The sequence below is a fragment of the Pavona decussata genome, unplaced genomic scaffold, assembly GCF_977016875.1.
Source record: "Pavona decussata unplaced genomic scaffold, jaPavDecu1.1 SCAFFOLD_91, whole genome shotgun sequence".
Taxonomy (NCBI): domain Eukaryota; kingdom Metazoa; phylum Cnidaria; class Anthozoa; order Scleractinia; family Agariciidae; genus Pavona; species Pavona decussata.
In genome coordinates this window covers 278503-420364 of record NW_028145508.1, presented here as the reverse complement: position 1 = coordinate 420364, position 141862 = coordinate 278503, and the positions used below count along the sequence as shown (strand labels likewise).

Genomic DNA, 141862 nt, shown 5'->3' with positions numbered 1-141862 from the left:
CCTAGTCCCCTTAAAGGCCAGGCTGGAGAATATTGGTTTTTATACCACAGACTTCGTTAATTTGAGGTTCCACTGTAATTTGATTGCCGTTGTGAACTCAAATTTTTTCTTTGTCATGCTACAGTATGCGTAATTTATAAGATGCTAAATGTCATATGATTACATCTTATTTACTGTATTTCCAAAAAAATTGTCAAGCTTCATATTTTTGTCCTTGTTCTTCCACTTTCCTTCCTCTTTTCCTTTTTAAACCAAAACTTTCTAATTTAAAATCGGTCTGAAATCTATTAGATTCAGGTGAGGGCTATTGATTTGTCAGTCAAAATAATATTATATGCTATCAGTATCCCTGTTAAAAACATACTCATTATAAAAAAAATTTGTTTCATAAACAGACGTACAGTATTGCCAAAGGGTCACTCAACAGACAGAATGTTACACCAATGCATCAAACGAGTGTGGATGGAGTGGACGACATGGCCAACTTAGGTGATCTTCATGATGCCGCAATTCTTCACAATCTTCATCTCAGATACAAAAGTGACAAGATATATGTAAGTCATTCTTACTGAGCACTGCTCTTTGTTTTACAGCATATCAAGTTGTAAATTAATTTAATTAGGTTGTATTCAATTATTGACCTTATTCCAGAATAAAAATAAGCAGAATAGCTTTCAGTAAGATTTCTCTTTTTATGTAAATTTGAGAGGACATCAATTTTCTGCAAACGTTTGCTAACACAATTGATAATTTTAGAGCGATTGTGTACTCTGACCAGTAACTCCAAAAGCCTCTTGTGAGTGATTTCTTGTCATCATTGTACGTATTCCTATTCTGGAATAGGGTCAATTGAACACACCCTTAAATTCTTATTTTATTGTCAAACTACAGTAGCAGGTATAAGTTTGATTGATTTTTTACTAATAAAAACAACATCTATGTTCCAGGTAATGGTAATAATGAATCTGAGGGAAAAAATAAAAATTAAAATAAACTGGTTTGAAAATTTTGTATCCCCTCCCCCCCCGAAAAAAACACACACACACATACTACATCCGTCTATAGTAAACTTGTAGTTGCTCGCCCCCAGTGACAGAAGGCATGGTGCTACCATCATGATAAGACAGTACTTAGTGGTCAGTTGTTCAGTTCAAGTTGCTGCCATGGTGATTCCTATGATTGGGTAGCAGCAACATAAGTTTACTCTGGATAACCCTGTGATGGATAAGCTTCCCATCTAGGGGGTGGTAGGGTAGTAGTACGCCTTGTTGTTTCATGATCCAGGCATTAGATTAAGCTGTTAAGGCTTGGGCTGCTTGTGGCTTACAAGTGTGTGACTAATCCTTTTAAAAGCACTCCTCTGTCCAGATAAAGGACTACATGTACATCGCTGTATTCATGACTGCCACATAACAAGATCTTATACATCTGTAGCAAACAGCTAAAATCAAATGACGTTGAAATAACCTTTATAATTGATTATTTTTAGCTGGAGATTTTAATGAACTCAATAACAAATTCAAAATTGCAGGAGGCTTATTAATAAATGATCTTACACCAGCTACTATTGTTTCCCTGTTTTGTGGGGACACCTTGCATCTCCATTTTGAATACCAATAACACTTAAAACAAATAACAAGTTTAATGTGAGTAAATAATTGAACCTAATAGTCTAGGTCTCATGCGGTTAGCAGTGCATGGCACATGACTGTACACTTTGTGTATTAATTTTTATCTACTTTTCTTGTTCACTTAGACCTACATTGGCTCCATCCTATGTGCTATAAATCCATATTATGTCATTGAAGGATTATATGACAAATCAGTGATGGAAATGTACAGAGAGAAGCACATTGGTGAGCTGCCTCCCCATATCTACGCTATTGCAAACGAGTGCTACTATTCCATGTGGAAGAAAGGGGAACGCCAGTGTGTTCTCATAAGGTAATCATGCAACCATACACTTTGTTTCAAAAGGTACCATAATTATTCGATTAACCACCCACCTTTGAATAAGCAGCCATCTCGAATAAGCGCTCACCTATAGCTAACCCACTCCTAACAAAAAACATCTCTGCGTTAGCTATAGCCCACAGCTGGAAGTAAGAGGAAAGTCAGTTGTGTTCCAAAATTGGTTTTCGATATGGTTATCAAATGAACTTTTATATTGTTTATGTTAAATTTTGCATTTTGTTTTGTCTTTTTGAAGGAAAATAAACTTGTTATGCCTCGGAAATGATGTGATGGAATATTCTTGTTATGCCTTGTTTTGGTATTCTCTAAAAATGGCCTCGCTTGCTGCAAATGTTGGAAAAATAATAAGCGCCCATCCTCATGGGCCCAAAAATAAACAAGCCCCCAGGGCAGTTATTCAAATAAATATGGTTTTCTAGCAATGCCCTATATATTATTTATTGAGGGGTGGTTTTATAGGGAAATAAAAAAATAGATTGTCACCCTCCAAACTTTAAATTTTGCTCATGTCTTTTGAATATTTTTTCAACTCTACAGAAACATCTAATCTACAATGTATTTTGTAAATGTAACAATTCAAAACAAAGTCAGACTTTAAGTTATGTGTAAACTGTTGCATCCATACAATTGTTTGGCTGTGGATGTGAAAACCTTTGTGCAGGTGGTCCTTAGAGAGGAAACCTTTCCAATTTGAGACTGGGTTAACGTGCACAAGATTATCGAAGATGGGAACTAACCTTGGAATAAGTGGATCTTTCTAGAAAATATCCATCCCCCCTCTCCCTCCATAGAAGGTCATTGGAAATTCCAAAAGGGAGGCCTCTTGATCATAGTTATATACTGATTAAAGCAAAGTTCCCAAAGGGAAGTGTATTTGCAGAGGGTGGAGTTTTTTTGGGGGCGGGGGGTAGGTGAAAACCAGAAAAACCTTTTATGTGAAGGGTATGGATATTTTCAGGAATAGCGAAATATATAAAAAATTATAGCATCCAGTTAATTTTTACTTTCTGTACCAATAATTGAGGCAAACATGACATTACATGATTTTAAATTATTGTAAATTACTGTATTAATTTTAAGGAGTTGAAAATCCTTAAATAATGCACACAAAATTTCTGGCAACAGTTTGAGTAAAAATTTTGTTCACACTTAAGTAATGATTTTACTTTTTTATGAAGTGGAGAATCAGGTGCAGGGAAAACAGAGTCCACAAAGTTTATTTTAAAGTATATATCTGATGTCAGCCGAGGAACAGGGGAATTGGAAAATGCACTAAATGTAGAGGATGCAATTCTTCAGAGCAGGTAATTAATCTTGATTGAAGGTGGCATTCAAATTATGGTCAATTTTAACATTCATTACTGAGGTTGATTTATTTGGAAAAACTATAAACAATTCCTCAGAGGGGGATGGTTTGGGGAGTAATTATTATAAGGACAATTGGGCTTGATAATGAAGACAGACCTGCCCAGATTGCCTGAATTCAACATAAGTGTACCCTGCTAGCAAAGTGTTTCTTTCTGGCAAGTATTTTAGCATGGACAAAGTCGTTTGTGTCTCTAGTATTTCATGTATGGCTCGTACTTGGCTTGTTTAGCATCTTGGGGACGCCAAACAAGCCAGTCGGATTCAAACGACTTCGTACATGCTATAAAACTTTTCAGAAAGCAACGCTCTGCTAGCAGGGTAACATGAATTTGTAACTGTACATGGTAGTCACTATCACTTTTAGTCAGTCATTAACAAGTAGCTGTTCCATAGGGATTAATGTACCATGGTCCCCCATAAGAAAAGCTTTCCAAACTTTGGCCATTACTAGTGTAGCCATGCACTATTCTGGAAAAAAGTTAATAAATAATTGAAGAGCGTCAATTGTTTAAACAAGAGACGATTAAATCATTGACCTTAGAATCCAAATTTCTTCGATTTGCTCCAATTTGGCTTGCATACAGACTCTCTGGTCATTGTGTCAAATTTACCTAACAAGCTTATATGACTTATATGAGTGAACCATGTGATAAGTGATACTTGTGCTGATTTCCTTTTTCCTCTGTTTCAAGCAAGCAAATTGTTTAATGTAATAACAAGTCTGTACTGGCCAACTTAAAGTAGAGCATTTTTTGGAGAAATGTGGATTGTAAAGGTCATATCCACAGGGCCCTTCAGTTATGTTATGAAACAAGAACTGTAGCTGTGAAATTAAGAATGGAAGGGGCTATTGAGGAAGTGCTTGGTCAGGTGAATATAGTACATTGTATTGCTTATAAAAAAAATAATTTGTCATAATTATATTAATTTTAATAAAGCAGACGATAAAATTTAAATAATAAAACCTTTCGTCCTCCGATTAGCCCCATCATGGAAGCATTTGGCAACGCAAAGACAGTTTACAACAACAATTCCAGTAGATTTGGAAAGTTTATCCACCTGACATTCAACCCAAAGGGACGTATGGATGGTGGCAAAATACAGGACTGTATCCTTTACTTTAAATTGTTTATCAAGAGTTTAATAATAGAATTTAGTGTGCAGAAGTGTAGTACTGGTTAATGTATCTGACTTTGGAAAATTGGAGAGTTAGTGGTTTGAAGCTTAAAATGTCTCTGCATTGTTTTTTTTCCTTTGGGAGACATAGGGTGGGGGGGGGGGTGGGGATGGGGATGTCGAAGAACGCAGCTTGGTCAAGTGCTCAGGGGGTTGAAGCTTTCACTTGAAGGTCAATAGTTTAAATAGAACGGAATGGGATGGAAGGAAATAGAATGCAATGGGATGAAATTAAATAGGATGAAGTGGAATGGGATGGAATGCAACAGGATAAAAAAAAGAATGGGCTGGAATGGAATGGGGTAGAATCAGATAAGATAAGATGGGGTTGCCATGGAATGGAATGGAGTGGCATGGGATGGGATTGGATGGAATGGAATGGAATCAGCTGAAATGGAATGGGATAAGATAAAATGGGATAGATGGAATGGGATGGGATGGAATGAATAGGATGGAATGGGAAGGGATGGAAAAGAATGAGATGAAATGGGATGGCATGGGATGGGATGGAACAGGATGAAATGGGATGGGATGGGATGAGATGGAATGAAATAGGATGAATTAGGATAGGATGGGATGGGATGACACGGGATGGGATGAAATGGGATAACATATGTACAATGGGATGGAGTGAATTGGGATGGGAAAAATGGTGCGGGATGGGATGGAATGGAATGGGAATGAATGGCATTGAATGGGATGGGGTGGTATGATTATTGGGATGGAATGGCTTGGGATGAGATGGAATGAAATGGGATGGCATAGGATGGAATGGGATGGAATAAAATGGGATGCAAAATATTGACGGCAGACTGATCCCTAAGGTGGAGGTGACGAGCTTGATATAATAAACAACAAAGGCTATTATAACTGAAATATATCATAGTTTTAAAAAAACAAATTTTTGCCTGATATTTCAGTTTGCGATACAAACCTTCCTCAGGGGCTGAATGAAAAAGAAAAGTGAGAAAAATAAAAGGATCGTTACAAAATGTAAAATGCCTGACAATAATTGGTTGTCACGCATTTTATATTTTAAATCTTCATGTTTATTCATGTTTAAAGTTTTCTTTGTTGAAACCTTGACTTGTTGACCTCAATTATATTTTGACATGAAACAGTCCTCCTTGAAAAGGTAAAGTTGGTGATCTATTTGTTCAACCTATGTATGCACTTTCTTACTTGACTTTTGGGATATAAACTTGTTGTTGGAAATGTGAAGATGACATTATTACTCAGCACCTGACATTGAAATACTTCAATAATGCAGAGATTACTTTATTGTGTTGAAAAATTAATAATGATGAACTGCCTGATTAATTTCAGTGTTACTGAACAATTTCACCAGTCCTTAATGGAAATCCGTAGAGGAGAATTTATAATATTTGTTTAATAAGTTATTATACAATTATTAATCGTCTGAACTTGTATGGGACTGAAACAGTTTTACTTTCTTTTTCTCTCTTTTTTTTTTTTTTTTTTTTTTTTTTTCAGAATCGAGTTGTCAGACAAAATCCAGCAGAAAGAAACTACCATATCTTTTATTCTCTTTTGGCTGGGGCATCTGAAGAACAAAGAAGTAAGTTAGGAGTTACAGAGCAACAAAGCTTCACCAGCCTGCTGGGGGGTGGGGTGGCATAAATCTGAAGGGACACTGGCACACTGTTACTGTCAGTCTGGGAGACTCTCTCAGACTCTGTTTATGTTAGCTCACAGTAACAATTTGCTGCACACAATGATTTGGGAGGTTGAGGATGCCCGTTTTTCACTTAGTCACCACTGGGTTGTAATAAAACCCAACATTAGTGATGCTGTGCTGGGTTAAGAGCTCTGTTATATTACAATTGTAAGCTTGATCAGGGGCTCTCCTCATAAAGCCCCAAAGGGTTTGCTGAGAGCTCCTGCCCAAGTAAATCTATGATACTTCATGAACATGTAATTACTTTGAAATGGGCAAATAAAATGATTGATTGATTGATTGATTGATTGATATAATTTTTATATATCCTTCAATTTGTTTTGTAGATGTGTTGCTCCTTAATGCACCAGAAAAGTATCACTACCTCAAACAGAGTGGCTGCTATGGAGATCCATCAATCAATGACAAGGAGGATTTCAACAATGTTTTGGTACATCACATCATTTTTGGTGGTCGTTAAATTACACGTAACTGCTTTAAGGGCTGTGAAATGTGTATCAGAAATGAACCATGGCTGTTTTAACTGAGTTACATGTATGAACTCTCATTCTCAGTATAGAGATCATTTCCAATCAGGTCATGACTCAGACTTAGTTGCCTGTGAGGTTGTCCTTATTTACACTTGGTTTCTAAACAAGAGACTTGACTACTTTAAGTACATACCTCGGTTACAGCTGAACCTTTCTAACCCCTGTTATAGGATACAGTTTCTACAACTTGTGATGCATTCCCATCAATAAACTAGCCAAAAGGGAATTTTGATGGGAATTCTGAAATCTCCCTGGGGATGTTCGAAACTCACATATAAATTTCATAAGGCCATTCAAATTCACAGTAAGTGGTTATAATAATTGTTGTAGGTTGTTTTTTGTGGACACCCTCGGGACCATGAGTCCTTAATAGCAACAGTCCATAATAGCAGGAATTTATTTCAGTCAATCATCTGTAGTTTACTTTTGCCAGTCCATAATGAAGAAGTATCCGTAAGGGGAGAATTGACCAAATGCAGGAATTATACGAAAAAGAGAAAAACTGTGATAAAAAATTGTGATATAAAGAATATAAATATCTTTTAATTTAATTATTGTGATGCTATCCATGCATTTCTAATACAGAAGCTGCATCCACATACACTGACTCAACACGTATATTTTCTCTCATTTTATTTCTTTAATCCCTTTCAGAATGCCATGAAGGTGATGTGTCTCACTGAGGAAGAGATTTCAGATGTTTTCCAGGTCATTGCTGGAGTCCTTCAGCTCGGCAATGTGCACTTCATGGCTGCTGGAGGTGCTCAAGTGGCAGAGAAAAGTGGTATGTCACTGGGTGAAAAAGGGTATGAATCAATCTCGTACCCAGAGTCTTCAGGCTTTTTGGTCAGTGGGGCAACGTCAGGGAGACTCTGGGGACATCAAAAAAATTCAATTTTTTTGATTGGCTGTTCTGTAATGGTTTCCATTGTTTTTGATGTCCCCTGAGTCTTCCCCACATTGCCCCGCTGACCAAAAAGCCTGAAGACTCTGGGTACGAGATTGATTCATACCTATTTTCACACCAGGTTTTCAAAACCCTACCCATTTCTGTAAAATCCATACCATGGATTCAGCTTTTCAGACAAAAATGGTTGAAATCTTACCCTGTTTCAGACCAAAACGGCTCAAGAACTATACTCTTTGGGGCCGCACATACTTACAGTGTATATAGGTTATATAGGGGAGTACCCCCACCCCCACCCCTGGGGTTATAAGTACCATGTCTGTAAGATGTGTCAATCTATGATAAGCTGTTTATGACCAGATGATAAAGTTGAAGCTGGATTTATTTTAACTGAAGTACAGTCAACTCTCGCCTTGCAGACACCTCACCAGTACGGACCGATAATACAGACAGCAGCTAAATCCCTTAGAAAATAAATTACAGACGTTTGACTGAAATAAATTCCCGCTATTACGGACTGTCGCTATTAAGGACACTAACTCACGGTCCCGAGGGTGTCCGCAATAAAGGGAGTTGACTGTACATGTATAGTTATACGTGATTTATATCTTGTATCTTTAGTTGTTTGAAGTTTATTTGATTAAATTACAAATTAATTAGGGAGAAGTTAGTCATAGGTACATTGTACACAGATTTAGTCATGCTAGAAATGGTTGTGTACATTTAGACATTACTTGCTGCAAACTAACATACTGTATCCATTGTCAATCAAGTCTTGGAAAATGTAGCCAATCTTCTTCGAGTGGATATTTACGAACTGACTGATGCTTTGACCCAGAAGTCGATGGTCCTCAGAGGAGAGGAAATACAGTCACCCTTATCTGTAGAACAGGTACAGGTTTTGATATTATTGTTCTAAACTACATGATAAAGAAATTTGAACTTCACAGTATGGTCATTTTTTACCCCTGAATTACTTTCATTTACGCAAGTAACAGAGAAAATGATAAAAATATCTTGATCTTGGTTTTAGAAGATGTTTTGACAAAGAATTGACTGAGATAAATATTACAGGGTCATCAACCTCTTATTAATTTCCTTCCCCCGTTTAAGACACAATCAATGTTGGCACAGAGATTCTCTTCACGGGTCTTAACATAGAAATTTCTTGGAAGCATAATTAGTCGCTTGACAGTTTCTAACGATTACATACAATTTCCAGTGGAGGTCAGTATATTTGATCTTCCTTTGATAATACAGAAAGAAACAAACTGCTTAAAAGACACCAAAACTCTGAATTATGGTTATGGTTAACAGAACTTAATATACACATGTAATTGTATTTCTACTAACTCATTTGTTGCCCATTCATCATCATCATCATCATCATCATCATCATCATCATCATCATCATCATCATCATCATCATCTTCATCTCCATCTTCATCTTCATCTTCATCTTCATCTTCATCTTCATCTTCATCTTCATCTTCATTAGCATCATCATCATCATCATCATCATCATCATCATCATCATCATCATCATCATCATCATCATCATCATTATTATCATTATCATCATCATCATGTTATCTCTATTGTGTCAGTGTGTAAAATCTCTGTGTTTGTTAGTGTTAATGGTTTTTTATAAATACCGTTTTGTAGGCGTTGGACTCCAGGGATTCAATGGCCATGAATCTTTATGCCTGTACTTTTAAATGGCTCATCAACAAAATCAACCAGAGAATCCAGGGCAGTAACAGCTATTCATCCATTGGAGTACTTGATATTTTTGGATTTGAAAATTTTGATGTGAGTCACTCAGTTTAAATTAGGTTAGCCTGTGTAGCTGGTGGTTTTGTTGGGGTTTGGTGGACCAAGGTGGAGCTGCCAGAACAAGCATTAAAGGTGCAAGAATGGGGATGAGTGATCTGACGTGGCTATGTATGCTGCAGGCCACCAAATCCCAACAAAATTGCGAGATACGCGGGTTAAAATAAGCTTGTTGAGTAATTTCTAAAGACAATGTAAAATGCAGACTCTGGGATAAAAGCTAATTAAGGCTGTATACTTAATCCTCAATAGACTATTTGCCTATTTTTACGTACTTATGACATGACTCGTTAGCCTCCCACGCAGACGTCCTTGGGGTTTGTCACGCATTTCCTGGAGGAGGAAATGCGTGACGAACCCGTAAGGACGGGTGTGTGGGAGGCTAATGATTCGTGGGCTTAAACCATTTACAGTTTTTTTACTTAGGTCACTTAAGTCAAGTTTCCAGTTGATAAGTTTGATTTTATTTAATGGTTGCTGCTGCAGATGCTGGTATATTCTTAATATATCCTATGGGTTTCTTGTACATTTGAGCAGCTATTTTGTTGTTCCCAAAATTATCTACAATACCGCTCAAATGTAAGTTTACAGTCTCGACTTGATCCTCGAAACTCAATTCTCGTGTCGCAAACATTGACTGAGAAATTTGACGCAAGAATCAAGAATCGAGAAACAAGGAGTTCTTAAATGTGCAAAATCGAAAAGAAGTTTGTACTAATTGGTTTTGTGGATTGTTTTATCTGTGGTTTCATTACCGGTCACATCTCCAAAAACTAAACTAAACTCAACTTTTTGTGTATTCTTAACACCAGGTTAACAGGTTTGAGCAGTTTAATATCAACTATGCGAATGAAAAACTACAGCAGTATTTCAACAAGCACATCTTTTCACTGGAGCAACATGAATACAACAGGTAATGGGATATTCTTATGTTTAATACTGCACTGCACCATTTAGTGGAAAGAGACATCATCAAAAGAGGTAACTAATTTTGGTTTGGATTCATGAGTTGTAACTAAACTTTGAAATTCATGAATGGTTTCTAGATTGCGTTACTAGTGATGTAGGTCTCAAAGGTATTTTGGTTTTAATGCATAAGTAGTATATATGGCATGGAGAGTTTAATCCACATTTACTTTGGATACATTTCAACAGCTCAGCTGAGGTGCGTGCACCTGTTATATAACAGTACTGAAGCTACCTGGCATAATACATGTAATATCACTAAAACGGCATGCATACAGCAGATAGCACAGTTTCAATAATCAATAAGACCAATGTACGCCGTAGAATTATCAATATTGATATCAAATGTCAATTAGAACAGTATTTTGTTTTGAATATCACAAATTACTCTCTTGCAGAGATTAGTGAGGTATCCTAATAAAGTTGTTGTTTTTGTTTTTATAACAGCACAGGAAAACGTTGTAAACTCGGAAGAAAAGCCCTTTAATACTTGAGATGTTGACTACGATCCTATATCTTACAACTGACGCTATAACACCTTTCCAGAATAATAAATTACATTAAAGCATGCAAGCAAAAGAATTAAACACATGATGACAGTTGTGTTGTTCACTGATTGTGAATTTACCATTATTTACGTGAATAAGAGATTGTAGTTGGTAGTTGATATCTCAACCTTTGTTGTCGTACAATCCTGAGTTCTTTAGTCAGGAATTGTGATTCATCAGGACGTCTTTTTGACCAGAGTTTTTCTGTCTTCAGAGAGGGTTTGGAGTGGAAAGACATCGACTGGCAAGACAATGGAGAATGCTTGGATCTGATTGAAAAAGTAAGCTGGCCAAACGCCTATTAAGGCCCTTGATACTGTGTTGTACTGCAGCAGCTGCAAATAATTAACCCTTCAATTGCAAGCCCTAACAGTGATCTGCATCAAATTTCTCTTTGTATTATCAATGCTTATTCAACCCCTCGTGAGAATTAAGGGTATAGTCATCCAAGGTTAAATAAATAACTTCTCCCCAGTACTTTTATAAGAAAAGTATGGGGACAAGATAGGAGAATTTGTTCTTTGACATTAGGGGGAAAGGGTTAATACTGTCTTTCTTTCGTGGCCTCCCATAGAAACTTGGTGTGCTGGCATTGATTGATGAGGAAAGCAACTTTCCAAAGGGGACTGATGAATCCATGCTGGACAAGCTGCATTCAAGCCATGAGGTTTGCTTTCATTTTCCAATGATTTCAGGCTCAAAAATGTTTGCGAATTAGTGTACTAGTGTATTAGCTAGGGCGTACTATTAACTGAGGGTGTGTTCGATTGACCCTATTCCAGAATACATACAACATTGATAAGAAATCCTTCATGAGAGGCTTATGGAGTTACCGGAGTACAAAATCGCTCCTATTAAAGTTATCATGCGTCATTGAAAGTTCCGATTTCAGGCTCAACTATGCTTACCAATTAGTCTACTACTGCGTCAGGGAGGGCGTACTGTTAAATAAAGGGTGCGTTCGATTGACCCTATTCCGAAATAGGAATGATGACAAGAAATCCCTCATAAGAGGTTTTGGAGTTGCTGGAGTACAAAATCGCTCTTCAATTATTATGCGTCAGTGAAAGTTTGTAGATTTGTCTTCCCAAATTTACTTTAAAAGAGAAATCTTATAGCTATTCCGCTAATTCGTAATCACTTACGGAATTGATAAATAAAGTTAAAAAGAGGTAAATTGGCCACCGCAAAGAGATTCGAGTGTTAACTTGTCGAGCGTTAGCCCTTCACTCTGACGAAGGGCTAACGCTCCAAACGTCAGCACTCGAATCTCTTTACGGTGGCCAATTTACTTTTAGTTATCTGCAACCCTGTTGATAAACCAAACATTCGTTTAAAAGAAGGACCTCTTTATCACCTAAGTAACGTTGAACGCTGTTTAGTACTTTCAAGACTTCTTTAATTAAACTTAAACTTGTTAGAGTATTTGAAGTCTTCATGGGATTTGAAAAGTTGTAGTTATCTTCAGTCAAGTTTCTTTTCGTTTTGCAGGGTAACACCTTTTACGTGAAACCACGTGTTGCAAACACGAAGTTTGGAATCAAGCATTATGCTGGCGAGGTAAACAATGTTTTGTGTTTCTTTGTTGACATATAGTGGTTGTTGGACACAAATTCTTGCCCGCATTCAATGATAATTTATTTCTTTGTATCCTTGTCTTCTCATTTTGTAGGTCTTTTACAATACAAAAGGTTTCCTAGAGAAAAACAGGTGAAAAAAGTTTTTTTTAAAAATTCGAATTCAGCATAAGTAAATGATAATGTTTTTTAGTATGATGATGATGATGATGAAATTTGGTTGTCTTTGAAGAGCAATGGTGATCAAATCCGATCCGAGGTCGTGGGTTCGATTCCTGCCAAGGTCAAACATTTTTTATTTTGTGTTGTGCGGTCTCATTTCCTTAAAAGGGCTAACACTCAGTGGGAAATTTACGGGTTCCCTTAAGCACTTTAACATAGACTGCAGAGTTAATTCTCTGATCGATCATTTCTGCCATTAGTGCTAGCGGCAAAACATTCATTATAAAGACTATAGAAATAGCTGTAGTGGTGTTGGTCATTTTACGTATGACATGAGTGTTCTTGAAATGATTTCCTTTCTAACAGAGACGCCTTTCGAGATGAGATTCTTAACGTGCTTATGGATAGCAGGTATGTAATTTAAGTAATGTTTAAAACACGAGCAGCAGTGTTTTATCGGGATTTAAAACCCCGAGGCGCAGCCGAGTGAGTGGTTTTAGAGTCGATAAAACACGTGCTGCGAGGTTTTTTGAACGGCTTCCAAAACATTCCTGAAAAAGCGTGTGTCAAGAGAGTTCATAACAATGATGCTTTTGTGAACGTTGGAAATTGGCACACAGGAAAACATTAAACACCGCATACTTATAAGGAGGAGGTTTTATCGGATATAATACCACTGCACGTGATGTTTTATCGACCATTTGATAGGTCTATGAACTTATGAATTATAAATGAGTTTTTGAAATACATTTGTTACAATTTATTCATAATGTCATAACAAGTACAATGAAAAAGATAAGATGCAAGTTCAGGCCCCAAACGCAGTATATTAAGTTTTTTGTCAATGTCCCTTGACAACAGCAGACGTTTTCTTGCTGGTAGGCTGACAAACTTGTTATTTCTCATGTTTTAGGTCAGATTTTATTTATGACATTGTTGAACATATGAAACCCTCAGTGCCAGCAGCAGGAACCAAGAAGTCCAGAAAACGACCAACTGTGAGCTCACAATTTAAGGTGTGTGTAGTTTGTTGGTAGTTTTTGTTTTAATCTAGCCGCAGTTCATAACAGGTATGCATACGCATATTGTGTGGTGTGCCTTCTTTACTGTTGCTTAAGACTTGGGTTAAATTACTTTGTTCAGGAGTTCATTTTCCTCGTGTTGTCCAATGACCTTTATCACGGCATTTTCAAATTTTGATGTAGGCCAGATAATGCAAAACCATTTCCATTTCTGCAAAGAGCAGTATGAAATAAGTAAAAAAAAAAAAAAAAAAGCCAAGTCTGAGTCTACTCTTTTCAAAATAGCGAAGAATTGTCGCTGGCATAGATTAGCAAAGAGTTCAAGAAGGTACCTGTAGGATGGTTTGTTCTTGCTCTGTTTAATTGCTTGCTCTTATTTTTAGACATCTCTGGCATCTCTCATGACAACACTGAGCCAGTCTCATCCCTACTTTGTGCGATGTGTTAAGCCCAATGAGAAAAAGGTAAGGTGGCTCGCTCTTTTAGCTGGTGGTCTCATTCTATAATATTCATGTACCCTTTACTGATCCTAATTAATGATGAACGGTGAAGGTGATAAATGTAGCATCCATTTCACAGGCCTCGTTTGGTGCTTTACCGATAATTCTGAAGATGTGATATGTCAAAAATGGAGTCGAATTAATGTTGCTTGTATTTCTAAACTTTACATCGCTTTACTGTTGCACACGTAGTATTCCAACTTTCCATAGTAGCCATTGCCGTGCGCTCAAATAGGTCGTTATTCTCAAAAATCATTTTTAAATTTTGAAAGCTAAGCAAATTATTCAATTATTTTTGTCATCACAGCTACCCCAATCCTTCAACCCCAAACTAGTCCTTAGTCAACTGAGGTATTCCGGAATGTTGGAGACTGTCAGGATCAGGCGTGCAGGTTTTCCAGTCAGGCGAACATACGAGGACTTTTTGTTCAGGTATATTGGCACGTTTTTGTTAGATTGTTAGCCTATTGTTAATAAAAGGAATTAGCTGTAAAGTGCACAATTGTTTGGTTAGATGATTTTGCAATAGGTCTTGAATTATGCTGGAACAACTTTCCATTAAAAAGGTTGCTTAAAACTATAAGATCTAAATGTAAAAAATTAAGAATGTGCTCTGTTGTGATGCTTCCCAATATACCCTTTAAAGTTTGCAAGGATTTATAATCAGTCCCTCGCCTGATTTCCTTCGAAATGCCAGTAACGCGTGTCCTCTCATAGACAAAGCGAGGAGGATAACGAAATTTTTCAATTTGTTCAAGTTCGTGATTGAATATTTTGAACTCATATTGACTTGGTGATGACAAATTAAAAAACGTATTAACCAGCAAGAAGAACTGCAAAACTCTTTTAAAATGTAAAGTCCATTGAGTAGATACAAGCCTCGATTTGTCTTTCGATTTCCGTCGGAGACTGACCTCCCATTGACGATTTCTTACAACCATCGTCCATTTCCAGAAAGTTTTGAAACTTTCACAGAAACGTTTGTGAGGAAAGAAAATAAACGTTCACAAAGGGCTTAGATGTTTCGGAAAACTGTTAGCATTAAACGGTGTAATGAAATTTGTGCGATTCATATCAATATGTCATTCTCATTTCTACACTTACTTAAGAGACGTTGTAATGACTTTACTGACAGAGATGTTTCACATCTGCGATACTCAGATGTTGTGTAGATTATTAGTTTGCAAGGCTTGAGACATATGCCTGGCTGTTGTCTGGTTCTTTATTTTTAGATACAAGGTACTCTTTCGTGGCAAGACGAGATCAGGAGACAACAGTGATTGCACAATGTTGCTTCAAGATTTTGACCCTGAGAAACAGTCATTTAAACTTGGGAAAACCAAGGTAATCAAAAGATAATTCGTGAGCGCGTTCGTATTTATGAACGTGATACTCTGGAAGAATTACTGAGACAAAAATAGCCCAAGAAGCTTATCTTTAGGCTGCAATAACGATATTTTGATGTGATTAAATGTTTTTGCCCATTTGAACACTGACATTCTCGTTGTTCTGTTGCCTTCCCTTGGAATAACCAGGGGCTGGCTGTGATGTAAAGGGCACAACAGAGTGACAACAAGATGGGCATGTCCTGATGTAGAAACAACACAGTAGACTTGACAACAGTATAACAAAGCAGAGTTGATGTATCGAACCCCACGCTGCTTGGAAAGTCATGTAAACCAAATCAATGCTTTCACTGCTTTATCCGCAAGAGAGCTAACCAATATTTTACACTTCATACTCTCCGTTTAGAGATTAGTCATTTTATCATGCTCTAACGTTCTTTTGCATCGCGTTTCTTCTTTACATCTTTTCACCAATAGGTTTTCATGAAAGACAACTTGGAGTATAAGGTTGAGCGCGAGAGAAACGCTCAGCTTGAAGCTGTTGCCATGTTGATCAAAAGAAGGATCATGGGATACCTTCAGAGAAAGAAATTTGTGAAGATTCGTGATCACATCATTAAAATACAAAAGAACTACAAGGTACTCGAATGCTCTGTTCTCTTACTCTCGTTGATCGTTCAGTTGCTATGTTCTACAAACACTGATGTTGTTGACGATTGTGACATGTGTGAATTTTTTTTGTTAGGCTCACTTCTATCAGAAGCAATACATCAAAATGAGGTTGGCAGCCATTGTCATTCAGAAGGTAAGATAATTTATACAAACAATTATGTAAACTATATAAAAAAAGAGGAAGCATGTTTGATCAGAATACACTTCAGCAAAAAGAGAATTTAAAAACCACTCTTTATAACAGAGTTTTTGTGGACAAAATCTGAGGTGTTGGATATCTGTTACCTGTTCTTAGGCAAGCCAGATAAAGAAGAAATAAGAAATGTTTAGGTGTCCAGAATTAGTAGAGGGGACTTCTCCCCTCAGCTACACAACATTGACACATTAATAAAGTTATTATAAAATTAAATAAAATCACCAAAATCAATGTTATTTAAAACCTGTTATCAAGACTCCAATCATGCTTATGTGTGTTGAAACCAAGTGTCTTGACTCCCCTTCAGTATGAACGAGGAAGGACTGCTCGAGCACTTCTCAAAAGACTACTGGAGGAGAAGAGGATTGAAGAAGAACGAATAAGGAAAGAACGTGAAGAAGAAGAAAGACGAAAGGAAGAAGAGAGAAGAAGGTAGAGATAATACTATTTTATCCATTTTGTGTAGTTGGATGCTTTAAACAATTCTTTTATTCATAGTGCTGTGTGATATTCTAGTGCCTCTGACAAAGTTTTTAAATTTGTTTTGACAACTTTTGACATCTTTTCCAAAAAATGTCTGTTCGCTTTCCGTTTAGGATGGTCAATGAAAGTACGAGACGTTTGCTTGCAATTATTGTAATAATGGGGAGGCGTTTTGTTAAAGTGGCCATGGTATATGACACACAACATTTTAGTGATCTTGGGGTACTTAACACTCACACCAAACTAAAGTGCTGAGACAGTGATTTACAGGAAGATAGAGAGAGTACTAAATATACGGTTGGGAATCAGAAATTTGGAAAGAGCACGAAAGCCGATAACCCATTAATTATTTCTGAAACGTTTTGCAATGTAATGTCCTTTAACATATGATTTTCTGAATAGAAATATTTTTACCAACCCTGTTCTTTCTTTAAGCTATTTATTTCATGTTCACTGTATAATGTTCAAGACTTTTTTTACTTAAAAAAATGCTTCCACCAACACTAGTGCTGAATTCAGCAGTATTGCAGCATGTTACCTCATTATCGATGTGTCCAAGTTTTCCATGGTTTCTAGAAACCCTAGAAAGTCTGAGCAATTTGATTGTGGCATTTTCCAGCACTGTAATGTCAAGTGACTAAAATTCTGTACGTGATAAACAATTCAGGGTTTTTGGTGAGTACTGGAGCCTTTGCAGAGAAATGTTACTCTATTTTGGACTCCATTGTGGCCCTTGAAAGGTCATATGAAGAAAGTACCTGTTTCTGAGAAACAGTGGTAGTTAGGGACGTATCTAAGATCTAATAAATGTTAGTCAGCAACCTGTTTTCTAAAATTACAGAGAAATGGAGAGACTGGAACAAGAACGAAAGATCCAAGAGCTTGAGGAACTGCGTCGTAAGGTAAACGTGAACGTACAATTTTGTTATGCATGCAGTCTGGCCGTTGAGATTGAGATCCTCTGTTGCACTTGCCAGAACCAGCACTAATAGTCAAGCTTATATTTGGCACATTGTAAAAAAAATAGTTATGTCATCTTTCTACCAAGTCATCTTAAATTATAAGTAGGCAGAAAAAGATGTCTACATTGTCAAGGGTCTTGTAGACTTTGAAGGAGCATAACACAATTTCACAGTTTTTGTTGAATACGTATCCCATTTCTGTTGTTGAGCTTGGTACCAGTTTTTTTGTGTTTTGCCAAAGGCCGAAGAAGAGGCGCAGCGAAAGAAAGAAGAGGAAGAGGAAAAGCTAAGGAAAGAAGAAGAACAGAGGCAAGCAGTGTTGGCGAAGGCTCGAGCCCTGGAAGAGGCAAGGAGACAAGAAGAAGCCAGAAGGAAAGCGGAAGAGGAGGCTCGTAGAAAGGTACTCAGATTGTCATGATAGTCATCATCGTTCACTTCATGTACAGATACTTCGCTTGAAGAACCTTCGTTGCTTGGTGTGTTTCCTTAGTATTGTTGAAGATTCTATCGCATAACAAAGCTGCGTTCACTTCATTTACAGATACTTCAGTTCAATATTTTATTTAGAAAATCGAAGGATCTTCAATCTTCGGGGTGTGTTCGTTTGTGTCATTGAAGATTCTTTCGCAAAACGAATCCGCGTCACCTCATGTCCGAATACTTCACTTCAATACTCTATTTAAAAAAATGAAAGACCTTCATCTTTTGGTGTGTTTCCCAAGTGTCGTTGAAGATTCCATCGCATGGCAAAGCTGATGTTAAGGCTTGAAGTATTACGTTCTTGATCAGCGTCTTCAATCTATCCGTGCCATTTTTTTGTTTTGCATTTATAAATCACAAAGGCGTAGAGTAGACCTGTTACAAATCATGCAACAGGCAAACCTCTAATTCCGGACTTGATTACTTCAGTTTACCTACGAGAATGTAGAAGGTGGGTCTTAACGAACGTGATATCGAGTATATACGTAAATTATGTTACTTGCTAATGAGTTGATGTTTCTTCAAAGGAAGAGGAAGAGAAAAGACGTAAAGAAGAAGAGGAAGCAAGGTAATATTCTTTATATTTTAGAGGTAATGAATAGAATATTTGTGTTGGACAAGCAAATTGTACCCGGCCGCAAGGCTAAATGTGGACATACTTTGAGTGTTGATCACGAAGCTGTTGCTTTGTCATGGAAGAAGACAGTTCAGTGAAGGGAATGACCTAATTCGTCTAATTCATAACATTTTGGAAGACAAACAGCAGTCAATATTATAATTTGTGGAATCAATGTAATGGTATATTTTTAGCCTGGTTAATACATGTGAATGATGTGTTATTCAGTGACTTAGTGTCACGTGAAGCTAGTTTAATAATAATAAATAATAGTAAAACTTATATAGCGCCGACATCGATCAATAATAGCTATTTTCATCAGCGCTAAAAACACTAAAAATTAAAATATATCGAAGATTAGAACTATAAAACTACTTAGAGTACTAAGACTATACAAATTACATAGACATTATATAAAAGCGTTCTGGAATAAAAAATGGCACACGTCTCCTATAGCTCCGTGGTAGAGCATCCGAACTAGTAGTCGGAAGTTCATAGTTCGATTTCTGGTGGGAGAATTCGGATTTTCTTTTTTCCGAGTATGCCTGTGTCACTCACTGAATAACATATCATTCTCATTGTCGTTGGTGCTGGTGTTGTTAAAATAAACAGAATTAAGGCAGAGGAAGAAGAAAGACTGCGAAAAGAAGCTGAGGCTGAAGCGGCTGCACAGATTGCTGAATTGGACAGGCAGCTTAAGGTAACCAGTATCACCACTGTGTGACTTGTTCATCATAACTGGAACGAATTTTGAATTATAAAAGGTGTATTGCGAATTTAAGCCTCCCTTTGCTACTGCGCACACGTTCTACGCAACCTTGGATTTCCCACAAGTTCACAATCTCGTACCCAGAGTCCTACCTCCGCAGTCCTCAAGTCCTCAGTCCCTTTTTGGGTAGGCGCCAGGAGAGACTCCTGGGAACTGGAATTTTATTATCGCAGGATTTCTGCGGTGAAACAATGCAAGCCGTTATGGGGCAGCCAATCAAAAAAATTTTTTTTTTTCGAATTCTCCAAAAAAAAAAAAAAATAAATAAATAAAAATAAACAAATAAACAAATAAATAACTTTTATTTACCCTCGGCAGTGTTTATAGCACAAGTGCTGGTGGGGCCGAGCATTAAACTTCACAAAGAAACAATTTTTTAAATTGAAAATAACATGGTTAAAAATCCCAACTGGCAGGAGGCAGACCAGCGCGGCCGAGGAGTTGAACTCGGGGCCACTGAGAAACAACTCCAGCAAGCGGTCAGAGCGGGACTTGAACCCGGGACCTCCGGATTTCAAGTTCGGCGCCCTAACCACTCGACCACGCTGCCTCCCCTCCAGAGACTCTCTTGGGGACCAACCACTGGCCAAAGAGCCTCTGGACTCTGGATACGAGAATGACTAGTTCACAGATCTTAGGTTATAGATCAAAGAAGACTTCTGCAAGGGCTATTGAAATCCGAAGAGTAAGCTGGGGGTAACCAAGCATTTTCCAGATAAAATTAAGCTTAAATGTAGGAAAAAATGTCGTACATTGCTGTGTATTTTAAACTTTTTGGAATTATTGTTGCTTGATTATCTCAGAAAAATGCGTTGTTACCCCTCAGTTGTCTTGAAGGGGCAGTATCATGGGAGATATCATGATTTTTGGCCAAAATTCACAAAATTTAAACTTTGAACACTGTGTTAATTAATTTCTAAATCGATAATTTAAAGGTTGAACAAAAATATAGTACAACCAGCAATTTTTAGTGCGTTACGACGACGAAATTTGAAAACGTCTGGCAGACGTTTTCAAATTTGAACCACTCTTTATCTTGGCCAACTGCCGGCGAAAATATCCGTGGATAGTTTCTTTACATTCTGATAGACTTTTAATGGAATTTTGTCATTATATCTTGGCTGCTTTCAACCAAATAGCGTCTTTTTGATTTTCAATGTGTTACTAAAAACAGCGTGATACTGTCCCTTTAAGAGGTTTCAATAGTCCTTGCTAAGATTAATATTAAAAAATTTGTTGGAGTTGTAGAATTTGGTATACCTTATTCAATTTTTTGTATAATCTCAGAAGTATTGTTCCTTCAACTATCTTAAGTACTTGTGCGTACTGAATTTCACTAAATTTAAAAGGCAAAATTCTCTTTATCTAAAGTGATCTTTAACGAACGAACAACGAAGTGAAATTGGTCTAATCTAGCAAGCTATTTAGGAATTTAACAAAACCCACATGAGTAGTCAGTTTTTGAAAGAATGGTTATTAGAAAGTATCGTTATGGTTTTGTTGATAAATTTCCCATTGAAGAAAAAGGACTTTGTAAACAGCACTTGATGGTACTGACTTAACGCATAGCTTTTCTTTTTAGCTTTGTTTGTCTGTATTGTTGAACATGTGTCTTTCCTCTGTACATGTTGTGAGATCTGTCGCCTTTTCTAGATGGAAGATAGCGACGAAGAAGAAGAAGATGCAGAGGAGTCTTGGGAAAGACCACCGAGTTTGTATGATACCCAGGACATGTCACTCAAGGAGGGCTATCTTATGATGAGAGGTCAGTGTACTGTTATTAGGGAGGGAATCTGCACTTAACCGTTGTTAAATGTTTTCTCCATATCCTTGGGCTGCAAGAATGAACAGTGCAGCAAGTGAAATTTTGTTTCAACCCACAAAGTTGTCAAGTTTGATTTCATAATCTTGTTTGAAATGATTAAAAGATAGAACCCCAGTCCTCCCTTCGTCTCTAGGAGCCTGGAACAGGCTAAAGCTTAGTGCAATGGTTTAATAAACAATGAGGCTCTGTAAAATGGAAAAACATCAATCAGACGGCCTTAAAACAAACATCAATACGGGTCATGTGATTAACCTCAAATGTGTAAGATTAATGGGCTGAGTCATTAAGATTAACCAAGATCTGAGGAGACACACCTCTGGTAAGAGAACCAGCAATGCAGTCATTCGTTTTTTCCGTTATTTTTTCAAAGGTGTTTCATGCCAACATTTCTTTAAGTTTTCAGTCGTTGCTCATTGCTTGTTGCACGTTCATCGTCGTCATCATCATCATCATCATCATCATCATCATCATCATCAACATCATCGTCATTGTGGCATAATTAAAAAAAAAATATTTTAGAAGTTTGAATCTTGAAAGAGATTACTGCTAATATTGTTGCTCTGTTGGTAAACAGGACCTAGACGTTTGAGTTACTCGATATCAGCTGACAGTTTGTTTTTTTAGGTGGTTTGTTGACTTTGTGGAAGAAACACTGGTGTGTCTTGCGTGATGATACCTTCATGTGGTTCAGGGGAAAGCAGGTGTGATTTTCAAAGTTTAGAACGAAGCAATCCTTTTAGAAAATATGTACTAAATACATCACGATGCCACGCAGAAGCACTATTTTTTTTTTCTGAGGCTGCAAATTTACAGGTTAATTCTGTTTTACAAATCACGATGACACACAAAACATATTCAGCGAAAATGAGTGACAATAAAGACAATAAAGAGCTTTAGCAACGACAATGGCCGCGGCAGCGAAAACGTCACTATTAAAATGAATTCGCGTTTTTTCAAACGTCGCGACTATTTCAGCTCGCCTTAAAAGTCAAATGTTAGTGAAATTCCTGGAGTTGAATTCTTGGAGACCGCACCCAAGTTTAGAAATTAAAGAAAAAGAAAAATTAATCGTCGTGTGTTCACGTCCTCTATAAAACGTCCCATCAGGAAATTTCACGTCCTAGTCGTGCATTGACGCCAAAGAAATGAACCCAAAAGTGTAATGCACGTGAAGAGTTGTTGTTTTGGTTATTAAGCCTATTGCTTTTTTTTTTTTTACGTTCTCGTTGCTGTCACCGTCGCTAAGGCTCCCTAATATTCCAGAGACAGAAATGATCTTTCTGTTGATATGTTTTTCGTAGTCTTTAATCACATCTCTGTGTTTTTGTGATTTTAAGGATGCTCTCAAATGTGGCTGGTTGATGAAAAAGGGTGGAGGGACAACAACTCTGTCACGGTACAGTGAAATAATTTTATCGTTCATTTCAATTCACGTTCGTTTCAAGCAACATGCCATCAAGTAGATGTTCGGCAATGGAGTCGGACGTGTCACCTTAAAGCAAACAGACTATGTTGTTATAACAATTAACTTCAGTTGGGCGTGATAACCAGTACACTATTGGAGCAACCACGCTGGCCACTTTACGAAGCACTTAGTATCATACGTAGGCCTAGTAAAAATTAAAGATTCATTCACTTGTTACTGGAACTTTCCTGGCTTCGAAATATTTCTTCAGAAGACAAACTCCCCTTGTGGAAAAACCCTTCTCCTGGTGAGATGTGGGTTCGATTCCCTCTTGGGACAACATGGTTTTGTTTCAATGTGAGGTGTGCGTCGAAAGTCATCTTACATAGTTTACTGTCAAATGTTGATTTACTTGGAATTTGTCTTTGTCGTGGAAAATTCGCCTATCATCACAATTTTGTAGAGTTTTCCTTATTTCTAATTTTTTCATAAATGCCTGTCCAGAACTTAGCTCGCTTTCACAGCGCTTAATTCGATTTTTTTTCTTTCAGACGAAATTGGAAACGCCGTTGGTTTGTACTGAAGGATAATCTTCTGACGTACCACGAAACCGACATGGATGGAGCAAAGTCGCTCGGAACCATTGATATCAGAAATGCAATGTATGTTGTCGATAGACAACGGTCGATAACAAACATTGTTATGTCTCTCAGTTAGTACGTGTGGTGTGATTGGTCAATTTTGCAGGCCGTACTTAACTCTACGTCCCGCTCAATTTAAAAGTTGTTTCTTTCCCGCGCGCCCGATTAACCTCAGAGATATAATGAATATCTTGCTAACCTCGTTTTCTCGATCCGTACTGTGAGTTACGGATCTTCGTTTATTTTAGTTTCACGCTTTGGCCATAAATCAACGGGAAAAACTCGGTCCGTAAGTTACAGTATGAGTAAATAAGGGGTACTTATTTTATGCCGTTTGGCCTTCTGCCCAAACTTACATGATCGAAAACGGCTGGGGTTTCGTCGACTATGAAATGATCGGACCAAGTCACTGCAGCTTTAAGCGTAATAATTGAAAATGAATGAAAGCGCTTAAGGAACAGATGTAAAATGTAGACAGAAAACGGTTCAAAAGATACTGTTAAGTTTTGTCAACAGTTGCTAAAGTAATTTGGTCACGTTTAAGAGATTCGAGTGCTGACGTTTCGAGCGTTAGCCCTTCGTCAGAGCGAACAAGCATTCGTTTCCAACCCCCACCCGACACAGTACCGCAGTTTCTTTAGAAACTAACCCTCTAAAGGACGGTGCCTACTTTTGTTACTGCGCATACGTTCTGCGCATCTCGAGATAGTCGGGTGTCTGATGGGTGTTGCCTACTAACACACGGATATTTTTGCGCGGTTTAAAGCCATGCGGAGAAAACAGAACTTAGCAGGTACTCGTGGTATCCAAAAAGAAAATTGGGATTAACCATGCATCTTTCAGAGATAACAAAGCTTCAATATGGAAAAAAAAAACACCATACATTGCTTTGTATTTTACTGCTTTTTTGAATTATTGTTGCTTATCTCTGAAAAATGCGTGGTTACCCCAAATTTTCTTTTTGGATTCCGATAACCCTTGCTAGGATCTGCTTTTTCCGCGTAGTCATAAGCCGCGCAAAAATACTTCTGTATTTATAGGCACCGTCCTTAACGGTTACAAAAATTAGCTTTTAAAATCGCATGTTTGGAATAAAAACCAGGCATGATAATTTTTAAAGGTCTGGGATGGAAATCGTTGTGAAATATTTATTTTCACTTCCCTTGTAGACGTATTGTTGATGATGGTGTGAAAGAAAATGGCTTCAGTATCATCACTGAAAACAGGACGTACCACATTATTGCAGAGAACACCAACGACTGGAAGTGAGTTGTGGTTCTTTTGCTCATAATTTTTCTTCGTTTACTTTTGCGTTCATACATGTAGCTTTTAGAAGAGGTACGACATTTTTGAGGTGATCTATGTTTCAACGGCAACTTCGTTCATCATTGTAATCACAGTGTTCGTTACAGTTCAGTTCAAAAACTCATTAATAATTCATAAGCCCATTGACCTATCAAATGGTCGCTAATAAATCACGTGCAGTGACTTTATATCGATAAACCTCCTCCTTATTAGTATGCAGTGTTTTATCAGCTGATAACACACTCCTCATTAATATGCGGTGTTCTTCTCGTATGCTAATTTCCAACGTTCACAAAAGCATAATTGTTATGAACTCTATTGACACACGTTTTTCCAGGAATGCTTTTGAACCCGTTCAAAAAACTCGCAGCACGTGTTTTATCGGGTCTAAAACCACTCAGCTGCCCCTCGTGGTTTTAAATCCCGATAAGACACTGCTGCTCGTTTTTAAACATTACGTAAACTGTTAAAACTTCCCATATAAAGAATTAAGCCAACCGGTATTGCAAATGACAGTTGTATGACTTATCGGTCTGCAAAGTGAAACTATGATGCTTATAAGGTCAAAATATCAATCGCTATCAAGCGAAAACGTAATATAAATACAGTCAAAACAATTTTCAACATGAAAGAGACAATTTAAATGGAGTAACTATTGATTTAAAACTGGCCTCTCACAGTTAGTGTGCAGAGATTCTTCAAGCTTAATTTTCGTCAACATGTCTTTCAATTTTCAAAGTGTTATTCTCCTTAACATTTGTTGAGAGTTTTTTTAAATTGTGACTTAAGCAAGTGCAAAGCTATGGATAAACAGCCCATTACTTTCAAGTGGACATGGAAGACAGTCCAATATTAGCCGAGTTATGCATTTTTGTTGTTATTGTTTTTTCAGTCAGTGGTTTAACGTTCTAAACCGAGTTCACAGAGCAAGTGATGAAGAATTGAAGGGAATGAGGGAAGAGTCGGCGAACGTCAAACATGCAGCGGTACGGCCAGTATTTTTACATTTTCCATCCCCTCGTTGCGCTCGACGTAGAAACTGAAACGCACTCCTAAAACAGATTGAAGTCGAGATTGTATCGGACAACGTCGATTGAGTGAATGGATCTTGCGACGTGTATCCGGCATCCTCCGCAGATTTTGCAGGGGCGGATGACATCATCATCAACTTGGCAAAGGAGAGAGAGCCTGGGATTGAGATCATCGAACGCACTCCCTAATCTTTGATTATTACTAGTTTAGCTAAGCTTCTCAATATTCATCAGCACAATTTAATTTTAATTGGCCATTTCCGAGTTGTTTTGAGCCTCATGGTGAAAGCGAGGCTAAGTTCAAAGTTTCTTACAAAGCCTCGCTTTCATAATGAGCTTCACAGCAACTCAGAAACGGCCTATTTATTTATCACCACGTAGGACGCCCGAGACATGACGAACATTACATCTGTCTTATTTTGGCGTTACGTACCAAACTCAAAAAGGCAATTGGTTTTCTCTGTGTTTAGGGCACTATTGATGTGGCTATGATTGAGTCCTGCACTCCTGGAGGAGTAGCAAACAAGTAAGTGTAACAATTGCCTTAATAGTAAAGTAAATTTTGTTGTGTCTTACGATGTAGTTACTCGAGACCACATCCAAGAGTTAACGATGTCTTAGATGTAGTGAGTTGTATTTTAAGTGACTGAAATCAATCGCAATCAATAACAACCGTCTTTTACAACGATTGGGCTGGTGTTTAGGTGCTATTTTGCGTCCATTTTTTTTTCTTTTTTCTTGTCATCTCAATGTTTCTACATCAAGCTAAGGGAATACATGAAGCGCCTTATCAAAAGTGGAAATCCGCTGAGTGGCTCTTCTATCCGCTATTTCCTGATCGAAGATTCACCGATAGAACAGCAACGTTTTCAAATTTCAATCAATTTCCTCTGTTGCTAACTATAGTAGTTTTTATTAGCATAATGTGACACTGCTAACACTGCTAACACTGATTTACACTAATAGCGATAATTACAGTTCTAACTGTACTTACGATATAAACATACTATACTATACTACGGTACTAACAAAAAAAACACTATTTACAATAATAGCACCGTATCTTCACTACCAACTTTTTTTTTTATACAATATTATAACTGACATTATTTACATTACAGTACAAAAGCCACTTACATTGCACTACTAAAAAGGTATCTAGATAACAACCCATCCACACACTCCTCTAGTTTTTGTATTGCAGTATGAACAGGTTAGCGAAAATAAACGATCGAAAGAAAAACGACAAAAATAGAACAACTACAACAAAAAAAAGTAGTGGAAAGTGATTCAAGGTTGTTGAAACAAATATTTATTTATCTATTTATCATTTTTTGTTGTACTAACAATTGCTATTTACAAGAAATTACTCAGTGTGCTTTCCACGCATTGATTTCTTACTTACAACACACTGCCTGGTACTACATAAAATTACTTTATCATGTTTATAGTTTGAAAGCAATATAATGCGCTAAGTTTGTAAGTCATAAGCATCATTCTGGTGTGTCATTTATCAGTTTTCGCTCTGCTTGTTTACTTTAAAGCCCCACCCAGACTCAATGACCGATCTTGTTCTTTTCAGACCAAACTCATTCACTCTTATAACGGCTAATCGAGTTATGAACTTCATTGCGGATAGCCCTGAAGATGTCAACGGCTGGGTAGAAGGTATGAACGCCATTATAACACCATTCTAATTATTAGAATCTCTTGTTTTCTAGTGTTTGTGTGATGATTTCATCACGCAAATTATGAAAACCACCAACAACATGACTACAAATTCATTAAACTTTGAAAGAGCTTTGGATAAGCTGAATCCTTTTTTATCGTTAAGTACGGACAGCAGCTAAAACCGCAGTTTAACGTGTTCGAGCGAAATACGAAAACGTATGTACTACGTGTTTTCCCAGCACTCGGGAAATCCGATTGACTTCTGGCTGTTATACGGCAGACAATGACAGAGTCACGGCCTTCTCCTTCAGAAGCCTTTCAGAGAATCACGCCAAGCCGACCACATGTTGGCACCAAGGGTGATCACAGCAAGGGACTCGTTACGTCGTTAGTGGTTCTTTTACGTCCTCATATTGGAGACAAGGCCGCCATTCCGAGCCTCGTAAATGTGTAACCATTTGTGGATTTAAGGACGGTGCCTACTATTGTTACTGCGCATACGTTCTGCGCATCTCGAGATACTCGGGTTTCCTATGGGTGGTGCCTACTAATACAGGGATAATTTTGCGCGGTTTAAAACTATACGGAGAAAGCAGAACTTAGCAAGTGCTTTTGGTATCTTAAAAGAAAATTAGGGGTAACCATGCATTTTTCAGAGATAATTAAGCTTCAATTTAGGAAAGAAATCCCATACTTTGCTTTATATTTTGGCGCTTTTTAGAGATATTATTGCTTAATTATCTATGAAAAATGCGTGGTTACCCCCAATTTTCCTTTTTGGATTCCAAGAGGCCTTGCTAAGATCTGTTTTTCCGGCATAGTCATAAGCCGCACAAAAATACCTCGGTATTAGTAGGCACTGTCCTTAAGTGAAAACGAGATGAAACGCTTGTGTGTGACGTTTTCTACCAAGTAAAAACAGAGACGCGACAGAGACGCTAGCCTCCCACGCAGTCGTTTTTAGGGGACTCGTATTAACGACTGCGTGGGAAGTTACAGAGACGCTAGTGTGGACTTGACTCAAGTCACTCATTCACCTCCCCTACCCCCACCCCACAACCCTCATAAGATGTTGATGAAAGCATCTTTTGGTACTCGGACGGAGAGACCGGGGCAAAGGGTTACCAACATAGCAACTGCAATAAATTTGAATACTGAGTGCCTCAAGAGCAAATTTGAACTCGAAGTCTTGTGTTGGGTTTAAGATGTCAGTGTACACTTCACGTAATCATTTGTGTTGGAGAATGATTGTGATTTATTTATACTAAGGTCAACTTCACTGTATTAGTTTGGGTCATGAATGTTCATCTGTATTGCTCTTTTTGTTTTACAGCTATACAGACAAGTAAAGAACATGAAATTGATGAAGGCTTTGCTGATGTCATTGAAAAAGGCTGGCTAATCAAAGAAGGTGCCAACGACGATTCCAGAAGGAAGAGGCTAGTGATCAATTCTTGAATTCTCCCCCAACATTTTGTATCAATTTAAAACAGTTTGCACTTGATAGAATAATGTATTAATTATTTTACAATAACTGTCAAAATTCCCGCGCGCTGATTGGCTCGTAACTGTTGCCTATTAGAGTACAGACAATAAAAATGACGTCAGATGTAACGCACGCGCTTTCAAGGAGAATAAAGCCAATTCCGCTCGTACTTTTTCCATGTTATTGTAAAAAGCAAATCGACAGCAGATTTCTATGGTCTGGTCTTTCGTATTATACTCTAATTTAGAGGATCACAACCGCGTGTGTGTACAAATGGTCTTAAAGTTTGCTTGAAAGTTTTTCGGATTCGACTAAGTCAACGTGATGCTCGCTCACGAAATGTGGTCAAAAGTCTTGGTTATAGATTCCATTTTGCCGTGGGTCTGTACTCTGATAACTTACAGAGGACTTCAAAACGTGGTAAGAACATCAGTCACGGTACTCGCCTGCGGCTCGTAGCGTACTTCTTTGCTCTCACCACGTTTTGACGTCATTTGTGCGTTATCAGAGTACAGACGCACGGCAAAATTGAATCTATTTGTTAAATAGACCACAGAAAACTGCCGTCGATTCGTTAAAGGTAGCGGAAAGAGATAGGGAGCTAAAATCTTTTATCTTCATTTGTTTTACAGGTGGTGTGTCTTAACAGGAAACTCACTGGATTACTACAAATCGTACGTGAAGAACAGCCCCAAATTTGGCTCCATTGTTCTCACCAGTCTCTGCTCTGTTGTCTCGCCCGAGGAACGAGAGCCTGGTAAGAGTCGAGTGGCTTGGCCTTTCGTAAAAGGTGGAGAACAAAGTGGCTTGATCACGAACAGTGATGAACTGCTTAACCCTACAAAATCTCCGTCTCCCTTCTCTTTCAACTATCTCAATCTTAGTCAAGGGAAGGTCAGCTAGTCCATTAGTTATTTCCTCTTGTAATATTTGCCAAACGTGTTTGGATTTAAAGGGAACCTCCACTCCGACAACAAATTGGCGATAAATTGTTGCAAGTAACGTCTAAATTCTATATTTTATTTTGAAAAGAGGAAATAATATTAATAATAATATTCAAGTGTGCAAAACTGAAATACATAGCCTATTTTTACTTTTAAATTTCCCGTGCGCCGCCATTTTGGATTTTATGACGTCATTCGGTGACACAAAGTTCTTTTGAATTGTGTGAAACAACTGGGCAACCTTATGTTGTCATGAAATCCAACAGGCGGTGCCCGAGAAGTTAAGAGCGAAAATAGGCGATCATCAAACCCCGTTTGTTCGGCATGGAAATATTATTTCCTTGTTTTCCAACCAAATTTAAAATGAGATTGTATTTTCGACAATTTAAAATGGAGGTTTCCTTTAAGGTAAATTAACTGCGTGTTACGTTTCCTTGAAGCATGGGCATTCGTTGATTAGCGGCGTATTTACTTCCTGCTTTAGGTGACTGGACATTTATTGTCAATGGAAGAAAACGATCGTATGTTCTTCATGCCAAGCTTCAAGAAGAAGCGATTCGCTGGGCTAATGCCATTCAGGAGGTAAGTAAACTCTGCTCCAAACAATGTACGAAGGTTACACTGATTAACACTACTGTCACGCCAGGGACGCTTAAGTCTCTTTTGAAGTTTTGCCTCTTTTTGAATTTTGTTTCTTTGCTTGCTTCACAACCACACTCTCTTTGTACTGCTGGTTTGGCTTCTGAGCTTTTTCTTTTAATTTGTTTTTTAACTAGTCGTCAAATATTGACATTTCCTTACTGGTTGATGGTTTTTGCTCCTGGTTTGGCCTTTAGCGTATGACTTCTCCCGTCTGGTTAACCGTGGACGCCCTTGGTTTTACCTTTAAGGGGCACTCTCACGGAGATTTTGCTGTATGTTGGTCAAACCTGCTCAAATCTTTGACTAAGAAACCTCTTCTGTAATATGAGATTGCTCTTGGATGAGCGGGAAGAAACTATGAAATGATTTCTCCGAGTAAGAGAAAACTATAATCAATTTTTAGTCAGTTCTCCAAGATACATACAGTAGGAGGAACTTGAAAAAAATTCTTTTTCGAGTTGCAATCCATTTCCATTCTACCCATCCCCAGTCAAAGATGAGTGATAGTAGTTTCTTTGGAGTAGTAGAATTATTTGAACCATTTTCTTAACATTTACATCCATACCTGTTCTGGCCATTCAAAGCGAATGTTTCAACGTTTGATTGTACCTTGTTTTTGGCTTTAACGTTTTGCTCGTGATCTGACTTTTGTAGGTAATAGATAACAAACCACCAGTGGAAACTGCTTTCGAGAAGCTGGTAGGCGAGTTAAAGGTAGGGTGGTTTCCGATTAAATGGGGCAGTTATGACTTTACTTTTGGAGCAAGGCATGATTTGTCCAGGAGATCAACGAGTCCTGTGAGCCAGGAAAAGTATCTCGGGCAACTTACATTTAATTTTTTCTTAATTCATTTTCATGTTGTCAATAATAGCTCTACAAAGTCTCTTAATAAAGAAGACAATTACTGATTGCCTAGTCTTCATTCTCTGGTCAATGACATGAATTAACAATAAAATGTTTAAGTACTTCGTGTACGAGGACACATGTTGTACCTTCGTCTACAGCTGAACGAGCAAGTGAGCGGTCATCTTCCCCACTCTGAAAACCAGTATCATTCATATCCATCATTCACAGGTTAAAATTAGTTTCTTACACTGAAGGTGTTTTTGTTTCTTCAACAGAACGTAACAACTGAGAATGAAGCAGATCAGGTGTATCGCACCAACCCAGTTTTGAAATACTCCAAGATACCACTCAAGGCACCTCTCCTACCCCTCCCATATGGACAATCACAGTCATCACGTGAGTATTCCCGTCAATCTTAGTGACGCGTAGTTTAACCACCATGTACAGTTTTTTGAAAATCCATAATTTCCGTGCTTGAAGAGAACTCGTGACCTAATATAATCCCTTCATGGCTCCGATTAAGGGCCTCTTCATATAAGCTCAGTTTCCGAGATCTCGCCTCACTACTATTTCCTTTGTAAAAATTTCGGCTTGTTCATATCAGAAGGTGGGCTAGCCCGGTTACCGAGATCTCGGTAACCAGGCTGTAAATCTTTCCCATATGAACAATCCAGGCCCGTTACCGGGACGAATCAAGAATGGCCAACAAAAGCCTTGATTTCGGCGCTGATAAACAAATACAATACCAAGATCTATGAGTAGAGATGGGAAACCTTTATTTGGATGATGTTTTTATGTTCGGGTTTGTGGTTGCTTCACAGTTTTCGGGTGAGTTCGGCAAACGTTCACAGGAAGAGAAGGCCAAAGCGAAGAATCGTGCCTTTTTCTTCTCGGTAACCGGGCTGAAAAGAGGACCACTGCTCGCCTCGACTAGCTCTTGCTAACTGCGGGCAGTGCACATTTCTTGTAAGATTTACTTCAAGTATCAACAAACTGAGCTGAACTGAACTGAATTAGTTCTCGGTTAACCGGGCCAGCCCGGATATCGGGTTCATATTCAGAGGTCCTGAGTCTTGAATCTCTTATCTGCTATTCACAGAGTTGTTTACTTTTAGGTGCAAAGGGCAAAGGTTACGGCACTTTTCACGAAGAAGCTGTTCGAGTTTTCAGCTCTCTGCTTGAGCAAGAGTCTATTGCAGATCCTATTCCAGTCATTCAAGTAAGATATTGAGCCCAGCTGTTAGAGCAAAACCACGACCAAAGTAATTACTTTGGCCAATCATCAGAGATGTAAACAGCGCGATGAACCAATCAGAACTCGAAGCAAATACATGTAACTAGCGCCAAGCGCGGGAAAACGCGTGCGAGCAAGGCACGAGTGCCATGATTGGTTTTGGCGTTGCTTCTCATTGGTTGAGATAGTGACGCAAGTTTTGCTAAGCTATCACAGGACTTAGTGAAGCAAAACCAAAGTAGTTTTCAAAGTACTTTCGGCACTGAAAACTGCTCTATGTTTCCTGTTTTTGTTTTTATTCTCTGTTTTCTTTTAGCAATGATGATTTAACACCGTTGCATTTATTTGTAGGGAATTCTACAAACCTGCCAAGACTTGAAACCTTTGCGGGATGAGGTGAGCCTCCATTGCACTCTAATCATCGCTTTTTGTTTTCATTTATGTCACCTCCTTTTCCATTACTGACAAAAAATGCTTTGCTTTACTAGGTTTTCTGTCAGCTGGTAAAACAAACAACAAACCATCCAACTCCAGATTCCATTGGAAACTTACGAAACATGCAGGTATCCACTTACGTACCTAAATTGCAATCATTTTAACCCAGTTAAGGTCCCGATTGTTCTAAAGCCGATTAACGCTGATCCACGATTAAAAATTAACCGAGGTTTTCTTGTCACTTGTTTCAAAGTGATTTTAAAAGCTAATTTCGAGCAAATGGTAGAGAAAAGTATAAGTTTAATCTAAGGAACAAAAATCTTTTTGAAGAATCTTTATTGATTAGTAATTGAACTTGAATCAAAATTCACATCAACCCAGGATTAGTTAATTCGGGCTTTGAACAACTGGCTCCAGGTGTTTGGCTTCCAAGGCTGTAAATTGTCTTTAAAAAAATTGTCTATAACAGGCCAAATTTAGTACTTAATCAGGAAGAACTCTGCAATGTGCCGTGAAAATGCATGTAACTGCATTTCTATTCTCTCCGATGAAGTGCTAACTCTCGAAACGTCAGCTCATGAACCGCGTTACGGAGGCCAAATTACCTTATCAACTCAGCAAAGTAATTTAAAAGTAAACGTAAAGTATTTTACTATAATTTATTTTTAATCAATTCAGTTGATAAAAGCAAATTTTCATTTCTCATGTCAGTCCTCTTCAATCCAAAAAATTGTTTAATTTTTTGAATCACTGTGACGCCGGTCGCTACTATTTTAAACATGTACATTTAGTAATAAAGAAGTTTCTTTGTTTCTCTCTTTTTTTTTCTCCTTATAACAGCTTATGAGTTTCGGTGCTTATCAAGAAGCTGTAAAGACTTCGTTTGTTTTTTACACTGCAATAAATACAACTTGTTAGTCAAGGGAATCTCAGTACTCTTCATAGCACTTCTTTGACTTTGAAGATAACGTGTTCTCTTCTTTTTTTAGGTGCTGGTTTGTATGTGCTGTACATTTGTTCCAACGAGAAAGTACCTTCGCTACTTACGATTTCACTTGAAAAGGTAAGTGAATCAACAGAGTACCTCAAGTATCAGGTCTATGTTAATAGAGTTGGAGAGGTTTGATGCAGGTCACTGCCAGAACAATTGCCTTAGTGTTATGAAAAAGGCAAAAATTATAACTGTCAATGAGATGGGATGATTTAAGTAAATTTTACCCTTTATCGATAAAAAGAATGGCTAGACATTTATGATTTGGCTTATCTTTGTGTCAATCGTGCAAACACGAGTACACTGACAAATGTGCAAACACTTTTGTGCTGTTCAACACTTGCACATGCGTTTCTAAAAGTTAGTGTGGACTCTGGTGCGTGCGCTTGTGCCGGTAAAAACCAGAATTTGTTATTTACAAGAGATACATATTTCTCTTCATGAGAATGATGTATTAATCAGTGTGTCATTTACTGATGAAAACATCATTCTCATTTATTCACCAGGCTTAACATATTCCATCACATTACGTCCATATTTCTCGTAGTTTATAAAATTGTTTATTAAATCAATGTACTTGCTTTTGCCTAACTAGGAACAGGGAGAAGCATTCCAACACGGAAATGGCGAAGTTTGCGGCGTTTGCATTAGAATGCATCAAACGAACGCGACCCAGGTTTGTGTTCTGATTTTGGAAAGATTATAGAAACGTGTTCAGTAGTGCCTCAGTAAACTGCTTATTGGAAAACCAACCCTTCTGGCGTATTTTGGGCCTTTAAATTTGCTTCATGTAAAAGGAGACATAAGCGAAAGTCATTTTCCCCTTTTTAGAACATAGCGCAGGATTATATGGCTGACCTGCTCCTTGATGAAAAGGAACTTTCTCATTGGTTCTCTTAGCCGTCCATATTTTGCTGTACAGACCGTTAAGACAGACTGCCAATGAATTGATTTCAATGAATTGAGTTTTTGAAAAATGTTCAAAAGTAAGCTATTTTAAGCTACTACTGCCTTCGTTGGGTAACAACCGAAAACTTTCACTCTGACGAAGGCAGCAGGAACCTTCTGGAATTTCAGTTCAGGTTTTAGGTGCTGTAACGACAGTTTTATTAGCTCAGACATGGAACAAATAGTTATCATGAACTCTGATCACACTAATCTTTTCCCAAGTGTGTGGATTACAGTTTGGTAAAACTCTTACGAAAGTGGCATAAGGAATTATTATGTAATGTTTAAAAGCCTCGTGGTTTTAAATCCCGATAAAACACGTGCTGCGAGTTTTTTGAACGGCTTCAAAAACATTCCTGGAAAAGCGTGTGTCAAGAGAGTTCATAACAATGGTGCTTTTGTGAACGTTGGAATTAAAAATTTAGCATACCAGAAAAACATTAAACACCGCATACTAATAAGGAGGATGTTTTATCGGGTTTTAAAACCACTGCACGTGATGTTTTATCGGCCATTTGATACGTCAATGGGCTTATGAATTATCAATAAGTTTTTGAAGTTGGCATTAGACTTTCGTCTTTGTCATGCGCGTCAGTTCTGATATAGAACTGTTCTATACGATACGATAGTTATCGTCAACTATATCACTGAGTTAGAGTAGCTTTGGAAACATTTATCTCAACCCTTTTGCAAAATTATGCATCTCATGTTGCCACTGATAGCCCACCAGAAAAACTCGACCAATATTATCCTTATACTAGGCTAGTTCAGTATAACATTTAAATAACTTAAAGTTGAAATTCGTTGTATGTATGTACAGACAATTTTATTTTTGTTAAATTCCAGGGAGTTTCCACCATCAAGGGAAGAAATAATTTCGCTTCTGGTAAGTAAAACAATATTTTTTTATGTATTGTACCTTGGTTTAGCAGCTGTGGTAATCTTTAAATCCCGACTGTTTTTCAGGGCCGCCGCGAGCTGTCTGCGACCGTTCATTGTTATGGAGGTGGATCTTGCAAGATAACCATCAATTCTGCCACTACAGCAGGGGAGGCAAGTCTGGTTACAGAGCCTAATTAGATATTATTTACTGTTGATGCAATAATTTGACCTGAAAAATTCATAGAATCAAGGCACTTATAACAAGACAAATACTGTTAAATTTCCCAAATTAAAGTGATAAACGTTTTTAAAGTGCTGAACTTTGGCCTTGGGAAAACCAGTTTATCGGGTACCAAATCTTCTTCCTTTGTCACCATTGTCCTTCTCCATGTGCGAAGTGGTCTGTCCCGATTCCTTTTGCCAAATGGTGTACAGTTCAATGTTAGTACTGGGTTTATAGATGAAAGTCAAGCAAATAATGTAACGTTGACGCGATATATCGTCATGCGGTGGTCGAACACGGGACATAATACAAGAGAAGGCTTATTATTTTAAGATAATATGCTCTTGTACGATACAGAAACCATTGCTTGAACCACCGACCTTGCAATGTTCTGTTCACAAATATTAAAACTTGCCCATAAGTGTTGTATTGCAACAACAACATGTTTGCAATGTTGCATTCAGTATCGCTCAGGTAGACAGCATTCTGCACAATAATTTTAGTGGTAGACCTCCTACTGCAATTTCATGTCATTTGGGGAGCAGGGATGTCGCCGGCAGTGATAATAATAATAATAATGATCGTTTATTCAACCTTTTTGCAGCATAAACTGAATTACAGGGCGGGACATTAAGTCGCCTCCAACCCATGTAACCTGGGTTCAATTCCCGGAGATGACGCTATAGACCCTTATCACTCGGCGGCCATGTTGAGTCTCAGGGGAATGAAAAGCTTTGTTTTCGCACGGCAAGCCTCGGCCAGACGCGAATTTCATTGCGAGGCTTGCCGTGCAAAAACAAAGCTTTTTATTCCCCCGAGACTCAACATGGCCGCCGTGTGTGCTTTCGAAGGTTTTTCTCCGGGTACTCCGATTTTTCTTTTTCGTCAAAAACCAACATTATCAAATTACATTTTCATCAAGAAACAGTGAATGAAGAGCGACTCTGCCACTTTAAAATTCTACTTCTTTATTTATAATTATCCATTTATTTGACTGATTATTTTATTTGATGCAAGCAGTGATGGAAGAACATGTTTTGGTAGTTAGGTTTTACCTAATTGGCTGCCTTGTATTTTAAGTATGTTTTAAATGTTGTCTCTCCAGGTTGTGGACAAACTTTGCAAGGGATTGAATATTCCACAGAAGAACAACATATTCAGTCTTTTTGAGCAATGTGGCTCAGTCGAGAAAAACATTGAAGACAGAACGGTCCTCGCAGACATCTTGTCCAAGTTTGAAAAGTAAATATTACATTTTAAAGGAAACCTCCACTCTTGAAATAAATTAACGTCAAATTGATGAAAATACAATCTCATTTCAAATTTCGTTGGAAAACATGGAAAAAATATTTCTGTGTCGGACAAAACAGAATTTGATTATCGCCTATTCTTTATTTTAAATTTCCCGGGCGCCGCCATCTTGGATTTCGTGACGTAATACGGTTGCTCAATTGTCTCACACAAAAGAACTTCTGCTTACTAACAATAGCGGCGACCGTATGACGTCATGAAATCCAAAATGGCGGCGCCCGGGAAATTTAAAATCGAAAACAGGCGATAGTTATATCTAATTTTTAGTACACTTGAATGTCACTTGTACTTTTTAAACTAAAATTTAGAATTTAGACACTATTTCCGACAATTTACCGTCAATTTGTTGTCGGAGTGGAGGTTCCCTTTAAGAAAATTGTTATCATTTGAAACTAAGGGCCTGATTCACGAAGCCTTCCCAAGCTAAGATGCATCGTAAGTGTTGCTTCTTGAAGGGGTACTGTCTCAGGGATTTTGCTGTATGGTGAGCAAAACTACTCAAATATAGACTAAGAAGCTCTTTTCTAATAAGAAATTACTCTTACAGCACCGGAAGGAAAATATATAATGATTTCTCCGAGGAAGAATAAAATACAATCGGTTTTTAGCCATTTTCTCCAAAACACCCAGAAGAAACTTGATAAAATTGGCCAATTTTTTTCAAGTTGCAATCCATTTCCATCCTAGCCATCCGCAGCCAAAGATGATCAACACTAATTTCTGTGCACTAGTAGGGTTGTTGTTAACAAAACTGAACAATTATTTTTACGTTTACATCTATACAAATACGTTTTTTGGCTATTCAGTAGGCTGTTGTTAAGAAACAGTACTTACCTTAGCAAGGCTTCGTGAATCTTTTTCCCCAGGATAGCACTTCAAACATGGAAAATCACAAGAACAAGAATTCACTCGAATACTTAAAAACTTAAAGGGGAAAAGTGTCGTGGGGGTTTTGACCTGTTTGGTTAAAATGGTGAAATAAGACCTTCACATAGCTACAAAATAATTCTAGAACAACGAGAGGAAAGAAATCACCTCAATTCTTGAAAGGAACGACTCGTGATCTGTTCTAGTGCGTTTTGGAAACAAAAATGCGAAAACTTGAAAAACGTAAGCCAGACATTGTTTGTTTGTTTGTTTGTTTGTTTGTTTAACAGGTACAAGGCGTTGGGTCTCACAGAAGCTGGTCATACGTGGAAGCTCTTCTTCAAGATTTTTTGCTTTCTTCAACCAGAACTTGTGGAAGAAGACAGCGTGGAATATGGATTTCTTTATGAACAGGCAGGATATTGTTTAAAAAAATTTATATTTAAATCATGTTCTTCAACGGCGTCTTTGTTTCTGAGGAGAAGGGGATCTTTAAATCTAACATTGTACAAGCACTCGAAAGTTTAACCCCGGTCAAACGTGAAAAACACGAGAAGTCCGTTGAAGTTTTTTGTGAGTCTGTGAGTTAAGCAATCGTTTTACGTAATCTTTAAAAAACGAGCAGTTGTGTTTTAAACCCAATAAAACACTTGCTACGAGTTTTTTGAACAGCTTCAAAAACTTTCCTGGAAAAGCGTGGGTCAATGGAGTTCATAACAATTATGGTTTTGTGATTTTTGGAAATTATCATACGAGAAAAACACCGCATACTAATAAGGAGTGTTTTATTTATGGCTTAGAGACCGTTGTGAGTGTTTTGTTTACAAATACACGCACGCGCTGACCGTACAATGAACGAGATATTTTCAATACTGCACGAGGCCTTCTTAGGCCGAGTGCAGTATTGAAAATTTCGAGTTCATTGTACAGTCAGCAAGTACGTGTATTTGTAAACAAAACACTCACAACGGTCTCTAACCCAGAAATAAAACTTTCCTTATTAGTATGCGGTGTTTTTATAAGAACCTATTTAGGTAACAACATAATTTTAAATACATTGGTGTTTACTGTTTGTGAGTATTTTGTTAACCCGGACTAAGGCTACTGCATTCAAGGCGTGTTCATAAATTACAATTAAGTAAAGGAAAATGATCATCAACTTGTGCGAGGTGTTTCAGAACCGCTACATGTCTCTCTGTCCAACCTGACGCCGCAAGCTCTTTAGTGGAAACGAATGCTTGGTTTAACCAACAGAGCTGGTAATGTAATTTGGCCACCGTAAAAAGATTCGAGTGCTGACGTTTCGAGTGTTAGCCCCTCGTCAGAGCGAATCCACTTTTGGGGAAAGTTTGACCAATGTTGATGCCCATGCTCAGTGATGGTGACCCCGAGGGGAGGGGGTTCGCTTGCAAATGCTCCTTGAGGGGGGAGGGAGGTTGACATTTTACATTTACATTCAGCAGAATGTGACCATTGTGTACATCTCAAATTGTTTTTGATTTTGCTGGTGTTCAGGCTTGTGATTCAATCATTCTTGGCAAGTATCCCGCGCCTGACACAACTCTGTATCTTTTGGCTGCGTTACGGCTTCAGTTCAATGAAGGAGATTACAAACCAGGAGCTTGGGTGTAAGTAAAACGTATTTATATTTTATCTTATTATGCCACAAACAAATTGCATTGATTTGTTTGTTTTGCCATACTTAAGAATAGAAATGGTGAGGAAACCTAAAAAAATCCACGAAGCTTATAAACAGTTTCCCTCGGAAATTGCAAGATTGAATGCACTAATTTAAATTCAAGACCAGAGGAAGAAAACGGAGAAAAAAACCACAAAAACAAAACTTTTGATAAAAAGAATAAACAACTTGTAATAAAGAATATTTTTAACTTTTTTTTTTTTTTTGGAGTAAGGCTAGAGATGAAGTGCTCTTTAACTCAGAATTAAGTGAACTGAAAAACGACCCTGATAGGAAATATAAACGGCCTTCTTTTTTGTTCGGTAGTAAGGTAAAAACCAATTTAGTTTACTTTTAAGGCGCGCGTTTTTGAATGCACTCAGTCCATTTATCACCGGGATGCACGATACCAAATGCTGTATCAAAACATTTGCACAATACCTGTAATCGGAACACCTTCCAGTAAAATCGTAAACATATTTTGCTAGAAAAGTATTTAATGGTGTTAATTCTTTGGACATAATTGTTCTCAGTTTGACACAAATGTTAATTTCTGTAAGCTGCATGCAACATTTCTTGACTGTCAGTCACTCGTTTTGTTTGTATTTGCTTAAAAGTTTTTTCGATCTATTTACTTATTTGTTTTTTTTTTTTTTTGTTTGGTTTGTTTGTTGTTTGTAGATCTGACTTAGACTCCGTTTATCCGCCTGGTAAACTACAGCAAAAAGTGAGGCCAGAAAACAATGCTATTACCAGAGAACGTCACTTTAGCATTAAGGTACAAGTATTTGCCAATTTGTGACACTGAGTCAGAAAACAAATCGACGGTATTTTTCTATGGTCTACACTCTTATAGACTATAAAATGACGTCATGAAATGTTCAAACCTCAAGTGGAACCGAGTGGTTTCACTGCCAAGTTTTGAACATTTTCTGGCGTCATTTTATGGTCTATAAGAGTATAGACCATAGAAAACTGCCGTTGATTTGTTTTTTACAATCACACGAGAAAACTACGAGCGGAATTGGCTTTATTTTCTGTTGAAAAGCGAGCGCGTTACATCTGACGTCATTTTTATTGTCTTTACTCTTATGGACAATAACTACGAGGCAATCAGCGCGCAGGAATTTTGACAGTCATTTAAAAAGTATTTTTAGTAATCCTTTGACAAGCGTAAAACACTTAACTATTTTCTCACTTTATCGGATAACTTATGTGCCAGCTTTACAGCCGTACCAGATTCGCATTTTGCTCGGACACAAAACACTGATTTCGGCACGATTGTTACTGGAGCGCTGTCGCGATGCTCGCTTTTTTTTTGTTGATCTGTTGCTTGTGTAGAAACCACATTCCACGGTTACGACAAAGACGTTAAAAGGCTGAGCTCATTTAAGACCATTGGCATTTTGCAGGGCACCACATCTGGTGGCATCAATGCACCTCACTGAGTTTCTAGGCCACCCTTTAACAACATAGTTTTAACCAAACAAGCAAAAAGCGGGTGGCGTAACCATGTGTTCTACTGTGGGGTGCTAAGAGCAATAAAAGGGCTGTACTGTTGTCATAAATGTTTTGTGACATCCTGAAGAAGTATGTACCCTTGTTGTTTGACGCTTTCGTTTTCTTTGTTTGAAGGGTACAATAAAGAAGGCTGTGTCACCGTTCAGATCAGGTAAGTTCCTAACACTTCTGACGGTATTTACATTTCGTAAATGGTTCAGGGCTTAGGCTTACCCAGGCCCTTTGCGTTTTCGATCGTTGTTGTTGTTGTTTTTCAAAAAAACAAAAACGGTATATTAATGACTTCTTCTCGGCTGAAAGATTGTCCCCAGAATTTCGCAGTTACCCTCGAAGTTTCGCATCTCGGACAATAGACTCTTACCACTCGGCGGCCATGTTGAGTCTCGGGGGAATGGAAAGCTTTGTTTTCGCACGGCAAGCCTTGGTCAGACGCGAATAGACCATTTCCGAGTTGCTGTGAACCTCATTATGAAAGCGAGACTAAGTGCAAAAGCTTTTCATACATTCATTGTTTGCATATGAATGGAAACTAATTTTCATAATAAAAACTTTGCTCTTAGCCTCGCTTTCATGATGAGGTTCGCCGCAACTCGGAAATGGCCTATTCAGTGCGAGGCTTACCGTGCAAAAACAAAGCTTTTTATTCTCCTGAGACTCAACATGGCCGCTGAGTGATAAGGGTCTATTGTTCATTTTCCGGACAATCTTTCAGCCTTGGGAATTTTCCTCCGATGAAGCAGCCGCCTAAAGGGGTTTATTTAGTAATTATATTCCCAGTTGTTTCATTCTACAAAAACCAGCTGCATGCGACTTTACCGAATCCTTTTGTCTTTATTTAGCTGGTGGAACAGAAAATGATGAGGACACCACCAAGAAAGCAACGGAAGAAGAACTGTCGTTTATCAAGAGTTCCATTTGTGAACAGTGGAAAAAACTTGGGGTTTGTTTGCACTCAATCATCATTCTTTGGAGAACTGTTCAATTGAACTCTACTAAAATTCCTTGATTCCTTTGGTTTTTTAACCCTTTCCCGCCCGAGGGAAATGTCGAATTTTTCTAAATCGTTAACTATGAACTGGGAGAACACATGTGATACAGTAAACACCCGCATATAAGAACACATGATTTCGGAGGTCAGGCTGATCGGGTTCTTATTTAACGGGTGCTTAGTGACAAATCAGCCTCAAAGTGTTCTTAAAATATTCTTAAATTTCTATATTAGTAATACGGGTACTACCCAAAAAAGCCCCTAGATGTAAAATCAATTACAGTAGAAACATCAGTACAGTACTCAATACAAAAATACGACCACTTGACAGCTGATAGAGTCATGACTGCCAACATAAAATCACTTGTTTTTTATGTAATTATGACACCTTTTCCATTTTATAAGAACATGCTGAATTTTTCAGGCTAATCTTGTTCTTATAAAAATGGGGCTTTATTGGCCAAATTTCAGCCTGGTGTTCTTAATCCATTTGTTCTTATATGCGGGAGTTTACTGTATACCATTTAAAAGGTATTTTCTGGGTTGTGCTATAAATCACATGCACCAACAGAGATGGAAGAGGTCACATATTAGAAGAAAGTCCAAAACGAAAGAAAAAACATCGAAAATTTTCCTATTCGTTGTTCATACTGGGTATCCCTCTAAACTATAGCTTAATATACAGCTCTCAGGGCATTGCTTTATGTAAGATATCAACTGAACCCTTAACGTACAAAGGAAAAAAAATCCAAAAGTTTGAGGGGTGGTAAATCAAATCTCATATAGGAAGGGGGCATGATTTTATGCCTTCAATTTATAGATCCTTCGAAGACCTTTTGGTTGTGCAAATTTCACACAAATTGACCAAATACTGAGCTCATTATTGCGTCTTGTGCCATATGGCACTCTTGGGCGGGAAAGGGTTAAGGAAGCTTATCTAAATTATGAGTTTTTCATTGTTGAAGTTTATTTATTTACTTTTATTTAATTCAATATTTATTCAGGGGCATCCAATTTAGCAGAGCTAGTTTAAATGGAGCCCCGAGACAGTACAAGACAAACATTGAAACGTAAAAAAAAACTAGACAAATAATTAAGTTATACATGCTGCATGTACGGCAGGCGTGGTTGCTTAAGATGGCACTTAAGTTTAGTTTTAAACTCACTGAACGCCTCTACCTGTCTAATGGTTCTCGGGATGGTGTTGTAAGTTCGAGCGCCGTTTATTCTGTAGCTCCCCTGATGTGTTTGTGAAATGATGAAATGATGAAAGATTAGAAAAAAATGTAGCTGATCATGTGGACAAATTGTAAGCAGCTTTGTAACTCAGTTGTTGGGCAATACTTTTAGGCTAGTTCTGACGTCATAGCGGTTATCACGACAACAGGTCAGCTCTACAGAAAGCACGCGGCTGGTCGTGTTTCACAAATTTCACAAATTTATTTTTGTGACGTCAGCCGTTACCATTCAGTTTGAGGAGAACTTGAAAAGTGATCATGTCATTGTTGATTCTCAGGGTAAGGATCAAGAACAGGCTCAGAAACAGTACATGGAAATATTACGGAGTTGGCCTGGATACGGATCAACACTGTTTGATGTCGAGGTAATCTGAAACGTAAACTGCTACTTTGTCGCATAACATGACTCATACATGAAGTGTGCTCGCCAGGCCCCATTGGCATGATGGGACGTTTTGCACTTCGCAAAGTAATCGAATGCTTCAGCTAGTGTAGTAGGGGGGCCATGTGTACATACTACACAGTAGGGAGCTTAAACAACGACAACGGCAACGGCAACGAAAACGTCACCCAAAAATATATCTTTGTTTCATTTGTGCTACTTCGCGATAATTTCAACTCGCTCAAGTTTTACTAAAATGGCGAACTATCCAGGAACCAAATTGATAGGAGTGGCATACAAGTTAAGAAAGAAAATGAAAAATTCACCGTCGTGCGTTCACGTTCTCCACAACACCTTAAATGTGGTAATTTCACGTTGTTGTTTTGGAGAGGACGGCAAAGAAATGTACCAAAATGTAAAACGCACGTGCAGAGCGATTGTTTTTGCTTGTTAAACCTATTGTTCTGCGGCGTAGTCGTTGCCGTCGCCGTCGTCGTTGTTTATTCCTAGTAGTACGCGATTTTTCTTTTTTCCAAGGGCCCGAGTTGGAATCAAATGGGGCGCATGTGTTGTTGTTGTTGTTGTTGTTGTTGGTTTTTTCGTTTCGTCTTGTTTGTTTGTTTGTTTCTTTGTTTTTTCGGAGTTGTTTTCAGTTGTTTGTAAGGTTATTAAATTGGGTAAACTCGGTCTCACCACTTTTTAGTGTGTAGAAAGACATTTCTCCTGCTAAATCGTATACATCAACTGTTGCAACTGAAAGTCTACAAATGCCTCGCCTGAGTGAACCTATTTGTTCTCTTTTTAGACCAAAGACCCTAGTTTTCCTCCCTTTCTGTGGCTGGGTGTGAGTTTCAAGGGCGTGGCCCTGTACAAGAGAGGGGATGTCAGACCTCAGTGTCAATTCAGTTATGAAAAGTAAGTTGATTTAATACTACGATCTAAGTACTTTAATAATTGGCAGAAAGGCAGACTGGGTGATCTGTTAAACCATCATGGAGTCGAAAAGACCTTAAACAAACGATCCCAGATTTCGAGGTTGCTGGCTTGTATAACATCTCTTGAAGAGGAAGAACGACCTTCTTGGTCGTATTAAATCGTAGTCTTGCTGTTTCAATCTGCGTTGAAATAGTTGAAACTAAAAGTATGTTTATCGTCCAGTGACACCGCGTTGATATGACTCTGGCAGGAGTTCTCGTTCCGCTACGAGAATCTCAGTCGGGTACAGCTACCGGGATGTAATGTAGGTAAAACTAAATTTCAAAATCACGCTAGCACTATCAACAAACTTAACATGTTGTTTTCCATGAGGGGTGTGAAGAGTTTAAACTATAAATAATTGTATGCTAACCAACGCTAGGGCTAACAAAAGAATGAAATACTGGTATTAAGAGCAATAGTTTAGTAGAAGTAAAGAATAAGACGAGATTATACGTTCAAAGTGTGCCTCAACGTGACTCCGTATCAGGAAGTTGACCTCGGAAGCTTTGCAAAGAGCAAATAAGTTTGGCTTTGCTTGGTTGCGAAATTCATAATTGTGCCCCACTACATTTAAAACCTTTTTTTTTTTAGAAACTTCCGACTTGGCTTGGGAAGGGCTAGATTTGTTTCATAATTTCTCGAATCGCAGTAAGAGCAATCAGATTATGGAACAACCTACCGCAAGAAGCGGTAAACTTTGCATCTACTGACTCTTTCAGAAACGCAGCTTAAAAGGCGATACCTAGTCTCAAAGTATCCTGTCACCTAAAGTGATTCTAAGTCTCGAATATTAACTTTAACTTTATTTTATGGATTCATTGTGATTGTTATCTTAAGAACCTCCAGGGATTAGCGCAAGCTATTATAGGAGTGTAGTAAACTTATGCAGACACTGGTGAGATTTTGACCGGTATCGGGTATATGAATGCAGAACCACAAGAAAGAAATGAAATGAACTGGCAGAGGTTTGAAAGTCCAATCGATGTCACGCCCCTGAGTTCCCGAAGGGCATCGAACCCTCGAGATTTACGCTATTACGCTATTACAGTGGAATCCCGATTTTACGAACTTCGAAAAATCGAAGACAGCATCGAATCACATCTGATTTACGTGGTATTGTTTTATAATAACCAAGAAGGCAGACTATAGTCGTATGACACTCTTGTTAATGTGAGTACGATCTTTATTTACAAACTAAACTTAAATTTAGAGATTTAAGCAAATTTAGCAGAACAAAAACCGACTCTTGACTGCATTTGCATTGTATTTCTTTCTAAAATTCGAGAAATCGAATGAAAAGTTTTCCACGGAAGCCAAGAATTAGTTCAAAATATTGGGAGTTTTGCAAAACCGAGGGTTCGAAAAATCGGAGGTAAAATTACACTGTCCAACCGAAGCAATAAACCAAGGAAACGACTTTTGGTTCGAAAAATCGGGATTCCACTGTGGTTTCAATTTGCCTGCATTACGTAGACATTGCTTTGTTGTGTGAAGATGCTCCAAGCGTTTGAGTTACATGTTGCGTCTTGTTTAATTACCCTTTGTCTGTTCCTGTTTCAGTATTTTATCGTTTGGAGCCCCAGCTGCTAATGTGTACAAGATCATCGTTGATGGCAGAGACCCAATGTTATTTGAAACTTCACAGGTGAAATGACTTCATTCAAATAATCTTCGTGTATTTTTACCTTATTGCTCAGTAGAACTCACCTTTCAAAAGCTTTATTTTCACTGGACCCAGATAACCTGCAGTTTCATTGTTTTTTGTGTTCAGGCGCATTGTTTTGTCGTTCGTTCTTTTGTCCTCTCGACCAATGATATGAGACGTGGCAAACGGTACAGGGCACCCTTTATTGCTTGAAGTGTAGTTTATTCATAGTTAGGAGCTACTAACTATGGCCTATTAAGCCAGAGGGAATCCAGGCCCTCCTCAAGTTGTATCAAACCAGAATTTCCTGTTTTGCTGTTTATTATGCAGTACAAGACGGGATTGAGGGTGGTTCTGACCTTTCGATGTTTGGATGGAATTGTAGAAAGGAGTCATTCACATAATAGATATTGCTACGCACTTTGCTGTAGTTTAAAGGGTGATAGCGAACAAACAAACAAGTAACGAAATAAAACAAGTGGTTTCCCGCCAGTGGCGTCAGATAACACGTGTCGTGTGCTGTGTGACAACCTCGTTTCTATGACTATCTCTTCAATAGGAAAGATACTCACGAGAATCTCAACATGTTATTAATATGCTGTAAAGGTGATTTTCACTCCCAAGGTTGTGGCAATTCAAATATAGCTATTTTCCCCTACTTTACTGAGTTGCTCTTTGCTATGTTGTACAAGCTGGCTCCAACCTTTTATATCGCTGTAGTCGAAATCCTTAAATGTGGCCATTTAATTGAAAGCTACTGAGCAGTCTTTCCTGTGGTGCTGTTTATTATGCTGTACGAGGTGGTTCCAACGTTTGAGTCTGTAGATGAATTCCTGAGGTGTGACCCTTCAAATGAAAGCTACTGAGCAATACTTTACTGTGGTACTGTTTATTATCCTATACAAGGTGGTTCTATCTTTTGAGTCTGTAGATGAAATTCTAAAGTGTGATCATTCAAGTGAAAGTTGAGCAGTACTTTACTGTGGTGCTGTTTATCGTGCTCAGAGACTCGTTGGGGCTAAGGCCATTGAACTACGTTCATGAGCCACAAAATAACCATTAAGACGAGATCTACTGAGAAGTACCCCTCTGGTGAGGTTCATTTTTCAACATTTTTGAAGTCTTTCTTAAGGCGTTCGTTTGAAGCAAAGGGTTTTCAAGAATTGCGGTTGTCTCGCTCGAAAGTTGACTCGCCCGAAAGCGTTTCGCCCAAACTTACGTCGATTCGCCCGACGAAATACAACATGCCAATGATCGTGGATTCCATATGATCGTTGCGAAAACCATCCGTAAGTTAGGACTGAAATATACCTCAGCGATCGTTTACCGTTGAATAGTTGTTACTTAATAATTAATCGCTCCAATCGCGGAATAATGTTTGTCTATCGGTTTTTATTTTTATTTTTTTGCCTTTTTGTCTTGAAATCATAATCACAAAAGACACCTTATTAATTTATGCGTTGTTGTCGTAAGGACCTCTTTTAGTTTGTTTCTACAATTTTTACTGATTGTATCTCCGCTCCGCTTTTTTCCAATCTAAGTTTTCCATTTTATTAACATCGGGCGAATCGACGTGACTTCTGGCGATATTCCGTCGGGCGAGTCGACTTTCGGGAGAAACAACGGGATACCGTTTTCAAAGGTGTGTTGTTCTCAGGTTTCGCTAATGTTGAGTTTGTGTTTGTGTGCCAACAGGTGATCGAGGTGGCCAAACTGATGAAAGCCTACATTAATCAAATTGTGAAACTACGACGAGCAAGTTACTATAGTCAAGCATCGTCTGAGGCCTCAGACTCTTACATGTAGTCTATAAATTATGTTTGCGTGACGCGTGACGCGTGACGCCTTGATGACCGGTACGACTTTTCAAGCCCTACAATTTCTTTCCATATCCGTTTTCAAGCTTCTTGTAATCTTCCCAATGATGCTACTGAGCAATGCTTTCCTTTGCTGCTGTGTATTATGCTGTGCAAGAAAGTTTTATATTTGGGGTCTTTGTCTGGAATCCTTAAGTGCGAACATTGAAATGAAATGAAAGAGATTTTTGAACTTTTTACCAGAGAACTTTTTATTATTACTATGAATCCTAGTTACGGATCTTTGATTTTCTTACGAAATGAAACCTGCTTTATTCTTTTCTTTTTTTTTTTTTTTTTGCGCTTGACAGAGATGCAATCCCCGACAGCGCGACGAACTCGCGAGGCTTGAATAAAGCGTGGGCATTGCGTCCCTCGAGATCTCCCTTCCCTTTTCACTTCACTCCCCCACCCCCCCCCCCCTCCCCCCAAGGCTATTTTATGAAAGACCGAGCGCGTTCTTTACAACGGACCAATGAAAATTCAGTGAAGAAACTAGTTAGTATGGAGCTAAAACATGCCAAATGCAATAATTATTTCTACACATTTTATTACACATTTATGTCACGTAAATTTCAATTTTACTACAAATTTTAATTAATGTCACAGCAATTGTAAGGGATAACTTAAAAGGGGCACTGTAACGGAGATTTTGCTGTATGTCAGTACAAAACTGCTTAAAGGGGAAGTATCACGAAACTTTTGATGTCATTTCAAAACCCAAAAATGTTTGTCTGACAACAAAAACCAAATATAATTGTCAAGTTTTGTTTTAAATTATCATCCCAGTGCAATAAAACTGCCGATTAGTGGCTCTGGCCAGAGACAGAGTAGGTTGAAATAGATTGAAACTTGAAAAATGTTAGGATAATGTTTTTCAAGTTTTCGTATTTTTGTTTCCAAAATGCGCTAGAACAGAGTACGAGTTGTTCCTGTCAAGAATTGAGTTGATTTCTCTCCTCTCGTTGTTCTAGAATTATTTTGTAGCAAAGTGAAGGTCTTATTTCACCATTTTTAACAAAAAGGGTAAAAAACCCCATGATACTTCCCCTTTAAGTATTTGGCAAAGAACCTTTCCTCTAATGCGCAGGAAGAATTTCAGTTTTCATGAATTTGCAATCCATTTCCATCCTAGCTATCCGCTGCCAAAGATAATTTAATAATACTAGTTTCTGTGCACTAGTAGGGTTGTTGTTAACAAAACTGGGTCGTTTTTTCAACTTTTCTAAACTGACATCAAGAACTAGGTGACACTTTTCCTTTAAACAGTCGACAGGATAATTAATTGTTAAGGGTTAGGGTAAAAGGGGCACAAGGGTAGTAATTATAGTGTTGCACTGTTTCAGTGTAACAATTTAAAATGGAGTTTATTTAGAATATGACATTTTATTCCAATGTAGCCTTCAAAGCACATGCAATTTAGGAGCTGGTGTAGCAACAAATTGAATTTAAATGCCAACTTTTTTTGCACAATATTATAAAGCGTAAATTTCTAGAGTATTTTTGATACCAAATCTATTTTTCTAATGTAAAACAGCAATTTCTTGATGGAACTGATCACAGTTACCACCATGTGACGAATTGGTCATTTCAGGCTGAAATGAAGAAATAATTAAAATTCTTCGACTTGTTTAGACAATTGGAATTTGTTGACTTAAAGCAATCAAATTGAGTTGCAGAAATAAAGGTTGATTGAGTTACTCGAACTTTGGTTAGTTTGACCCACGATCAAATCTTACCCAAAATCTTTTCTTCCGACTGGAAGTTGGACTCGAAAAATGGGAATTGAATATTCGTATCCGTATTCCAATAATTGTGGATAGACTTTTTACCGTTTAATTTCATTATATTACATGATCATGTTTGAAATTGCTGTGCAGTGGAAAACAAATCGAAATAGTTTTTTTTTCGGTAGTTTTCTGGTAGCCTAGCAAAATACGTAAAGAGATAGCAGTAAATTAGAGCTATATATAAAAAAAAACTTTGAAAAGCTATTATAATTTCTGCTGCATATCATTGTATTTTTCTATTTAAAGATCATTTTGGAGCAATTGTATTAATAAAATGATTTTATAAAAAGATGTTGAATCATTGGTTTCTTCTCACTCTGTCACACTCGCTCTTCAAAATAGTATTTGCCTTATTTATTCGATTAACCGCCCTGGGCGCTTATTTAAGTTTGGGCCCGTGAGGGTGGGCGCTTACTATATTCCCAACATTTTCAGCAAGCGAGGACATTTTTAGAGAATAACAAAACAAGGGATAACAAGTTTATTTCGCTTCAACAAGACAAACAAGGTGCAAAAGCTAACATAAACAAGCCACAAGTTCTAAAACCAATTTCGGAACACAACTGAAACACAACAGGTATATAGGGGTATAGGGCGAAAAGAAAAAAAGGCGAGCCGGGCGAGCGGAGCGCGATATGGGAGCTCGATTTTTGTTTTCGCCCTATACCCCACTTGGAAGCCTATTCATAGGCCAACACTGGGCTATCACAGAAATGTTTTTGTTGGGAGGGGGTGGGGTGGGCGCTTTTTCGAAGGTGGGCGGTTAATCGGATTTTGTCTGCCTGAGACCAACCGAGTGTCAAACGTGAGCTCTGTGGTAAATTACGTGGTAAGCCCCGAATAACCGAGGAGCGCTGAGTATAAAATTTCACAACTGTGTTTGATGAATCTGGCCAAATATGTGGCAGGTTTAGTGAATCAAGGCCGACAACACAGCAACAACTGTTAAGAGCTAAACTTAACTTACAAACGTGGGGTGAATAATAATTGACTTATAATGTTTATTAAATAAATTTGATATTAGGCTCTCACAGTTGGTGCACGCAAGCCGCTGGTCACTGATGCTTGGTACACCCAAGCCCCTAGTCTCTGACGCTTGGCACACCCAAGCCCCTAGTCTCTGTCGCTTGGCACACCCAAGCCCCTAGTCTCTGACACTTGGCACACCCAAGCCCCTAGTCTCTGATGCTTGGCACACCCAAGCCCCTAGTCTCTGACGCGGGGTACACCCAAGCCCCTAGTCTCTGATGCTTGGCACACTCAAGCCCCTAGTCTCTGATGCTTGGCACCCCCAAGCCCCTAGTCTCTGATGCTTGGCACACTCAAGCCCCTAGTCTCTGATGCTTGGCACACCCAAGCCCCTAGTCTCTGAGGCGGGGTACACCCAAGCCCCTAGTCTCTGATGCTTGGCACACCCAAGCCCCTAGTCTCTGATGCTTGGCACACCCAAGCCCCTAGTCTCTGATGCTTGGCACACCCAAGCCCCTAGTCTCTGAGGCGGGGTACACCCAAGCCCCTAGTCTCTGATGCTTGGCACACTCAAGCCCCTAGTCTCTGATGCTTGGCACCCCCAAGCCCCTAGTCTCTAATGCTTGGCACACTCAAGCCCCTAGTCTGTGATGCTTGGCACCCCCAAGCCCCTAGTCTCTGAGGCGGGGTACACCCAAGCCCCTAGTCTCTGATGCTTGGCACACTCAAGCCCCTAGTCTCTGACGCGGGGTACACCCAAGCCCATAGTCTCTGATCTGATGCTTGGCACACTCAAGCCCCTAGTCCCTGAAATGACATAAAATAGAAAGTACAAAGGGCACAACTGAGTGTAGTCCTATGCTTGCTATTTACAGCTGCAAAAATACTGGGTCAGTCAAGAAAATAGTAACAAACAGCAGAATTGCAGATGTTTGCCGAGTCGGTACTTAGCAGATTAATTTTCCATATAAATTTAGAGAAATACACTGTTATGCCATAAATTTGTGAATATATCCTCTTTGGCTTGATGATTTGTTGACCCAGATCTTGGTGGGTGAACATTGTCTTGCATTTGCTTATTTTCTCTTGTTCCCAGTTTAATATCAGTTTGTATTTGACACCCAGTCATGTAGTCAACATTTTATAGCCAGTCTGCATTCTATCTATTGAGATCGATTGTTGACTAGTTCTGAGGCCTCTCTCTGTTTTTCATCTTCGTCAATCTATTTTGGATCACATGGTCAGAGTGAAAAAACATTTCCCCGGCCATTCGCCTCGGTTATGTCATCCAACCAAATTGATCTTGAGGGTCTGGCATAAAGCCGAAGCAAAGTGATTCTAGAAAGCTCGAGAGGGTACAGGAGAGAGGTCTCAGGGCTTTTTATTGTGATAGGGATTCATCTTATTAAACACTCCTGGGAAGGGCTAAATTACCAACCATACAGAATAGAAGATTGCAAGATAAAGCAATACTGGCTCCAGTTGTTCAAAGGCCGGATAACTTTATCCTGTGGATAAGTCACTATCCGACAGTTTCAATCTGTGCAAATATTTCAGTATTTCTTCTTGTACACTATTTCAGTATTTCAATATTTCAATATTTCAATATTTCAGTATTTCTTCTTGCACACTCGAACCACAGTTAAGTTTGGGAGTGTACTAAAACCTTGTTCAACATTTAACGTGAAGTATAGTTTAGACACTGAATAGTGCCTTATCCAGCGGATAAAGTTATCTGGCCTTTGAACAACTGGGGCCTGATGTTTAAAGTAAAGAGGGGCCTATGCCCAGATTAGGAACTAACAAACTTGTAATTCCTAGAGTTAATACCACTGGGGAAACACTCAGTAAGATATTTGGGACCACTACTCTGGTCCAAATTAGATGCTTAAGTGAGGGAACAGCAATCTGTAGAGGCTTTTAAGAAATTGATAAGGATCAAACAAAATCTAGCTGCGCTTATTTCTACCAATGACTGCTAAAACTGCGTACTAGAGCAATTCGTAGAATTTGTTTTTTGATTGAGTATGCCATATTTTGTTAGTTTTTTTTTTATGTAGGTTTTTTGCATATTTTTATATTTTTAGATAGGTGTCCTTACTTAGTGGGAAACTGCTATATGATGTTGACACAGAAATAAAGTTTTTTTTAAATTTATTATTATAATTACAGTCAACTCTCTCATAGCAACCACTTCTCATAAGTGACCACCTCTCGTAAGGGACCGCATCCACTGTTTTGGCCAGAAATTACACATATTCTTTTGTTTTCTGTTTCCGGTAAGCAACCACCCAACATAATCAGGGATGAACATTAGTAAATCATTACTCAGAAGTGACAAAAGTTCAATTTTTATTGACACTACCACCCGACTGCTGACAGATAATAACAGTTTACAGACAGAGAAAATGGCTATAATTAGATCTGTAGGTACGCAAAAAGGAATTGCTAGTGATCCGTTCCAAAATGTCATACAAAGTTTCATCAGAAGGATGAATAGCTGTGAAAAAATCTAATAAATAAGTTTCTTTTTGCCTAATTTTAGCTGCTAAGGTAATATTTTTATGTAATTAATTAATCAATCCAGCATTAGGCTTATTTTGTTGATCTTTCCTATAAGTGACCACCTCCTGTAAGCGACCACTTTGTGGTGCCTCAAGGGTGGTTGCATTCGAGAGAGTTGACTGTATTGTCATAACGACCGCAATTCATTATTACAAGGACTAATTGATAAACTTTTGTGTCAAATAAAAAAGCCTACTTACAGCTGGTCTTAAAATAAGACTGCATCCAGCGTAAACAAAAGGCGTTGTTGGCCTGATTTTAGGACCGGATCTATTTGGAACCGGTTCCGTTTGAACGGAGTCGTAGCCTCTACAAATATGGATGCATTGCGAAATTTTCGATTTTAAGTTATCAGTTTTCTCATACGAGACTTTCATTGTACTATGTCTACTATCGGAGTCGTTCAACGAGCTAGAATTGTAATTAAATGAATCTTGCTTTATCTTAACGATGAAACTTCCTCGTGTCCTTAGCCATTTTTCAACTGTTGACTTGTAAGCACGATTTGTAATCATCAGCAGCTTTCTCCTCAACGATCAATCTCTTTTCCTTGTCCTCCAACCAAGGTCGTACCCATACTGCGAAGCATACAAACTTCTCATCGCCTACCACGCTGTCATCTCCTTCAATACAGCCTTCTTGATCAAGCTGTTTATCCACTGGCACTATTTTTAACGCAACACGATATAAGGTTCCTTGTACAACTTGCACGGACGCATGCAAAGTATTACAGATTCCCTTGTATATGGAAACATTCTGTAAAGCTCGGCTCTCGCTCGTCAAGAAAATGGCCAGCCCTTCCATGATCTCCGTTGATATCGATGGCTGATCTACGGGTGATATTCCTCCAGTCATCATTGCAATACAAGGCAGGTAGTAAGAAATTAAAATAAAGCTAACACAAACTACCGCTACAGACGCTACAATCTTCGCCATTTTGTTTTTCTTGTTTTTGCAGTGCGACTCCGTATCACGTGACTTAAAAGTTTATCTTCACATCTCGTTCCCAGGGTCCTCGCATAAAAGCAATATATCAAGTCCTAGGTGAAAATATGCCGTACTCTGCCTTGCTATTACACATGTTTAAAGAAGAAGAAGAAGAAGAAGAAGAAGAAGAAGAAGAAGAAGAAGAAGAAGAAGAAGAAGAAGAAGTGCCTTTATTTACCATTTTGTTTTAAAATAAGCTTTTACATCAAAAAGGAAAAAGGCATTTCTAATGGGAAAAAGCTATGGTGAAGCAAATGCTGAAACCGTTTAAACAGGCCTTTAGTAGGAACAACAGTTCCCTGCCGGATGTCTGTTTCACAAGCAGTATCTTCCTTCTTAACGATTCTCTTTTCCCGGCTCACTCAACCAAGGTCCATAGCATAAAGTGAAGCAGATAACTGTTCATCGTCCTTTGCCAGTAAGGGGGGGGGGGGGGGGAAGTAACAGGCTGTCTTCTTTGCTGAATACAGTAATAATAATAATAATAATAATAATAATAATAATAATAATAATAATAATAATAATAATAATAATAATAATAATAATAATAATAATAATAATAATAATTTATACCGCGCAGTTTCTATAAAAATATTCAACTGCGCCTTACAATAAATATTAAATTAAAAATAAAATAAAAGTTCAAAATTACAATTCTAAAATTCCATAAATAAATAAAATAATTCATCAATAATGCAAATTTATTATAATAACTTTAGTAACTAATTAAATGCCCTATTAAATAAAAAAAGTTTTAAGTCTAATTTTAAAAAAATCTAAACTGGAAATAGATCTTATTGTGGTAGGAAGCAGATTCCAAAGTCTAGGGGCAGCACAACTAAACGATCTATCCGCCAGGGTCTTCTTGGTTCTTATTGTCGGTAAAGCTAATAAAGTTGCAGAGTCGTCGTTGCGCCTTGGTGTTGATCAATACTTTCATCCACTTTCACGAATTTCACCCCAACACGATATAGGACCCCCTTTACAACTAGCTTGGTCCGACGCTTGCCAAGTTCCACAGATCGCCTCGTAAACGTTACCAGAAGCGAGGCGTTTGTTTTCCTTCTGCAACTTATGTTTTCGAAGCCTTCGATAATCTTTTCTTTATGAAACCCTGACAGATCTACGGCCGATTTTCCTCAGGCCAGTCCACATTGTAAAACAAAGTGAGAAGTGAGACATCACGAGATAGCCGCTTACGCAAATCAGCACAAATCATCACACTGATTTTGGCCATTTTGCAGTAGCATGTGACCTAGTAAAGGTGGCTCAGCGTGGCATAGCCGTGTTAGAGGCACCTGCCTCTCAGTGCCTCTAACACGGCTATCGGACGCTCGACGGCCAACTGCCCGGGTGATCTGGCTGTGCCCGCGCTTGAGGTCCTGACTAATAAGCATCATAAATTAACTGATTTCCAGTAAAATATTTAACTGTTCTTCAGTTGGGCCAGTACCGCAAAGAAGAACTTTGCTCGAATTCGGGCAGTGCAAAATTTTGCAGCCTGGGTTGCTAATGGGGCAAGAAAATTTGATCACATCACACCCACATTAGAGCAACTGCGCTGTTTACCAATTGCTCAGCAACTCGAGGTAAGAGATGCTGTAACGGCATTAAAATGCCTGAACGGGCTTTCCCCTACTTACTTGAGTAGCGAATTCAAGGTAAGAGCTGGGCCCAGTTGTTCAAAGCCCCATTAAGCTAATATAATCCTGGATTAACGAGAACTTTGATTCGAGTTTCATTGCTAATCGATAAAGATTCCGGCTTCCAAAAGATTTTTGGCCCTCAGTTTTTACTTAGACTTTCCTTTACCTTAAGCTAGAAATTAGCCTTTCAAACCATTTTAACGAGCGTGCTGAAAGCCTCGATTAACTTTTAATCGTGGATTAGTGTTAATCGGCTTTCGAACAACCCGGCCCTGATGTCCACTCTCCAGTCAAAGAAACATACTTGATGTGTCGCTATTCAGAACAACTACCGGCCAGCTGTCCTTTGTATATAGAGCCGTTCGGCTTTGGAATGAACTCCTTCAATTTCTAACAACTGTATATTTAACAATTATTCCACGAGCGCGCGTTGGATATGAGATGATAGATAGCCAACGAGGCGCTTAGCTATAATTATCTCATATCCAACGCGCGCTCGTGGAAATATTGTTTCATTAAAAAAAAATCAAGAAATATCGATACATCTCGCTGATTTCGCTTTGCAAGAAAACCAGAGGGCAATTATCTGAATAGTCGCTATTTATGCCATGGCCGCTAAGCCAATCAAATTCCTGGAATTACATAATACAATGATCCACGTTTTAACAACAATTATTATTATTTCATTACTGTTGTATGGATACACGTTTCGTTTCTTAGAAGTATCTAAGCATTAGTAACCTTCCCTGACCTTTAAAATAAAAATGTCCACTTTCTTGATTGTACAATAAAAACTTCGGTTACATGCATATTGACAGTGTATTATATTAAAATGTTTCATATATTCTTCCTTGTCTTCTAAACATTATAATCAGGTGGTTTCTCCTGTAGCTGCCTGTTGGTCGTTTGATATAACACGAAAACTGCAACAGTCAGGTGAAAGGCAATCTGCCAGATATTTCGAAGGTTTCGTAGGAAATAAATAAAAAGCAGAAGAAATGCGAATGACGATCTTGCCAACAGCATCCTCCACCGCACAGAGAACAAAAGCAAGTACAGCTGAGGAACAACAGAGAAGGAAAAATAACATTCTAAGATGTCTAGACACTGCGGCATTACTGGAAACAATGAAATATTGGCGTAAACCACTCTAGCTTGTGAACGGGAGAATCTAATTGTTGCGGGTCGCAGGTAAATTGTCGCGCGTCGCGGGTCACGGGTCAGGATTAGGGCTAGGAATCTAATTGTCGCGGGTCGCGGGTCAGATTCGCGACCCGCGACAATTTACCCGCGAACTGTGACAATTAGCTACTCCCCCTTGTGAACAGACTCCCAAGTGGAAATAGAGCAAAGAGAAAAACCTTCCCTTTCCTTCTCATCCCAAGACCGTACTTGGCTCGCTTCGCTCTGCTCACTTCGCTCTGCTCTCTTTCGCCCTACGCCCCACTCTGGGATCCTATGCACATTCACTCACCAGGGTATATAGTTAGCCTATCTTCCTACAACTAAGAGGTTTCAATGGTCACACTTGAAGATAGCATTGACAGATAGTCACTTTGTACAGCATAACAAACAGCACCATGGTAAAGTACTGGTCAGTAGCTTTCATTTGAATGGCCACACTTTAAGATTTCATCCGCAGACTCAAAAGTGAGAATCACCTTGTACAGCATAATTATACCATAGGAAAGGTCTGTGCAGCAGCCTCCATTATGATTTGGATGTTAATGTTAGTATAGGTATTGCTAGGTCACTTCAATACTAACAATTTTTTATTGTTATAAATAATAATAATAATAATACACTCAAAGCTCTCCTTGTGACTGCTCCCTTAGGTGACCAGCTCTAGGTATAACTGACACTATGAAACCCTGTTTTAACATTCACCCAATTTAACTTTCACTCCGCTAATTAAAAGCTCCCATAAGCGACCACTCCTGTAAGTGACCACGACCACTTTTGGGAATTACCCAAGAGGTTTTTTGCTTTTTAAGTGACCACTCAAAGAGTTTGATGTACTGTACATAGAATTCAACACGTTAATGAAAGTTGACACTTCTCGATCTCAAACAATCATCTATTAAGAATCATTTAATCAAGTATTAGAGTCAAATTGTTGTCATGTGAAACTTGATAGTTGTTGGGCAGTACCGCACATACTGTACATGAGACATTGCAATCACCCTATCTTAATAAATGTTTAGAAGGTTTTAATCTCAGTAGGTACGTGACATCACATTTGTCAGCTGTGCCTGCAAAAACTCCTATAAGTGACAAACTCTATTGTTTCTGTGATTGATCGCTCACGCAAGCTTATTCTCTTAAGCAACCAGCCCTAGTCAAGACCACTTTTCCAAATTCCCAAGGTGGTCGCTAACGAGAGCTTCAACTATATACAGCTAGTACTTAATTGTCCTTTCCCTGTGAGGGGCTTTTCAGAATAATAAAACAAACCACTCAAAACCAAAATTAATATTTCAAATACAAGATAATAAAATTATTAAGAATCCCTACTGGCTATAAACAAAGGAGGCTGAGGGGTCGAACTCGAGGCACAACATCAGAGCCAGACTAGAATCCAGATTACAAGTCTGATGCTCTAACTACTCGGCCATGTTACCTCCACAAATAAATTATATCTCACTGGACAGTCCGAGTCAAAAAAATCTAAACCTAGAATATCACAAACCTGGCAACAGCTTAAAATACCAGCTAGAAAAAAGCCAACAGCTGAGAACAATGTATCATCTGCCTAAAACATGGATTAAAGGCAGAGAAATTACAATTCATGTTTTGTAATAAATTTTATTAAGCCTTTGTCAAAGCCCGAAGTCGGTTAAATAAATTCATCAGTCCATCGGCCAGTCAGGTAGTCAGTCAGTTTCCTACCAAAGCCAGTCTTTAAAAGAACAAAATTTTAGGAGGCATAAAAAGGTTGATTACAAGGTCAACTATTTAAGTATAAAACAGTTAAATATCTTTGTAATTATTATAGACACCAAACGGATAATTACTGCAGAGCTGAGGGTTGGTGTAAAAAAGGTGAACAAATGATGTGCCCAGAGTATTGATGATTGCAGAGAATTTAGATGCCGTGTTTCTCAAAAACAAAATGAGAAAAAGTGGAAAAGACACCAGAGCAATGTTTTTAGGCACATTGAAAGCCACATGCACAAATCTAGACACTTTTGCACCAAAATGACATTGATCCAAAATCATCATTTCCAAAGGAGACTTTACCACTAACCTTATTAGAATGATGTGTATTACTTTTTTGTTGAGGGAAATACACTTGTAGACCCAGAAGATTCTGGTAACATTTCATTCCCCCCCCCCCCCCCCCCCACCTTTCATAACCCTCAATGAAGTACACTGTAAGTCCAATTATTTAACCTTCCCTGTTAATGCCATTGCCCACAAGTGTTTTATAGAGCGTATTGCCAAATGAACACCATTGGCAGAAAAATGGAATTTCCCTTCTTTAAAATGAAGCAGCAGTGAAGCACAAGATACATTGCTCTGTTATTAAATAAATCTTCTCACCTCTTCATCTATTGCTATAACATTTAAAAAAGGAAGACATCGTAGAAAGTTCAGAAGAGCGCAGACACCTGCTAGAACACAGGCAGTGAGACTCTGCCATGTCATGGGTTGAAGCTGTCTTGATGGCCCTGAAAGAGATAGAATAAATAACTAAATAAATAAATTATCCTCTCCCCAATAAGGGCTTCTCATGGATTGAAACAAATAGGAAGAAACAAATATTTCAAATACTGTACAACATAAAACGGTTAAGAATCCCAGCTGGCAGGAGATGGACCAGCTGGTTTTTTACAAATACGGCCTGAGGAGTTGAACTTGGGACAGCTGACAAACCAGTTCAGATAGTGATCAGGGTGGGACTTGAATCCAGGACCTCTTGATTGTCATTATTATTAGACACCAAATGGGTAATTACTGCAGAGCTGAGGGTCGGTGTAAAAAAGGTGAACACATGATGTGCCCAGAGTATTGATGATTGCAGAGAATTTAGATGTTGTGTTTCTCAAAAATGAAATAAGAAAAAGTGGAAAAGACACCAGAGCAATGTTTTTAGGCAAATTGAAAGCAACATGCAGAAATCTAGACACTGCCAAAGACACGTCCTAGCCACTCAACCACACTGAACTTGAGTGTGTCAGCCAACTCTCCTGGATTACTGGGGAATCCCCTGGCTACAGAATGAATCTCCCGGTCTCATGTATGGGTCACCGAAATTTAATCTACCAGAGAAAAGCAGCTTTTGATAATTCTTTACTCTAAAATGCAAAGGAGTATCTGAAAACTAGCTCTGAAGCTAGTCAGTTGAGTTGAGTTATTTATGACCTTTGATGCAACTTTTATTGAACTTTTATCACTGGTATAGGAGATTTGTAGTGCAATGTTAGTGTTTGAACCTTAACTTTGCGTGTCGGGCTAAAGCATTTAGATTCGCCATACAAGCATTTACCTCCTGTTTTAAAGGTCTTGACATCTCCATTATTTTCTGGTCCCAGCTCTGTCTGGGATATCTGAAATGGAGGGCTGTTGTGTAAGTCTTCACTCATCTCGCTGAGGTTAAGCCGTGAAGTCAGTGTTCTCGTGTTGTTATATCGTTGCTTGGTCTTCTGGATAAAGGAGTCTGGTAAAAGAAAATAGTTTATTATTCACTTGAAATGAAGTGCCAATATTGACATGCAGATTCCTCTCACTATTTTCCATATATCGTATTTATTTGATTAACCGCCCTGGGCCCTTATTTAATTTTGGGCCCATGAGGGTGGGCACTTAGGGATAACAAGTTTATTTTGCTTCAACAAGACAAAACAAAGTGTAAAACCTTACACAAACAAGCCATTACAATATAAAAGTTCATTGACTACCATATCGAAAACCAATTTTAGAACACAACTGATGCACCTCTTACTTCACATTGGGCTAGTAAAAGAATGTTTTTCATTGAGAGGGGGTAGGGGTGGGCGCTTATTAAATTTTTGGGCTTTCAGGGTGGGCACTTATTCGAGGGTGGGCGCTTATTAACTTTTTGGGCTTTCAGGGTGGGAGCATATTCTAGGTGGGTGCTTATTCGAAGGTGGGTGGTTAATCAAATAAATACATCATTGTATGTTATTTCTTTTGGTGCCAGTTTTCAAATCAGAACATTTTATCTTGGTGATAATTTTATTTATTCTCATGACCAGAAGGTTCAATCAAAGAGTGACATTGTGAGAAAAGAAAACAGATGCTGGTTACTACTGATATACATGTACCTGCCAACTTTTTCTGAGTCAAACACGTGAGATTTTTGTCTCGCCATGACCGGGATTTCCGAAAATGTCTGAGCCACTTCGGAAGATTTCCAACGATTTTCCGAAGACTTCCGAATGTTGCCAAAAATGTCTGAAGATATTCTGACGACTTTTGAACACTTACGTTTCAAACGGATTGTAGACGTTTTAAAGCTTTTGTGATTGTTATAAAGAGCAAAGAAATGATAAATAACAAATCTGATATGAAACAAAGATTTTTTAGAACAACTCGTCCGGATTTGTGAGTCGGGTGTAAGAAATTGTGCTTGATGCATGAGATTGATGTCTTTAGTCTGCAGGCGTGAGAATCACGCATAATGCGTGAGAGTTGGCAGGTATATACTGAGCATCCCAGAGACGTGTCTGGTAAAACTTGTAAAGGATTAATTGAAATCTCACTAATTTTTTTCTAAAAGTTGCTGGCTAAAAGCCTTGATTGCTGCCTCTTCTTCTTCAGCACCTGCTCCTCATGAAAGTATTTTGTATTTTGTATTTTGTATTTTGTATATTTTGCTTACCAAACTCAATGAATGAGTAAGGTCTTCTTGCTCGTTGGACGTCACTTGTCTGAAATGTGATCGTGAACTCACGCTGAAGTTCCTCAAGAAAACTAAATACTAGAACAACTGGATAAGTCCTCTCACAAACTGCCACGAAACAAACTCCAACTGCCTTTACAAAACTGAAAACAGAAAGGTTGCAAATATGTTATGTGTTCATGTAAGTACTCTGAAATTAAACAATTTGTAATTTGGGGATCTAACCATTTTATGTTTAATAATTTTAATCACCAACTAATCCTTTAGGAAACTTTGATAAGCCAGACAAAATTAAAATTGAATAAATTATAGAAAATATGTCAGCTACTTTCACAAAAAAAGATATGTATGCAGGCTTTCACATGAGCTAATCACTCATAACAGATTGTTTAGATCATTTGTTGGTTGGTGTTGGTGGGTTGTTTTGGGTCATTTTCACTTTTTTCAAGTGTCAATGTATTTAGCGCAAAGCACTAAATTATTGGGAACACCATATCCAGATCGAATTGGAAATTAGATGTTGGTTTTTGAGGGGAAAACCAGAGCACTTGAAGAAAAACTTCTCAGAGCAAGGACAAGAACCAACAACAAACTCAACCCACATATGATGCTGAGTCCAGGAATTGAACCCAGGCCACTTTGGTGGGAGGCGAGTGCTCTCACCACTGAGCCATCCCTGCTCCCTCACTCTTTTTTCTTTGAATTTTTTCGGTCCTCTTCACTTATTGGAAGTTGTGGGTCATTTGGGATAGCTAGTTATGCAGGATGCCCTGAGGGGCATACTGTGTCTTAAAACGGGTAGATTTCTTTTTTTTTTCTTCGTCATAGTCACAAATCTGGACATTAATTTATTCACTAAACTCTGCCCTCTCCTAGTAGGGATGTATTGTAACACAAGGGAAAGAAACAACATAACGCTATCTTTGCAACTCAAACTATTCCATTAGCTAAGGATAGTTTTGTAAATCTGCAAAGCACACAATGGAAATCAATGAGGCCACATTAAGCATCACGCGTAAATGCCAGTATAGGCATCTTGTTCAACATTTTTTTAAGAGTAATAAATTATTGCAAAATGCTTTATTGTTGCTTGTAATGCACTGATCAATTTGAATATTAGAACCACACCCCTCCCCCCATGTACCATACTTGAGGGGTAGGAAAATTTCCATTTGGTCTAGCAGAATTTGTGTATGGGTTTTTTCCTAGTTTTTGGGAGTTGAGGAGTTTTCCAAGGACCCGGGGGGGGGGGGGGGGCACTTGACCCATGTTTGGGTATAGGGGTGCCGCTGGGGGTTTGGACAGGATGTCGCCATTGTGAGCAAATGGCTCATTCAAAATGGCTTGAAAATAGTTTTTTTAATGTGTCATTTTTATCTGTCTGCAAAGCATGAATACTGAGGAAAGTGAGGAGAGATGTTGGATCACCTAAGAGTATCGCATTTGAACAGATTTTTGGCGCCGGAAGGCGGGATTTTGAACAAGGCTATCTTCTTCAAAAGTTCAATCCCTCGGTTTATTTTGACAGTATATTTCCAAAACCTATAATAATTATACTTACTAGATAATGTGATTTCCACATTGCATAGTGCATCTGGTAGGATATTGATTAGCTTTTCGGGCCAAAGTTTTTGCGTGTTTCTTGCTTTCTTTCAGTTCAAAGTGCATATCCAGGTCAGTTGAAGCAGATAGAGGCATCCCATCCGAAACACGCGTAATCATAGCGAAAAGAACCATCTTTGAAAAAGAGAACTAAATCTCAAATCCTCTTCTCTGTAAAACAAAGTAATTGATCTGTATCTATGCCGTTACCAGGTGGGAAACCGCACTTTCTTTACATCATCCCAGCAGCCAACCCATTCTTTGTTTATCAGCCATTTTGGATTTCACCACTGCGCACAGGACCAGCACAGGACAACCAGTGTTGGCTTACAGCATCGGCTCGTAGATAGGATTGATATTGTGACAATATTCGCTCTAATACTTATCAAAAACAAACCTTATACTCCCAAAAAGATAACAAAAATATTAGTAGCTGTTTGTTAAGTGCTCTTTCCCATGAGAGAGCGCGATTTGATAGGGAAAAAAATTTCCTGAGATATACGTGTGGTTCGTTCAGTGGTGTTCAATGTCAAGTTATGCGCAACACCACTAGAGACACTGCGCAAGTTTCCGAAAAAGAAGAGCTTGTGTTTTGTATCGTGTTGTTCAATGTCAGATCTTCAGCTTGAAACCACTTCTGCTCTCCCCACTACTGGGAATTTCACTCCAATAGAAGATCCTCAGCATGTTGCACAGGTTGTAGTTAACAATGAAAAACAGGAACAGTTGTATATCGACTTTGCAAGCGATGCCCTGCCCGTCGGTCTGGCAAGTTCTTCAACACAGATCACGACAGAAGGTACCGCGAACACTGAGGTACCGGCAAAGAGGATTGATCCTCGCCAACAATGGATAAACACCGACCGTACAAAGCCTTACTACTGTAAACTTTGTGATTTCAATATGGAAACCATAGAGGTTAGTGTAGTTTTGAAAAAAATTTCACTTCCGTACGTGAACGCCATATGGTGAAAGAACAGGAACCATAAGCTTAATATAATAATATTATGCATGGAGGGAAACACAGTGTCTTCTTGGGAATTCGGTGTCTAAAATGCCATTTTAATTTGATTTCTAAGATTTTCACAGGCTACAAATTTAACGTATCTGGAAAATATGCTACACTGTAATAATTACAGTGTAGCATATTTTCCAGATTAATTATTAATAATCCAACTTGAGGAGCATAAAGTCGCCGCACACTTGAGGAGAGAGCTGAGCAAACTGCCTCACGAGACATCAGGAGGCAATCAGCTGAGCTGTTTCCTCAAGTGTGCGGTTGAGTTTTTGTGAGAATTTCGCCTCGCAAGGCGAAATCTCAAATACCAAACACGACAGATATTTTCCTCACAACTGTGCAAGGCGAAAAAGTCATGAAAACTGAACCGCACACTTGATGAAACAGCTGAGCTGATCGCCTCGCGAGGCAGTTTGCTCAGCTCTTTCCTCAAGTGTGCGGCAGGCTTAAGTAGTTGACCAGGTTTGGAAGCTTGGTTCAATTAGCACAAATTTTTATGGTTGTTTTCACCTTTCTTCTAGTTGTTTCAGCATCACTGCATGGGTCCCCGGCACATAAAACGATCAATTGAAGAGTTCAAAATCAAAATACCAAAGCGACTGGAGGAAAGGGAAGAAAAGAAACCTCCTCCTGAATTCAACTGTCAGGTAGAGTTACATTTTGATTATTTAAAATATTTCTTCCCTTTACTGCTTGCCGAAGCTTTATACTGAAAGTTAAGGTGGCTAGCACAGGTTTCTATCATTTTCCAGTACTTATCCTTTCATGGATAAATACTGTAATGTGCTGTTATTGAACACAAAAGAAGATCACACAGTCAAGACACTAAGTCAAAACAAACAGCGACCATATCAAGCAGGATTTCAACTCTCTTTATAAAACCCATCATGCCTTGCTACTGACCTAATAGCACTTGATTTGAATGTCACACAAAACGTGATGTGAACATTACAAATACTACCACTCTTTATCAGTTGACACAAGAGTAATGGTGTCAATTGAATGCCCAAGCCTTGGTAAACTTGTTATGGTCATTTTCTCGACAAAACAGATTACCATAGTAACAGTACCTGTTAAAACACCCCTAATTTTACATTTTAAATGTTTATGATTAAAAAATGAACTTGGTGATCCACATTTTTGTTGTGGAGCTGCAATCAGCATGTTTACATGAAGATGCAACTTAATCGGTTTAGAGCCACCTTAAATTTTCGATAAAGAGTGTTAGTATTGATCTGTCAAATTGTAAGTGCTGCAAAGTGATGGAAACTGGTGTCGGCCATCTTAAGTGAAATCTCTTCGATCTTATTCTGAAATAAATATTCAGTTATGATAAAAACATCCCCCAGATAAATTGGTAATTTAAGTTATGGGATGTGAAACAAAACACCAGTGTTTTGACAATGCTGTCTCAGCCTCCGGCTCCAGCTGTGAGAATTTAATGCAGCATCTGCTGTAATGATGTGGGCTAATATATTACAGCGACACATTTTGCAATTTCCGCCTGTGAGAGATACAGCAGATTGTGTGTCAAGTGGTTGCCTACAGGAGGTTAAAAACAATTGAAAATTTTAAACAATCATCTCTAAAAGTGGTCACTTACACTTGAGGTGGTGGCCTATGGGAGGTTCCATTTTGGTATTTTGGAAAATTGGTCGCTAATGAGAGGTGGTCGCTTCTGAGAGGTACTTGTAGTCGCAAAGGGAGGTTCGACTGTAATAGTTGAGTCCATTAATTGTTGTGAAATGCAAACAAATGACTGCATTTGTGACCCTATTTGGGAAAAGCAGGCTTAACGAAAATAGCGTTGAAGCGTTTTTTCGTTGTAATGCATTTTTGACGCATTGAAAATGCGTTGAAGAACATTTCCATTGCATTTTGAAACATTGGCAATGTTCTTCAACAGAACTGAAATGCGTTGCAAGTCCATTTTCAAATTATTATTTTGAAAACATTGTCAATGCGATTTCAAACATTGACAACGCGTTCAATAAAACCACCGGCCGTTTGAAATCATTCATAGAACTGATGCTATTAGTTGTTATTAAATGTTTACATGAAACGTCTAGCACGTACGCAAACAACTCTAGCATGTACGTGTCGGTTTGAATTTGAGCAGAAACATCAAATACATGGTGTTTTCCTGTAATTTTGCAGAGAACGCAGCTACATGTAAGCGTAGCGAAACTATGGCTGCTGTTACTTACCTTTTTGGCTTCAGTTCTTACGGTGTTGAGCGAAAAAAAGACTGTCTGCTACATGCGTGTGTTTCAAATGACCTTCGATTTGAACAATCGATCGATTCTCAAATTTCACTGCATTCAAATTAACCGTTCCTTGGTGATAAATAAAAGGCAAATAAATAAAAGGTATTCGAAAATAAAAGGTATTCGAAAATTTGATCGTAGTAGCACTTTAATATTATTGTAGGTGTTATGCTTTATTGTGTATCGTTTTGACAAGAGATATTGTGTACGTGTTTATACATTTACTGTGCAGTGTAAGATTTTCACAGCTTATCACAGTTTGCAGTTCATTGACTCGTTTAAAAAAACATGATGTGAATGGCACATGGATAACAAAGGAATGTCAACATCTCGCAGGCGCGATCACGAATTTGAACTGCTGATACTGAATAAATTTTGTTCTGCGGCCCTCCTAAAATTGCTTTTACACTAGTGAAGATTAAACCCTTTTGCAGTCCTGTTATCAAAACGGTCAGTTCGCTAACCATTGCAATAAAACACCATAAAGATAAAAGGCGCAAAACGGGCCATAACATGTGGCACAAACTTGTCTGCCTCAGTGTCTGCTTCGGGTTGCTTCGTTATGTTTGTATAAAATCACCAGGGAAAATAAATAAATTTTCAGTAAACTGTTTGATTTCATTCATTCAAAAAGTCTTTGAAATGCCTCAAGCTGTTCACGATTAGATGCAACCTATGGTACAGCAATTTTGATCGTTCTTAACCGATCCTGACACCAGCCAGTTTTATGTTCCAGCGAACTAACCAGCTTCCTGAGGAACAGACCTGGAGAATTGAAGACACGAATTTGCGGAAACGAGCCAAATTCTTGCAGACTTGCAAAAATCACATGTAGAACCGATGGCAGCGTGAATACCTGAGAGCCTTGAGAGAGCGCCATAACCTTGTCCACAAGACAGCTAACTACCAAGTCAGAGTTGGCGACACAGTGTTAGTGCGATCTGACACCAAGAATCGCGGAAAATGGCCACTAGCGGTTGTCCAGCAGACTTATCCAGGACGTGACGGCCACATCCGTGCAGTGCAGCTGAGAACAAGTAAAGGAGTCTTAGAGCGTCCTGTTCAGCACCTCTATCCCCTAGAGTTGCAGTGTGAGCCCACAGTTCCAGCAGAAGCAGAACAGCAGTTGAACTCTGACGCGCCAATTTTCAGACCGAGAAGAGCCGCTGCGGCTGCGGCAGCTGAGAGAATCAAAGAAATTGCGGATGATGAAGAAACTGAACAATTATGTTAAATCATCATCCCAAGTCACGCACACCACGCATGCGACGAAGATTTATCAACGTAGCCTTGCCTCCTCGCTCTTGGTAAAAGATTGCGTTTCAAGAAATTTCACTCCTATTTAGTATTAATTTTTAAGTATTTCTGATGACGCCTTCACTTGCTACTCAAGGGAGTGCTTATCAATGGTTATGATAGAAAAATTATTGAACTACTCAGTGACAAGATTGCGGGTAAACCGTCAAACAAATCACGCCGTAACCATTATTTTCTTTTTCTGCCTGTCTATTTCTAGCGGGTATCAGCTGTTGCTTTGCAAAAGTTTTAGTGTAAGTTGCAGCAAATTGCTCTTTATTAATTAAACAAAATCAAGTTCCCTCAGATGCAGAATTTTGATGTTCAATTGAATTTGTTGATTGTGAAAAAAGTGCCATTGGTTGTGTTGACAATGTGTTTAGCTTTGTTGCAATGGGGCGCCGAACGTTCTTTGTTTTCAACGTTTGTGCGGCATTTGGGTCAAACGTTAGAAAAAGTTGCCAACGCGTTGAAAAACATTTTTCATCCATTCTTAAGCATTGTTTTGTTTAACATTGTCAACGTTTTTACAATGGACGGAATAACATTACAAATGCGTTGAGAACCATTATCAACGCATTTAAAATTCATTGAAAGTGCATTAAAACGCTATTTTTGTTAAGCTCGGTTTTCCCAAATAGGGTCACATTTAAGCTTTAAGTTATGTGCACAACATGTGTGAATTGATCAACTAGTCTTCTGCTAGAGTTTGGTGATGTTGTAGAGAAGCTTTTAGTCTAGGGTGGACAATTTTCAATTAGAGGCTAAATGGAAGCTGTTGTTTGCCATCAAAAGTGTATAGTAAAGCCTAAAATAATGCAGTCATTTTAATGCAGATTATAAGGGTGTATCAATAAATGTTTGTTAATTAAACTGAAACATGTGGTGTCATACAAATTGACAACTATATCAAGCAATTTTTTTGTTAAAATCTAGGAAATGACCTTCACTCCAACTGATAATCTTATTATGACATTCATTACAATAATGGAAACCTCTGGAAATTAGGAAGAGAAACTAAATCTTTGGACCAAACTTAATAAATTTGTCCTTCCTCAACAGGTCTGCCTCATAACATGCAACAGTGACGCCGCTTGGAACTCTCATCTTCTTGGACAAAAGCACAGAAAGGTACTGTTAAAAGTAATATTTAAACATTGCTTTTATTGAAGGGCTCAAACGTAACTGACCTAATATGTCACTTTGCACTTTTTGTGATAAAAATGGAAATCTTTAAGCAGCGGATAAAACATTTGAGCAACATTTCCTAAAGGAAGTCAAGGCCACATGCGAAAAATCTTGTGATTCTGAACTAAAACAACAAAAACTGATCTGAAGTGTGACATACATGTAGGTCAGTAATGCTCTGAGCTCTATAATAAGCTTAATAACAATATTATTGCGAGAAAGTTTAACCTACATGTAAAAAAAGTTCTTTTCGGACTCCTGAAAGGCCCTTTGAAATCTTAAAGGAGGGGGTGGAAGGTTAATCCAATTTCTGGCATAAACTGTGACAATTATAGTTATGGTAATTGTTCTTAAAATACACCTTTAGACTTTGTTAGTCTGTTCTCTTAAATTTCTCTTTATCAGAGTAAGGTACACCTGCAAAATTTTGTAATCCACTTCTCCTTTGACCAACCATCATAGAGAATTTGGTTGTCCGAAACTAAAAGAGCTTGCCCCCAATTTTTTTTTTTTTTAATTTTCACATAATGTCAACACTCTCATTTTCTTCCTCAACAATAACAACTCAGTTTGCATCTGTTTCTGTAGTTGTTCAGTAATCAGAAATGTGCTTGTCCCATGGACAAGCCAAGTGAAAGATTTACATTAAAGCAAACTTAATTTCTACTTGTCCCGGACAATCGGACATAATAATGTCTATAATAGGAAATAATAATTATAATTGTAGAACGGGTTATTTTACTAAAGTCTTTACAGTGGAACCTCTCCTTACGGACACCTCTCTATTACGGACAGTTCACTTGGTCCCTGAGAGACTGAAATCCATATAAAGCCTACTTCTCTAAAATGGACACTTCTATAATCCGGACACCTACATGCACAAATGTTTTCCTGTCCCCTTGGTGTCCATAATAAAAAGGGTTTGACTGTATTTTCTTTCCCTTCCAGGCCCTTGAGAAACAGGGAGCAGAAAAAGCCCAACAGAAAGCCCAGGAGAAATCTCTGATGATGAACACAATGAACAGAGGTTACATGTCTGGCCAAGGTGTTGGAAGAGGGATGGGTGTACGAGGAGGACGTGTAGGTCCTATACGAGGAGGGGCAGGGTACACTCCTGGACACTCGCGCAAGCCTTATGACAAACCGATGCATGCTGTCCAACAGCCCAGTCTTAGTGGTCCAATTGGAGCAAAGGACTTTGCGACATACCCTGAACCTTTGATAGGTAAGTCATTGATCAGAAATTCAACAGGCTTGATTTTCTACATAGGAGCTGAAGAACTTTGCAAGCAACAACTGACATTTATGGTGTTCTTTGCAATAAGGGACCATCCCAGACATGAAAAAAGTCATGTACAAGTTGTTTCTTAAGTGTATGGTTCCACTTCAAAGACTCCAGTCAAGGTACATGTATACAGCGCATGAAAATAAAATAGGCTCATCGGCGCCTAGATCTATGTTTTTAATATTTCCAGGGGTAACCCCGGCATGATTTGAAGGGGCGCACAGAACAAGGCCCCATATGACTTTTGATATAAGGTCAAATTCTTCTTTCCTTTCACGAGTGAACACAATGCAGTTTGGAAGGAGAATCTAGCAATTTTTCAGAAGTCACTTAGGGCTTTATTCCAGGCACCCCTCAGGACGCTGACCATTTTGCTCCCAAGATTCCTGGCAGATGTTTCTTCAGTGTTGGGATCTGTGCAATGCATATTCTTTCCAACAATGTTTACTCCAGTCAAGGATTTCTAGAACACATTATGCCTTCACATCACAAACAAAACTCATGCTCACCTTACTATAGACACATTCATGGTTTGCGAGTACACAGTTGGTGTTTCAGTGATGGGATCCACCGTACCAAAAAAAGTCAACTGGTACATTAACCCATTATTTTTAGCATATGAAAGCCCTAAAAATGCTCTTAAAAATGCACAGAAAAGTTCTTAAAACTTGAAACCCAGCATACACAATGTTGTTGGTACAGCAAAGATTTTTGCAAAAACTATGGCTTCCTAAATGTATGTGCCCATTAGCCCTCGGTGGATTATTTCATACATGTACCTTGCTTCTTTTTGGGTACCTCTGATGATGTCCTAGGCATGAATCAAAGCACAAATCAATACCTGTTTCATTGATTTAATACTTTGTTTCCCTCTCCACTTGTTCAATGACATATAATTCCAGTTAATACGGACAGGTACATGTACTTTGTGGACCTGGTATGGTCAAGGAATTGTATTCATTTAGAGGAAAAGTGTTGAGATATCATAAATGTTCCTAGACTTGTAACTTTCAACACACAATCATGTATCTCTTAGTGCTGCTGAAGGGAAAGTTAGTATAGAAGGATGAAGTACACTGTACCTGTACGGTAAATCCTACTCCAGTCCAAAGCATGGTGCTGTGTTACTTGCAACACAAGGTGCTCATTATGCATATATCTGCATATTGTGCAGAAAACATTGCCTAAAAATTTGAGAAAATAGATTGTTTCTTAATCCTGTCATTAGAGATTGGATTTAACAAAATGTGCTTTCAGGATCTAAAAAAATTAAAGCATTACAAGCTTTTGATTCCTTTGTGGAATCTTTTTCAAGTAAGTGAGATTAACCTATCACTTACCTGAAAAAGGTTCTGCAAAGGAATTGAAAGCTTGCAAATTTTATTATTTTTTTAGAGTGTGAAAGCTAATTTTGTTAAATTCTGATTGCCAAAAAATGTTTCTGCACTGTTAAAATAATCCCAATTCCACTCCTCCCTTCAACAAAATTGATATTATGCAATGACATCATTATGAGAGGTGACAGTCTCATTTGGCCCTTTTAACTGAAGGTACAGTGGTAGATGTTTGGCTCATTTAAGAATTAATGCTAAAATACTTATGCGCATGCTGTCTACTGTATTGCAGAAGTTAAGTATCAAACACAAGGAAGGGTGTTAGAGAAAAAACTGTTCCTTGATCTTGTCATATTATATCAAACAAAAAGGTTTAGTTGCTTGAACATAAATTTTTGATCCTGAAAACGAAAACCATTTTGTTTGGCAAGGAAGGGTGTTTCATTCAATTTCCAAACATTGAGAATTGAGTTGAAAAAAGAAGGCACAGCCAAGTTTTTTTTCAACCAGCTTCACGTGTTTGGAATTCAATGAAAATAATACTCTTTTTTGGGTGTTTGACAATTTTTTTTTTACAGCAGATTCTCAAGCCATTAATAATTCTTGGAGAAATTCAAAGCAAAAGTCTACCAATGTTTTGATAGTTTAGATCACATTTTCAAATCTCTTCATGGTAGTGATTTTCTTTGATTTCTCTTCATGAAAATTAATGTTAAAGAGTGTGAGATTGTCACAACAAAAATTGTCATGCATTGACTGATGCTTGCCCATATTAGTGGCAAGATGAGGTGGTGTTTAAAGTCCTAAGGTGTGATGTCACAAATATTTGAATTATTGAAATTATGGGATTTGTTAGAATATCTGGAAAGAGCATGATGAAAAATGCCTACTTGCCAAAAATCAGCATCTGATTGCAGTTTTGGGGGCGAGATGTTAGCTCTGTTATGCCCTCACTGGTGACTCCATACAAATCCTTCTAATTTTGTCTCAGTTCCGAACGTGTGGAACTGAGACAAAAAGTCTGTTTCTGGCTAAAGGCAATTCAACACTTGCCCCTTCTATGGTTATTTGTAGGTAGCAGTAGAAGAAGTTGGTCTGTTGAAAATGTACAGATTTGACGATCTCAATTAGATCAGATCAGATAATGATTGCTTGGTTTGTCCTTGGAAAGTACAATTCTTTTTGCCTTTTGTCATGTATAACTTACTGTACAGTACACTGGCATACAGTACCCTCTTCTGACTGGGGTAATTCAGTTCTGCTGAAAAAAATAGACTACAGTGTATCCATCAGCATTTTCTATGGGCAGTAGTCTAATTGGTTGTACCACATTGATTAGTTGCTCAGAGAAAACTTGACCTTGTAGTCTAACAAGACAGTGGACTCCACATATTGTACACTTTGGGGCTCTTTAAACTTACCAAATTATATAGATCCTTCTAAATAAGATCAATCTCAGATTAGTCCAAGGGCGCCTTCGACGTGGTCAGGTTTTAATTGATCTCAGCAATTTTAGCATGTCTGCACTTATACTGTAGGTCATACACTGTAGCATTCTGTGGTTGATCTTGGATCTTTCTAAGTGGCAAGTGTGAACAGCCCCATAGTGTTGTGTTGCCCTTTGTTTTCGATGTGTTGTCTGCTGATTGTCTCAACAGCACGTTCATATGTTGTGTTAATTTCAGGGTGAAAATGCATACTTTTTGGTTTTCATTTTCACCTTTTGACAATCTGGCATGTTATGCCACTTGTTCTGTTGCTGTAGGCCTGGAGTATGTCACAGAAATCCAGGTTATAGGACAGAGCCCAAGATATCATTGCGAGCTGTGTGACTCCAAATTTGATCACAACTTGAAGTTCCCACACCTTGTTGGAAGTAAGCATCGTTTCAATGTCCTGGTGAGTAGAGACAGCCTGTGAGTACAGTTTGAATTTCTTTCAGCACATCTACTGTAAGTGTACATGTACAGTAATGAGGCTGAAAGTATTTTGATCTCAGTGGCATGCAAGAATTTGCATGAACTGTCATGGAAATAAGATGCCATTGTAAGCTTAAAGGAGCCAGGTGTATTTTTCTGGTAGTTATGTTTCGTTCATTTTAAAAAAGCTCAATTAAAATATTAATTGCTAAAAGGGGAAGTATTTTCACCTGTTTGGTTAAAAATAGTAAAACAAGAACTTCACTTAGCTTCAATCCTGAACAACGAGAGGAAAGAAATCCGCATAATTCTTGAAAGGAACAATTCTTGATTTATTTTAGTGCCTTTTGGAAGCAAAAATTTCGAAAGCTTGAAAAATGGTAGCCTAACAAGTTTCAATCCATTCCCATCTACTCTGTCTCTGGCCAGAGGCACTAATCGACAGCTATTTGGGGTGATATTTTATCAAAACTAGTAATAGTTTGGTTTTGTTTTTTTTTTTTGACCGAAAACTGTTTTTGGGTTTTGAAATGACATAAATCTGTGTGATACTTATCCTTTAAAAAACATTGGCCCAGTCCGTTTTGTCATATATGGAAGAGAACATTCCATTACAACTGACAAATCAGGGTGAATAATCCAAGGTCATTTCTTGTAAAAGAAAAACAAAGATTCCCTTTATATGTAACTCTAAGTGCGCAAGATAAGGGCACATCAAGCAGCCTTGGAATCCAAAATTGCAAAAGTAAAAGTTCCCATATTACAATTTAAAAGCAACAGAATGATACTTAAATTGAAGAAACCTTTGCTCATTATTTTAAGGAGATATTTTCAACATTTATAATAACAAATTGATCTTGAAAATCTATCTTGGGCAAAGCATGAGCATAGTCATTCTGTTGCAAATGGTTAGCATGTGCAGTCAAGCAATGTGTCATATTCCCGACACATTATTATTTTTATTTTGTCATTAAAACGGATTTGCCAGGTGTTCTCTCCCAAAGAGTGAGAAGATCTGTATACATGCTGTGTTCTGCTGTTGTACATGTATGACTTTCATTTCAGTGAGTCTGTGGTGGAAATTTTTCTGATCCAGAAAAACCAGCTGCTTTGGGCTGATAACCAGAGTACACAGTCATAAGTACTTTCCAATCGACTACTTTAGATTGGAAAAGTAATACAAAATTTACATTGTAACACTAACAGATCTCACACATGTGTAAAACAGAATATTTTGTTACTGGAATGAAAGCATGTAACCACTCTCTTAATAAAAGAGAAAAGCTACATGTTCATGTACAGGCTTAAAGATTCAATTTACTGCACCGACACTTGTTTCATTTTGAGAGCCCAAGGGAAGGTACTTTTTGGAAACAAGATGCTTATAAGGGAAGGTCATCAGAAAATCCAAGGGGGATGGGGATCTTAAGAGCCAAAATTTTTGAAGCAAAGTATGAAGCTAAACTGGAATTTCCTGGGGGGAGGGGGGAGGGGGGGGGGTGCAAAACAAAAAACCTTCTGTGGGGGGAGTATGAATATTTTCTGGAGCTGCACAATCAGAGAGTGAGAATTGCTAGAAGCAATATAATTTCAGATTAACAATTTTCATTTGTACAGCAGTAGCATTTAATGTTACTGTCTATTATGGTACAGCGTAACTTGTCGGAAAGGGGTCATTTCTCTTTTTAGGGGTGCGTTTAAAATAGAGGGTGCTTATTAGAAAATAATCAATCATTGAGGTCACTTCTTTGAAATGACATGCTCATGGGAGATGCTAAATTGAAACATTACAGTAAACTCAGTCATTTAGCAGTTTGTCTCTTGGTGTTAAAAATACCCTGGACACCTCAGCAACAGTTTTGAAGACATCACTGAGCTTTTATCTGGGCAATCTGTCAAAATGCCGTTTGTAAACTTGTGTTGGCAAACACAAGGTTTTTAGTTTGGTAACAGTGAGATTATCCAGCAGAATGGTAGAGGAAAGATGACATCAAAGTGTCTTGCAAAAAAGGTAACAGCCAATTATTCCAGCATTTTTACGAGGTTTGTCTGTTTGAATTGCCACCCTGTAGTTGTTAGCAACACAAACACGACAAGAGGAAGGCAATTAAAAAAAAACAGATTGCTTCAAAATGCATCAGGAATAAGCTGTTGTGCTGGATACCCAAATACATTTTTCCGTCCTCTTTTCTCCACTATTGATCCTGTTGTGTAAACCTGCTAAAATATAAATGTTACAGCAATTCTAGTGCTTGGGAAAAGTTGAACTAGTCTTCAATCTGGCCAACTTGTTTTTCTGCATTGGTAAACCATAAATTTGGCGAATGAATGTCCCTCGAACATACAAGCACTATTTAGGTGGTTTCAACTAATCAAACCTCACTTGCGCATTTTGAAGGTGGCCCTGTGTGTATGAAGCTTTAGGTTGCCTTGAGAAATAAAACAAAATGGTGTGGCATTGTGCTACAATGTTTTGTAAACTTCTCTCAGTGCAACTTGAATTGGAAATCCAGAAGAAGGTTGAAAATCCAATACAACCTGTATGCAAGACAGTCCTACATGACCTTTTGGCGTTTACAGTTGTTTATCGGTGTTGTCTATCGAAGTTGTTTAGCTGTTGAGGTTACATGTATCTTTTAAAATTTCTGTTGGTCAAACAGAAATCAACCTGTAAAATCTCTCAACTGTCTGGAATTTCTTTCGCAAATTTATATTGTGTTCATGTCTTGTAGAGCAGATTATTGCTATTGCATTACCTCGCTTTTTAATTTGATAGGCAAAGTTTTCTTTTTCTTCTCTCTTAATTTCGTAATGAAAACTTCCCGTTATTACAGCAACCTTACAAATTAATAATCTTTTATTGTGCAAACAGAAAGAAAAAGTCCCAGACGTTGCCCAGAATATCCGTGGAGATGTCAAAAAGAGGTCGGAATTGTCCAGCAAGCTGCTTGAAGAAGCACATAAACTGGAAATGATGGAAGGTCGGCAGTCAGTGAAAACCAGAATGGAGAAAAGCCCATTCAACCGTATCAACAACCAGGCTGCCGCTAGAGGAGGCATGTCAGGAAATACTATGATGCAGCAAACATCAAGGGGAGGTGTGTTATCAGGGAATCTTGAGAACTCTTGTGAAAATACACTGTACGTCACTTACATACACTGTACCCTGGTCAGAGCCATGAAGCTGCAATGATGTTATGCTGCCTGGCCTGATCCTTTGCCACCCTCTGAGCTCTACCCCATGTGAAGCTCATGTTTTTTAGCTTACCATGTAAAAATCATTTCTCGGATTTTACTATAATTGACTCCTCGGCACATTAGGAAAATAAACAATGGAAACATGGCATTCCCTTGTTGTTTTATACAAGTACAGTACATGAAATCCGCGAAAATTTGTTCTCAGCATTAAAAATTAATATAAAAACCAAATTCACAAAAATTAATTTTGTTTCCACGTAACGCAAAAAATCGGTAATCTGCCAAATTAGACTCCTGCAAAAATTTCATGGCACACGGTATTTACCATGATTACCCACCTTTTTAGTTTTGAACTACCTGGTTTCATTTCCCCTGGTGGTCTGCAACAAACATCACAAGACTCTTTAATGCATTTAGAAAAAAAAAGTCATGCACTCACTCGAGGCGGGAAACTACATGTACAATACAGTTTGTAAGACAATTTACAGAAGACGTGCATTCATGCATTGGTAGATCACTCTTATGGATTCTCCTGTCGATACGACAGATCACTCTTAGACTGTAACTAAACCACTTGACTAAGTTGAGTTTGTGTTCCTTTATCATCTTCTTCTTCTTCTTCTTCTTCTTCTTTTTTTTTTTTTTTTCCCGTGGTCTCTGTTTTCTTGAAGTTATTTTTTGTAAGCCCTGGTATGAATGAGCATTCGCCTTCTCATCTCTTTTCTCTCGATACATGTATGGTGCTCAAGACAATATTCATCTTTGATGGTCGTTTTTGTTATTTTCATCAGTTGTATGTTTGGTCAAATTAGCTAACAACCTATCCTCGACAGAGGGGCACCCAACCATTACTTCCAGAACCGGAAAGTTGCTGCTTTCAGTAGGATGAAATTATCACAAAAACCCATCTTATGAAAGCAAAGTTTATAGCAAACCATAGTGGTTTTGGACTCCTTTTCCTCTATGAAACAATTAATGGGGTGCCTGAAAAAAGCCCTTAGTGACTTCTGATAAATTGCAAAATTCTCCTTCCAAATTGCCTTGTGTTTGCTTGTGAAACAAAAGGAGAATTTGACCTTGCATCAAATGTCTCTTAGGGCCTTGTACCGCAGACCCCTTAAATTAATTTTGTGGAAAGTTAAGTTAGGGATACCCTGTACGTGTGATCATGTTTTTCTTATGGGGAACTGTGACATTGTTTGTCTTTTAGGAGGCCAGCACTGGCAGAATCATAGAGGTGGAGGACAAGGAGGTGGGCGTGGCGGACAGGGGGGTGCACGTGGAGGGGTGCAAGGGTTTTCACGTGGAGGAGGACAGGGTGGTACACGTGGTGGTGGGCGTGGCCGGGGAAACCAGCAAGGAACAGGGTTCAACTACCAACAGCAGTCATCATCTAACAGGGGTGGAAGAGGAAGGGGTAGAGGTTCAGGGGCGAACAACCAGTCTTGGAATCAGGAGTTCTCTTACAGTTACACTCAAAACCAGGTATACCCTAGCAGTTCTTATGGTAATGATGACAGTTTTCAGTGGAACAGCAGCGGCGGCCATGGTGGAGAGTAAGTAATACTGGCTGGTGCCTGTTGGGTTAGTGACACACCAAGCGATCCTATCCTATCTTGGAGAATATAATGACCAGTATCTGACCTGCCAGATATCATGATTTCATACATTGATCATAGTGTTAAGTGAAAATCACCATCACAGTACCGAGTAAGTAGTAAGTAAAACTGTTGGTGCCCATTAAGCCAGTAACCCACCACTAGGTGGTTTTATACACCGATCCCGAAGAATATATACGCTAATATCTGACCTGCCAGATATCATGATTTTGTACTCCGATTATAGTGATAAGTGAAATTCATCATCACAGTACCGAGCAACCTCGTTACCAGGGCTTTGTCCCTTTAAAATTTTAAAGGGACAATGCCCTGGGAATGAGGTTGAGTACCAGGGTGTAAGATATACTGGCTGGTGCCCTTCAGGCCAGTTACACACTAGGTGATTTTATACACGCATCCCAGAGAATATACTGTTATCAGTAATATCTGACCTGCCAGATATCATGATTTCATACTCCGATCACCATGACAAGGAAAATTCATTTTTTTGTCCACAACAAGGTTACCGTCTTAGCCCTACATCTATTTAACCTCTGTTAACCGCAGCATCACCATCTTCAGTAGAACATCCTAAGTGGCCAGATTGTGAGAGAAACGAGAGCTCAGTTGCCTTGGTTATGTTTTACTGTACCCATTTGTGTCTTGTAGGGAGCGAATGTTACCTTCCGAGGCATTCAGGCCAAGATCTCCACCCAGGACGCAGAATCAACAACAGTTCAGCAATTATCATGAGAACTATTATGACGATTACTATGGCAGAGAAAATCAGAACGCTTCCTTCAGCAGCTCAAATTATGAGGTGATCATAACCTTTATACGATAAAGAAATTGAAAAATTGTCAAATACTTGTGAAAGGTTCGTGGCTAGTCTGACGCGGCGTTTCGTCTTGGCCAAGGGACTCTTCAGAGACCTTCAGAATTTACAGGCAAATTCGTTGAGCATCACGCCCAAAGTTAAAGTCAAAGTCAATTTCTTTATCGTATAAATTTCAACTCATATACGTGCGGTTGGGAATCCTTCTGCGATAGAGGGCCAGACTGCTAACATCTTGAATTTGCGAACGGGACTTTAGGCGTGATGCACAACGAGTTTGAGTTTGAGTTTTTATGTAAGAACTAGACCAGAGTGGAACTCACTTCCGGCTGAAGTAATAGACCAATCCAATGCAACTGAGGCATCAAGATCAATCTCACTTCTTTTTTATCCCGGCAGTGATTTGGTTAGTTTTTTCCTTTTATATTTGCGGTCATGATTTTATCCTATTGCAAATTATCCTTGTAACGCAGCTGCGGACATTACCACATCCTACCTCGAATCAGAAAAGAACGCTTCACACGCTCATATATAAATAGACGCTTTTTCCAATTCTTGTAGCTTTGAAATAGTTATAGTTGTTTTACCATTATTTTTACTACTATTGATTATTGTTAACTTGCGCGTCTGATGTAAGTATGTACCGATTTCTATTTAAGGACGGTGCCTACTAATGAAGAAGTATTTTTTGTGTTGATTATGGCTATGCTGGAAAAGCAAATCTTAGCAAGGGCAATTAGAATCCAAAAAGAAAATTGTAGGTAACCACGCATTTTTTTTAGAAATAATTAAGCAACAATAATTCCAAAGAACAGTAAAATACATAGCCATGTATGGTATTTTTTCTAAATTAAAGCTTTATTATCTCTGAAAAATGCATGGTTACCCCAAATTTTCTTTTTGGATACCAGGAACACTTGCTAAGTTCTGCTTTCTCCACATAGTTTTAAAGCGCACAAAAATATCCCCGTATTAGTAGGCACCACCCATAGGAAACCCGAGTATCTCGAGATGCGCAGAACTTTTGCGCAGTAACAAAAGTAGGCACCGTCCTTAATAAAGACTGCCTATTTGCTTACTTGTAGATGTAGATGTACCTAAACCAGCCTTACCTGTATCTTGTCTCTTTTATTTTCTCAGTCAGGTGACTCATATTCCAACCAGGACACATATCCCAGACAAAACACAAGTGAACAACAGCTTCAGTCACACAGTCAAACCCCAAGTAGCGCCAGTGCAAGTGGAACTGGGAGTAAAAGCGTAAACCTTCTTCAGGGAGCAATCGCAGATTTGGTGAGCGTTGTGACACTTGATTAGAATTATCTTGGGAAAACCACCTTTTCTTTCTGCGGATCAGCACAGTTGAACCATTCCTGCAATCGTTTTTACCCATCCACAGTGGCACTTATCAGGGCACCAGAAAACTACCCCTGACGGTTGAAGGCGGTTTCGCCCTGTTCGAGTTCGCCCCCACATTTCGAGTTCGCCCTCATCGTTCAACCGAGTTCGCCCCGTAAATGTATCGAATGACTTTCAGTTGAAATAAAAAAAATGTTGTCTTTTCTGAAAATTGTAACATATCTCAGAGGTATTTAGACCGTTCAGTTTTATCTTGTATTTCCGTCCTTTCAGGGAAAACTAGTGAGCAGTGAAGAGGATGCGTCTGTGGCGCTGCAAGTGTCCAATGCTTTAACACAGGCTTTACTTCAGTTCCGTATGAACAACTTACCACAAGAGGTGTGTACAAACAAGCCTATTGAATAACATCAAACATGACCGCTTCCATTCATTTCAACTAACGTAACGAAAGGACTCCATTCTGAACACTTCCTGTTAAAATCTAAAATCTAAAAACTTCTTTCATTCGGACTGCGCTCGCGTCAGGCTTACTTTATATGAGGGGGAGGGGGTGCGGGTGCGGGTTCGAGGACCAGAAACGTCCTCCACGGCGTGCGAAAATTTTGATTTGAATGGATAAAGACAGGTACGTAATTCGGGGTAGTGAGAGGCCATTCAAGAGACATTATACATAATAAAAGGACATTGTAAAAGGGGTATTTACTAAATTGGTGTACAGGCTCTGTGACTGTCACTAAAAGTCAACAGCAGGGGAGAACCCGAGCCCTTATCTTATTTTCAGAGAAATAAGGGCCGAACGGCGAAGTTTTTTTTGTATTATATTTGAAACGTATTCACTTGCCATCTTTCGCGATGTCCTGGATCAGCCCCTCTTCTTTATGAAGAGATTTATGATAACAAAACACCCACGACCAACAGGAAAAGTCCTCTGGGCCTGTTCATAACAAATATTAATAACTGAACTTTGCCAGATTACATTTCTGGATATAATAATCGTTTCTCTTAACTGTAAGATGAGATGCAGTAAAGGTGTGTAGAGTCGCACTTCGGACGTACTGCACCTGTTACTGCTGGGAATGGGTGTCCCTATGGCTCAGCGGTTTTTTGTTTTTTGTTGTTGTACACTGTATAGTGCTCTACCCATTATGTCGTCAGCCATGCGTAGTGAGTGAGTGAGTGAGTGAGTGAGTGAGTGAGTGAGTGAGTGAGTGAGTGAGTGAGTGAGTGAGTGAGTGAGTGAGTGAGTGAGTGAGTGAGTGAGTGAGTGAGTGAGTGAGTGAGTGAGTGAGTGAGTGAGTGAGTGAGTGAGTGAGTGAGTGAGTGAGTGAGTGAGTGAGTGAGTGAGTGAGTGAGTGAGTGAGTGAGTGAGTGAGTGAGTGAGTGAGTGAGTGAGTGAGTGAGTGAGTGAGTGAGTGAGTGAGTGAGTGAGTGAGTGAGTGAGTGAGTGAGTGAGTGAGTGAGTGAGTGAGTGAGTGAGTGAGTGAGTGAGTGAGTGAGTGAGTGAGTGAGTGAGTGAGTGAGTGAGTGAGTGAGTGAGTGAGTGAGTGAGTGAGTGAGTGAGTGAGTGAGTGAGTGAGTGAGTGAGTGAGTGAGTGAGTGAGTGAGTGAGTGAGTGAGTGAGTGAGTGAGTGAGTGAGTGAGTGAGTGAGTGAGTGAGTGAGTGAGTGAGTGAGTGAGTGAGTGAGTGAGTGAGTGAGTGAGTGAGTGAGTGAGTGAGTGAGTGAGTGAGTGAGTGAGTGAGTGAGTGAGTGAGTGAGTGAGTGAGTGAGTGAGTGAGTGAGTGAGTGAGTGAGTGAGTGAGTGAGTGAGTGAGTGAGTGAGTGAGTGAGTGAGTGAGTGAGTGAGTGAGTGAGTGAGTGAGTGAGTGAGTGAGTGAGTGAGTGAGTGAGTGAGTGAGTGAGTGAGTGAGTGAGTGAGTGAGTGAGTGAGTGAGTGAGTGAGTGAGTGAGTGAGTGAGTGAGTGAGTGAGTGAGTGAGTGAGTGAGTGAGTGAGTGAGTGAGTGAGTGAGTGAGTGAGTGAGTGAGTGAGTGAGTGAGTGAGTGAGTGAGTGAGTGAGTGAGTGAGTGAGTGAGTGAGTGAGTGAGTGAGTGAGTGAGTGAGTGAGTGAGTGAGTGAGTGAGTGAGTGAGTGAGTGAGTGAGTGAGTGAGTGAGTGAGTGAGTGAGTGAGTGAGTGAGTGAGTGAGTGAGTGAGTGAGTGAGTGAGTGAGTGAGTGAGTGAGTGAGTGAGTGAGTGAGTGAGTGAGTGAGTGAGTGAGTGAGTGAGTGAGTGAGTGAGTGAGTGAGTGAGTGAGTGAGTGAGTGAGTGAGTGAGTGAGTGAGTGAGTGAGTGAGTGAGTGAGTGAGTGAGTGAGTGAGTGAGTGAGTGAGTGAGTGAGTGAGTGAGTGAGTGAGTGAGTGAGTGAGTGAGTGAGTGAGTGAGTGAGTGAGTGAGTGAGTGAGTGAGTGAGTGAGTGAGTGAGTGAGTGAGTGAGTGAGTGAGTGAGTGAGTGAGTGAGTGAGTGAGTGAGTGAGTGAGTGAGTGAGTGAGTGAGTGAGTGAGTGAGTGAGTGAGTGAGTGAGTGAGTGAGTGAGTGAGTGAGTGAGTGAGTGAGTGAGTGAGTGAGTGAGTGAGTGAGTGAGTGAGTGAGTGAGTAAACAAACAGGACCGCAGTACGTGCACAGCACTACCCACATAAACACAATGCGTACCTATTTTTCTTGTTGTTGTTGCTAGCCATTAATGCTCGTGGGTAGTGAGAGTGGGGAGCTTAAGTAACGACGACGGCAACGGCAACGAAAACGTCTCCTGAAAATATATCTTTATTTCATTTGTGCCACTTTGCGATCGTTTCAACTCGCTCAACTTTTACAAAAATGGCGAACTATCCAGGCACCAAATTGGTGGGAGTGGCATTCAAGTTAAGAAAGAAAATGAAAAATTCACCATTGTGCGTTCACGTTCTCCACAAAACCTTAAATGTGGTCATTTCACGTTGTTGTTTTGTGGAGGACGACAAAAGAAATGTACCAAAGTTCATAACGCAAGTGCAGAGCGATTGCTTTTGCTTCTTAAACCTATTGTTTTGGAGCGTTGTCGTTGCCGTCGCCGTTGCTTAAAGCCGGCGACACACCTGGCGATTTTATACGCCGATCGAGGCGAATTTGATCGCAAGCGATTTTCGCCAACGATTGGTGTGGACACACTTGGCGATTTTTTCGCCGATTACGGCAGTTTTAAGAATTCATGTGATATAATCGCCCAACCTGATGGGTTGACTTTACTGGCGATTCGCAGTAATGACCGTAGAAAATCGCGGGAACGCGCACACTTGGCGAATGCCGGCGAATTTAATTGCCAATATCTGACATGCCAGATATCGCCGATTTTATACGCCGATCGCGGCGATCGGCCAAAAATTGCAATCGCTGCACCGGGCACTCCTGGCGATTTTCGTCGATCGCGGTGATTGGCGTACAAAATCGTCAAGTGTGTCGGCGGCTTTAGCTCCCTAAATTCTCTTCCAACGAAACGTTGAGACAATATAGGGACCAAGCTAGCCCCAACCACTTTAATATCTTTTGTTTTGCGGATCAAAAATATCATAGAAACAGAGTGAGACGCGATAAATTCCACTACGCCATCACGATAATGAGACGTTCGGTTTTTATTATTATGATCAGCAGGGTGCTACTGATAACAGTGCAGGAGCTGGAAGTGCTGCAACACCTATGAACGCTGGTACATGAATCAACGTAAGTAAAAAGGCCTTCGTAAAAGCGGGATTGACAGACCGACGATACAAACAAACACAAGGCTTACCAGTCGTTTCGCACTCACGGACGATTCATGCTCAACTCGGACGATTTTAACCGATCCAGGCAGAATTTGTGTAGCTTGTGTTGCGCGTGCTAAAAGCTGACACAAGCCCAAACCGAGAGCGATGATCATCTTGTTATGTTTAAAACACGAGCAGCAGTGTTTTATCGGGATTTAAAACCACGAGGCGCAGCCGAGTGGTTTTAGACCCGATAAAACACGTGCTGCGAGTTTTTTGAACAGCTTCAAAAACATTCATTGGAAAAGCGTGTGGTTTGTCAAGAGAGTTCATTACAATGATGCTTTTGTGAACGTTGGAAATGAGCATGTTTTTCTCGTATCGATTTTTAAAACCACTCCACGTGATGTTTTATCGACCATTTGATAGGTCAATGGGCTTATGAATTATTAATACGTTTTGAAGCGTAGATCACAGCTTGAGCTTGGGCCACCTGTGGTCCTTCACATACCAAATGCTAATCTTTTCTTTCCTTGTTCATCTTTCTGCAGGGTAGGAGGTTATCAAAACGGCTAAATGGAGTCAATCGAAGTTAACTCCTCAAGACTTGTTTTGTCTAGACAAGAGAACAACATCGGTGTCGGTTTTAAGTTCTTTTTTTCAACAAGATGTCGCGTTAAGTTATTTTGAACATGTATTTGAAATTTTACGTGAACTTTTAAACTGACTTTACGGAGAGATGGCATGTGATAGTAGAGTATTAAAATGCATGAAGTAAAAAAAGCACGTTTTATATTATGAAAGGTGTTTGTCATCGTGGTTTAAAATGATAGATGAGTTAATCGTTTGTCTCACGATTGAGTCACAAAGATGTGGATCGCGACGTTTCGATCGCTATACTGCTGGTCTTCATCAGGCGATGGTGTCGACTGATTGCGTGACAGTATAAGTAGCACCTTGGTTTGTGTTGATTGGTGCGTTTTGATCCTCTCTTAGGCTGTTGTTGATTGGGGGATTTCGATCCTCGTCGTTCAGACTAGAAATTGTTACCTCGGCCGTTCGCCTTGGTACCGATCGGCTGCTGTGTTGTTTGATCGTGGGCATCCACGCTTCCGGAATTTCAATTCCATTATCCCTATTGATGTTGTCAGGGTGAAGTCTTATGTGAATAGCCTCTTTAACCCTACGGGTGCACCAATGTGGGTCTCGGTCAATAAACTTAACCTCATCCCAGAGCGGATAGTGGCCCGTCGCATTGCTGTGTTCTGAAACGGCGGAGGATTGGATTCGAGCAAGCCGTGTCTTTCGTGTTCCTTAATCCTTTCATGCATAGATCTTCCCGTCTCTCCAATATAGACCTTGCCACACTCACAGGGAATCTTGTAGACTACTCCGTCTTGTTTTGCAAGGTCGACAGTGTCCTTAGGTCGCACTAGGTGTGATCTAAGTGTTGTGTCAGATCTGAAAACTGTCCCTATGCCTTGCTGTTGTAGGCAACGGCGAAGAGCCTCTGATAACCCTTTGACGTATGGTAGCACCGCAGTAGATTTAATTTCAGGCTCAGGTTCTTTTGTGGCTGTTTGTTTCTTTGTTTTCGTAATGTTTTTCACAAACGTAAACGGATAACCGTTAGAAACAAGAGCTGATGAGAGGTGTTTCTTTTCTTGCGAGATAATGGATGGTTTAGGTATGAGGTGTTTCGATCTATCGTTCAGGCACTTGACAATACCGCGTTTTACAGATTGCGGGTGGTGTGAATCATACGTTAGGTATTGGTCAGTGTGTGTAGGCTTTCTGTAAACACTGGTAGAGAGATAGCCATCCGAATCTCTAGTTACCAACGTGTCAAGAAAGGGTATGGTGTTGTTGGTCTCAGTTTCCATAGTGAAGCGGATCGTTGGTTGTTGACTATTGAGGTGTTGCAAGAAAATGTCAACTTTGTCTCGACTCAAGATGGTAAAGGTGTCATCCACATAGCGTTTCCAAATCTTAGGCATACAAGGCGTAGAAGTCAAAGCTTGTTCTTCAAAATCCTCCATGTAGAGGTTAGCTATGACAGCGGATACTGGGCTACCCATGGCTGCTCCCTCTTGTTGCTCATAAATTAATCCATCATACTGGAAGTATGTGGATTTAGAACGAAATCCAAGAGGTCCGCAATCTGTGCAGGTGTTAAAGTCGTGCGGTTAGCAAGACACGGGTCAGCCTCTAGTTTCCATAACGCGGTCTGTACGGCGCCTTCGATAGGTACGTTTGTGAACAGTGATTCTACGTCAAAAGACACCAAGATCTCGTTCTCTAGTACCCTCTCACCGTTGATAGTGGACACGAAATGAGCTGATTTGTTAACTGTATACTCTGATTTCCCTGTTAAGAGTGATAACACATCGGTTAGGTAGGAAGACAGATCATAAGCAAAGGTGTTCACAAAAGAAACTATAGGTCTCAGTGGTGTATTTACCTTGTGTATCTTAGGAAGGCCATAGATTCTAGGTGGTTGCTTATGTTTGGGCCTGATCTTATTATATACGGACTCTGTCAGGTGCCCACCTCGCTTCAGGTTGAGAAGCTTTTCAGTCAACTTTCGGCTCAAACGGTCCGTTGGGTCTTTATTAAGAAGTTGGTATGGACCCTTCTCAATCAGTGTTTTCAGTTTATCGTGATAGGTGTTTTTGTCTAGCACTACACTGGCACGACCTTTGTCTGCCGGAAGAATCATAATGTTCTTATCCTCTTTTAAACCGTTGAGAGCTTGTTTCATCTCCCCAGTGATATTAGGTTCAGGAGGCTTAGCCTTCTGGCCCCAGTTGTTCAAAGGCCGAATAACTTTATCCGCTGGATAAGGAACTCTTCAGCGTCTAAAATATACTTCACGTTAAATGTTTTCCAAGGTTTTCGTACACTCCTTAACTAAGCAGTGGTTAGAGTGCACATATTCGGATAGAGTTTACGTTTCTCCTGACAGTGTCTGCCTGTTCTGCGTCAAGTGGTCTTATTGCAGATTCAACCTTAGCAACTATCTCAGTGGCTGGGATGCTTGTAGGTGTTACAGCAAAATTTAACCCTTTCTGTAGTAAAGATACCTCAGCGTCGCTTAGGGACCTGGAGGATAAGTTGATAACCCATTTGGATTTGTCAACTTGAGGTGTTCTGTCAACATGAAGTGTTCTAGTCGTTGAAACAGAAGACTGTTTCTCGATCAACAGGTTATCGAACTAAAGGACAAAGACGAACCGAACCGCAGACAGGGAGCAGTTTACAAGATCAAATGCTGCGACTGCCAGGCCACTTATATTGGTGAGACCGGCAGAAATTTAAACGTACGACTGACTGAACACAAACGAGCAACTAGAAATGGTGATATCAACAATCACATTGCTGAGCACCATTTACAAACGAACCACAGAATCGACTGGGACGCTGCCAAGTGCATTACCTACAGTACAAATTACTATCAACGACACACTCTGGAAAGCTGGGTTACTAACTAAGAACAAACGCAACTCAACCGTTGCCTACAACTACCTGAACCATACAAACGACTTATTGACAACAACAACGAAACAGACAAACATTAGACATTTTACTAACAATAGACCCACGGACTTTTGACTAACAAAAGACGGATCGAAACGCACCAATTACTTTTTACAGTCTTCACAGCCAATAACATCACGGCTTACTGACAAACGACCAATAACATCTGGACTTCGTTGACCAATCAGGTTAACAACCAGAGACGTATATACCACCTACTGACGTTCCACAATTCAGGACTACACTCACCCGGATGATCATAATTTACGTACTTATCACATGACTCCTGAGTTCAAACCATTTACAATGGTACCATTATAGTCACCCACATAACCCTAACCCTAACATATAGTCACCCAACCCACCACTTAGTCACCTTACCTTACCATGAATTATATGCCTTTATTTGGTATAATCTGGATTAATTTGGTGTGGTAGGGCAGTTACAGGAGACCCTCACATCAATGCAATTATGAAGTTAGTTAAAAATCTATTCCCTCTGTTGTAATTCGCATCTCAGTTATGCGAGCAACGGCCATTTTGAACAATTTGTATGACCTCGGAAATTTCCGACCACGGGTGACTAACAGTGACTGAATTAAGAATTCCTGAAATCAGCAATCTACTTGAGCAGTAAATTTCTTCCGCATAAAGAATCTCCCCTCGGAAATTAAAAAAGGTTCGGAGGTCCGTCTCTCAAAACTCCCGAAAAGTTTTTAAGGCCCGCGAAGTATTTTTTAAATCCGTTTCCTATTGATTAGTGGCCGGTGCTGTAGTCGTCAGTACAAATTAGCCTAATGCATGTTTTTCTTCATCTTGTAAAGATCTCGACGTGTTAGCTTTCAAAATTGTCGTTTTTCTGGCAACGTTTATTGTGCTTATAAAATAGTTTTTCGGGACCGAAATGCTCTCTCTTTCTTGAAATTCCGAGAAAAAGGAGTATATATGAAAATCACATGGTTATTTCTCAAGCAATCTGACAGTGAAATCAGTACTGTAATTACAAAAAGAATTACAATTCAGCAATTTCCAAGTTTTATTCACTCCAGCAAGTTGCAAACAACACAAATTCGTGTCACACAATTTATGAATTCCACATCTAACTGATTTTGCACTCGTTTTCCTTTTTTTCAAGCATTTTTTTTATTTACAATGTTTTTGTGACAGAATGGCTACTCATTTACAATTAAAATGCCAAACCAAGGCAGTATAACTTTGCTGTTTATATAAAGAGCGTCCCGAAGGGGTAAAATGGGGTGAGAGTTTTATTAAGGGTGCGCCGATAATCGATTCCCAGTACTCGATACCAAGACTCGATATCATCGATACCGAGGTTTCCTTGAAAAACATCGATACTTCCTAGAAATATCGTCTGTTTGGATTCCTTTCGACAATGTTCACTTGAACTCTTAGTTAAATATTTGAAGGCTGTTTTAATGCCGACACAAAACTTTTTCCGCTTGTGTATGTGCTGTTGCATGCACTATGCTCGAAGTTAATATCACAAAGTTAAAGTTGAAACTCTTTTGCTATGGCTGTGTGTTTTGTTGTGTTAATGATAACAGCACAGAAAAGTCTTGGATGACGTCGTCACGATATAGGTATCGGTACAAATATCGAAAAAATGTCAAATATCGTATTTTTAGTATCGTACCGATTTCAAAAACTGGTATCGATCGGCCCACCCTTAAGTTTCGTACTGTGACCCTGGAACTGAGATTCGGGTCTTAAGGACGGTGCTTCCAAATACAGAGGTATTTTTGTTCAGTTTATTGGGGGGGGGGGGGGGGCGAAACGGTGTTCTAGGCGATTTTGAACGGCTATCGTGACGAATTCAATCGCAAGAGAACTTTTTCGACACTGATTGGAACACACTTGGCGCCTAGAAAACGCAGGAAACAGCTGCAGCTGGCTGCCGTGATAATTTTGAGACGGAAAAGAAGGCGTCGTTGACGGTGGGAGAATCGAAAAATAAGGTCGAAGTCATGGATCTCCCTGCAATTTCTGTCTGCCTCTGTATTCTTTTGACTCTATTAGGCACGGCTTTCAGCCCAGAGATAGAGACAAGATTTTCTTCTTTCTGACGCTCATCCGTCTATTTTCCATCGTCCGCCATTTTGAAAAGTCATATGATAAACTCTCGAAATCTCATTGGTTGAATAATTTGCAGGATTTGCTGCAGCGGGCCGATAAAAAATCGCGAGCTCAACAATTTTTGACATGATAGATATGAGCGATTTCGCAGGATCACTAGTCGCCGCGATAAACGAAATCGCCGTCGTAGGAGGGTGCACACTGTGCGAGATTCGCTTAGTGGCGCCGGATCAGGGTTAAAAATCGCCTAGCAATGTATGGCGCTTCTTCTTCTTCTTCTTCTTTTTGAATTACCTGTAAAAAATGCATGGGAACACCCAAGTTTCCTTTTGAATACTGTTTACCCTTACTTAGATCTGTTTTTCCCGCAAAAAAATATCCCCATATTAGTAGGCGCCGCCCATAGGAAAACCGAGTTCCTCGATTCGCTTGAACGTAAAAAGGCACCTTTGTTAGATCGGTTTTCAATTGAGTGTCGCGTTTGCTTTGGTTTTGCATTACTAAGCTCTGCGCTTGGTTAACAAAACTCGCGCCACTTTCTCAACCAATGGGAATCCAAACCAAAAGCAATCGTGTTTTGGCCGCACGCGTTTTCCCGCGCTTGGCGCCAGATGCATGTATTTGCTTTGAATTCTGATTGGCTCGTTGTGCTGGTAACATCTGTTGCGATTGGCCAGAGTTATCACTTTGGTTTTGGTTTTACGACACTCAATTGAAAACCTCTCTAAAGACTCAATTAGGATATTTCCACTCTGGGTTTCAGCGGGTAACAAAGTGTAAGAATAAAGAACGCATTCATTGCAGATGTAACCCGATGGTTGCCATACTTTTCAAACAGAGGAATTCCTCCGGGCTCAGGAGTCTTGTTCTGGTTCATGATCAGAGAAATGTGATTTACGCCCTTATAACTCCCCTTCATCGGACATTCTATAAAAATTACTTTTACAGAATTAGTAGAGGGGACTTTATGCCCTCAGCTACGCAACAAATTATTAAAGTTATTCATTCAATAGCAAAGCCTAAGCGTGCTTTTTAGTAACAGATCAAAAGCTTATTTGATTTTCGAGCAGATCTAACAAAACATACATATAACTGCTAGCCAAGTATCCATAAAGACATTCACTACTAACTTCTCCTTTGTGGATCTGGGAGTGAGCCTGACTGTCCAAGCAGCGCTCCGTAGATACCACAAGGCGGACAGTCGAGTGTGGCAGGCCACCCAGTGTTGGCACAGGGATGGCATATTTCTAACAGGATATTACATTTTGCTCTCAAGAGTAGAAATTGCTGTTTGGGAATTTTTTTTCTCAAATACGCTCAGATATATACAGATGTCTAAAAAGTGGTTAAACTACAGTCTACAATGGACTGTTTGCAAAATCGTCGAAATCCTGGGCATCGTCCATTCATGCACCATTTCAGTTTTATCTGGTTACTCAAAAAATTTAGGCTTCGTTCGTAACGCTCTAAGGGTCCCCCTCGGGGTCCCCCATCTGTGGTTTTGATAGTCTCTCCCCAGGCTCTGATCGGTTATTAGGACGTTAGACGATCACCAGGAAATCAATCAATCAATAATATCAATAAATCTTTATTTAAACACGGTAAAATCCATCAGGAGTATAAAAATTAGAAATAACCTAACTATCCTAAACAAAATTCAATACCTAACTACAACTAATCTAACTAAAACCTGTTTTTCATGAATGCCGTGTATACTAGTACTCTAACATTAAAAATGATCATTAACTAATCTTTTGAACTGACTAAGAGATTTAGCTTCTCTCACATGACAGGGCAGGCTGTTCCAGAGAACTGCTCCGCTATAAGTAAAGCTGTTTTTCATGAAATTAGTTCGCGGAAACGAGACAAATAGTTTGTTAACAGATTCCCTCAGGGAGTAACGCGTTTCATTTCGTTTAACAAATTTAGATGATAAATATTCAGGAACAAGACCATTTAAAGACTTGTATACCATTATGGCTTTCTGTATTTGAAATTGAGTGCTCAAGTCTTTCCAATCGAGTTGTCTAATTAAACGGTTAGCGTCAGCATCATAGCTAGAAAAGGTTATAACGCGAGCGGTACGGTTCTGAAGCTTCTGTAGCCTGTCAAATAATGTTTTACCACAATTACCCCAGACAAGTTTGCAATAATCGAAATGAGATTGAATTAGTGCGTTGTATATATAATGAAGGGTAGGTGGAGGGACAAAAGGTCTAATTCTTTTTATTGCTCCTATTCCGGAAGCGACCTTTTTAGATAATTTATCAATGTGTGTTTGCCACCGTAGATTTTCATCAATAAATACCCCAAGCGATTTGACAGAGGAAACGTGTTTTAGCTGACTAAAAACAATCTACAGCAGTAATATACACGCAGTAACATAGTGGCAAACGCTAAAATGATACATTTGCTCTGAGGCCTAAAAATCACACACACCCTTACAGTAACGATTTGCCAATATAGTTGGCGGGGGGTGGAGGGGGGGGGCTACGTTACCATCGATAAACAACGAACGGTTCTGGCCGGGGTGCAACGGGGCTTTTAGTAATGCACTTAATGCAGACAACTATGATGATCACCAGTACTACGAAGCCACCAATTCCACCAACAGATACTGATACTTTGAGGACTAGCGATGATGTTTTTCCTGCCAAAGTAAAAGAAACACACATATGTCAATTTCAGCGCTTTGATGGTACGACGAAAGGAGCGTGATGCTCAGAGATTGAAAGGCTACAGTCCTATGTTGGAAATGATAACAAATATGTTTAGAGGAAATACTTTATCTTTCCCCCCAAACTTCACCTCACTCTGCGACAATTCATAATGAAACGGTTAAAATATTTTAAATATATTGTGTCATGTTTAAAACACGAGCAGCAGTATTTTATCGGGATTTAAAACCACGAGGCGCGGCCGAATGGTTTTGGACCCGATAAAACACGTGCTGTGAGTTTTTTGAACGGCTTCAAAAACATTCCTGGAAAAGCGTGTGTCAAGAGAGTTCATAACAATGATGCTTTTTGTGAAAGTTGGAAATTAACATACGAGAAAATCATTAAACACCGCATGCTAATAAGAAGGAGGTTTAATTGGGTTTTTATACCACTGCACGCGATGTTTTATCGACCATTTGATAGGTCAATGGGTTTATGAATTATTAATGAGTTTTTGAAGTCCTAATCATTAGAGTTGTTCCGCACAAGAGCGTTGCGTATGCAAATATCAAACTACTTACGTTGGACATGCAAATAACAATAACAGAAATGCGCGCACGCACCGCCTCGTAATAGCTATTGACTAAACAACTGCTTCGTGGTTGTTATTTTGATTTAATTATCAGGGCTGTTTGTTTTTGCAACATACTAAAGTAATCCCTGAAACAAAGAGTCAGTCTTTCAGAGGGCCAGAGTCGGAGCGACAAAGCTATCACGGCTGTTTAGAATGAAGGTACTAATATAGTGTTAAGGCGCTAACAGATGAATTACGCGGTACTGTAATAATAAGCAATAACAATCGCAAATATATGGATGCATTTTATGTACGTAGGGTAACAAGATTATGAAGATTATGCAATTATGAGCGTAGTTCATGCAGTTGAACCTCTCCCAACGGCCACCATGGGGACAGAAGAAAGTGGCCGTTGTGGAGAGGTGGCCGTTATGGGGAGGTAGGGGTGTAATATGACACCTTTTTTTCGCGAAGTACATGTTTATTGTGCCAAGTTCATGCTTACTGTAGCCTACATGGCAATCCAATATAGATAAAATACACAATAAAACGTAAATAATGTTTTGAATCAAAATGTTAACAAGACGAAACGAGAAAGGGTTCGCAACATTTGCTATATTATTGTAGACAATTTATGCTTACTGCAGCATATAAATGGAACACAATCAAAATACGTCATCATTAAAATGGATACAGAAACGTAATGTTCCAAAAGACAAATGTCGATTACTGCATCAGTTTATAAAAAAACGTTTTGACAACAAATTACTGTACTGGCCATTGTCGAGAAATTAATTTGGCAGTTGGAGACGCACTTTAGTGGCCGTTGCCGTTGTAGGGAGGTGGCGCGCCGTTGTAGAGAGATTTAAACAAGAGCTAATGTATGGACTGACAAAAAAAAGTGGCCGTTGTGGAGAGGTTCGACTGCAATTCATCACGTTTCTTACAGCTTGTTTAGTTCTTATTGTTTTCGAGTATTTTTTTTTGCCTATTAAAGTTAATTTGAATGCTGTTTTATGTACCTTTTTGGTAAATTGAAGTGTTTGTGTGCGTGTGTGTGTGTGTGTTTGTTGTTAAGGCCATTAGCTTTAGGTGAATGAGATCTGCTTCGGGCTATATGGGCTGTATGGGAAGGCAATGTGCTTTTCGCCCTCGTGGTAAGTGAGGTACGATTCAGTGCACCGGCTGATGCAAGGGACAATTTTCATAGTCAAACATGTTCCTTTTGTTATCATACTGAACATTTTTGCACCTTGAGTGCACGAACGCGATGTAAAGTTTTTATTTAACAAGAGTCGTGTATGTGTAAAATAAAAGAAAAGTGAACAGGTCAAGTCATGAATCCTATTTTTAAATCGTCCAATCGGAACATTTTGCTCCATTCATTGACAGCAGTGCATCGGCGTCAACGACCCGTGTGTAAAAATTCATCCCTGGTGCTCTTTACTGTCACAATAGAAATATTACTTATTCCTGTAGAAACTAAAACGAAATAATCCATTTCCTGACTAAAATGTTTCTTGGAAAAGAAGTAATAGTTTTTGAGAAAAGGAAGTACTTAAATTTCTAGGAATTTCTATAGAAATTGTAGTACAAACCAACCCATTAAAAGACCGTCCGATAACAAGCCTGAGAGCTTTGGTTGTTTTGAATTGTCAAAATAGTTCATTCTAAAAGATTGAAGACTATCAACTGTTAATTTAATATCTGTAACTTAAAGGGTGAATCAATCATTGTTTATTGTTATTCATAACTACGTGAACCTTGTACTCAACAATCATTCTGTAATTGTGCGAACAGCCTTACTATCTGCATGCATGTACAGTGCCTATAAAGGTGTCGAGTACAGAACAAAGGAAAAATATCCCTCCAAAGGGATTATTTAAACCAAAATTTCCGTTTGGGAGTTAGAAATTAAACTGTTGAAAACACTGACGATGTAACAGCAGCTTGCATACCAGAAGTAAAGTGGTCAACCATGTCGACCTTTTACCAACTCAAGCCGCCGGCTCAATTACTTCGCTTCCCATTGGCTACCTTTTGATTAAAGTGGGCCGTTGGTACAGGAAATAAATCCCGACTGAAAAAAAACATTGATAAATTAATAAATGAGGCTTTGTTGTGTCTTCCCCGTAATTGCCATTCTGCAACGAGCGGGCACATTTCAATGTAATATATGGTCGAAGACGTCGTTATAGGTTTGATTTACTCTCTGTAAAATGTACACAAGCAAATTCAATTTGGAAACTCTCAAGACAAACAATGACATCAGGGAGGAAATCGCTTGAGGGAGCGAGATAATGGCATGGAAAATTTCTGGGCGTCTTTGACCAAATGACGTCTGCGACGAAAGCTCACTTCATTGGTGTGATCAAAATAAGAACAAACGAAGGCGGTCTTTTATTTACTATCGCCAAGACACTGCCTAACCCTTCGTCATAAAGATTGCGATATTCTCCAATTCGGTCTCAACTTATTTCATCCCCAACTAAATTGATATTATGCTGCGAAGAACTGGGTTGACTGTGTATTGTGAGTACATACCTTGAGATGAAGAATCCGCTTTCTCGCAACACACCCCAGAAAAACCTTTCGTACAGAAACACCTCCCTCCGTTTAAACTTCCTCCATTCTGACAGGTGAAGTTAGATGTGCATGATCTTGACTTTCGTAACATGGATGTGCATGTACCCCCACACTTTTCTTTAATTATCTTGTGGCGGGTGCTGAACTGAATGCCACTGGACACATCACACGTTGTTAGAGTACAAGTGCTCCATTCAGACCACGAGCTTAGCTGGCAGTCAACTGGTATCGATGGTGTTCCCGCAGCGAAACACTTTCTTGTTTTTTGAAGTGAAGACGAACACCTTCCCCCACACTTTTCCTCGACTATCTTGTCGCGGGTGCTGGACTGAATGCCAGACAAATCACATGTTGATGTGTTCACACAAGCGCTCCACTCTGACCACGAGCTTACCTGGCAGTCAACTGATGTGCGTGAACATCTTCGTGTTTTTCGAAATGTAGACGTGCACGTTCCTCCACACTGTTCTGTTGTTATCCTGTGGCGGCTGCTAAACTGAGTGCCAGACTCATGACATGAGGTTGCTGTGCAAGCACTCCATTCCGACCATGAGCTCAGCCGGCAATTGACTAGGGCACTTGAGTAGCACTGCCGTGTTTCATCTAAAGACGATGGGCAAGCTGCTCCACCACATGACGAATAGGATGTTATCGTTCTTGATCGACTTTGATGTCCGCGCTGTCCACACGAGTAAGCGCTGCACGAGCTCCAAGACGACCAATAACTGACTTCACAATCGCGTACCGGGCATCGGCGGCGGCGGCGTCTTCGCCAAGCGTCAGCATGTTGAAAAACGATAAAAGAAACAAGCAAAACCAATAGTGTGGTTTTTGCGGAAAACATTTTGTTGCTTCTCACTTGAACGTGCTTGTTTTCAATTCCTTTCAGCTATAAATTTAAAGTGGAAGGTGCCAACAACATCCTGTCGCACAATCGATCCCATTGGTTGTCGCAAAACTAGGATATATTATTGTGTGGGGAACAAAAGAACGACGGCTACACTTTTCAAAATTTGACGAAGATTTATTCTTCGAAATAATAGTGACATACCCGCATTCACTCACATTCCTCGCAAAACAAAAACTCTCACGCCTTGAAATTGACTTCTCATTGGCTAAAAAAGCTTTACCACTTCAGACAATCAAACCACTCCCGCATGCTCTATCTCTCATTACAACAATCAATCAATGAGCACACTAAAGTGAACAAGACCTTTTCACACTTTCCGACACACTCCCTCTATGCGGTTTCAACAAGAAGGCATATGCAAAAGAAAATTTCAAAAGCTAACTGTAGCCGTTAAGTTTAGTGTTCATTAAAAGGTCAGCACCACCACACAAGGTTATCTGACATTTCTGCTGAACAAATTTACATGTGACTAAATTCAGTTCTTACATCAGTCCTCCTGTAAAGCACCCTGAATCCGCAAACGTGCTAAAATTAAAAGCTCGAAAAGGCTTCAATAGAAAACATGCAGTTCAAACAGTTTCGTTATATAATCTGAGTCCACAGCTGGATGACAATAAGACTTACCAATATATAGAGATGCGTGTTGTACATCGTAAAATAAAAAGAGACAGATAGAATAACGGTCTTATGTCGAATATTTGCATGTGGCATTCAATCAAGTAAACAAAAAATAAATCGTTTATTTTTATTCCCGTTGGTTTGTACTTAGCTTTCGAGAAAAACGAGGCCAAAATATCGAGTCAGCGAAAGAAAAGCAAAGGGCGTAGCGGAACAAAAGATGCGGCTTTGGAGCGAAAAAATACAAAGCAGTGTTCTTTGATTAAATTAAAGGCCACATGCAAATTTCAGGCATTTTTGAGTGAAATGAAAAATCTGTCTAACATTTGACATAAGACGCTTCATTCGATGAAAGTCCTTCAGTGTTCTTGGAACTAGAACAATAACAAGGAAGAAGATGAAAGCATAATCTCTATTTTATTCACATTCCATCACATACAGAAAGGTCAAGGTCTTCATGTTTGCATGAATCGTGCAGTAAAAAAACATAAAATTCAAAACTTGTAAATTCCTTCAAACCATACAAGGAAGAGCTTTCTATTAAATGTTGTCAATTGTAGCTAGAGAGGGTTGTCCAATGCTTCCGAACTTTGTCGAATCGTCCAAGGACTCCGGGAGTCGATTCGACTCACCAGATGTCATGTCGCGTTGTTATTCGTTAGACGAATGTAACTGCAAGCACAAGCTTTCTAAAAACGAGAAAAGTTCATGTTATGGTGTTACTTACTCGGGTTTCCTTGGAATCTATCGCGCATACGGCATTTTACTATTAAACAAAGAGTGTCATTCGTTAGACAAATGTTAGCGCAAGCGCTTTTTGCGATCCGACACTTCCGGTGAGTCAAATCGGGGAGGGGGGGGGAGGGGTGGGATGGTTGAGGTAACGTGGGCTTTTCTATTTCAGCTATCAACATAACTGATGGAAATGAGGACAAAAGAAAGCACAAGAAAAATAAGGAAATTTTTTTTTGTTATGATTGTTTTCACGTACACTTTTATGCCTCCTATCTCCTCGTGATCTATACATATACTGTTCATAATTGAAAAGCCGGATCTTTTATCTCCAGTATAAATAAAGGCCAATCCAAATGACAAATGACTAGTGGTTTATTCGCCCAGTTCTGTAAAAAGATGCGGTACGTATCATCGCTCGATTTTGTCGCTGTCAGGTCTTGCTAATGATTTTAGAGTTTTGAACAAATTTATTAGCCGATCGATAACGCACGGCAATATTTGTTCGTATGTCTTCTAAAACTTCCTTTCTTTCTCGGAATCACAATCAGTAGACCGTGAATACTTTCAGTCCATTAATCATGAGGCAAATCGAATGATCCGACTTAGAAGAGTACTAAACGCTTGATTTAAACCTGAGGCCTTAAACTCCGTTTATTTGTCATGACATTCCACCATTATTCTATCAATAACCTAAAGCTAACAATGTACTTTATCCGATAATATTATGATAACAACATTATTAAAGACACTTGTCATAACATTCTACCATTATTCTATCAATAACCTATAGCTTAAGTAACGTACTACGTACTTTATCCGATAATATTATGATAACGACATTAAGACATTTCTCATTACATTATACCATTATTCTCCTGTAGCTTAAGTAACGTACTTTATCCGATAATATTATGATAACAACATTAAGACCTGATTTGTCATAAGATATAGCCAGCAACGTACTTTATCCGATAACATTATTGATAGCGATATTAAGAAATACGCGAAGGTGGCTCCTTAATAACCGTCTCAAGATTTGCTTGATTTGTCTCAGGCCCCACTTGATTCTCGCTGTTGCAGCAGTTGCAGTTCTGGGTGCAGCATTTTCTACCATTTTCGGAACAAAAGTACGCGAGGCTGAGGCAGCCAAGAATAGCAGTAATTGCTCCAATAACTATTCCGGCGATTTCTCCCCCGGTCAAGCCTGAAGAAAAAAAGGGAAAAACAACCATAATATCTCAATTAAGTAAAATCAAATTAAATTAAGTGAAAATTTTACAATAAACTCATCCTACCGATATAAAACAATTTTTGGCAGAAAGTTATTCAGTGTATAATTAAAACTATCTGTACTATATTTGTAAGTAATACTTATATACAAACCCAATTTTAGCCAATAATTAACGGCTATTTTTTTCTCTGTAATAAACTGAAATCCAAATTTCGCCTGAATTTCGACTAAATTTTTCCCATTAAATGTACATGGCCTTTAATGTAGTCGTAAATATTTGGCTATATCTTTTTTTTACCCGGGAATATAAAAGGCTCCTGATTTAGCTTTGAATTAACGGCTAAAGTTGTTAAATATAATATACGTTGCCCAGATTTAGCCGTGAAATTTGTCTCAATTAATATACATTAGCAACTAAACAGCGTTCCAAATAATAACTGAGCCCTCGATTATCAACGAACTTCTTTATAACAAAGTCCTCGGTTTAACGAACGATATTCTTTAGCCCGGCCAAAGTTACAGTAAAATGTATGGAACAGAATCTCGATATACAACGAAATCCTCGTTATTACGAACACAATCTAGAAGCCCAAACGTAAAATCTACCCCGATCATGTAACGAGTAAATGTCAACGGATGTTGAACACGATGAAAATCCTTTGATCCAGCAACAAGAGAACAACTTAGAAAAAACAAATTCAACTCGAGAAAAGTGAACAAGTATTGACATTAGGGAGGAATTCGCTTGAGGGAGCGAGATAAAACAATTGAAATTTTTCACGCGTTTTTGCCCAAAGACGTCTGCGACGAAGGCTCACTTCATTGGTGTGATCAAACTGAAAAAATAACTAAGGCAGCCAAGACGCTGCCTAACTCTTCATCATAAAGGCTGGGATTTTTTAGAATCGGTCTCAACTCATCCCATTCCCAAATAATTTGATATTTTGCCGCGAAGAACTGGTTTCAGTATTGTGAGTACGTACCTTGAGATGAAGAATCCGCTTTCTCGCAACACACCCCAGAGAAACCTTTCGTACAGAAACACCTCCCTCCTTTTAAACTTCCTCCATTCTGACAACTGAAGTTAGATGTGCATGATTTTGTCTTCCGTAACATGGATGTGCACGTTCCCCCGCACTTTTCGTTAATTATCTTGTGGCGGGTGCTGAACTGAATGCCACTGGACACATCACACGTTGTCAGGGTACACGCGCTCCATTCCGACCACGAGCTTAGCTGGCAGCCAACTGATGCGCCATAACATGTTCGTGCTTTTCGGAATGTAGATGTGCACGTTCCTCCACACTTTTCTGTGGTTATCCTGTGGCGGCTGCTAAACTGAGTGCCAGACTCATGACATAAGGTTGCGGTACAAGCACTCCATTCCGACCATGAGCTTAGCTGGCAATTGACTATGGCGCTTGAGTAGCACTGCCGTGTTTCATCTAAAGATGATGGGAAAGCTGCCTCACCTCATGACGAATAGGATGTTATCGTTCTTGATCGACTTTGATGTCCGCGTTGTCCACACGAGTAAGCGCTGCACGAGCTCCAAGACGACCAATAACTGACTTCACAATCGCGTACCGGGCATCGGCGCCGGCGGCGTCTTCGCCAAGCGTCAGCATGTTGAAAAACGATAAACGAAACGAGCAAAACCAAGAGTGTGATTCTTGCGGAAAACATTTTGTTGCTTCTCACTTGAACGTGCTTGTTTACAATTAATTCCAGGTATAAATTTAAAGTGGAAGGTTGCATAAGGTAGGGTGCCAACAACATCCTGTTGCAACAATCGACCCCATTCGCTGTCGCAAAACTATGATATATTATTTAATTGTGTGGGGAACAAAAGAATTACGTCTTCAACTTTCAAAATTTGACAAAGATGAGCTTTTGAAGTCACCATAATTCATTTAAAATTCTTACAACGGGTGAGTAAACAACCGTTGTTGCGTTACAATAAGCAGACTAATTTTACCAAAAAAGCGTAATGAAACGAATTTTCTTTTAAACCTTAAATTCTTTTTAATTACAATAAGGAAAAGGCCGGTCTTGGAACCGATTTTTCTTGTTTGCACTGTGAGATTTTACTTATAAAACCATATCTAGTAAGGACCATACATCCTCCAAATTCTCGATAACGCCTCTGTTCTATTAATACAGGGCTGTGCAATGAAATTCATTCCGCGGTAAATGGAAATGCTGAGAAAGCCAAACTGATTGGTTTGGTAAACAGAAAGGTCAAGGTCTTCTTCTTAGCGTGAATCGTGCAATAAAAAAAAGATAAAAATCAAAACTTGTAAATTCCTTCAGACTATACAAGGAAGATCTTTCTATGAACTGAAAATGATCCAAAGGTTTATTTTAGTTTTCCGTTTAACTGCATGCACCGTGTGATTAAGATATAAAGTAGAGTGAAAAACGCCGCATCCGGTAGCCTTGGGCTGTTTCCTTTTTCGAACCTTTTGTTTTTCTAAGAGATCATCACCTTGCTTGAATGTCTTTTAAGGCTTCCTTTATTTCTCAGAATCACCATCACTAGACCGTGAATACCTTCATGGGCCAAATTGAAGAATTCGAGGAAAGTTATGTTTTATTTAAACCTTTCCATTCAAGAGGTATACTTCCATATACTGATTTATAATTTTCAGTGAATATAAAAATGACCCTCTGTTATTGCCAACAAAAGCGGTCATCTATGACGATGAACTGAGAAAAAAATCAGTTATATTAAGAAGGTCAGCGAACACATTAATTGGCCTCCAAAATATCTGTTCAAGTTCAACACAAGTTTGCAGGTTGTTTATAGGCCGAGTTAATGACGTGTTTTGTTTTAACTTACCGTAAAATCCCGGTAATTAGCCCCCGTTCCTCTTATAGGCCCACCTTTATGTAAACACCCTCTTGATGTCTGGTACGAAACAATCATTTTATGCTCTCACGTCAAATAGCAAGTAGAGAAAGGGTTTAATGCTTGAAGAAGATGTGGAGTTTCACCTTGAGAAGAATGACTTTTATGCCTCCTGTCTCCTCGTGATCTATACATATACTGTTCATAATTAAAAGCCGGATCTTTTATCTCCAGTATAAATAAAGGCCAATCCAAATGACAAATGACTAGTGGTTTACTCGCCCAGTTCTGTAAAAAGATGCGGCACGTATCATCGTCGATTTCAGTTGTCGCTGTCAGGTGTTGATAATGATTTCAGAGTTTTGAACAAATTTATTAGCCGTTAATGCACGGCAATATTTGTTCATATGTCTTCTTAAACTTCCTTTCTTTCTCGGAATCACAATCAGTAGACCGTGAATACTTTCAGTCCATAAATCATGAGGCAAATTGAATGATTCGACTGAGAAGAGTTTTAAACGCTTGATTTAAACCTGAGGCCTTCTATCAATAACCTATAGCTTAAGTAACGTACTTAATCCGATAATATTATGATAATGGCATTAACACATTTGTCATTACATTCCACCATTATTTTACCAATAACCTATGGCTAACAATGTACTTTATCCGAGAATATTATGATAACAACATTAAGACACTTGTCATAACATTCTACCATTATTCCATCAATAACCTATATAGCTTAAGTAACGTATACTGATAACGACATTAAGACATTTCTCATTACATTATACCATTATTCTATTATTATCTTGTAGCTTAAGTAACGTACTTTATCCGATGATATTATGATAGCAACATTAAGACCTGATTTGTCATAAGATATAGCCAGCAACGTACTTTATCCGATAACATTATTGATAGCGATATTAAGAAATGCGCGAAGGTGGCTCCTTGTTATCCGTCTCAAGATTTGCTTGATTTATCTCATGACTAGGCCCCACTTGATTCTCGCTGTTGCAGCAGTTGCAGTTCTGGGTGCAGCATTTTCTACCGAGGCTGAGGCCGCCAAGAATAACAATAATTGTTCCAATAACTATTCCGGCGATTTCTCCCCCGGTGAAGCCTGAGGGAAAAAAGGAAAAAAATCATGATATCTCAATTAAATAAAATCAAATTAAATTAAGTGAAAATTTTACCGAATAAACTCATCCTCATCCGCGTACCGGGCATCGGCGGCGGCGGCGTCTTCGCCAAGCGTCAGCATGCTGAAAAACGATAAACGAAACGAGCAAAACCAATAGTATGATTTTTGCGGAAAACATTTTGTTGCTTCTCACTTGAACGCGCTTGTCTTCAATTCCTTTCAGCTATAAATTTAAAGTGGAAGGTGCCAACAACGTCCTTTCGCACAATCGATCCCATTCGTTGTCGCAAAACTAGAATATATTATTTAATTGTGTGCGGAACAAAAGAACGACGTCTACACTTTTCAAAATTTGACGAAGATTTATTCTTCGAAATAATAGTGACATACCCGCATCAACTCACATTCCTCGCAAAACAAAAACTCTCACGCCTTGAAATTGACTTCTCATTGGCTAAAAAGCTTTATCACTTCAGACAATCAAACCACTCCTGCATACTCTATCTCTCATTACAACAATCAATCAATGATCACACTAAAGTGAATAAGAAATTTTTACACTTTTCGACACACTCCCCCTGTGTGGTTTCTGCTAGAAGGCATGTGCAAAAGGAAATTTCAAAAGCTAACTGTAGCTGTGAAGTTTAGTGTTCATTAAAAGTTCAACACCACCGTACAAGGTTATCTGACATTTCTGATAAAAACATTTACGTGTGTAAATTCAGTTCTTACATCAGTCCTCCTGTTTAGCACCCTGAATCCGCAAAAGTGCTAAAATTAAAAGCTCGAAAAGGCTTGAATACAAAACATGCCTTTCAAACATTTTCGTTATATAATCTGAGTCCACAGCTGGATGACAATAAGACTTACCAATATATAGAGATGCGTGTTGTACATCTTAAATTAAAAAGAGACTCAGCATAACGGTCTTAGGTCGAATATTTGCATGTGGCATTCAATCAAGTAAACAAAGAATAGATCGTTTCTTTTTCCGCTGGTTTGCACTTAGCTTTCGAGAAAAACAAGGCCAAAATATCCAGTCAGCGAAAGAAAAGAAAAGGCCCGAGAAGCGGAACAAACGATGCGGCTTTGGAGCCAAAAAATACAGAACAGTGTTCGTTGATTAAATTAAAGGCCACATGCAAACTTCAGGCATTTTTGAGTGAAATGAAAAATCTGTCTTACATTTAACATAAGACGTTACATTCGATGAAAGTCCTTCAGTGTTCTTGGAACTAGAACAATAACAAGGAAGAAGATGAAAGCATGATCTCTATTTTATTCATATTCCATACATACCATAGTATACCTGGAAATATAAGGCCCCCGATTTATCTTTGAATTAAGGGCTTAAGTTGTTCCATACAATACAGGCGCGTAGCTAAGTTTTCGATAGGGGTGTTCGTTGAGCCCCAAATCTTCCTGAGCGCCGGAGGCGCTCTTACTAGCGGGCTAGGGGCATGCTCGCCCGGAAATTTTTGAAAATCTAGGTTCCCAGAAACCTCATTTCCTACATTTTGCGACCCATTTTAGGCAAATCACTACTTTGTTTTAGAGCAACTTTTTAAGCTATATACATCATTTCGACGGCATAATTGTTTCAACTTAAGCAAGAAAGTTCAATGTACATTCCGCGCCCTGTCAAGTTCTGATAGCTATTTGATCTGCTGATAGTCATACACCAAGCTGGTAAACTGCATCATTCTCGGGTGTAGGCCTTCGAACAAATTGACTATCTCGTCAAGATTGACAGGCATATCATATTTGATATGCATTAGAGCCACTGGGCGAACAGCCTACTCTCTCCCATGGTACCCCTCATATAGTTGTTCAACCTCCTCATTGTGCTTATGGAACGTTTACCTTCACAAGTGGTGACTGGAAGGGTGGCAGCAATTTTAAGGAGCATGTACAGGTTGGGGAAGTCGTCGGGATCACATGCATTTTTTATTTTCACTGAGGATAAGACATAAAGAACGGGTTTATATCTCTATTTTTCTTTGGATGATGTATTTTGACCACAGCAATTTTATTTAAAAGTTTTTCTTCCACCATTATTGATCTTCAAAGGGGGTTCGTTCGAACCCCCCCTCCTACGCGCCTGCAATATACATTTCCCAGATCTAGCCGCGAAAATTAACGGCAAAATTTGTCTCAGCTAAATATTGTTCCAAATAATAACAGAGCCCTCGATTATTAACGAATCTCTATAGTACAAAGTCCTCTGTTTAACGGACGATATTCTTCAGCCCGGCCAAAGTTACAGTAAAATTTATGGAACAGAACCTCGATATAACGAAATCCTCGTTACTACGAACACAATCCGACAGCCCAAACGTAAAATTGACCCCGATCGTATAACGAGTAAGGCCCAGTTCAGACGCCGAACTTTTCATCCTGATGAGCCGAACTTAACTCAAATTAAGGTCGGCCCAAATCACGAAAATCCCGTCTTTTGATTCAGACGCCGAACCTAATTAGCCGAACTTTATTTACTTGAAGCAAAACATGCTCTCTACGAGAGACTGTATCTAAAATACGTAATAATTTATGCATTAGGTTCGGCTCATGAAAAGTTCGACATCTGAATGAAAGCCGTTCCAAAGCCGAAATTCCCGGCTGAGCCGTTCCAAATTGAAGCAGCCGTTCTCAACTGATTCTGACGCCGAAATTTTTATGTACTTAATTCAAGGTATTAGGTTCATCTCATGAAAAGTTTGGCGTCTGAACCGGGCCTAGATGACAACGGATGTTGAACAGCGATGAAAATCCTTTGATCCAGCAACAAGACAAGAACTTAGACAAAACAAATTCAACTCGAGAAAAGTGAACAAGTAGCGACATGAGCGAGGAATTCGCTTGAGGTTGCGAGATAATACAATGGAAAATTCATGCGTTTTTGCCCAAAGACGTCTGCGACGAAGGCTCACTTCATCGGTGTTATCAAACTGAAGAAATAACCAAGGCAGCCTTTTATTTACTATCGCCGAGACGCTGCCTAACCCTTCGTCATAAAGACTGGGAGTTTTAGAATCGGTCTCAACTCATCCCATCCCCAAATAATTTGATATTTTCTCGCGAAGAACTAATTTCAGTATTGTTAGTACATACCTTGAGATGAAGAATCCGCTTTCTCGCAACACACCCCAGAAAAACCTTTCGTACAGAAACACCTCCCTCCTTTTAAACTTCCTCCATTCTGACAGCTGAAGTTAGATGAGCATGATTTTGTCTTCCGTAACATGGATGTGCACGTTCCCCCACACTTTTCGTTAATTATCTTGTGACGGGTGCTGAACTGAATGCCACTGGACACGTTACACGTTGTCAGGGTACAAGCGCTCCATTCAGACCACGAGCTTAGCTGGCAGTCGACTGGTAGCGATGGTGTTCCCGCAGCGAAACACTTTCTTGTTTTTTGAAGTGAAGACGAACACCTTCCCCCACACTTTTCCTCGACTATCTTGTCGCGGGTGCTGGACTGAATGCCAGACAAATCGCATGTGGATGTGTTCACACAAGCGCTCCACTCAGACCACGAGCTTAGCTGGCAGTCAACTGATGTGCGTGAACATGTTCGTATTTTGCGAAATGTAGATGTGCACGTTCGTCCACACTGTTCTGTGGTTAGCCTGAAGCGGCTGCTAAGCTGAGTGCCAGACTCATGACATGAGGTTGTGGTACAAGCATTCCATTCCGACCATGAGCTGAGCTGGCAATTGACTGGGGTGCTTGAGTAGCACTGCCGTGTTTCATCTAACGACGATGGGCAAGCTGTTCCACCACAAGACGAATGGGATGTTGTCATTCTTGATCGACTTTGATGTCCACGTTGTGCACAAGAGTTAGCGCTGCACGAGCTCCAAGACGACCAATAACTGACTTCACAATCACGTCTCGGGCATCGGCGTCTTCGCCGAGCGTCAGCATGTTGAAAAACGATAAACGTAATGAGCAAAACCAATAGTGTGATTCTTGCGGAAAACATTTTGTTGCTTCTCACTTGAACGTGCTGGTTAAAATTACTTCCAGGTATAAACTTATGCCCTCACGGAATGGAATGCAGTACTTTAGGAAGGACAAGTTTTAGTCATGCGCAGTTGGAACGGTCTTTTGCCGAATATTTGCATGTGGCATTCAATCAAGTGAACAAAAATTTTAGATCGTTTCTTTTTCCCGCTGATTTGTACTTAGCTTTCGAGAAAAACCAGGCCAAAATATCCAGTCAGCGAAAGAAAAGCAAAGGGTCGAAGCGGAATGCGGCTTTAGACCGAAAAAATACAGAGCAATATGTTCTTTGATTAAATTAAAGGCCACATGCAAATTTCAGGCATTTTTGAGTTAAATGAAAAATCTGTCTAACATTTGACATAAGACGCTTCATTCGATGAAAGTCCTTCAGTGTTCTTGAAACTAGAACAATAACAAAGAAGAAGATGAAAGCATGATCTCTATTTTATTCACATTCCATCACACACAGAAAGGTCAAGGTCTTCATGTTTGCATGAATCGTGTAGTAAAAAAGACATAAAAATCAAAACTTGTAAATTCCTTCAAACTATACAAGGAAGATCTTCCTTTGAACTGAAAATGATCCAAAAGTTAATTTTCGTTTTTCTTTAAACTGCATGCAGCGTGTAAAGTAGAGTGAAAAACGCCGCATCCAGTAGCCTTGTACTGTTTCCTTTTTTCTTTTGTTTTTCCAAAAGATCATCACTTTGTTTGAATGACTTCTAAGGCTTCCTTTATTTTTCAGAGTCACCATCACTAGACCGTGAATACATTCATGGGGCAAATTGAAGGATTCGAGAAATGTCTGGTACGAAAGAAGGATGACTCAGACGATGACTTTGACGATAATGAACAAGACGATTTTGAAGTGGAAAGCCTTAATCAGAACCTTATGAAGAAGAGCTGAGATCAAAGTCTGATCATGTTAATTTTTTTTCTAATGTTACGGTTACGGTTTAAGTTTAAACTTAGAATTTGGTCTTGTAGTAATATAAAGCACGTTTTTTTTATCAGCTTGTTTCAATCGGTTTATTTGTTATTCTGCTTATAAGTCCCTCCGGATATAAGCTCCCCCAAAAAACCTTAAGAAATTGTATTAAGGCCTGGCTAAACTAGGAAACATTGTTGCATAAAACATTGTTTCCTGTTTTGTTTCCGAGGTGGCTAAGTTAGCGGGAAACAAACAAAATGTTTTGTTGCCCCGGTGGCTCAAAGACGAAACACTGTTTCGGAAAACAAAGGGTCACTCATGCGCATAATAATAAAATGACTGTTGCTAGGAAACATTTTTAATGATCAGCATTGGAAACTAGTCAACATTGCTTTCATGGTGGCTAAACTGGGAAACAAAGTTTTCGAAAGCAAAATTTGTGTCCGGGAATCAAAAATGTTTTTGACCTAAGGCATAAACATTTTCTTGTTTCCGAGCAGCAAAATTTGTAACGCAACATAGGTTTCCCGCGCGGCTTAACTGGGAAGCATTTGCGTCCGCAACAATGCATGTGTTTCCTAGTTTAGCCAGGCCTTAAGCTCATCAGAGCATGTAACCAGGATTTTACGGTATTACTGATTACCGTTGACAAATGAATGCAACTGCTTCAGCAATAGAATACTAGTAGTGTAACCATGCTACACTGCTTAACAGTCTCTATAATTCTAAATGAGCAGAGGACTGCTCACCAATACAGCTATTTCAATAGACCCCTCTCCAAAATGGCGGCCGAAAATTCAAATCCTGTAATCTTACGACTCAGCAATTTCTTTGATGTACGTTCTTTTCCGCAATCAAAGTTCAATCAACTTTGTTAAGGATGTAGTTCGGAAAAGTACTCTCCTAATAACGAACCAAAATTAAAAAGGTATATCAGCACTAGTAAGAGCACTTTTACTTTAGTAACCCTGCAAAGTTTCAGCATATCATGTGTCATATCAGCTGAGAAAATGCTACTTGAAAAATGGAAAACTTACAGACGTTTGTATGACTGGGGATATGACGTATACCCCCAGTCATACAAACGTCTGTAAATTTGTCAAATTTCATCTTACATTTCCTAAGCTGATATTACTCCTAATATGCGGAAACTTTGCAAGGTTGCTAAAGGTGTTTTTTTCAGTTCTGGTATCAGTTTTTCATTCAGTTCAATTTTAACTCATTCAAATCTGTTGCCGCCATTTTGGAGAAGGTGGATTAACGCCAACACGACAAGACGGCCAGCGATAAAGGTTATTTTATTAACAAACATTGTTAAACACAGCTATGACTCAACCCTGTAGATAAAAGAACCACAGTGGAAATTGTCTATGGTATTTTGGTCCATCCTTTGGTACTGCCAACCGTAAAATTGCAGCAAACGGTTACAAGATTTTTATAAAGCTACCCATTCGGTCTTGCCCGGAGCCAAAGCTTGACGTCATGAAATCCACTAACGTTAGTTATTGTTATTGCCCGTGCAATAACAATAACCCAGTTAAGTTGAGAATAATCATGTGTCTCATTACGAAGAGTTTCAGTGTAGTCAAAGTTCAAAGCTGGGAGGTCTAGATCAATTTAACATAAACTATCTTTTGTCATTACATTCTACTATCCGATTATTCTTTCAATATAATAGAAACTAACATTATCCTGGGGGAAGAGGCGAGGCGTAACTCTCATATCAAAGTGACGGGGGTGATCGTCAGAAATTTTCAAAAGAACCCCTAAAAGGTACCAAAATTCTCTTTTGTGGGCGTGGTCTGAACAATTTTGTACCCCTAAGAGGTACCAAATCAGTTGGATGACATCAGTAACTTCTTTTTTTTTTTTGGTCAATTTCCTAAACGAAACCACTATATCCCTTACAGAAGTCATTTAGATTTTAGATTTGAGCACCCTAAGGGGTACCAAACCACGAATTTTTAACCCCTAAAAGGTACGACGATCACCCAACGTAACTTTTGTATGGGCGTCCCCCTACCCCCCCCCCCCCCCCCCTCGCCAATTATGATTACGAAAAACACAAGTCAAAGTCAAATAACTTTACTTATCCACGGTATTGTCATCAGTTACACTAGGTACAACTTATAAAAATACTAGTTACAAAATTCGTAATATAAACTATCCAAACCTACAATAAATTAAGTAAACTGCTTTCATTAGAGCCGTGTGTGATTAAGCAATTACATTAAAAGAAGCTGCTGCAGCCAGCATGGACTGAAGATACTAGAGATCCTGCCTGCCGCAAGTGAGTTGGTAAACTGTTCTATGCTATCCCTCTCATCATTTGCGTGACTTGGAATTTTTATTCGTCAGTGCTGTCTCCCACTTGATTGTTCTTAAAGCTTTTGCGGTAAATAAAAACGCCGGCAATGATTCCAATGATCAACAACACCACAGCACAAATTACTGCGACTGTAAAGGCTGGTTTCAATATGATCGCGGATCGCAGATCGCATATCGCAGATCGCAATAAGGTCTGCGATCGTCTGCGATCATATGGAAACATACTTCTGCGATCGTCTGCGATCCAGCGATCACGATCGCAGACCATCGCAGAAGATAGAACCATGTTCTATCTCCTGCGATCGTCTGCGATCGTCTGCGATCAATCGCGATTGTGCGATCATATGGAAACCAAAGTTTTGCGATCCTCGAAAGAAACGCATCCCATAATATTTCGAGTTCTCTCCCACGATTAGCTACGATTCAACGCTCGTGTGTTCGATTGCAGGAACGGTCTACGTTATGAATGTGTTTATTATCGCAGTCGCAGAGATTTTAACGACAAGAACAAAAAAGGCTAGCTATTGGGGCAAAACCGGGGAGAAGATTCATTTATCGGCCGAGGAAGCGGAGGCCAAATTTCTCCTACATAAGAACTGCATACGGTCGTTATCGAATCCAAAACCAATGTTTTCGAAGGTTTTGAGCTGGCGACGACTGGTTTAATCATGACAAACAGAAGAATTAAATTTGCTTGCAGCAAAATTTCCGCTCTTCCACGTTCGCGTTGCTGTTTGCTCTTCAGCCTACACGCACGTGTATATTTGACGTTTTCGCTGACCAAAACATATGCCTGCGGTCGGCTCTGCGATCGTTGCGATTATATGGAAACAGCCATTTTTGCGATCGTCTGCGATTGTTTGCGATCTGCGATCTGCGATCTACGATCGTCTGCGATTTATTGGGCCACGTTTGACCTGGTATCTAAGGGAAAAGTATTAAAATTTAATAACCTTGACTAGAGAGCAAGAAAAGGAGGCATCTCGATGCCCACCGGCTGCCTTTTCGGGAACTAGAAAAAGACACGGTTACTCAACTTTTCATTTGTGCAGAGCAAAGGAGTTCAAACCAGCTGTTCAGCTCTCGCAATTTCCCGAAGGAATCAGTGCTAAGCTTAACTCATTGCTTAAGGTTTTCGGTCTGGATAGTGGCAGATATGTCGATATTCTAAGAAGCCACACAACACATTTTAAATTTAAAAACATGTTTGGACAGAAACTTCTGTCATCTTCAGTTTAAATTACAAAGCACAGAGTTGAATATATAGTGTAAACTAAAATGCTAATTAACTATAAGCACAAAGGAAACATGACAATGTAAAATATTACAGAGAAAGTTTTAAATTAACATGATAAAGTTGATGATTAAGTGTAGGTTTTTCTCATTGAATATGAATGGCTTCTTTTATCTTAAGTTGAAAGGTGGTAGGAGCGTGATGTAGGATGCTTAAAAGGTCAGTAAAGCACGAAGTGCGGCAATGCTCAGAATTTTGGAAGTGTTTAAAAATGTGAGAGGTCCTGTCACTGAAAATGTTCTCACGTACGCGCGTGGAAAAATGCCGGGTGGTTTCGCCGACATAGCAGGCATTACAGCCCGCACACAAAAATTGATAAACCACACCCGTACAGAACCCAGGAGGGACAGGATCCTTCACACTGAACAGATTACCGATTACTTTACCCTCAGTTTACTTTAAATTACCTTACATTGGTCTTTTTTCTATTATCACGCAGAAAAAGGTTGGCCATTTTGTCAAACGTTATTGTAACAACATTGATATTAAGTTAGTTTTCTCATCTCTCAAAATAAATTGAAAACCACTCTAAAGACTCGATTAGGATGTTTCCACTCTGGGTTTCAGCGGGTTACAAAGGTGTAAGAATAAAGAACGCATTCATTGCAGATGTAATCCGGTGGTAGCCATACTTTACAAATGGAGGAATTCCTCCAGGCTCAGGAGTCTTGCTCTGGTTCATGATCAGAGAAATGCGATTTACGCCCTTCCCGTAACGGGAATTTTTTTCTAAATACACTCAGAAATATCCAGATGTCTAAAAAGTGGTTAAACTATAGTCCACAATAGACTGTTTGCATAATAGTCGAAATCCTTAGCATCGTCCATTCATGCACCATTTCAGTTTTATCTGGTCACTCAAAAAATTTAGGCTTCGTTCGTAACGCCCTATGGGTCCCCTCGGGGTACCCCATGTATAGTTTTCATAGTCTCTCCCCAGGCTCTGATCGGTTATTAGGACGTTGGACATCACCAGAAAATAACTGGCAAAAACAATCTACAGCAGTAATACACACGCAGTAACAGAGTAGCAGAGAGGTCTAAAAATCACACGTACCTTTACAGTAATGATTTGCCAATGTAGTTGGCAGAGGGTGGAGGGGGGAGGCGGGAAGGGGGACTAAAGCTGTTACTTTACGCTCGATAAATAACAATCATTTCTCGGGCGGGTGCCACGCGGCTTTTATTATTGCAACAACAGCAGCAAAATATGATGATCACCAGTACTACGAAGCCACCACCTCCGTAAACAGATACTTTGAAGACTAGCGTTGTGGTTATTCCTGCGAAAGTGAAAGAAACAAACATATGTCAATTTCGGTGCTTTGATGGCACGACGAAATGAGCGTGATGCTCAGAAATCAAAAGGCTGCAGTCCTATGTTGGAAATGATATCAAATGTATTTAGAAGAAAATACTTAATCTTTCCCCCCAAACTTCACCTCACTCTGCGACAATTTATATTTTCTCCTAATCATTGGATACACAAATTCAAATACACTTCATTCATATTTATTTTTTCCTTTCAACCATTCCATAGTGAAGGTATGATTAACTCTGCAAGGCTGTTACTATAGACATGTAGCAGGGCAGATCTAATGTCGCACGATATTTTAACCAGTTTTGATTGGTAGACTTGATGAAGTAGAGAGAGAGGGGTGGGGGGTCTTAGTCTTTCAAAGGGCCAGAGTTTGAGCGACAAAACTATCACGGTTGTAAAAAATTAGAATGAAGGCAGTATTATAGTGCTAAGGCGCAAATAGATAAATTACCTGGTACATCTACTATAAAAATAAGCAATAACAATGATCAATATGTGGATGCGTTTTATGTACGTTGGGTAACAAGATCAGGCAATTATAAGCGTAGTTCATAATTCATCACGTTTTTTACAGCTTGTTTAGTTCTTATTATTTTCGAGTAGTTTTTTTGCCAAGTTCCGCGCGAAGCGAGATCAATAAATTTGTTTGTGCGTGGTTTGTCGGAAGCGTTTGTAATCGCAAATCTCGTTCCTGTTCAGTCTCATTAATCATTCGCGATGCTGTCTTTGCTCTGTGGTTTCCTGATGTCTCCTTCTTCTTCGCTGCCCGCGCTAAATCTTAAGTCGCCTTTCACGTGGTTCGGGAGTTTCGTTGTTGAATCTCCCTCCGCGAATCTGTCTAATCCCTTGTGCGTCCTCCTGTGGTTCATTTGTATCACAATCCGGTCTTGTTTCATCGATAGTATAAAACATTTTTCATGGCTCGATGAACAAACACGCGCAGCCGACCATTCAGCCCTCAATGAATAAACATGAGAGGCGCCACTGTGAGGAAGCGGTTTTATTTTACAGTTACCAGTCCTGGCCGCTTTTGACCGGTTGAAAGCGGTTCTGTTGCATAGCAACTACAAATGGCGTGTGACGCCAGCCTGTCTTCCAACCTGTTGCTGCCTAGCAACCTTCCCTTTGTATGACGTCATTCGTACTGTGTGTCGTCTATGATGTATTTATGTTGTATTTTTTGGTTAATGGCAAATAAACGAATTGAATACTTTGTTTTCACTGTTGCCAGGCAACAACACGAACACCTTCAACGATATATATATATACATACATTTTTGGCTCGAATTCGCGCGGCTTACCTCCGCCCAATCTCGGAATTTCGGTGTGACAAATTTAATAACTTCGCTGCGCGAGGAACTGTATAATTGAAAACGAATCGTAAGTAAGGTTCACTGGAAACTTTATAGGCAGCAAAAAGGCCTCTGCGATACAATGATCTTCCAAATCAAATTCTTCACGTAACGTGGCCCATTTCTTAGGCTTTTCATACTTGAGCTTTATTAAGAATCGATAGTGGTAACAACATTTAAAATTTTCCCAATCAAGACTGACATTAACAGAAGGTGGATGTGTTCCTCGATTCAGAGGAGGAGACGATCTTAATCCTGTCCATGCCAAAAAATTACAATTTCAAAACCTTTCTCCTCTAACAGTGTTAAAAGAGTCAATATTTGTCTTTTCATACAATAGGTCTTCGCTATACTTAATACCTTTTGAAAAATACTGTTTATAAATCACTCTTTTACCGTCTATCTTAATTTTTCTATTGTTCCAAACGATATATTTATATTCACCATCACAATCAACAACGTCTCGTAATTCTGACCACCATAATAAGAGTTCATAATAAGAATCGGGTAAAGTATTTAATTAATGAACATCGTAGTTACAATTAAGTAAAAACAATCCTCGGTGACTACTTAAGAGATCACTTAGATAAAGTTTCCAAGAACTATTATAACTATCATCTACTATCTTTTTTAACCAATTTAACCTTGGGGCTTTTACAATTTTTTCATAATCAAACATTCTGATACCACCAGAATCGTAGGGCGCATAAGTCTATTAACTTTGTCTTTTCCATTCTGGTCCAAAATTGAATAGTTCTAGACATTTATTGAAAAAGTCCCACTCTAAGCTGTCAAAAGCTTTCTCAAATTCAACAAAAAATAAAATACCAGGTTCGTTTTTGTCTTTTATATATAGAGGATATTACACGGCGGCGCAAAGATATGAATTTTATTTTCGAGTGGTAAAAACAATAATTTACGAACGAACGCAGCGAGTGAGTAAAATATTGTTTTTAACACGAGAAAATAAAATTCATATCTTTAACCCACCGTGTAATTTTCTTTTTATTATATGGACAATAAACATACCTCATGGAGATTGAAAAGTTGGACTTAATACAAATACTGGGCATTTTACAAACTCTGAGCTTGATACAAAATACAAAATACTCAGTGCCCAAGGTATAAAAATTTTTAAACAGTCAAAATACAAGTCAATGAGACTAAATACATGTGAACTGGTTTAATTAAGTAATGAAAACTCCATTACTGACTCTGGCTTGAATCATCAGATACGGTTATTTTCAGTCTCTTTTCACTACGAATCCGTGGATTCCGTGAAGGCTGTTCAGCACGACCGGAATAAACTTGAACGTTTACAGTCCCGATTTTGCAGTTTTGAAATAAACCTCCTGTAGATGAATCGGGTAAAAAGCGAACCGACTCAGTCTTCTCTTCTATCGAGACAGTTGACAAGGTTTTTGCGGTGCTAGCAGTGTTAGACAACACAGCAGAAATTTGTTGTTATTTCTTATCGGATAAAGTTGAGTAGTTGTTCAACGAGTTGACGTTTTTATGACCAGTTATTTGAATGATTTCGTTTGGAGGTAAATCACTAACCACCAGCTTCTGAATCAAATGCTTTCTGGTGCTGTGATTCACGAGTTTTTTGGTCCGTTTTCAGTCCTGAGTCTTTTATCATGTTCTTGAGCATGCTTCTTAGAAAATTGACTCCAGGCGGGGAGCATTTAAACCACTTTCGACCTGGTTTCGGGCTTTCAATATTAAAAGCAAGATAGAAAGGAGATTCATCAGTCATCATGTCTGCAGGGCGGTGATTTTTGTGGGCCAAGTAAGTATTAATAAGACAGCGATCTGGGTTGTTCTTGTTTTCGTACATTTGAGGTTTTTTCTCCCTCAAATTTCGAGGGTTTTCACCAGTGCTCGTTTTCGTTTGTCTTTCCTGACTGAACTCGACGAAGCGGTTTCCCTCTGAATCAGCCTTCAACTGCAAAGCACCCCAACAAAGATCTCTCTGTTCTCTACCAGGCCTCATCCTGAAGTAAATACAGTTGTTCAACCATGGAACGTTAAGCAGAGCTCTATTCCTACGACTCCGCAGCTGTAAAACGTTGCGATATCTTCATCTGAGAGCGGATCCGCTGCATTGGGTCTGTTTCCTTTGCCGATAGATTTTAACTGCTTTTGTTTCTTCTTTAAAATATCTTGTACTTCGTGGAATTCCTTGTCGTTAAGAACTGAGAATCCATAGTTACTTTTTCGAAGATAGCGGTCGATACTTTGCAGAAAAGTTCTGATAGACGAGGGCTCATACTCGTCGCCGTTTTTTTTTTCGAACAGCAAGCACAAACTTTTTGATGATTTCTTTCCGCAGGCGTAATATTCTCATTTTATTTTTTCTCGTCGCAAGTTTCTAGAAATTCTCTGAAAATCTTTAGATCATACAGCGTTTTCTTCAGTATTCTCGTTCTCTTGTTGTTTGGAAAATGCATTTATATCCTCGTCGCTTACCACAACAAATTATTTTATTCTGAACAGCAAATTAAGTTCATTCAACAAAAAAGGCGGGAGTTGTGACGTCGTTGACGATATGTCACTCGCGAGAGTGACATACAGAAAATACGTCACTCGGATCCCGGATGTAGTGGTTTATGGAGTCTAGGAGTGTTTTAGTTTTCAGTAAAACACTCCTGTCCATATAAATATGTCAAGGATTGAACGAATAATGGTGTGCAACATTATTTATCTTCTCTTCGCCCAGTATTAAGAATACTGAAGAAAACTGCGCGAAAAGGAGATAAATAAAATTCGAAGATAAAATAAAACTTGGGGTGTGAAATGGAATTCAGAAATATTTAGGGTAATCATTCTAATACAAAAATCATATAGATCTTTACTTGAGGTATTCCAATCACCGTGTACATTTTTATCGCTTAGGTTCACGTATCTGCATTCCAGATCACTGCAGCGTTTTCGCACTCAGTGACCCTCAAGATCTTGATTACCAGGCTACATGCACTCATGATCATAACGACGTGTGTGGGTAGTGTAATGGTCTTACAGAAACATTAAAGGAGAGGCAGAAAGCGATAGAGAAGACAAAGTTAGACATGAAGATCATTCCAAAGCAAAACGTGATGTAAGTGCGTGGGAATCTCATTTGCTGCGCGCGGTGAGCCACCATAAGGCAAGATTAGACATCCTCCAAATTCTCGATAACGCCCCTGTTCTATTAATACAGGACTGGGCAACGAATTTAATTCCTCGAAAATGTCGAGAAAGCCAAACTGATTGGTTTGGTAAACGGGGCATTCCCTGGCATGTGACAGTGGCCGTGCGAAAGGGAAGTACCAGTGAGGAAGCGTACGGAACACTGACGCTATATCATGTTTTTAAAAGCTGCAACCAAGATAGCTGTGCTGTGCTGGCTGTGATGTCTGATGTCCTCAAAGATTTGAAGGTCGTTATTCCACAACTACAATCCGTGTACTACTGGCAAGACAATGCTGGTTGTTACCATTGCGGTAACACATTCACCATTGCGCAGAAGGTTGGAGAGCTTCGCTGCGTGACTGTGAGGCGTATATTTTCTGTGACCCGCAAGGTGGGAAAGGAGCTTGCGACCGACAATCTGCATCTATAAAATCCCACCTGAAGGTTTACCTTAATTCGGGAAACAACATCGAGACGTCGGAAGAAATGAAAGCGGCCATGTGGTACCCCCACAGCTGCAACTTTTCGAATGTCAAGCTTGAGGGAGTGAGTTTAATCTCGAATGGCCAATGGCAAGGGAATACGCGTTAGGAAAGCATACAAAATCGGCCAAGGAAAACTCGTTTCTTGGAAAAAGCCGAACATTCCTGACTTTTCAGGAGTTCCGTGCTTAACAGAAGTAAACAAGGAAGGTTTTACAGGGGCGTAAAGTGTAAAGAAACTCTCCAAAGGCAAAATACTGAGGTTGAGGGTTCTAGTGAAAGCTCCAGTAGCCAAAACTGAAAAAGAAGAAACGAGTGTTCGTATAATTTCATGCCCAGAAGAGGGATGTCTCAAGCGTTACCAACGTAATTCATATCTGCAACAGGATCTGGACTCCGGGAAACACGTACGTGCCCTTGAAAGAGAACCACCCCTAGATAAAGCAGTTTATGGCTATACAGAAAGATTGGAAGTTCAAACGGCTGCCATGCCCAGTGTACGAAATGACAAGAAGTGCCAAGAGAAGTGTTAGTACAATCCCCTCTCTCTATGGGCTGGTCATTGAGATCATCTGAGATAAGAATAAAGCGTTTCACTGAAGCCAGAAGGAGTACCTTACAAAGTTCACTATTGGCGAGACCTCGGGCTGCAAAGCTGATCCAGTTGTTGTTGCAAGAGATATGATGAACGCCAGAGAAGTGACGGCGAGCGATTATTTAGCAGCGATGAGTTCCTTACAAGCCAACAAATAATTAGCTTCTTCAGTCGTCTTGCCGCTAAAAAGGGTTTATCGGTCATGGATGGCACTGACGAAAATGACGACGAGGCTGCGGAGTTCGAGAGTTGCCTTGAAGAGATTACAAATGAAGTACGGAGAGAATTTTCATTACAACATCCAGTTGTGTTTGACCGTCATAATATATGTGATCTTGTAAAGCAAGGCAAACTGAACAAATTTAACATACCAATGCTCAAGAGAATGTTCAAGTACTTTGATATAGATGTTAGTGAGATAACAGCTAGACGGAAGAGGCCCTACATTGAAACATTGTCTTCGTTTTGTAGCAGCTGCTTATGTCAGTGGTAACTGAGATGCTTTCTTCTCGTGTTACTTCCCGTTGTCTCTGTGAGGGATGTTTTAGTACTGGAAAATAATGCTTTAGTTGGTACTTTACCTTTTTTATCGCATTAAGCTAACAAGGCGTAGGAGTAGTTGATAGCATGCCGTGTCTTTTTGAGGGTCTTCATTCTAGCACTCGCCCATCTAAAAATAGCTACAAGTACACATTTCGTTAACGCCTCGCCGGGTTTGGTTTGATAACATTTAAACCACGCCCACAAAGCGAGATATTGTCCCTCGGTTAAAAAAATATCGATGCTCTCTTCGTCTAATATATGAAGATTTACTCTGAAGCAATTAGTGCGGAGGAACTAATGGTCAAACAGTTTGCGAAGATAAACTGGTAATGTGTATAAATTAACTTGCATCTTAACGTCTAGAAAGAAAGACAAGTCACAAATACAACATCGACCTGCTGAAGGTGAAGGAGACAAAGAAGAGGTTCCAGCTCACCATCTGCAACAAGTACCAGGTGTTAGCAAGTCTGCAGGAAAACGAGGAACACCTGAGCGAGGGGAAGGATCAAACAATAGTTAACCAATTGTGGCAGAGTATAATAGACGCTTGGAGGGAGACGTGTGAGGAGACTCTGGGAATGAAGTCCAAACAACACAGGGCCTATGCAAGTGTGGATACACTGAATAAGATTGGAGTCAGGAAAAAGGCGAATGAGGTGTTGAACCACAGCAAAACGAGAGTCAGTAAAGCAGACGCTCAGGCCAAATACTCCGAAGCCAACAAGGAGGTCAAACAAAGCATTAGAAAAGGCAGACGGAACTTCGTGGACAGTCTCGCTAAACAGGCGGAGGAAGCAGCAAGCAAGGGTGACATGAAAGAGCTCTATTCCATCATGAGAACACTGGCAGGTGCTAAAAAGATCCCGAACAGACCTGTCAGAGCCAAGAGTGGAGAATTGCTTACCGACCAAGAGGAGCAGCGTAAAAGGTGGGCAGACCACTTCAGGGAACTCCTGACTACCGCCGAGCGAGTTTCCAGACATCGCACCTGTCGACAAACTTTTGGAGGTTGATGAGAGCAGACCAAGTAAAGAGGAGGTCAAGAGAGCCATCACACATCTGAAGAATGAAAAGGCAGGCAGACGTGGAAACCTCGGCTGAGATGTTATACAACCTCTTTGGCTAGATCTGGGAAGTAAACTGAGATACCAGATTACTGGAAAGAAGGCTATTTGATCAAGCTCCCGAAGAAGGGAGATATGAAGGAGTGCAAGAACTGGAGAGGCATCATTCTGTTATCAACTGCTGGAAAAGTGTTGAACAGGATAATCCTGCCTGGAGAGACTGAAAGCAGAGGTGGATGACTGACTGCGAGATGAACAGGCTGGTTCCGGAAGGAAAGGTCATGTACGGATCACATAGCCACCTTGAGGATCATTGTCGAACAGTCTCGTGAGTGTAACTCTCCTGTGTTTGTGACCTTTATGGATTATGAGAAGACCTTTGACAGCATTGATAGGATAGTGTTGTGGAAACTGTTTCGTCACTATGGCATCCTTGAGAAATATATCGTTCTCATACAGAAGAGCTATGAGAAATGCACCTGTAGAGTTTTCCACAATCGAATACTTTCTGAGCTGTTTGAAATGCTAACAGGAGTGCGCCAGGGATACCTGTTGTCGCCCTTTTTGTTTCTGTTATCCATCGACTGAATAATGCGGCGCACGACAGAGGCAAATCTTGATGGTATACAGTGGACCCTCACAACCCGTCTGGAAGATCTGGACATCGCCCTCCTCTCCCATAACCATCAGGGAAGGCAAGCCAAGGTAACGCGGCTTGCAAAGATCTTAGCGAAGACGGGCCTTAGGATCAGCAAATCCAAGACAAAGGTGATATGGGTTAAGACCAGGAACTTAGATATCATCAAGCTGGATGGGGAAGCAATCGATGAAGTGGAGGACTTCACATACCTTGGTAGCAACATCAGCAAGGATGGTGGGTCTGATCGGGACATATTGGCAAGGATTGGGAAGGCAAGAACTGCTTTTGCAATACTGAGGCCTGTATGGAGATCAAAGGTGATATCCAGAAAGACCAAGTGAAGGCTATTAAACACCAACGTGAAGTCTGTCCTTCTTTATGGTTCAGAGACATGGAGGGGAACCAAAGAAACCTTTAGAAAACTACAGTCATTTGTCAACAGAAGCCTGACGTCCATCATGGGCATCCATTGCCCAGAGGTCGTAAGGAACGAAGAACTGTGGGAAAGAGCTGAACAGGAAAGAATCGACCACCCAGATAAGAAGGCGCAAGTGGGGCTAGATCACGCACACGCTCAGAAACCAACAAGCAATATCACCAGGCATGCACTGAGATGGAACCCACAGGGTAAGAGAAGTCGAGGTCGCCCCAGGAACAGCTGGAGGGGAACAATAGACGATGAGGTGGGCAAGGCAGGCTATACCTGGAGGGAGCTTGAAACGCTAGCCCAAGAAAGATCGAGATGGCGGGCTGCGGTTTCCATGGACCTATGCTCCACTGGGAGTAGCAGGGAATAAGTTAAGTAAGTTATCGTCTAGAATAGAGGAAGTCCCTTGTGTTGAGAGCGAATTCAAGCAAGTACGCGAAAAAAAGCTCTGGCGCGTGATCGCTTACTTAAAGGAAACCTCCACTCTCGAAACATGTTAACGTTACATTATTGAAAATACAATTTTCTTTGAAATTTCATTGGAAATCATGGAAATAATATTTCAGTGTTGGAAAAAACATAATTTGATTATCGGCTATTTTCGTTTTAAAATTCCCGCGCGCCGCCATCTTGGATTTCATGACGTAATAAGGTTGCTCAATCGTTTTACACAAAAGAACTTCTGCTGAATGACAATAGCGGCAACCATTACACGTCATAAAATTCAAAATGGCTGCCCCCAGGTAATTTAAAAGCGAAAATTTGTCGATAATAATATCTAATTTTTAACACACTTTTCTACGTTTTAGACAAATATTTAGAATTTAGACACTATTTCCAACGCTTAACCGTCAATTTGTTGTGAGAGTGGGGGTTCCCTTTAAGGACGTTCGCGCGAAAATGTTTTAACATTGATTTTTTTCAAACTTCTGCTGTAGTTAGTCTATAATTACTTACATCTGAAATGTCAAAAAAAAAATGGGGGTCACCGACTTCATTTCGGAGATATGACATCTGCAAGTTTGCGCTTATTTTGAGCAATCGGTCCTCGTCACTCGATATGACCTCACCGGTTGTTGATGCAACATTTTTATAAACGAATCGCTGGAGACAAACTTCCATTGCCGACGTTTATTTCAGAGGATCTATTAAACAAATAAATTCCACTTTTATTATCCCTAAAGCTACAACTAATCTTTAATAATTGCATTTCCACCCCAGAAGTGGCACATAATGTGCGGAGTTCGATCGCGCGTGGGTAGATAAATTTAAAAAAAATAATAACTTCCCACATTGATTTTTCTTTCGTTTGATGACAGTAAGCAGATATCTGTCAAAGAAGGTTAACCGTCTAAAAAAAATTGGAGGTCACCGACCTTTTAAAACCGCAAAATTCAGTTGAAGTTGTTAAAGACGTGAGAAACTTACGGAAGTCACGTTTTTGCGTGACAGGTCGGAGAAGCACTGGAACCTAAACAGGATTATCCTATCCCATAATTCACAGCTTACGATGGTTGCTCGTTTTTTGTTTTCGTTCGAGTGTGCTGTCAAACCTCTGATCGTCTAAGTTGTTTATTGTTATTCTACCTTCAAAACTTATACAGCTGTTTAGCCAATGCCAGGAAAATGCATCTATAGCCATGAGCGAGGCGAAAATGTGAGAAGTAAGCTTATTTATTTAACTAGAATAGGTATGTGGAGATTGATTGTACACGGGATTTGGTGATCAATAAAATTGCTTTCTTGTATAAGGGTAAGACTTTCTCGTTTACTGTCAAAGCTTAAAAAAGCTTAAGGTGACTTCGATTGACGAATAGACTAAATAAAGCATTGCATTTCAATTATTTTATTATATCGAGAGTCAAGTAAATATATTAATCTCTTGGCGCGAAATACCCGCAGGTATCGATGCCTTTTCTTGGACTTTTTGTTGTAAACTTAACCCGTCTAATCGTTTCACGTCGATTTTTCGTTTCAAAACTGTGCAACGGAGATGAATTTCCCCCTTTTCCCTCTTTTTAATGCTGTCACGTCGACCGACATGTGTGTTTCCTCCGTGTATCGTCAACCACGAATTGCGCGTGACATTGCTTGGCGTGTGCGTTACCTGCGCACTAAAGATGCGCATAAACAATTAGTGCGAACGTCCTTAAGGAACTACTCCTAGTCTGTCCGTCCTTTAATCTTTAGAACAAGGGAAGCAGCTTATGGTGGTCTAAGTGAAACAATGAAGAGGCTGAAATTAAAAAAAGGGTTATGTATCTAATTTATTAAGCCACCCCCACCCTCTATCTTAGTAAGAAGTGAATTTTCTCTCTGCACTTTAATCACTGAGTGTAGGTTTTTATGTCTGTTCCTCCGGTGTATCTTTCGCATTGACGGTTATCGTTGCTGTAATCGTTAGGAAAAAGAAAACTCAATAAGGAACTTCGTCGGGTGTTAGTCATTTGCATAAAAGTTGTCACAAAGAGTTCGTCAGTCCTAAATAAGCAGCTGGTTTAAATTTAAACAGGTCCGTAGCAGGGGGAGGGGCAGGGGGAGCTTGAGACTCCCCCACGAATGTTTGGAAGTGTATAAAACAATGTGTCAAGAAAGAAATAATTTAAAAAAATTATAATAATGTGCAACAATCAATCTTGAATTCTGACGCTGCAAATGCCTTTTCACAACCTTAAATAATTTATTTATTACCTGACATTTTTCCTCCGCTAACATTTGTCTTTCATACAACAGTAGCAAAGGCATTCCTTCCTTATTTACCGGTATCCATCGTTATTGTTTTGCTTCCAAAATCTACTTTTTTTATGTTCTCGTTGCTTTTTTTTGACTGACCGGGGTAGGGGGAGTGTAGCTTTGTTTAACCAATTTACTTGCCCCCCCCCCCCCACCCCACAGTTGTTTTAGCCTTACTACGGGCCTGTTAAAGCAATTATTTGATCCCTAAAACAACGGAAGACGATGTTTTCACCTTTCCCCTCCCCCACCCTTTCCGTACTGCCATATCTCAGTTACGATCTAACTAATTTGCATATTTGCTGTCACGCAACATTGTCAGACATGTCTGAATCTTTTTCCGTCGATAATGGATAAAAGGAAGTGAGGGAAAAACAGAAATCCTTTTGATAAAGCAAGATATGAGCAGTATTGAAGGCCTTGAAGCTGTAATTGGCAGTTTGCCTGTCGCATCGGTTTGTTTGCACTGGTAGTTATTTCATTCCGCCAAACAATGTCGTGGTCGAAATTAGCAAACTTTAACAATTTTTTGTGAAAATCTCAATGGAGAACCCAGCCTGATATTAAGGTATGAAGTACATCAAGACAATTGTTACTGAAAGCCCAATTGTTAGAATATTTCGAGTTATACCGCATACTGAAAGCTACTTAAATGCGCTTGACCTTTGGCACTACAGTGCAGAGCTCGCCAGCTGTGAAAATATGCCGCTGGTTTTAAATTGTTTAAATTTGCCAGATATCATTACAACCACAAATTTATCGGGTATCATATCGGAAAGAGATTGTCTTTCGATCTAAGGAATCCCGATATTGCATCACAAGGCTTCGATCGATTTTCCTGATTTTCTCAAGACGAAAGTGTTTCAGGCCAATTTAAGCCATACAATGATTCTCACATTAATGAATCTCTGTCATGATTTTGCTTGATTCTTAGGTTCGACTCCTGATAGGAGCACTTTGATTTTTTTGTCCGAGTATGCCTGTGTCATTTCATTCTCATCAGGGATTCTCATCTATTCACCGGGCTTAACATATTCCATCACATTTTTTCCTATCTGTAACTATATTTGTTACCCTTATGTACAAACCAATTTTAGCCTATAACTAACGGCTATTTATTTTCCCTGTAATAAACTGAAACCCAAATTTCGCCTCAATTTTTCGCATTTAATGTACATGGCCCTCGAATTATAATGGTAATTGAACTGAATGGAGTGCAATTTGGTCGGAAATCATACGCGTGATTTTCACAATCGAATGAGCACGCAGCGCGAATCACAAGCCAAAATTGCACAACACAAAATTGCACGACACAAAGTTCAAATACCACTTTATTACACCTATTTTGAAAAAGTTTACTTCATTTCCATTTTGATGGCTAAAGAAAGGATGCGATTTAGATAAAAAATAGTGCAATTTAGGAATAAATCGCACTGTTGAGAGCCAATCAGATTGCAAGGATCACAAGTGATTTCAAAATCGGTGTAATAAAGCCGTAAATTAACGGCCTAATATTATTACTGGGACCTTGATTTAGCGGTAAATTAACGGCTAAATTAGTGTTATTTTGTATACCCGGGAATATACAAGGGCCCCCGATTTAGCTTTAAATTAAGGGCTAAAGTTGTTCCATATAAAATAGATTGCCCAGATTTAGCCGTGAGTTTACGGCAAAATTCACCCTTGATTAAGTCGTAAATTTTAACGTAAGAATTCCTTACCCTCAAACGTAAGAAGACTAACCCCCAAACGTAAGAATTCCTAACCCCCAAGCGTACACAGCTAAATATCGTTCCAAACAATAACTTTAACCTCGATTATTTACTATATTACAAAGTCCTCTGTTAAACGAACGATATTCTTCAGCCCGGCCAAAGTTACAGTAAAATTTATGGATCAGAACCTCGATATAACGAGATCCTCGTTATTACGAACACAATCCGGAAGCACAAACATAAAATCTACCCCAATCGTATAACGAGTAAATGTCAACGGGTGTTGAACAGCGATGAAAATCCTTTGATCCAGCAACAAGAGAACAAAGCAAATTCAACTCGAGAAAAGTAAACGAGTAATGAAATAAGGGAAGAATTCGCTTGAGGGAGCGAGGTAATACAATGGAAAATTTTCATGCATTTTTGCCCAAAGACGTCTGCGACGAAGGCTCACTTCATTGGTGTGATCAAACTGAAGAAATATCCAAGGCAGCCGTTTATTTACTATCGCCAAGAGGCTGCCTAACCCGTCGTCATAAAGACTGGGATTTTTAGAATCAGTCTCAACTCATCCCATCCCCAAATAATTTGATATTTTGCCGCGAAGAACTGGTTTGAGTATTGTGAGTACATACCTTGAGATGAAGAATCCGCTTTCTCGCAACAGACCCCAGAGAAACCTTTCGTACAGAAACACCTCCCTCCGTTTAAACTTCCTCCATTCCGACAAGTGAAGTTAGATGTGCATGATCTTGACTTTCGTAACATGGATGTGCACGTTCCCCCACACTTTTCTTTAATTATCTTGTGGCGGGTGCTAAACTGAATGTCACTGGACGCATTACACGTTGTCAGGGTACAAGCGCTCCATTCAGACCACGAGCTTAGCTGACAGTCGACTGGTATCGATGGTGTTCCAGCAGCGAAACACTTTCTTGTTTTTTGAAGTGAAGACGAACACCTTCCCCCACACTTTTCCTCGACTATCTTGTCGCGGGTACTGGCCTGAATGCCAGACAAATCACATATGGATGTGTTCACACAAGCGCTCCACTCAGACCACGAGCTTACCTGGCAGTCAACTGATGTGCGTGAACATGTTCGTGTTTTGCGAAATGTAGATGTGCACGTTCCTCCACACTGTTCTGTGGTTATCCTGTGGCGGCTGCTAAGCTGAGTGCCGGAATCATGACATGAGATTGTGGTACAAGCACTCCATTCCGACCATGAACTGAGCTGGCAATTGACTGGGGTGCTTGAGTAGCACTGCCGTGTTTCATGTAACGACGACGGGCAAGATGCTCCACCACAAGACGAATGGGACGTTATCGTTCTTGATCGACTTTGATGTCCGCGCTGTCCACACGAGTAAGCACTGCACGAGCTCCAAGACGACCAATAACTGACTTCACAATCACGTCTCGGGCATCGACGACGGCGGCGTCTTCGCCAAGCGTCAGCGTGTTGAAAAACGATAAACGTAACGAGGAAAACCAATAGTGTCATTCTTGCGGAAAACATTCTGTTGCTTCTTTCTTGAACGTACTTGTTTACAATTACTTCCAGGTATGAAATTTAACCCCTCACGGAATGGAATGCAGTACTTAAGGAAGGACAAGTTTTAGTCATGCGCAGTTGGAGCGGTCTTATGTCGAATATTTGCACGTGGCATTCAGTCAAGTGAACAAAAATAGATCGTTTCTTTTTCCCGCAGGTTTGTACCTAGCTTTCGAGAAAAACCGGGCCAAAATATCCAGTCAGCGAAAGAAAAGCAAAGGGTCGAAGCGGAATGCGGCTTCAGAGCGAAAAAATACAGAGCAATGTTCTTTGATTAAATTAAAGGTCACATGCAAATTTCAGGCATTTTTGAGTTAAATGAAAAATCTGTCTAACATTCGACATAAGACGCTGCATTCGATGAAAGTCCTTCAGTGTTCTTGAAACTAGAACAATAATAACAAGTTAAGGAAGAAGATGAATGCATGATCTCTATTTTATTCACATTCCATGACACACAGAAAGGTCAAGGCTTCACGTTTGCATGAATCGTGCAATAAAAAAAACACTAAAATCAAAACTTGTAAATTCCTTCAGACTATACAAGGAAGATCTTTCTATGCACTGAAAATGATCCAAAAGTTTATTCTCGTTTTCCTTTAAACTGCATGCAGCGTGTGATTAAGATGTAAAGTAGGGTGAAAAACGCCGCATCCGATAGCCTTGGACTGTTTCCTTTTTCCTTTTGTTTTTCTAAAAGATCATCACTTTGTTTGAATGACTTCTAAGGCTAAGGCTTCCTTTATTTTTCAGAATCACCATCACTAGACCGTGAATACCTTCACGCGGCAAATTGGAGGATTCGAGGAATGTCTGGTACGAATTAAGAAGGATGACTCAGCCGATGACTTTAACGATAATGAACAAGACGATTTTGACGTGGAATGCTTTAATCAGAACCTTATGAAGAAGAGCTGAGATCAAAGTCTGATCTTGTTATTTTTTTTGTCTAATGTTACGGTTACGGTTTAAGTTTGAACTTAGAATTTGGTCTTGTAGTAATATAAAGCACGTTTTTTTTATCAGCTTGTTTCAATCGGTTAATTTTTTTTTTCCGCCTATAAGTCCCTCCGGATATAAGCCCCCCCCCCCCCCCCCCTCAAAAAAAAAACATCTTAAGGCCTGGCTAAACTAGGAAACATTGTTGCGGAAAACATTGTTTCCTGTTATGTTTCCGAGGTGGCTATGTTAGCGGGAAGCAAACAAAACGTTTTGTTGACCCGGTGGCTCAAAGACGAAACATTGTTTCCGAAAATAAAGGGTCACGCATCCGCATAATAATGAACTGACTTCGTTGCTAGAAAACATTTTAATGAGCAGCACTGGAAACTATAGTCGACATTGCTTTCATTGTGGCTAAACTGGGAAACAAATTTTTCGAAAGCAAAATTTGTGTCCGGGAAGCAAAAATCTTTTTGACCCGAGGTGAAAACATTTTCTTGTTCCCTAGCAGCAAAATTTCAAGTTCCGCAACAACGGTTTCCAGCGCGGCTTAACTGGGGAACATTTGCCTTCGCAACAATGCATGTGTTTCCTAGTTTAGCCAGGCCTTAAGCATGTAACCGGGATTTTGGGGTATTACTGATTACCGTAGACAAATGAATGCAAATGCCTCAGCAATAGAATAATAGCAGTCTAACCATGCTACACTGCTTAACAGTCTCTATAATTCTAAATGAGCAGAGGACTGCTCACCAATACAGCTATTTCAATTAACGCCAAGGCCGATACAAGGCCGATACAATGCTTAATTCTTATCTGCTCTGTGATTGGCTCTTTCCTTCTGTGTTTGGTTTTCGCTCAGTTCGGTGAAGAAACAAAAACACGTAAAAGTTTTCGCTCCGATGAAGATTGTCATGAGACGTTTAATACATACATGCCGTTTGTGTGGGGAGAGAACAGTGAGAAATTGTATTTTCGGAAGACAACAGCGACTTTAGCCGAAAAGATTTTGCAGTAACGTTCAAACAGCCTTGCCAAATTACACAAGTTTCGAACACGATGGATGTAAGCTTGTTTACTTCTCCCTTCCGCCTGACCGTGGGAGATCTGGGTACGAGATTAAGTACTTTATTAACAAACATTGTTAAACACGGCTTTCAGAAAACGAATCACAGTGGCAAATGTCTATGGTATATTCTACCCCATCTTTTGGTACTGCCAACCGTAAAATTGCAGCAAAGTTACAACATTTTTTTTAAAGCTACCGATTCTAGTTTTCGGTCTTGCACGGAGCCAAACTGCCAAAGCTTGAGGTCATAAAATCCTCCAACGTTAGTTAAAATAGCTGTTTGCGCACGTAGAATAATAATAATCCAGTAAAGTTGAGAAATGTGTCTCATTACGAAGCGTTTGAGTGTAGTCAAAGCTGAGAGGTCTAAATTGCGATCAATTTAACACTACTGACTACATCGTGGCATAAACTATCATTTGTCATTACATTCTACTATCAGATTATTCTTTCAATATCATAGAAACTAACTTTATTCCGGGGGGAAGGGGGGAGGCGGAACTCTCATATCAAAGTGACGGGGGTGATCGTCAGAAATTTTGAAAGGAACCCTTAAAAGGTAACAAAATTCTGTTTTGTGGGCGTGGTCCGAACAATTTTTTTTACCCTTACAAGGTACCAAATCACTTTGATGACATTAATTTCTTCTCATATTTCTTTCTATACTTCTCACTATATCTCTTAAAGAAGTCATTTAGATTCTAGATTTTAGCACCCTAAGGGGTACCAAACCACGAATTTTAACCACTAAAAGGTACGACGATCACCCCCGTCACTTTAATATGGGAGTTTCCACCCCTCATTTATGATAACGAAAAACACGGAGGTGGTTCCTTGTTATCCCTCTCATCATTTGCGTGACTTATAATTTTTATTGTCAGTGCTGTCTCCCACTTGATTGTTCTTAAATTATTTCCGATAAATAAAAACGCCGGCAATAATTCCGATCAACACCGACACCACAGCAAAATTTACTCCGATGATAAGACCCACGTCTGAGCTGGCATCTAAGGGAAAATAGTAAAAATTTAATAACCTTGACTAAAGAGCAATTAAGAAAAGGAGGCATCTCGATGCCCACCGGCTGCCCTTTTGGGAACTAGAAAAAGACACGGTGACTCAACTTTTCATTTGTTCCGACCAAAGGAGTTCGAACCCGCTGTCAAGCTCTGGCAATTTCCCGAAGGAGTCAGTGCTAAGCTTGACTCATCGCTAAAGGTTTTTGTATTACTAGTACGTTATAACTTGAATAGGATACGGAATATGAGCGATTATGACATAAATAGATTTAAATGTGTCAGAAAAAGCTTCGTTCCTGCCGCTTGTTTTGGACTGACTTGCCCCGTTCGTATATTAAACTTCTACTTGTAGTAAAGTAGCAATGTTGAAACATCAAGTCATATTAAATGTTTCCAGATAAAATGTCTAATGTTTAGAGTTGGCTGTATTTGGTAAGATTAGATTATCCCTGATCGTAAATTTTCTGTTCAATTTGTAAAGACTTTTTCTTTTCCCTTATATTTGAATAGGTGCAGATGATCGGGTAATCATGTGAGAGTAGATAGGTATAATTTAAATTGTTTGAACATCAGCAACGAATCCGAAATTTATGGTTTCAGAAGATTGTCATGTTCTAGAGGTGTATGGCATATTAACGGTTCACTTACCTTTCTCGCAGCAACTACCGCCAAAGCTCTCTTTACAGAAGCATGTTCCTTTTTTTAAACTTCCTCCGTTCAAACATTTAAGCTCTGGGCACGCTCGGGTTTTTCGAAATGTCGACACGCACGTCCCCCCACACTGTTCAGTGATGATCCTGTGACGGGAGCTAGACTGTATCCCAGAGACGCCACAAGGAGTTGTACAAGCGCTCCACTCGGACCACGGGCTTACTTGGCAGTCGACTTTTTCAGTCGAGGAGCACGGTATTGTTTCGGTTAACTCTGGGCATACTGCTCCTCCACAAGCTGAAGGCGATACCTCTGTTCTTGTTCGGTGCCGTGATCCTTGCTGTCCGCACTTGTCAGCATTACAGGAACTCCATGGAGACCAATAACTTACTTTACAAGCGACTGGCGAGCATTGGCGGCGGCGTCGTGGTCTCCAAGCGTCAGTGTGTTGAAAAACAATCAACGAAACTGACAAAACGGCTATCGTGATCTTAGCAGAAAACATTCTTGTTTGACACTTGCACACCCTAATTTCGGACCGGTCCTAGGAACTGAAAGAGAGGTACATTTGCATAACAAGGGTGGGTCCCCTACTGCGGTGGCCAATAGATTCAAAGGCAGTTATCCATGAATGGAGTTATGTATGAATGGTATAAATTGTTCTTCTACAACCGATTAACGCCAATCCGGGTATGATTAAAACTCAACCGAAATTAATTTTCATCTTGATGGCTGAAAATGGCAAAAGGCTAAGTCAAAAGCGAAAGAAATAAAAAATGGTTTAGTAAAATCTTAATTGATCAGTGACGTAAACTAGAATCAAAAACTCGCTCTAACTCAATAGTGCTTTCAACAACTGGAGCGGCTGGTGGTTGGCCGATGGATGCATGCATTATTTGTGTCTCGGAAATAAATCCTTTTCCCAGTTTGCATGTTTAGAGAAAAAAAATCTTAAATTGTTCAATCTCTTTTCTCGGTGAGGTTTTACATGACTCCAATGTTGAGAAGAAATTCCCTCTTCCTTCATAACGTTGATAATTTTGTTTTGGTAAAAAATAATAACACGAGGAAGTCATCATTAAAAGTTATTACTGACACCAACAATTAATAAGAAAGTTTTTTGGAGCTTTGATTCTACTATCAATTATCAGATCATTAATCAAGGAACTTAGATGAGTTTCGAAAGCTATGAAAAACTTTCCTTTTAATTGTTTTAGATTTAATTAACGCATTATAAAAGTTCACCAACCGTTACGATCGATATATAACCAACGAGGACAATTAGATAGTAGCTCTTTCTATCCTATCCGTCCGTTTCTTGGAAAACGAAAAATTAGTTCATAGTTTAAAAGGATACAAAATAAGCATTCCTTAAAGAGGAATGAAATCTCATTCTTCTTGCTAATTCTGCCTTAAGGACCCGTCAGAATAACTGGAATAGTATTCTTATGATTCAAGAATGATAGAGAAACACGCTATCCACCATTTTTAAGTATTCTCATCGTAGAACGGTTCCCAAAACACGTGCCCATAATCTTCAATTGACATACACAAATTAAATTCCAAACCATCTTCTTGTCTGCGTCACTGATTCAAAAAGCATAAGCATCAGACTCTTGAGTTCTTTGATAATGAAACGGTGTAAGCTTTTATTTCTTACTCAAAATATTATTATTATTATTATTATTATTATTATTATTATGATGATGATCAGTTGATAAACGTATGGATGCTAAAATAGAACCACATAGGGCGCGCAGCTTAAACTATGCGATCTGAAGGAACTATAAAAAGAAAACTGCTGAGTTAAAAAAAATTGGCGATTAAATATAAAAATCTTATAGACAATCTAAAGCTCTCTGATACTAAAACTATATTGAGCTCCTATGCTATTCCCTCAGGGAAAGTTACGTGACAGTAGCCTTGACGGTGACGGTAACATTATTATTATTATTATTATTATTATTATTATTATTATTATTATTATTATTGTTATTGTTATTGTTATTGTTATTGTTATTGTTATTGTTATTATTATTATTATTATTATTATTATTATTATTATTATTATTATTATTATTATTAAATAAAAATAAAATAACAATAAATGGGAATTTCAGTGGCACATCCACAGAGTGGCTATTCGTCCACTGTTTCCAGGTCGAATTAGAATTTGGAAATGTTGGTTTTTGTGGAGGGAGGAAAACCGGACAACCCGGAGAAAAATCTTCGGAGCAAGGACGAGAACCAACAACAGACTCAACCCACATATGACACCAGCTCCCGGAATCGAACACGGGCCACATTGATGGGAGGCGAGTGCTCTCGCCACTGCGCCATCCCTGCTCCCACAATTATTAATATTATTATTTCTTCCGCTTTTCTTTATGGCAACTATGTTTATCTGTGTGAGTAAGATGAAGGTAAGCCTAGATATCGATAATCTACATCCACTACATTGACGCTGCCCGACAGAAGGCTGACCATTGATCCCACCACCCCTCCCCCGTCCTTCCCCGTATCAGTGTAAGTGGTACTCCATAAACTCAAAAGCTCTATATTAGCCCCAAAATTGAGGCAATTGCGTCAAGTAATATACAGCGATATTTTGAGGGTTAATTTGGCTCTCATAAAATAAGGGCCACTATATATAGCCTATCTCAAGGGCCAAAATGCAAGTAGGGGCTAAAACGAGTCCCCAGAGGCGATAGAATGGTTCTGAGGGCTAATTGACTCTAAGGCCCAAAATAGTTCTAATTTGAGGGCTGTTACTGAGTTAAAAAACTGCAATAGGTTACTACGCCTCTCTCTTTAAGTAAAGTTATTGTGTTGTATTGTATAAATTAGTTATGCAAAGCTTCCTCGTGGTATATCGTGAATATCCCACTCGTGACTTGAGTTTTCTCTGTATACACACACACACTCGCCTAAAGGCTCGTGTGTATACTAAGAAAAAGTCACTCGTGGGATATTTCCCGGTATACCACTCGAAAGCATTGCATAACTAGTATGTATTTTGTATTGTATTTAACAAAATAAAGAAGCCTCGACTGTGCTCTGTTCTGTTGTAAAGCACGCAGTTCGATGCCATTATATTATCATTACTGGATCACGAAAGAAGTGTAGGGGAAAACACGAAACGTAGTCGAGTGTTTCTCCCTACATTTTGAGTGCTCCAGCCGCTTCCTAAGTGCTTTACAGCAGAACAGAGCACAGGCGAGGCTTGTTTATTTGTGTTATGATGAAGAACCTTTAATTTCCTCACGCATTCGCCCTTATTTAAAAAACACACTTTATTTTCCCAACGAACAGAAAAGGCGTCCGCGTGCATCTGCACTCTCATAAAGCACGCTAAAATAAGCCAATCACGATCCTTAATTGTTAAAATGGTCCACTAGACATGATTTGATTGGTTGAACAAACAGCGCCACAGGAAAGTACTACCCAGTAGTTTTCACTTGAAATTTAAGTGTGAAAGCGATAAAAGATCAACTAATACAAGACCATACAACTGGCTCAACGACAATCGAAAAAACCAGTAATTGGGCTTCACAAGAAAATGCACGCTAGAATCCGAATGTGTAATCAATTTCGCCTAATTGGTATCAATGATCGCTCCATCTCCACGCTGAATAAATCATCCAGGAGATTTCTTGACTAAAACTGTTAAAAATCTGCGAGATCATTATATTCAACTTGATAAATTTGATTAATGGCTAAAAGAAAGATAGGAAATTGAGCCTGATCTGGAGGCGATAACAGACGCTTTACTAACAAAAGAAATTTAAATTGACGCTCATAAATGTGAAAAGCTAAAGGACAAAGAAAACTTGGAAATGCAGTGGGCTTATCACCGTACAAGCAGTTACGGCTTATGACATCAAGCGTTTCCGATCGCGAGACTTCATTATCAGAAGATGAGACGATGACCTAGAGAAAACGCTTTTGTATAGAAAAGTCTATTTCATTTTCTTTAATTTTGTGCTTCGTGTTGTGAGCTTGGTAAAACATCTGGCTTATGCGGTAGGATTCGTTCTTCTGTGTATTGTAATTGTTCCTCAAAACGCCCACTACAAAGCCGAAAGGGAAAAGCTTGGTTTATGAACGCCAACCAAGTCTAAAACAAATAATGAATTAGGAACATTTCCAATTTTTTAGTTTTTAGACGTCTTATTAGAAACATGTAGACTTTTTTATCGATCTTATCCTTTTTACTTTTTATTTCTTAGATAGCTATATTTGTAATTTTTTTGTATTCTTACGTTAGATTTATGCAGGGCCTCACTGAAAACCACATTTTGTGACGTGGGCTCCCTGTTAAAATATCTTATTTATTATTATTATTAATGGCGCACACTATGCTACCTGCGCCAGTTTGCGTTTAATAAAGGAACGAACGAATGAATGAACGTAAGTATTAGCAGGAAATTAAACTGTGATGAAGGCAAGCTGAGCTTTTTTATGTTCGTCGAGCTTCTTTTCATGTGAATTCATCTTTAATAAATAACAACAAAATGCAAGTTGGTGTTCATTAAAATGGACGAATGCAGATATAAGCATGGGCATGAGAAGGCAAAAAAATCTACTTGTGGAAAGTGCGAACGAAACCATTTCAGAGCCTCATTTGAGGCAATAGGCAGCTAGGAAAATGTCATATTTATTATTCATAAACAAGAATTGTACTTTCGAGTTTTTTTACTCAGTCTATGTAGAAAAACGGAGCATTTATCAGTAAATCTTACAATCAGAATAAGCCAAGTCTATTTAACTCGCCGGTGTTACTATGATAAGGCCAAACTGACGATGTACGCAGGAAATGATAAAACAATCGCTTCCTTTTCAAACTCTTAAATCCATAGCGTCTTCAAAGCAGGGGAAAGGCACCACAGCGTATATAATTTTTTTTAGATTAACATTTTCACTTTTTTTTAGGAAGAAATTAAGGTTAAATGGAAACTTTGTTCGTTTTGAAACCATGACTTGAATGGTCATATGTCATCTTTTGTCATTCGCGGCATGAAAATACTGCTAAACGGCGGTTATTTAAACGATTTTAAATAAACAGAAACAATAGAATAAGAAGTGAGGATAAAACATCATTATTAATAACACCACATAGGGGAAATTACTGTTTATAGAAGTTTACATTTGAATTGCCACTCGCAAACTTAAATTCACTGAACAAAGGAAAGCCAAGACAAAACTCCAAAACTCTTGCACACAACGAACTATACTTTGACTCTAGGAGCCGATAAAAGCCTATTTTTTTGTGTGTATTCCGTGTTAACATCCAATTCATAAACGCTGCAGGTTTCTCGATTTTAATAACGCGTCTCACCTTTTAGCGTCTAAATCAAACAAAACTTAGTCAGTTGAACAGACCCACCGTCATGAAAACTGATTAAAATGAGTTTGAATTTCATTATTATTATTACGAATAAAAGTTGTCCCATTTTATTGGCAGACACGACGCCAATGTTAAAAACTTTACGACAATTTTCAAAGATGTAAATACTCATTTCGTTGATTTTTCACTTGAATTATTCAGCGTGAATGTTCTGAAAAGTTGTATTTAGCACGTGCGTACATTTTGTCGTAAGAGAGGTCCGCCCACATGGACTAAACATGTCTTCCGCTGATACAACATCGCGTCATTTTTCGCGGTTTCGTATTAATGGCAGATCGTAATCAAATCTTCAGCTCGCAGATGTTCAATTCATTTTTTGCTGTGTAATTGTTTGTTTCCGTCTTTTGTTCGATAAACCCTATAAATTTGAAGCACTGGGTATACAGCGACACATAATTCGCACGTGGCCCTCAACGAAATTAAGCCGGACAATTCCTTTGAGACGCAGTAGAGTTCTTCAATTGAAGACAAGATGAAAGACATCACAGTCCTTTTATTTGCAGTTGTTCTGATTTTTAACATGGCTTACTCAAAACGTCTCCTCGAAGCAGAAGGTACAAAACAAATTTTCTTTAAGTTGAATGCTCAGTGACTGTTTAGTAGCTTGAATTTCCTCGACGATGCTCACTGTTATAAGTGATGTGTTCCATTACGTTTTAAATTTCTTAAAGTGAGCATGTCTTGCATTTCAATTGCTGTGTAAAACAGGTGAAGCTTGGAGACGGTTGATATGATCGGTAAATTCTTAAAACTACTAAAAAGTGAAAAACCTGACGCAGTGGAAAGAAAATGCATATTTCAAAAATTGATGACAAGCAATTACAGTACGCCACAATCATCTATTTTTTCCCCGGCCAAAGTTATCGTATGATTTTGTAAGAAAAAAACATGTAACCCACTTAGACCTTAACGAATTTTAAGGGAAAGGTATTGTTCTTTTTTTGTTTTTTTGTTAGGCGTTTTTCCCTTTTTTATAAGGGAGTGTAACCTCATTGAAAGACGTGACAATATGATATATCTTGTTAGTCCTGATATGTCAAAAAGGAGTACAAAATCGAGACTGAAATCTATACGAAGTAAATATTACTTGAAATTGTAAACTTGTAATCATTATACCGTTATCGAAAATTACTGAACCGTGTGAAAATGTTACAGACTTGAGAAGAAAAACAAGATCGATGGAAGGTTTAATTTTACCCAATTAGCTGCTTTAGGCGCTTCACACTTTTCCTTAACAATTCGAAAAGGCCAAAATAAGCTGACAGCTTTAAGAAGTAATATTCAAATAATTCCTTGAACATACTGTTTAAGGTCTTTCTTTACGAGGGATAATATACTTTTAGTTTGCCTCACGAGTTATCGAAGATAGCTTTAAATTTTTTGCCACACTGGAATATGACAATTTATCCTCGAAAGTACTGAGACCCTCGACGCCTGGCTTAACTGGTCCCACACGGGGAACCATATGTCATTTTGCATACTATTTTTTTCTTCATCGACAAGTAAAAACGAACGATAAAAACCGACGTTTCGGTGTCATCATGACGCCATTGTCAAGATAACCTGACACCAAAATTTTCGGTTTTTATCATTCGTTTTTGCTTGTCTATGTTTAATCAAACCGTTGTCGGTTTTTTTCTTCACATGAATAAAAATTTATGCGATTTCCTTTACATTTTCAGGCATGAATGAAGAAAATGGAATTGAAAGAAGTCAAGACGGAATAGAAAGTAAGCAACATTTCCTAAAATCATGAAGCAGCTGACGGAGGACATTTTATGACTATGAGAAAAAAACGAGATCTTCGCAAGAGTTATTGGAATCTACAAGCCAAATTGTCTACGATAATTATAAAAAGCTCTGTGTGGCATTTTAGTCCAAATTGGTAAATTGGAAATTTTCTTTTTGGATTCCAACAGTCCTTGCTTAGATCTGTAATTCACACGTTATCATGAACCGTACAAAAATACCTGAATACTCCGAGACACCTTCCTCAAATCTGCTTTGTAATCTAACCATGTACATTTTAGATTGTGCGTTTCTTTTTTAAGTAGGGTCTTCAAAATGTTTATTTTTTGTTTTGTTTTGTACATGTAGAGCGACAGTTCTATTGGCTTGTTTCACCCTGGAGCCCGGTGAGTTTTGAATAAATTCTTGATATTTCCATAGCCTTTTACTAAAATACAACTGAATAAGAACTGAAGCGTTTTTTAAAGATTTACTACTAAAAGAAGAACTAGAAAGGCTATTCATCGGATTTCTTATGACGTGTCGATTGATTGACAGATCATCGAGTGAAAGTTACGCAGTGTTACTTCCGTACGGCAGTGTTTGAAATTTCAAGTTAGTGAACTGATAAAATCATAATGTTGATATACGTATGTTCACTCGAACTAAAGCCACTGGACAGCTGTTCATTCCGGCTGTGCAAAGTGGTTCCCTTTAAGTCTGTGTATGACACTCTAGAATAAGACAATTCAAATAAAAGCTACTGAAGCAGTTCTTTCGTGTTAGTGGAACTGTGTGGGGCTCAACATCGTTCTTCCTTTTGAGTCTGGTGATTCAATTCTAATGTGTGATCAATAAAATAAAAGCTATTCGACAGTGTACTTTCTTGTAGCATTTATAGCGTTTTTCAGTATTTGACAAAGTGATTTTGGAAAATATCTCCCAGTTTCGAGCTCAACTTGGTGCTCTTGAAAACAGAGCGATAGCTAGTCATGATCAGCTATCAGTTTCATTGCTTATTTAATAGAAGTGATACAACATTTTTTGCAGTTTGAAAATTGCCGTAAGGAAACGAAATTCACTTCCTATCACCTTCATGGCATTACCTACTTGAATTAAGCTTTTGTGCAAACAGTACAATAATAAGGTATTGGGAGCATCCCACTAACTTTCGATGCTCTCACAACTATGGAAAATTAAATATGTATAATACACAATGCTTGAACGGGCTTTCAGAGTCTTAGTTTTTGCGCTTGGCCATCTGAGTCTTGACTTAACTTCTTCTTTTGCAAGCCTAAAAATACCTCAGATCTGTGGAAAAACTCGTAGTCTCGAACTCATCATCTTGCAAAGTGTCAAACTTACCAGTTGCTATCCCTAAATTACATAAATGCTGTGTGGAAATCTATCCACTTTTCCTCCTTTTTCAATAGGTACAGGTACCACAAGCTAAGCTGTCTATGTCAATTGCAAACTTTCAAAATGGCTTACAGTTTATCAATCTTTTGTCAATATACAGTGCAAATGTAGCGGAGATACGGGGACTGGTATCCAGTCAAGATTTGTCAGATGTACCAGGAGGCCATGCCAGTTCATCCGGGCACCTCGGCCATACCAAGTTTGTCAATGCAATTAATGGAGGGAGATCAAGTACCCGGATTTTGACGAACACAACAAAGGAAAGAAAAAACAATAAACTGACTTAATACCTGTATTTCCTAATATGTTATATTGGAAAATTTTAGTCATATTTATAATCGCGAAGGGCGCAAAATTTATTTATTGCCAGAATCTGCTGAAATGCAATAATTTTAGTTGGGACAGGTGTAAAAGTGAATGACTGTTCCCTGGGGACTGTTTTCTGAACCGTTTTTAAATAAAATTTAATCAAAGGGTTTGGATGATATTCTCAAGCTGTTACTCATTTTTCACACCTGCTGATCCATACCAAACAGAAGATTTAGGAAATGTGAACGGTGAAAAACACAGTGAATTATGTCAATATATTTTTATCAGCAACATAAAATAAAATACCACTGGATAAAACTATCAATGTGCCTTTGAGATTGTTGGGGTTTGGGTATCTTTTTGCGGTATGATTGAAGAGGAAAAATCATTCCAAAATCAGCCGATGTATTGAAGCACTGACTAAATGTATTCCACAACAGCGAAAGAAGGGAAAATCGACCATTAACACTGAATCAGAGTTGATGTTAAACTTCAAACTTGTTGATCACTTGACAGGCGCTAACCTCGTTTCCAGGGTTTTCCTTGCAACTTGGGAACGAGGTTGGATAGACGTATTTTGTAGCGAGAAACAAGGGCGAATATAACGGTCATGTTCCAGCTATCAATCGCGCGCGGGTACCACGTAGCATGCCCGAGTGTAGTCTGGGGTGCACCGTGAGAGTTCGTAACACTGCACACAGTCGTGCACACAGTACTGTGTCGAATCGAATCTGTTTTCAATTCTAGTAAACAAGGATGTTACTCAGTTACTAAGTTTGACCGCCGACCGGTGCAACCCCGGCCGGACCAACACTCAAGGTCTTTAAATAACAGAGGAGGAAGTGCTCCCTTTGTAAAAACATCCACAAATGGTTAGAATTTTTAGTCTTCTCGGATAAGGACGATAAACCGTAGGCCCCGTCTCACAACTCTTGTTTGTAAATAACTCTGAGGGACGTTAAAGAA

At 39.1% G+C, this 141862-nt stretch overlaps 6 protein-coding genes, 1 long non-coding RNA gene and 1 pseudogene across 16 annotated transcripts in view; 3 read left to right on the top strand and 5 right to left on the bottom strand.

Moving 5' to 3' along the window:
- LOC146474057 (unconventional myosin-X-like) overlaps positions 1-50841 on the top strand; it is a 54212-nt gene extending 3371 nt beyond the window's left edge. Inside the window, exons 3-59 of the mRNA XM_085117298.1 lie at positions 396-554; positions 1757-1944; positions 3153-3278; positions 4326-4450; positions 5640-5653; positions 6013-6097; positions 6544-6647; positions 7402-7531; positions 8428-8546; positions 9320-9466; positions 10300-10400; positions 11216-11282; positions 11576-11668; positions 12493-12561; positions 12674-12711; positions 13107-13151; positions 13654-13756; positions 14146-14226; positions 14570-14694; positions 15495-15606; positions 16086-16247; positions 16354-16413; positions 16784-16908; positions 17801-17861; positions 18163-18321; positions 18929-18969; positions 19630-19717; positions 21440-21551; positions 22236-22312; positions 22949-23007; positions 23568-23678; positions 24827-24922; positions 25855-25948; positions 26464-26519; positions 27576-27661; positions 28998-29103; positions 29783-29907; positions 30579-30676; positions 31391-31450; positions 31859-31979; positions 32699-32802; positions 33169-33213; positions 33306-33380; positions 34242-34315; positions 34839-34919; positions 36038-36077; positions 36158-36244; positions 37402-37538; positions 38765-38888; positions 39990-40102; positions 40834-40930; positions 41788-41824; positions 42513-42613; positions 44178-44264; positions 45087-45196; positions 46820-46904; positions 48600-50841. Of these exons, the coding sequence (XP_084973424.1) occupies positions 396-554; positions 1757-1944; positions 3153-3278; positions 4326-4450; positions 5640-5653; positions 6013-6097; positions 6544-6647; positions 7402-7531; positions 8428-8546; positions 9320-9466; positions 10300-10400; positions 11216-11282; positions 11576-11668; positions 12493-12561; positions 12674-12711; positions 13107-13151; positions 13654-13756; positions 14146-14226; positions 14570-14694; positions 15495-15606; positions 16086-16247; positions 16354-16413; positions 16784-16908; positions 17801-17861; positions 18163-18321; positions 18929-18969; positions 19630-19717; positions 21440-21551; positions 22236-22312; positions 22949-23007; positions 23568-23678; positions 24827-24922; positions 25855-25948; positions 26464-26519; positions 27576-27661; positions 28998-29103; positions 29783-29907; positions 30579-30676; positions 31391-31450; positions 31859-31979; positions 32699-32802; positions 33169-33213; positions 33306-33380; positions 34242-34315; positions 34839-34919; positions 36038-36077; positions 36158-36244; positions 37402-37538; positions 38765-38888; positions 39990-40102; positions 40834-40930; positions 41788-41824; positions 42513-42613; positions 44178-44264; positions 45087-45196; positions 46820-46904; positions 48600-48710 (5436 nt within the window). The 3' untranslated portion in view covers positions 48711-50841. The remainder of the gene's footprint in view (positions 1-395; positions 555-1756; positions 1945-3152; positions 3279-4325; positions 4451-5639; positions 5654-6012; positions 6098-6543; positions 6648-7401; positions 7532-8427; positions 8547-9319; positions 9467-10299; positions 10401-11215; positions 11283-11575; positions 11669-12492; positions 12562-12673; positions 12712-13106; positions 13152-13653; positions 13757-14145; positions 14227-14569; positions 14695-15494; positions 15607-16085; positions 16248-16353; positions 16414-16783; positions 16909-17800; positions 17862-18162; positions 18322-18928; positions 18970-19629; positions 19718-21439; positions 21552-22235; positions 22313-22948; positions 23008-23567; positions 23679-24826; positions 24923-25854; positions 25949-26463; positions 26520-27575; positions 27662-28997; positions 29104-29782; positions 29908-30578; positions 30677-31390; positions 31451-31858; positions 31980-32698; positions 32803-33168; positions 33214-33305; positions 33381-34241; positions 34316-34838; positions 34920-36037; positions 36078-36157; positions 36245-37401; positions 37539-38764; positions 38889-39989; positions 40103-40833; positions 40931-41787; positions 41825-42512; positions 42614-44177; positions 44265-45086; positions 45197-46819; positions 46905-48599) is intronic.
- A 6532-nt stretch (positions 50842-57373) lies between these two features.
- Positions 57374-64670, bottom strand: LOC146474056 (vesicle-trafficking protein SEC22a-like). Its single transcript, XM_085117342.1, has 6 exons — positions 64145-64670; positions 62563-62726; positions 61207-61377; positions 60261-60388; positions 59407-59469; positions 57374-57776 (listed from the first exon to the last, which is right to left on the bottom strand). The coding sequence occupies exons 1-6, from the start codon at positions 64318-64320 to the stop codon at positions 57576-57578; spliced, it is 903 nt and encodes a 300-aa protein (XP_084973468.1). The 5' UTR covers positions 64321-64670; the 3' UTR covers positions 57374-57575.
- A 69-nt stretch (positions 64671-64739) lies between these two features.
- LOC146474055 (uncharacterized) lies at positions 64740-86042 on the top strand. 4 transcript variants are annotated; one of them, XM_085117340.1, is made up of 12 exons: positions 64740-65103; positions 65725-65850; positions 69829-69897; positions 70903-71179; positions 74339-74472; positions 77365-77590; positions 78901-79246; positions 79958-80108; positions 81264-81416; positions 81756-81860; positions 85148-85216; positions 85791-86042. In XM_085117340.1, exons 1-11 carry the CDS (start codon positions 64795-64797, stop codon positions 85208-85210), a joined length of 1959 nt encoding a protein of 652 aa, XP_084973466.1. In that variant the 5' UTR covers positions 64740-64794; the 3' UTR covers positions 85211-85216; positions 85791-86042. The 4 variants fall into 4 exon arrangements, with proteins under 4 accessions (XP_084973466.1, XP_084973463.1, XP_084973465.1 ...); XM_085117337.1 differs by having other exon boundaries at positions 85145-85216; XM_085117339.1 differs by having other exon boundaries at positions 85145-85216; positions 85796-85901.
- Positions 86043-87331: 1289 nt separating this feature from the next.
- On the bottom strand, positions 87332-92113 carry LOC146474054 (uncharacterized). The gene is made up of 2 exons (XM_085117297.1): positions 91957-92113; positions 87332-88074 (listed from the first exon to the last, which is right to left on the bottom strand). Exons 1-2 carry the CDS (start codon positions 92111-92113, stop codon positions 87344-87346), a joined length of 888 nt encoding a protein of 295 aa, XP_084973423.1. The 3' UTR covers positions 87332-87343.
- A 329-nt stretch (positions 92114-92442) lies between these two features.
- LOC146474052 (spondin-1-like) lies at positions 92443-128590 on the bottom strand. Of its 5 annotated transcripts, none has more exons than XM_085117334.1 (3): positions 97085-97617; positions 96649-96901; positions 92443-93520 (listed from the first exon to the last, which is right to left on the bottom strand). In XM_085117334.1, exons 1-3 carry the CDS (start codon positions 97532-97534, stop codon positions 93366-93368), a joined length of 858 nt encoding a protein of 285 aa, XP_084973460.1. In that variant the 5' UTR covers positions 97535-97617; the 3' UTR covers positions 92443-93365. The 5 variants fall into 5 exon arrangements, with proteins under 5 accessions (XP_084973460.1, XP_084973461.1, XP_084973458.1 ...); XM_085117335.1 differs by having other exon boundaries at positions 96649-96736; positions 97085-97616; XM_085117332.1 differs by lacking the exons at positions 96649-96901; positions 97085-97617 and adding an exon at positions 127431-128590.
- On the bottom strand, positions 99944-108430 carry LOC146474053 (uncharacterized; annotated as a pseudogene). The gene is made up of 5 exons (XR_014866215.1): positions 107297-108430; positions 106049-106141; positions 104043-104164; positions 101168-102008; positions 99944-100157 (listed from the first exon to the last, which is right to left on the bottom strand). The product of XR_014866215.1 is annotated as an uncharacterized LOC146474053 (transcript).
- A 2502-nt stretch (positions 128591-131092) lies between the features above and the next one.
- LOC146474051 (spondin-1-like) lies at positions 131093-132631 on the bottom strand. The gene is made up of 2 exons (XM_085117336.1): positions 132031-132631; positions 131093-131370 (listed from the first exon to the last, which is right to left on the bottom strand). Exons 1-2 carry the CDS (start codon positions 132536-132538, stop codon positions 131273-131275), a joined length of 606 nt encoding a protein of 201 aa, XP_084973462.1. The 5' UTR covers positions 132539-132631; the 3' UTR covers positions 131093-131272.
- Positions 132632-137796: 5165 nt separating this feature from the next.
- Positions 137797-141217, top strand: LOC146474050 (uncharacterized). Of its 2 annotated transcripts, XR_014866205.1 has the most exons (4): positions 137808-137994; positions 139123-139170; positions 139538-139575; positions 140688-141217. It is a non-coding gene; the product is annotated as an uncharacterized LOC146474050 (long non-coding RNA). The 2 variants fall into 2 exon arrangements; XR_014866206.1 differs by lacking the exon at positions 139123-139170 and having other exon boundaries at positions 137797-137994.
- Positions 141218-141862: the final 645 nt, after the last annotated feature.

What these genes read in the sequence shown, in the direction of transcription:
- LOC146474055 (XM_085117337.1), top strand. Translation starts at nt 64,795, where the DNA reads ATGTCAGATCTTCAGCTTGAAACCACTTCTGCTCTCCCCACTACTGGG. An exon ending in CTCCTGAATTCAACTGTCAG is followed by an intron (nt 65,851 to 69,828) that starts GTAGAGTTACAT and finishes CTTCCTCAACAG; the next exon opens with GTCTGCCTCATAACATGCAA. An exon ending in AGCGGCGGCCATGGTGGAGA is followed by an intron (nt 79,247 to 79,957) that starts GTAAGTAATACT and finishes TGTGTCTTGTAG; the next exon opens with GGAGCGAATGTTACCTTCCG.
- LOC146474052 (XM_085117332.1), bottom strand. Translation starts at nt 128,316, where the DNA reads ATGTTTTCCGCAAGAATGACACTATTGGTTTTCCTCGTTACGTTTATC. An exon ending in AGCGGATTCTTCATCTCAAG is followed by an intron (nt 93,521 to 127,430) that starts GTATGTACTCAC and finishes TTACTTTGGCAG; the next exon opens with GAAAAACATCATCGCTAGTC.
- LOC146474054 (XM_085117297.1), bottom strand. Translation starts at nt 92,113, where the DNA reads ATGCCATCCCTGTGCCAACACTGGGTGGCCTGCCACACTCGACTGTCC. An exon ending in TACTTGGCTAGCAGTTATAT is followed by an intron (nt 88,075 to 91,956) that starts GTATGTTTTGTT and finishes TTCCTTATCCAG; the next exon opens with CGGATAAAGTTATTCGGCCT.
- LOC146474056 (XM_085117342.1), bottom strand. Translation starts at nt 64,320, where the DNA reads ATGGTTCTTTTCGCTATGATTACGCGTGTTTCGGATGGGATGCCTCTA. An exon ending in TTACTCATTCATTGAGTTTG is followed by an intron (nt 61,378 to 62,562) that starts GTAAGCAAAATA and finishes TTCTTTTACCAG; the next exon opens with ACTCCTTTATCCAGAAGACC. An exon ending in CAAGACCTTTAAAACAGGAG is followed by an intron (nt 60,389 to 61,206) that starts GTAAATGCTTGT and finishes TATCTCTTTCAG; the next exon opens with GGCCATCAAGACAGCTTCAA.
- LOC146474051 (XM_085117336.1), bottom strand. Translation starts at nt 132,538, where the DNA reads ATGTTTTCTGCTAAGATCACGATAGCCGTTTTGTCAGTTTCGTTGATT. An exon ending in CGGTAGTTGCTGCGAGAAAG is followed by an intron (nt 131,371 to 132,030) that starts GTAAGTGAACCG and finishes ATTTTCCCTTAG; the next exon opens with ATGCCAGCTCAGACGTGGGT.